Here is a 144,179-nt window from a genome sequence, read left to right on the forward strand (position 1 = left end):
TTATTGGCTAACATAATCATTGAGATATATTATTAAAGTTGAGAAAATTCTCCAAGCAATTTTTCATCAAAGTGTAGTCCCTAAGCATTGTACTTGTAAATTTTGTATCATTGTGTAGGAATTTTTTAAACATATTTTAAAGTCCCCTTTTTACCAACGAGGGTTTGTCTGGACTGGACCTACATTCGGCATTAAGCCTACCGACTGGCGAGTGACCAACTTAGAAATCATCCCAGAAGACCGGTCCGGTCTTACCCAGCCTGGTTACCTGCGTGATCATTATCCTTGGCGGATTTTGCACTCTTACCTAATCACAGGCACAAATATTAAACAATCAGAAACATAAATTCACGACCATGCCCCAGCAGGTTTCGAACCCGCGACTATCGCAACGGACCGTTCTGTTGCCTTTACCAGTGCGTCAACGCAGTCGGCTGTGTAGGTATTTGTGTAAAAGTGTTTGTTAAAACTGAAATTAATTTACTTAAATGCAAGGTCACATAAAGGGAAAGACAGTACTTTTGCTGAATATCTAAATGATGTCTTTCATTTATTCTGGGAGCCTACCCAGGGACACATAGCCGATGTATACGAAAAATACCTTAAATAACCTCTGAAAATGTCCCTAGCTTCGATGAGCATACAACCTAAAGAGGTTCTGAGAAAAATAAAAATTGTCGAGGAAGGAAAAGCACTAGGTTAAGAGGTTGTCGACTCGACTCTCCTCGGAACATCGACCACAGAAGTGAATCATGAGCATAGGCAAAATCTTCATTCACTGAAATCATCATCGGGGCATGTCTGCAGTGACAGCATGTAGCAGGCCGACAAGATATTGAGAACTTCGGTCCCTACCGCTCAAACAGTTACAGCCACATAAATGCAACAAATGCGATTAAGAGCAGGTAGTTGGCAACGCTGGCTAAACCAATAAGACAACGCATTAAACGGAGGCTGTCTATGAATGAAAACGTAATGTGCATTTATTATAAAATTACTAATTTACAGACAAAACTACACATGGGTTCTGTCGAATATACCCTGATTTAAAAGTTACTAAACAACGAGTAACAGTACACAAAAACAATACAGAACAATTCTTAGGAAGCCTCATACTGGAATCTAAATTGCAGATTATCTTGCGGGACACAATAACAATAAACAATATATAAAATAATATACTATAATATAATATAAACAACAAACACATCAAACAAGAAGACAGTAGTATACAGGTAGGTTCTATGTGAAGGTTGGAAGTGAAGAATTAACCAATATTGTGACTCGACACATCTTGAAGATAGCCAGCCCTCTGTTATATATATATATATATATATATATATATATATATATATATATATATATATATATATATGTATATATACATCATACATCACAATGACATCACTCCATGAAGTCTTTAAGAGACATGCACATACACATATACTGACATACACATCATATACATCTCTATATTTATCGGCTTAATGAATATTTTGACTCTTTGATGAACTTGGGTGCAGTGAAAGGCTTATAATTTGGTACGGTAGAGGCGGAAGAGTAATTTTAAATAGGAGAAAAAGTCTCGTTTTGTATTAGAAATAATATTCACACAGAAAGTGAGTGAGTTAGTATATTATTAAATGATTTTGTTTAATTTTAAGCAGTATTATTAAAGATTTTATATTACCTGTGGTTATTCCCGAATTGTTGGAACTGTTAAATTAAAGAGTTATTTTTCATTCATCAAATTTTCATCCTAATATAGATTACTAAATTCCAGAATAAGAAAAATCGTGTGTGCTGTGTTTACAAGACATTTATATTTTCGCAAAAAAGCTTTTTCAGATTCATAATATAAACATCAATCACTCCATTTTAAATTTTAGGAATTTCAATTAATTTGATTGAACTCACAACAGCTAAGAACTGGTAGAAATTGATTAGTTTTTGGAAATAGCGTAGAGATAGCATATCATTGCAATAGAGGAAATTATAAAATTTATTAAGATTTTTCTATAAAATATATTAGTAGTAGTATTCATTAGTAAAATCCTTTCTTAACAAAGCTAAAATCAAATGTATGTAAAACATACATTAATATATGGATAAAAACTTAATTTGAACGTTAATTTTTTCATTTGTTGGTGAATTTTTAGTCCTCATAAGGAAAACAAGGCAAAGTAAAAAACGGTGTATTAACGAAAGCCATAGAAGAAAAATCAAAAAAAGATAAACATTATATAATAATGGATAAATAAGATAATGAAAATATGTATTATGAATTATACGAATTGCTTCAAACTAACATATTATTATATTAGATAAAATTGGGAAATTCACAGTACTATTATTACGAATTTTTGTTCTGTAACAATATACGTATTTTATCAACAAAAGAGGCGAAATTTTTATTAAAACTTGCCAACAAACGGTATACATTTCCTCGTCATATTTTATAACTAAATTGATATCCATAAAAACTTTTTTCACTCGAGGGGGGTGAAAGGGACGCAAACTTTCCACTTTGTTGGCAAAGTACTTTTTTGAATAAAAAATTCGCAAACTTTTCTTATCGTAGAGAACGCCGTAATATAAGTTAATTAGACATTTATTTGAGTATGGAATAAATAAAAGTATATATGTATATATTTCAATTAATTCGTAGAATTAGCTTATTTAAAATGAAATTGAAAAGAACATTATATATTATTGAGATATTCAAACTAAACCAAGGACTTCTAAAAAATATTTTAAAATATTCCGATACATATAATTATTTCAGTTATAAATAAAATAAAATTTAAAAAGTATGTTATAAAAAGAATGCTATTATTTAGCTGTGGTTTCGTATCGTATTGTCAATCAAAATGACAAATAGTTATAGAAAAAAGAAACAGCAAAATTTACTTTATTAAAAATATCTTGGCATGATGTTTACGAAAAGCAAATGTTTATTATTAGTAACGACGATACCTAATTATCGAAAATATGTAGAGGAATTATAATATAAACTATGCTTATTTGAATAGTTGGTGAACGATGGCTGTAATTAAACATTTTATCACATAGAGCTTAATTGCTGTAGTAACTTATGCGATTCCGTTTTATTTATGCATATTTGAAATGTTACTTGGCAAATGCAAGATGTATAAAATGCATTGTATACTTCATATTGGCATATGTGATTTTATTTGAGATAATGTTGCAGATTTATATAAATTGCTCCAAGCTTCTTACAAGAACCTGACCTCTACCAGAAAATTATAAAAGTCATAACACCCCGAGTTTCATTACCTATCTAGCTATGCGTACTCATTACCATCCAAAAATCTATAAATATCCTGCCACTCTTAGTCCAATTGTCAATAACACCAAAGATCCAACCAGCGATCTTATTAACAATCTAGCCAAATTTATCAAGCTAAAAAAATCTGTTAATAACAAATACTCGAAAAATATCTCTTTATTACAAAACACTCTCATTTTAGGAAAAGTTTTTTGGAGAAGTATCTGGCCTGAAATATTAATTAAAATCTAGTAATTCATTCAGGTATGGAGTCATGTGAAATCATGAAATGAACAAACTAGTGCTAAACTCACATGAATTTTCAACATTCAAATATTTAAACCACTATGGAGTCCGAATATAATTCCCAGCGTCTTCTCTTAGATATTTTAGTTCGACGAAAAGACAATGATCAGCTAGGATATTAGTTTTACGGGAACAAGATACTGCACTGGCAGAGAAAAGTTACATTCGATCTAGGTAGACAGCTGTCCCAAACACGCCATAACCTCAGAGCTAAATGAGATAACAACTACGTACAAGGTTTCTGATAATTATAGGAAAATATACATAGATGAACAGTTGTGCTAGTTTGGCCGAAATCCTGGTTAGATACTAGTCACAATATACAGTTGGATAAAGTCCAACTATGTTATGTATATGAGATGTATAAATACCAAAATAACTTCAGCAATCAGGTCTAGACTTCTACATTTTTAAATACTCAATGGATTATGAAAAAGGTCATTATCAGTTAATCATAAAGCCTTAAGAGGTAATAGCTTGAAGTATAAATTGATTAGAAAAACCTCAGTATGAAACTTGATCAGTTAGTTAAGCTACTAATTCAAAACTGGAAAATGTTCCGCTTAAAAGCTTTTTTGGTAAAAATAGTCTGAAAAGATTATGCAAATCATCGCTGCAGAGCTAAATATCGACGACAAAATATTCTTGAATAATTTAAATAAGGCTGAATATCAATAGAAGTTTTATAATTGAGCTAATTGCGATTGAGCTAAATAAGGTGTGCTTTTACTCATTGTAAAATAATGTACGAGGGTTGATATTTATACAATGAGTATTAGCAATTGCTTTGACCTTTTTAACCATAACCTTCTTTAGAACGTTCGCCCTTTAACCATAACTTGTGCTGCTTATAGCGAAAAAAAATTATGATAAATTGTGAACATTTTCGTGTGATGATGTAGCTTAGGACATGGATTTTCAAGGCAGGAATGCGTCGATCAACTTACTTCAACTTTTGGCGATGAAGCCCTCATTGGCTAATATGGATCGTTGGTATAACTAATTAAATAGTGGCTTTGGGACGAAAAATCTGAAGGTTGGTCAAAATGCCATGTTGCCAATAAAAAAAATGAGACTGCAAGTAAAATGAGAAATCGCCAAGTAACTTAACATACGGGAAGATTACAGGCATCAATAAGACATTTCGTGATCATTTAGCTATGAAAATACTTGTTCATATCAGATCCCATACAATTTAGTAAATGCTCAAAAACATGCTCATATTAATTGGTGCACGGAAACGGTCTAGAAATACAATCGCTATGTATAAAAAAAATCAAGAACAGGTGGGTCTATACGTATTAGCCCAAAACACAATACAATATAATGTATGGGTTTTCGAGCTAAATCTGACAAAAAATAATTCGTGTAAGTCGAGTAGAAGTTATAGCGACGTAAAACGGCGAATTCAGAATGGCGCAAAACAATGTTGTTTACCAGAAACTCTTCCTCCAATACGAAAAAAGAAGCTAACAACGAAAAATCTTTCCACAACACGACAATACAAGCTCTCACTCAGCTAAAACAACCACCTGTTTAACCGGTTAAAAGGTCGAATTGATAGGCTACACTCCGTACAGTCCTGATCCGACAACAAATGACTTTTTTATTCCCGTATATCAAGAACAACTTGCGTGGACAACTTTTTCCACGCATGAAGAACCCGTTGGTGCTCTTGAATAAGTGTCTGTCATACTTTGACAACAATAAAGCCTTTTTCGCTAATGAATTACTATATATATTACTATTACTATATATTACTATATATATATATATATATATATATATATATATATATTGTTAGACCAAAATACACGATTTAATTATGTTGTGAAACGAAGCCATATAAAATGAGAGCGCGAACAATACAATACAATCATATTAATACGCGGATATAACATTACCATGGCCATTTTAATCCAATAATACAATACCGGAGATTTGTCTTTATGCCGAAAACTTAGCAGGGGCACGCAAACACGTGAGCATTCTATAACCTCCTGCTGTTGACCCGATCTAATGCCCAGATGTTGGTCACGTCAATTTATTAGATCACAAACAGTATCCAAATGTTAATTCAACAACTGGTATCACTGGCAATATAAACATAGATAAACACGTAAAAGTTATTCAAGATTTACTCAAAGGATAATATTTGTATAGTTTATATTGTTTAAAATTCAATGAACTATCAAATCCCACTACAAATATTTGCGAATATATATTAATATTTATTTATTAAATCCGTTTATCAAAAGTAGTTTCGGATTATTTTATCACGAAAGTTATGAAAAAATCACATACCTTTAATACATCCACGAACATAAACGTGGAAACTGATTGACATTATCAGATATCAAGTAGAATCAACATAAACGATTTTTAAAAATGTTTCTCAAAAGAATTCAGTTTTTTCAAAAGTAACCATATATTTACGTGATATTATTTCAAAAACCTCAATATCTTTATAACTTAAGATCTGTTGCAACTCATTTTTGATATATTACCTAAAAATATTTATGTTTTATGATATGATATAACTTATGAATAATAAGTTCAAAAAACCAAATGTATGTGAGTCTTATTTATGCATTATTTTAATAACTCTCTATAATGATTAGTCATTCTAATGCATATCGATGGTATAAGGTTCTCTAACGTAAATATACAATGGTATAAACTCCAAACAAGTTGTGTATTTTCGTTGTAAAGCTGAAAATCTGGAGAAATGTAACTATGAATAGAACAACATAGAAACAACATAAATTAGGTTTAAATGCATTCTTTCATTTGAAAGATTGGTTGATTGTTCTTTTTTGAGCAATTCATTCAACACCAAATAGCTTTTTAAAATCAATTTATTCGCGAATATTCTTCTCACTTTATATTTACTTTTTTTTCTTATTTTAAGGTTAATTCAGAGGTTTAAACCTTTGAAACAGTTTAAGGACTATTCCTTGCCATTCAAACGTCAAACAGCTCCGTCAATGGTGGAATGAAGCAATATCTGGTAAATACATCATGTAAAGTAGCAGCATTTGTTTGAAAACTTCTTCGAGTTTTACAAGATTTTTATTGTTGCTTTGCTGCTATTCACTTGCAAAACTATCTACAATTTATATCTGCAATAATATAAAAAGTAGATTTATATTTAGAAGAACCCCTTAGTCTATATAATAATAATTTTGATGAGTTAACTAATACTTCTGTTTATTCACTACAAATTTAAATGGCTTGAGTTTTTAGAGTTCTGTTCCTGAGCGGTAGCTAAGAAGTTCGATACTTCAACTTAGTGAGTGACAGTGAGTTTAGATATACATAATAATGTGGCGACCTTGAGTCATGTCGAATTTTAAATAGTGGAATAACAGTCTACAAAATACCCAGATGTTGAACACTGGCGGGGTGCCAGCAGCGCCAACTAGAACCCGACAACTAATAGCTGGCAACCCCGAGACGTTTATCTGGGATGTTATTGAGCCTATTTCCAATCATTCAATAACCGACCATCGTTTGGTTGAGACGTACCACCATCGACTGCCCAAGCCTCGTCACCAGGTAACCAGCCAACCTTTGTTTATCATTTGTACTTTTGAATTTTTATATTACTTATAATAAATAAAGAATAAATAAAGATCACATAATGTAGACACCACTGTTTCATTTCGATTTACCTCCATTCACCGAGCCATATCAATTTACCCCAAAAATAATGTCTATAATATCTGGGTGCAACTATAATATCTCTTAGGACATTTTTTGAATAGATTCTATTTTATTTATTGAACTCTTCACGGAATATCCCCAAAGGTGTATAATGTATGTCTATATTGGGTTTAGAATTATTTTCCAAAACCCCGTCACTAGAGACCCGTCATTATCTGGTCATTCAGCAGTAATAACAATAAACACTAGTGACGTCTTTTCAAAAATTATTACCAAAGATAAGCTTCCTTGTCTGTGTAAAAATGAAACTAACTGGTCAAAAGTTGCTTTTAAAGAGTGAAGTAGATATGGATGAGGCAACAATAAGTACAGGAGGTAAAGCAAAAATAAAGAAAATAACAGGAGGCACCATGGTTTGCCGCAATTCAGCAGAAAAAAGAGGCTACCAAAAAATTGTTAAAAACTAAAAACAACAAGAAATAAGAGAAAATTTAACTAAGAAATAAAATAACAAAAACAAGTGATCCACAACAAATACTTGAGCTAGGCACAATAAAGGAATTGCTCAAATTTCCTCTAATCGTTTCAAAAAATTTGTTTAGCCCTCGTCTTCCACATCTACACATGAAAAATTAAAATTAATGGCTCTTTAAATTCATGAAAAAACTAATGGGAAAGGATGGATCCTGGATATGATCTAACCGCTGGAAAAATTTTACAGAAAGCATAAAATAATATCATTTATGCTTAAAATGGTTTACGTCCCTAGCATTTGGAAAGTGACTAAAATCATTATGATTCTTAAACCCGAAAAATAAACAGAATATGTCACTCCCCATAATACATGTGATCAAAAATTTTACATCAAAGGACATAGTATATAACGAGTATAATTAAACGAGTTAGTGTTAGGTACTTCGAAAAAGTACCAGTGCACTTAAATGGACAATTCATGGCTAAATATGAGTACTAACAGTGAAGTACGTAGTTTAAGACATTTACTACCATCCGATCTGATTCGTGGGCATATATAAATTTTAGAGCAAAATCTAGAAGAACTGGAATGACTTCACAGAAAATGCCACAACACTTTTGTAATTCCTATAATTTACCAATATTGAAAAATTATTATTTCTCTCATCTATCAAATAAAAATTATCCTGCTGAAAGGTTTTTTTACTCTAAAAAAGAAGCTTTAAGCTGTTACGTCAATTTGTGTGCAATATTACAACAAACACATATTAAAACAAAAAAAAACACATCCATAATTAATGCTACAAGTTCATTCGTTTAAAAATCCAATATATTAAATAGGGGTGGCCCTAAATTAGGTTTTTCTCTCGGCAACAAGCAAATAAGCAAACATTACGGCCACCTGGTGTTAACATGTATATGAAGGCATTAAATTAGACCAGTTCGTTTTATTAAATTCCAAACAATATACAAAACACCAATTTTCTGCTTTTTAAAAACAAAATTGCTGGTGATTATCCTGTATCCGTATTGTATATCAAAAACAGGTATATTCTGGATATTTTAACAGGAAGAAAATATTTAACAATTGAAATATCAAAGGATGTTTTATCATCGTTATTTCAACATGATCAATTTTCGTTCTAGGGGGTTTTATACTAATGTACCTTTCGTGAAATATATCAATACAGATTCAATATTATTTTTGATTTATTAATTTACCAATTAATTAATTATTAATTAACGATTCAACAGCCTCTCGGACATTTAGGGTCAGGTTTTATATAATTGTTAACAAAAATATTTTACAGTGTTGGAAAAGTAAAATAATTATAGACTAGATCTTAATAGAATACAATGTGTATAAATAAAAATAGACTAGTGTAAATAGACAAGTTTATATATAAAATATAAAAAATTGTATGAATACAAACAAAAAGCAGATGCGTACAAGTCTACATATACACATATAACAGATCAATTGAAAAGTCTCCGGCCTGACACATAGATGGGGCTACTAGAACTATATCCATATGTTTTTTAGTTAGCCCAAACCCTCTAAAGATGCGTGTGTAAATTTGACAACTGTTGAATCATTAGTTTATGAATTATAGCATTTTGAGTGAAGCCACTTTTGTTAGTGTGAAAAATATGGATAAAAAGGAATTTCGCGTGTTGATAAAATACTGTTTTTTGAAGGGAAAAAATACAGTTGAAGCAAAACTTGGCTTGATGCCGAGTTTGCGGATGCTGCCCCAGGAAAATCAACCATCAAGAATTGCTATGTTAATTTTAGACGTGGTGAAATGAGTACCGAAGACGGTACTAAGCAGTGGATGCCCAAAAGAGGTTTTTACCGACGAAAACATTTTAAAAAATCCACAAAATTATTTTGAATGACCGTAAATTGTAATTGAATGAAATAGCAGATACTATAAAGATATCAACTGAACGTGTATATTCATATTAGTACGTCATATCTTTCACGAATATTTAGGTATGAGAAAGCTTTGTGCAAAGCGGGTGCCGCGCGAGCTCATTTTTGACCAAAAACAACGACGAGTTGATGATTCGGAGCAGTGTTTGAAGATGAGCAAGCGTAATAAACCGGAGTTTTTGCGCCGATATGTGACAATGGATGAAACATGGCTCCATCATTTCACTTCGAAATCCAATCGATAATGATCTGAGTGGACTGCACACAATGAAGCCCCTCCAAAGCAGGGGAAAACGCAACAGTTGGCTGACAAGGTTATGGCGTCTGTATTTTGAGATGCGCATGGAATAATTTTCATTGACTACCTTGAAAAAGGAAGGACCATCAACAGCGACTATTACATAGAGTTATTAGACGGTCTGAGGGACGAGATCGCCGAAAAACCGCCGCATTTGAAGAAACAGAAAGAGCTGCTTCACCAAGACAATGGAATGTGTTACAAGTCAGTGATCTAGCCCCCAGTGACGATTTCCTGTTCTCAGATCTCAAAACAATGCTCACTGGAAAGAAATGTTTGTTGAGTGAAGAGGTGATCGGCGAAACTGAGGTCTATTTTGAAGCACAGGACAAATGGTATCGAAAAGTTGAAGGGTCGCTATAATCAGCCTCAGTCTATAATTTGTGTATTTGCTGTATTTAGTTAAAATATGTTTTACTGTGAATGCTGTGTTACACTCAGTGCAAACCCCGGGAGGTTCACCCTTCAGAAGAAACGCATGGGTTACATTACAAACAATGATTTATTTTTAGTCGGATGATTTGATCTACCATAGTTTATTATCATCTAATATCCCTTTTTTGAAGTCGGTTAAAAACAAGATTATCTGTTTGCATGTTTCCTTCAGTTTTAGTAGGTTTTACAAAAACCTTGCTAATCACACTTTAGGCATAGCAAGAGTTTATGGTTATGAATATTCTGCTTCATTGTCGATGTTAATAGCTTTTATAGGTTATCAAAGACTTCTCGAACAGAAAATTCTTCCTGTTTTACCTAGTAAACAATGAAACCGAGTTATTGGCATGGTCTAAAATTATATTTTCAGCCAATTTGTCATGTTTTAGCCATCTTCTTTCATTTTTGGTCTTTTCTATTGCAAACATCCGGAAAAGGCTAGATCATCAGCTGGCAAGCTCTCGGGAAGTCCTTGGGGAGCTTGAGCTGGGTTTTTGTCGAACAAGCCTTCGGCGATTCATTAACCTTCGACTTTTTTTGCTCCTCCAGACGATTTCTTGTTACTGATATCAAAATCACTAATTTTAAATCGTTGAAAACAAAACCGTTAATTGGTATATGTTGCTATATACAGTTAGTTTCTAGATGCACGGAAATACTGAATAATACTAAGTGGAAAATTGTTATGTTATATAAAAAATGTCAAAACCAATGAATTTAACAGTTAGGTTGCGTTGTTTAACAACTGTTTAAAATTATAATTCTCCTAATACCTTATATAATATCTTCTAAGAAGGACTAATAAGAGCTAAATGAAACACGCTAAATTAATATAAGATAAAATTTTCTCATAGTATACAATCGCTAGACACTCATATCTTGATTATTATCAATTTTTTAAATTAAACTTAATCCAGGTTATTACAGCTATCGAGTTAATTTTCATGTAAACCTGGAACACTAATAATATTTTACGTTAATGATTATGATATCTTATCGTACTAAGCTTTAATCGATTTTAATCTAAAGAGAGTTGACTAATATTTCCTACATAAAATGATCTTAATGGGACATAAATATTTAACGTATGTCCTTATGTGAAAAACTATATTTATTTTTTTATTATTTATTATTTCAATACCAAAAACTTTTTTAAAAAATTGTTCTGTCCCCAAGATCATTTGATTAGAAATAATTAATTAGGAAATTGATGTTTATATAACCAATTTCAAATAAATAAAATGTAAATGTTTGGATTAAAAGAATTACTCGTACAAATTGCAATTTAAAGGACGTAGCTAACTTTTTCACTAATCTAAGGCAGTATTAGTATGGTATCTTAGATAGTTATGTAAATGATGATATGATAATTAAATAAAGAATAGAAACTGTAATCATCTTAATGGTTTTCTCGCCATAGTAAACTGAATAAGCTGTTATTACTGCATTATTACAACAAGTATTACGGACAAATTTACATAATGATACATTAGTGAACGTTGTGGATAGCATAACGGATATTAGAATATTATTAGCCCGTCATTTTCACATTGCATCGGAGCAACGATTGAAAAGGCTGTAGTCTAGTCTCTATCTAGAATAAATAATACCAACAAACTATAAGACACTTAAATAGCATTGTATTATATAAAAGCACATTAAGATATTAAAAATGAAGTGAAGGCAGTTATTGGACAGCACGCAGGAAAAATCTGAAGTTTGAAGCGATCCAAACCTCACGTACTTGTTTAGTGTAAAAGTGTATTCTTGATTTTAGCTTAAGCAGTATGGTTTTATTTTAAATTGGGAAATACCTACTAATGTATTAATCCCTTGCTTATGTATTAATTCAAGTACAACAATAATAATAAATTAATTTGAACATTAAGATTGTAATAACCGTATCTAATGTAAGATGTAAGAAATTTAATAGTACTGTAAACTTGGTTCAGTTCTACATGTATAAAGCTACAAAGATCTATCTAAACTCACCCAATACAAATATATAGGTTTATTGGGTTAATACATAGTTATTTAATATATTGTTATAAACTATATTAAATAGCATTATGATTATAGGACTTTAATAATTACTAGAATTAGTTTGCCTAAAATGTTTAGTAAATATTCAAATATATTAAACAAGTTATGTCATCAACCAGTTTAATTAAAAAAGATATTCAGCTAGTAAACCACGTAAGGTAAAAAAGCAAAACACAAAACCATATTAAATATTTAAATTTCAAAATTTAACGATGAGAGAGAAATACATAATATTATGCGACCTTGAGGAATACTATGGGACTTGTATCGCATGTAAAAATTCATTTTTCGCTGTCTCAGAAATAGCTTTGTGTCAAATTTCAGCGGCATCGCATATCCAGCAGGTTTCACCGATTTCATTCACTTTTTCATATGATGGGACAGAGATACGTATGTTTAATGTACGAGTAATGTTTTTCGTTTATTTCTTTACGATCTTAATTTTCATAGTGAGATATTTAAGACCACTTACAAGCTTATATGTAGTATTTTAATGACCTCGAATATGTTTATTATGAATATATTAATCAACAAAGTATTATAAGTAGTTACAGGAGTGCTTAAAATACAATTAATAATTTGATTAATGTAAATGCTACCTGTATTTGTTAATTGATTGTATAGAAAATCGATAAATAGTAATAATATATTGTTGGTATTGTTCATACTCAACGTTCGAATTTACTTACTCTTATTCTTAGAGAAAAAGTATGTTCCTTGGGAAAAGTAATCGGTGTTTTTTGAAAATTAATCTTAATATTTCAAAAAAAAGTCACTTACATTTTTATAAATATATCTGAAGAAAAAATTAAACAAGTCAGAAACATATTAGAAATATTTCTCCCATTTGTAAAACAGAAAGTTACAGAAATGAGCAGTTAACCCTGAATCTGTCACTAGATGATTAGATGACGATAATCCCCAAAAGAAATATAATACTGTGTAAAAGTAAAATATAGTATTTGATTATGACACGAAGTGTAAAAACTAGACCTATTCTCCTAGTGTCCTAGTGAAGAGCAAGTTCATCAAAGCTATCCTCAGTAAAATAACTTGAGAACCTGAATTATGAATAGACTTAGCTAACAAACATTTATGTAGTATTACATAACGGCTTTTTAAATAATTGAATTGCCATTAAAATGAATCCTTTTCCCATCATTAATATTGAAAGCAAACAAGAATGGGCTTTTTAATGAATAACTTTAATGAATACTTATTAGCTTATAAGTAGAAATAGTTGCTTTCCTAGATCTTCTTGGCTATTCTCATTTTCTAATTAATGTTGTCTAGTATAATAATCAGTTCTAGCTGCACAAACAGCTAATTTGAGACCTTTTTGGGAATTATGAACAACAGGAGATGATCAAGTTTTTGGAAGTGAGCAAGTTTTTCATCTTAGAATTGATTTCTCAGACATTTTCACGAAAAATCTCTGCTGATTCATCCGTACATAAGTTCTTATCAAAAATGGACATTTGTCTGATATTATTCAAATATTATTATAGTTGGGTTGAAAATTTAAACGATAATCTAAAATAAAACAGAGCGTAGGTAGATGGTTCATCAGATTATATCATGTTTTACCCCGCGTTTTGTTTACCAATCTCTTTAGTTCTATGATTTCTGCATTTTTTAATTATTTCTAGCGGTTCAGTTGCATGTTGAATAATACAACAACATGGACTTGTTTATGAAACTTTTTGTCGAACAGAAATGGTAAAAACACACAGGTAGAAAACTGAATGAAATATTTATTGTAAACATCAATTTAATTGGCATTTCTAAGATTGTATCAGGAATAAATATTTGGGGCCAATACTTACTCCTTGTATTGATGGTTAATAATTGTATCGACAAATATATGGCAGACATTAAACCTAAAGTTATTATAGCCGGGTTGGTTGGCGCAGTGGTAAAGGCGAAAGGACGGTCCTCCAACTGATGCGATAGTCGCGTCTTCGAATCCTGCTGGGACATGGTCGTATATTTATATTTGTGATTGTTTTAACATTTCTGATTTCTCTTAGGCAAGAGTGCAAAATCCGACAAGGAAAATGATCCCAGTCACGCCAGTAATCAGGCCGAATAAGACCGGATGTCTTCTGGGATGATTTCTAAGTTGGTCACTCGCCAGTCGGTAGGCTTAATGCCGAAGACCGTGGTCCAGTCTAGATAAACACTCGTTGGTAAATAGGACGCTTTAATATATATATAAAATTATTATACTATTAATTCCGAATTCTTTGAGTTGTTTATAATATACTTTAATAATTCCTCAACTGCCAGACATACTTGTATAGTCGCTATTTCATAGCAATATTTTTTAAAACTTTTGTTAATTTTTTTTTTGAGCAATCCATGTGTTGAAGTTGCGGAAGCAATTCTGCAATAGCTGCAAGCTGTGAAAACATAAAAAGCGAATCAGAGCACGAGTAGGTCTATCAAGAAAGTAGATTAGTAGAGTACAACAGTTGAGTAAGAGTGCCTGAAAGGCTCTTACAAGATTCAAGAGTCAATATCATGTAAAACAGACGCCCACACATGAACTTCATGCATATTGTGAAGTTCCAATCACAACAAAAATGTCTTTTCACGATATCAAGCAAACTACTGTATTTTTTTAAGAACAACTGAATTGATACCGTCTGATATCCACAAAATTGTTCTTTAAAAAGGTACAATGCTTCAAATCTCGTTTAATTATGAGTTTAATTTAATTAAACTCATAATAATTATAGTTCGCCATCATTTCCAAGCAGAAGATATTATTCTTCACATGGGAGAGATTATGAATTGGAAAATGGATACGTGAAAGGAGAAAACTATGTTTTGAGACAAAACCGATCAGTTCAAGATCTGTTCAAGATTTAGCAGTTGACATAAATTTGGTATTAATCTCTACCCCAATCAGCAACATTTTCAAAGAGCGTTTCAGATACTAATATATATATATATATATATATATATATATATATATATATATAAATTCCAAAAACCTGAAAACCAGAAATTATCCCAAAAATATTATTGTGTTTGGACGTAATATGAAAAGTTAATTTTGTAAAAATAAGGAGGAAAAGATTTATTATATCTATTGGACTTAATTAACGTGAATATTTATTATTTCTTTGAAGATTATAGCGTCATGCTGCTAGCATTCATCTAAATAATTCTAATAAACTAATATCTAATAATACATAACCGATATTCTTTTTGGAGATATTCCCATAGAAATCAGGAGGGGGTAGTACAAGTACCGATAATCATTTCCTCAGTGTCAGCGTTCAATATGTTCACGAAATACAATTATGTTAAAGCCCCGATATTGAGGCTTGGAACTAAACATGCCTTTACCACACAAAGATAATATCTAAAAAATTATATTATGAGATATGTGACCCAACAGAAATATTACATAATAAAATAATTATAATCTCTAATAGCAAAGGTCTGCAATAAAAAATCTAAGAGCTCTTTAGGTTTTGTGAAGAGATCATTATATTTTTCGGTGTGGTGAATCCGAAAATGAACTAGTTTCTGTTATAAGACGACAAGTTTCTTGGCAATTGAAGTAACTATATTAAATGTACTTATTACATTAATATAAAGGATAATAAACTTGAAAGATATTATTTTATTTACAAACAATTAACTAAACATATTTGTTATCTAATATGCGTGCGTAATAACTGTGATACATTAAAATCTTTTATTTTTCACTGTGAGTCTCCTATTTTCTAACATATATCCTGGTAATATAGTTTACCTTGCTCTTCACTCACATCTCCTAAATTCGTCGAAAAGTAGTGGAGATAGAAAAAAGAAAATGTAATTTTTGGACTCATTAGACAACCTAAAGTTCAAAATGTTTCTGGCATTCTTTGAATCCTGAATCTTTTTTCATATTATGTTTGCTCTCAGCATACCGAAATACATAGAAAACAATGGAATACATAAAAAAATACCTAAACAGCATTTCTGCTTTAGGCCTATTAGTCCGTAAAATTTTTCACATATTTTATTTAGTTAAAATAATTACACGTTAAAAAATATTTTTAGTGATTTGGTTAGAATAGCTGGAAACCACTTACAAGTATAAATATTGTATTAACCTCTGCCGAATATTGAAAACTACTCGAATAATTGTTTCGAAAATAATAATAAATTAACAGATATAAAAGCTACTTGTACACCTCAGTTAATTTGGTAGTGGTCAAAATATAAAAACCAAAAACAATAACACGCTTAATTAAATATTACTTTGAACAAGCTGCCGTTTACTGAATGGATATTTCGATATTACTCTATTTGTAAACAAAGGTTCAAGCATTAAAGAAACTCGTTTTACATTATCGATAATTAATACCGGCTTATTTGTTTACGAATAGAAGAGAAAATGTTATTGAATACATCGAAATAATGTTCGCTTTTTAGGTTGTGTTCAGTGTTAATTATATTTTGCAAAAACTAGTATTTTTACAATATTTATGGCATATAATTTGATATTAGTTGACAGCAACATATAGTAATGATAATTTATATTGTGACATTATTTCCTACTGCTGTTATGATTGATAGTAAACGATAACAACGTAAGTGTACAATAGCTATTTATATACATATCTGGACAGATACTGGGTGATATTTTCATTTTTTTAATTTACACTAACTTCTAAATTGTTAATTGTCTGACAATTAATTACAAGTAATTAATTTTACCATTACAAGAATAAAAACAACCAACAGGCGAACGATTGTTATAAGCAAAATGCCGTATATATTTTAAAAATATTGAGGAAACTACTATCCAAGCCATTTTGTCGTATATCGTAAGTATTGCTAGAAAAATAATTCTATTAAGATAAGAGAGTGTACATGTGTTATGTACTACGGGCTAGACTATCCAACCATCTGTTTTTTGGACTACCTGAATGGTGAAGTGAGAGAGGTTGGTCCCTTTTTACCTTCAGTGTTCATTTGTATCGTTATACCTATTGGGCTTCTGTCTACATTGATAAAAAATATCAAGACCTATTTTGAGTTTTTTTTACAGTACCAACCATTATTTATTAACTTTAAAAAAATCAGGTTTTAAATTTTCTACAATTTTTATATATGTTTGTGCATTTTGGAATATACTAAAGAGACTATATCAATATTCCATATGTCATTTAATATTAATTAGTATTTAATGTTATATTCTTGGAAATAATTTTGAAATATATAAAATAGCTATAGTGGTTACTTAATAGATTTCTTTTCGGTAAAAAGAGTGTTATTAAATAATTTTGGGGAAAAATCACATCACTAAAATAAGGATTAGTCATTCTATATCAGAATAGCTCCTTAATATAACGTAGCCCTCCCTATTTTTGAAAAAATATCGATCAACAATAGCATAAAAGAGTTGTAAAAATTGTTTAAAGGTGACGTCAGTACATCCATTGCTTTTTGAACTTGTTCGCTGTTATTTTTGGCCGAAAGATCCCACTAAACATAATTAATTTCTCTATTTCGGCTGTTTGCCTTACTCTATATAAATAACCTTTGTTGATTTAAATACTGGCATTTAAGTGTATACGTTTTGCTTTATTTGAAATTACCGAATACCACGTAAAAAGCATACAATTCTATAGTGTAGAATCAGAGACGTTTTCTTAAGGTTTGGTTTGGTATGAATAATGGTTAGTTATCATACAATTAATATCAGGGATATTACTAGGTGTTGGAATTAATTCCTAGGTGTTTACAGAAATCTGCTACTTCACTGACAAAAAAAGGAAATGATTTTTTCGTTTGATTATCACCAGCAATAAAAATCTCAATAATCTTAAACGAAACTATGGATTATATCGGACAGACAGTGTCATTTACCATAAATTATTGCTAAAACTAAATTTTTACTAGAATAATTACTGGTAGTAACTATCGATCACATTTCTACTTACAGAGAATTGAGTATTGAAAGAAAATGGCTGAAAACCGGACAATAAAAAACAAATCTACTTTCTGTTTACTCTATATGGTCTATAAGTCTTATTATCATCAAGCCCACTTACTCATACCTTATATGATAATGTTTTAATGAAATCTCAACAATATATAAAATAATTATTAGCTCTAAAAGTATTCAAAAAAATATACCAACACACCAGTTTAGGTTTATTAACAAGCACTGAACAATTCACCAGGTCCTCAGAATAACAGATGTTATTGAAAAAGCCTACGAAATTAAAAAAGTATGCTCAGCTATATTTTTAGATATAGCACAAGTCTTTGATAAGGTTTGGCATGAGAAAATATTAAAGAAGCTACATGAAAGTTACAACAGGCAAGCGACAATATAAATATTAGGAAACAAACTTGGAAAATAAAAATTGACCAAAGTAAATCAGTGCATGCGCAGTTCACCTACAATCAGACCGTACAAGTACCAGTAATATTAAATAATACTATAATTCCAAATAGCAACAACGCTAAATACCTCGGAAAGAATCTTGACGCAAAACTTCGCTGGAACGAACATATAAGGAAGAAAAGAAAAGAACTGGAATAGAAATATAGGAAAATGTATTGGCTAATTGGAAAAAAATCACAATTATCAGTACGTAATAAATTGCTATTATATAAGCAAAAACTGAAATCCATATGGACGTACGGAGTTCAATTATGGGGATGTTCTGCAAAGAGTAACATAAACAAAATACAATTTTTTAGGACAAAGTCCTGAGAAGTATTGTGGGCACACCCGAATGCTACAGGACTGACTAGCTTCATCAAGACCTTCACATGCCCACGGTCAGTCAAAAAATCAAGAGAACTGCAAGAGGGCATGAGGAAAGACTCCATTCTCATGAGAATATTGAAGTACTGCAACTATTGGATCCCACCAGAGCAGGACACAGACTCAAAAGAATCGAACCATCTGATCTTGTGTTGTGTATCTTAAAGACAAATTTTAGGTTAGTCGGAAACGACTAGTAATAATCTAATAACTAAATAATCACAAAAAATCTCTTTTAATAAACTTCGAGATAAATCACAAAGAAAAAACTGAAATTTGAAACGACAAAAAACATTACAAATATCGAATTGTGGGGAAAAATGGTTGGCTATTAGGTTCCAACATGTTTTAAAATTTAAAATATAATATTTAATAAAATACAATTACAACAGTCTTAGGTAATTTTTTGATTAGCTTCATTTTTCATGATAATTGGATAATACAGAATATATGTTATATAAAAGTTAGATATGTTGAAATTATATATAGATAGAAACTGTTTTATATTTGTTAGCGCAGGGACTCCTATATCATTCAGCTCAAGGCTATTGAAAACCATAAAGTCACAATTTTGTGGGGTTTAGAAACGACAAGTACTAGAAAACACGCTAAACATTAGCGTAATAGAAAATCGATATGACTTCGTAATATATATATATATATATATATATATATATATATATATATATATATATATATATATATATATATATATATATATATATATATATATATACATATATTTACAGTCATATACCAAGCGACACAAAAAACCATATATATTACATAAATCATACATACATACTAATCTTTTCAAGGTCGCGGCTAGGACGCTAAAGCCAGAAGGTTAGGAAGTTAGGATAGTTACTGACACAGTCGATAATAAAAAGTAGTCGATTGCTAAACAGTCGATAGCCGTTTTCAGTCGATGGTACATAGTATGTATAATTAACTACCCGTACTTTTAGCTGTAACAGGTCAATTGAAAAGTCCCCAGCCTACCATAGTAAAACACATTTTTTGGAAAATTAGTTTTATTTACTCAACATAGTTCCCTTCAACACTGATTATAGCGGCGTTCCAACTTTTCCATACCATCTTTGTAGTACGATTTATCCATTGCGTCAAAATAGGCCTCAGTTTCGGCGATCACCTCTTCATTCGACGAAAATTTCTTCCCAGCTAGTGTTATTTTGAAATCTGTGAACAGGAAATAGTCGCTGGGGGCCAAATTTGGAGAACACGGTGGATGAGAAGAAAGTCGAAGTCCAATTCATGGATTTTTGCCATCCTTTTTAATGACTTGTGACATGATGCATTGTCTTGCTGCCGGATCAAGTTTGTAAATTAATGCTTTCTTTTTCATTAAATGCGACCGTTTTCAGCCATTTCGTCCTTCAAACGGTCCAATAACGCTATGTAATAGACGCTGTTGATGGTCCTTCCTTTTTAAAGGTAGTCAATGAAATTTATTCCATGCGCATCCCAAATATAGATGCCATACAGTCCGGACTGTTGTGTTTCCCCACGCTTTGGAGCGGGCTCATCTTGTGCAGTCCACTCGGATGACTGTCGATTGGACTTCGGAGTGAAATGATGGAGTGATGTTTCATTTGTTGTCACATATCGACGCGAAAACTCGGGTTTATTACACCTGATCATCTTCAAACACTCTTCCTTCATTCATCAACTACTTGTTGTTTTTGGTCAAAAATAAGCTCGCGTGGCACCCATTTTGCACAAAGTTCTCTCATACCCAAATATTCGTGAATAATATGATGTACACGTTCAGTTGATATCTTTAGAGTGTCTGCTATTCCTCTCAGTTTCAATTTACGGTCATTCAAAATCATTTTATGGATATTTTAAATGTTTTCTTCGGTAACAACGACTTTTGGGCGTCCACTCCGTTCACCGTCTTAAACTTAACATACCAATCCTTGATGGTTGATTTTCCTGGGACATTCCGGAAACTCGGCATCAAGCCAACTTCTTGCTTCAACTGTATTTTTCCCTACAAAAACAATATTTTATTAACACGCGAAATTCCTTTTATTCCTTTTTTTTCACAATAACAAAAATTGCTTCACTCAAAATGCTATAATTTACAAACTTGATCCGGCAGCTGTCAAATTAATACACGCAACTTTTAATGGTTAGGACCAACTAAAAAACATATGGATTTAATTCTAGAAACGCTATCTATGTGTATGGACGGAGACTTTTCAATTAGTTAGCTGTTTTAGCGTTTAGCTGTTTTACTTTCAATATTACCTGACATTAAAAGTATCCATCGTAATAATCATCCTTGTCATTGAAAATTTGTTACCGAGATAATTTTAATTCTGTTTTCAGAACTATCACACGACCACCTGGATATCAAGATTTCGCACGCATAGATTTGTGTTTATATTATTATAGTTAAATTGTTTTATTAAATATAATTTTTATTTTACGCCCTCTGTCTAAAATTAGCCCTACATTTTCTTTGCTTCTATTTGGCATAAAAATATTTATATTTATAACACCATGTAGAAATTGGTAAATTTATATACAAGTATTATACAATACTAAACGTGACTTGTTAACTAGCTTTTCAGATAATCTCATATTATATGTATAACATAACCCTCATTCATATATAGGCAATAATATTAGCATATCTATAACACAAACGCGCAAGAAAGCGTATATAGTCAATTAAAATAATAATGTTTCCGCTTGAAGTGATCCAAGTACTCTCAATAATATTTTTTCGACATGAGAAGTATGATTTAAAAGATTTATAATTTTGCTACAGTCGTTTATCTTTTACGAAATACTAGATTTTAATATAATGATTCAAGCATAATACTTGTCTATCTCCATCACTATTTTCTTTCATCTTTCAGACCATATATCAAATTTTGATTCTAAATCAAATAAACCATCACATCAGCATGTTTTTATTTCACGTCAATTAGAACTTTAAAGTCAAACCAAAAAAAAACCTTTTTAAAGATCTGAAACCACAATAGGTATTTTAATAGTAATAGTAAGTAGTTTATATCACTACATAGTATAAAACAAAGTCGCCTTTTCTGTCCCTATATCCTTATGTGCGCTTAAATCTTTAAAACTACGCAACGGATTTTGATGCGGTTTTTTTCAATAGATAGAGTGATTCAAGAGGAAGGTTTATATATATAATACATGCATAATATATTAAGGCAACATTGCTAATTTTAGAGGTTTCTAACGTGATGTCGTAAATTAACCTATTTTTTTAGGCTTATTTAGCAATTAGCAAAAACGCTGCCTAACCCTACGAGTTAGATCAAATTAATGTACTACAGTATTGTACACCATAAAAAGGTCTACAAAAAAGTCCGCGATGGTATATGTTTATCTTTTAGTGATAACCCACATTAACCATTTTTATTGTTTACTTTTTACGTGAGAAAATGGCTTATTTACGAAGCTATTTTAAGCAATACGGCATTAATCCTTATCGAATTAAGTACCTTAAATACAGTGTGCAATTAATATAGATCAATATGGTTCCTTACAGCATGTAAATTAAACAAATATTTTCGGAGATATTACAAATTTAAAATTTGCGATATTCCAAGATATTCCAAAGATAGCAGGAAATCTTCATAGTAAGTATAGGGGAAGAGGAATTGTTTTACTCCAAATTTAATACGTGCAGGCCAAGGGCAGTAATGAATGAACCAAAAATACTGGATCGATTTTAATCATGTTTTCATTGAGTGACATAGGCATATATATTTTATGCCCGTGCAAAGTCGGGGCGGGCCGCTATGTTTTTATATACAACGTTCATATTTTTTCTGTAGTGTATTTAATTTAGTATCAGCATTGCACCCGTGCGAAGCCGGGGCGGGTCGCTAGTGGAAGAATAAAACAAAAGAGCTATAGCATATGATACATGCACATATTGTATATTTTATCAGCGGCATTTATTTCATGTAAAAAACAATCAACAGTAAACACATTTTTAGAAATATTTTTTATAGAAAATGGTATATATTTCACGAAAAAATCTTGCGGAATTTTGTTTGAGATGATAGACTCGAATATAAAGTCTGATACAGGTGCCAGTCAGGTGAGGCTACGTTTGGTGGATATGGCGCGTTAAAAAATTCTTTCCCCCGTTCCAGGATCAAGAGGGTCTTTTCAATTAATTGGTGTTATATAGCAGAATAACCTTCCTGCTTCCATGCTCAATATACAGCCTTTTCTGATAAAGTTTTTCATTAAGTTTGTCCAATTACTGATCATAATGATCATTGCTGACGAATTTTCAATCTAGATCTTCTTTCAAGATTATCTAGTGTCCGAATAATTACTAATACCAACATTTATAAAGCAGCGTTGGCACCAAAACCCTACATATTGATATCGATTGTTTGGAAGTATATTTTATGTTGGAATTTGTACAGAACGCAGTGTAGAATATTCTTCTTATCAATAGCAATCGTAAGCTTCACTACTCTGTGAAAAACTCACAAAAAATTTTGGTACAGTCTGATGTTTCGGAACTGTGCAATAATATTTATAGAATAATCGTATTTGTAATGTTAATAATTTGAACTACCATACAAAGGGAGGATTTTTAGTTTTTCCGAATAAATAGTTTATAAATTTCATAACGCTAATAATCATACTCATTAAATGAAGCTACGCTATAGTGTGTTTGAAAGGAAACAACCAATAGAACATTCTATATATGAAGGTAGCGTCATGATTTTACTGGGTACAAATTTATTGTGCTTTGAAAATTGAAATTGCAGAAGGTCTCTTTCGTTATATTTTGAAAAATGCCACGCGAGCCTATTAAAACATTCATTGTGCGAATGGTTGTAAGTAGTGTTGGGAACTCTGTTTAGTATTGAATACTTATTACCATCGACTGTTTCAGTCGCTATTTTTGGTTCGACTGTTTTTACCAGTGACGAGTGTTTCAGTTGTGTACTTTTACTTACTATTTTTGGTTCTAGTAGTTTCATACGACTGATTTTTAAAGTTTATATATAATAAATATATAGTTTTGTGATTTTTTTTTGGTAGTTTACTTGTAAATAACAATATATTGAATATTAATATAGCAGACTTTTGGAACGATATTTTCAAGATTGTTAGTGTAATAGGGTAAAAAGATTAAAATTGTTAAAATAGTAAAATAATTTTGACTGTTTTTATGGTAATAATAGATAATATTTCGATTACTCTCTCGATAATATCATGGGATAATATCGAGGATATCAGGTATTCTCATTGTCGGTGCATCGTTTTATATCGTATCGTATTTATTTGTACAGAATTTCGGGGAGGTAAAAACCCTTCCAGCTAGAAACTTCACCTGCTAACGGAACACGTGCGTTACGACCTTTTTAAAAATTCCCGAAAATTTCACAATCTCCCGCCTTGTTCTAGTTTATGGTTATAGCTACCATATGGGATCTATACCAGGTCTAGCTTCTTACGTGCTTCGTCTAACCCGGTACCTGAACCACCATTATCCGTAAGACTCGTCAACAACAGATGAGGCATACTTTTGTTTTCTGTTTGCACTTGACTTCACGTGATTTATATCTTCTCATGTCATAATTCTTTTTCCATGTCACAAATATTACCAGAAAAAGTTAAATGGTCTAATAAATTAGACTAAACTAACAAAAAAGACAATATAATTTTCGTAAACATATAATTAAACAATTTTCTTAAATATAAATAAATGGAATTACGTCGCAATAGAGCCATTAGCAACATTTTTAAAAAAGGCGGAATCATTGTAGGCCTAACAAAACCACCGCAGTATTTTTATCAATCGAGATATTTTTAATTTAAAATTGAATGAGTTACATAGCGATATTATTTGTGTACATTGTGAAAAGTCAAAATTGGCAATCGAAAAAAACCTTTTCCGAACGCCATTCACTGGGAAGTAATACGGTTTTCAGTATGCGGACGCCAATAAAAACCGATATTGGAAATATTTTAGTAAATCCCGACAGAATACGTCATGTGTATTAAAAGATGAAAGTAACGCCGAAATGACCTTTTCCATATCGCTGTCTGCGTTGAAAGTGAAAATTTGAGGAAATATATATAACATATGTTGCCGTATAAAATGCGATATATATTTATTGATACAGTAACTGTTATAATACGTGTACAATTTGGCGTTCGCCCTTTTCCTGTAGATACAGGGGGTGGACAAAATAATGGGAGTTTTCACCCACAAGTATTGTAACTTAAACTTTGTTGTATTATATATGTAGCGACCTTGAGGCATATCGAATTTTACATAGTGGAATAACGCTCTAAAAAATACCCAGAAATATAATCCCAGATGTTGAACACGGACGGGGTGCCAGCAGCGCCAACTAGGACCCGATAACGAATAGCTGGCGGCAACCCCGAGACGTTTATCTGGGATGTTATTGAAGGGTATTTAGATTCATTCAGTGCTCAACCCTCGCTTGGTTTAGACGTGCCACTATCGACTGCCCAAGCCTCGTCTCCAGGTAACACCGCTGCCATCCGTTTTACCTAATTGTATTTTTCACATTCTTTATATAGCCAATAAATAACAGTCACATAATGTAAACATCACTGTTTCATTTCGTTTTACCTCTATTCACCGAGCCATATAATTTACCCTAAATATACTTTGTTCTACGACCATTCAAACAAGAGAACAGTGTAACATGTGATTTCTCAGATATCGAGAGAGGACAGATCATTGATTTTCGGATATATCTATATTGATCTCCATTTTTCTTCCTACGATATGTACAAACGGCAATTTTAAAATTTACTCTTAATCGAATGAAAACCACAAATAATCTCCATCAATAATTTGTGATGCACTAACAGGTCTATAACAATAATAATTAAATTGTTGTGTTATTATTAGTGTTATAATACATTGGTTTATATTTTAAAGTCAGCGTATGAACCAATGAAGAATAAAGGTAAGTACGAATGTAATGCTGCAAATTTGATTCCAAAGTATAAGTTATATTCAGACAGTCCCCTAATATCTATTATATATATAAATATATATATATATATATATATATATATATATATATACATATATATATATATATATATATATATATATATTTATTTATTAAAGGCCCGTCGGTCTCATGGGTTATTTAGGACCTAGTACAATATAATGTTACAGAATACAGTATAAATAGTGTAAGAGAGAAGATAGAATGCCAATATAAATAAAAATTTTGTATAAATAAAATGCAGGAATACTTATAAATGTAGATAGAAATAGAAAATTTAAAAACAAGTAAGAGTATAGAATATAAAGCGTAAAATATCGGCAGTTTAAAATGCATAAATTAAAACATAAAATTACAAAGAAGTTAGTGTAAAATGATTAAGACGGAACTCATGAGTCAACTTATTCCTATACTTAGGCCTATTCGAAGTCGGGAGAAGATACCTAATTTACGCCTACCATTGTCATAAATGTTATGATTCTGGAAAAATTATTTTTTTATGTCACATAGTTTATTATTAGCCATCAAATCCTAGTATAATTGATCTAGTTTTTTTATAAAGTGTGGTATAATGCGAATTTAAGTTTCTCAATCTCATTACCCTATATTCCCATTGAGATGGAACCCATATGTAAGTGATATATGATATTGTGTATTGTAAATGATGGTGTTTAGCCCTCAGATGCTCATTATCAGTGGATAATCTATCTGTACTGACACAATAACGCTCTAGGAAGCTCATGAAGTCAGTCACAATCACTGTGGCTGTTTTGAATGTATTTTAGGGCTTTGTAGATGACCATCAATTCGGCACTAAAAATCCTTGCCAAAGAGGGAAATTTAAAATGCCATTTTTTAATGTTGAAGTATATGTGGCTCCTATATATTCATTACTCTTAGATCTGTGTAGATCAAAAAATGAAGAGAGATGAAGAAAAGATAATTTTCAGAAATAATTTGTTTGAGGAGAGAGTTAGTGCGTGTAGAACTGAGACCATCCTTGGGAAGAAGCTTCATCGAGAGAGGGTCATAGGCGCATTTTCCCAGGAAAGTACACTGTTTCTAATGATAGGCGATTAAAAATTATCTGAAAGTGATGGCAAGACCCTACATATATTCTCCCCATCATAGTGGCATTGCAGCTAAAAAAAAACAGCCCATATTGAGAAAGTCTTGGCTTGAATCTCAAAGAGCCTACATACTTTTGCAACAGCTCCCGTCGACAATTCAAGGAAGAAATATCCGCCTCGCAAAGCAAATTGTTAATCAGACTGGTATGAGAGGCTCCTAGGGCAATCCTTAGAGCTGTATATTGGGTTCGTTAAGTTAAATCTTTTTATATATGAGGGGGCTGCAGAAATGAGCACTGGTAGCCATAATCAAGGGTATTCAACGTCAGCGCTCTATAAATATTTAAGAGGGTGTTTCTATGGGCACCCCAATGAAAGTTGTTAAAGGATCTAACTAGGCTAATGTCAGCAGCAAAGCATCTGTTCTTTATATATATATTAGTTGTGTGGGAATATTCCCCAATATAAGATTGGGTGCAAAGCGCTAGTTGCAGATAATAGGCTCATATTGAATGCACTTGAGGTGTGAATAGTGTGTATGTTTGCATGAATTCTAACGGTAACTAAATTAATAAAGTTAGTTTTTTTTCTTTTAGGAGTTTATTTAAGTTTTGTTTTCTTTTCTATGAGAAGTCCTGAAATTTTTATGTTTTTGTTGGGAATTTTTCGTATGTTTTAAGTGTAAAGGTTTGACGAAAGTGACACCTTTGGGTACTTCAATAGAATCCGCCCATGTGGTTTAATGAGCTAATATGCAATTTTTATCATGTAAACTAAATTTAGTAGAGCAAAAATGGATTTGATAAAGTTAAAGTTGATCCTAATATACAGTCAAATAGATCGACAACTGATTTAAGACAAACACGTTTCTGTTTTTTTTTTTTGAAAAAACATGCTCATATGCTTTATATGTCAGGTGGTCATATTATTTTACCCATCCCCTGTAGATATCATATAAATCAAACCACTATTTATGGAAAATACCACTCGACTATAAAAAATTACTGTTAAATTTGAGAATAACATACCATCCTATATCATTCCGCAAAAGTGCGAAAATCAATTTAACGCCTGTCAAATAAGAACGTTTTGAAGGCCAAATATAATATTATTAGAAGTAAAAAAAAACTTTCAGCATTTATTTAGATATTTAAGTAGCAAAATGCAGCATCTACTATCGTTTGAGAATAATAATAATCTCAATAATTAATTCCACTTTTATATTCTAATGAATGACAATAATCTCTCAGACACTCATATTTTTTAAGCAAATGTCTGTCATTAATTAGTTTATTCTAATCTAAATTAATTCAAAATAGTTAAAAAATGTGTTAAAATTAAGATATACAAGTTTCATTGTTCTGCTAAGTTTATTATATGAGTTTAAAGCACAATATATTTAAACATAGTTTATGTTCTCTCTGTGAGTCTGTATCACTTGAGGACCGAAAATTTTGTGATACATCGTAACTTATACTCGTTTTGTTCTTTTTTTTTCTGTACAATATTAACAATATTCATTGTTATGATGTAATTTTTATAGTATTTACAGTAAACATTATTTGTGTTTATTATTAAATAAAATGTATAATTTTTCAATATAATAAAATATCTGCAGCATCCTCAAAAGAAAATTCCGGATATAAATATTCATTTTTTTACAATTTAAAGCAATTCTATATATAGGAGATCACATTCGTTATGTTTTTTATTTTATGGTTTAAAAATCAAATGAGTGCAACATCTTAAATAAGAAAACGACTGTGAAAAAAAGTACTGCCAATTGGTCAATAAAACAAATCTTTGTTACTTCGAAATTATTTTATCACCTTCAAAGTGATAAACCGGTTTTGCACAACGAATAATCTAAGTGTTAAAACATTTTTTAAACGAATTCTTCTGGATTCGACTTTAGTACTCGCTGCTAATTCCGTTTTAACTTCTTTAGTTGAGTTTAGGAAGACCAAATAAAACGATTGGAGCTACATCAGGTTAATACGGTGGTTATGCGAGGAAATTTGATGAGTTTAAATTCGAGATTCTTGACATACATAGAGACCAACAGCTTTCAAATTTAAATGATAATGTTTAGTCTTCATTTCCTTCAATTTAGCGACGTTGCCTTAAAATGAAGCCATTGATGGCCAATTAGAGCTAGGCACATTCACGCTTTTTAGCAAAAAAATTAAGGCAAATTATTATTGCTATATTTGCAGTTGACACAGTTTAGATGAACTGACAAAAGCGGGGATTGTAAACAAACTGAACAATAGCCAAAAGGACAGTTGTGATAAACCGGCAACAGAAAGGATTTTGCCTACCCAATGAAACGAGTTTTGAAATCAAACCTAATACATTTTGATAAAATATATATTTAATACCCTTGATAAATATCAAATAAGATCTACGTGTTGGAAATTTTTTTCCAATGACCTGCATTAATCATTATCCTGCATCAATTAAAAAAATGGCCAAATGCCATGATTAATTGAGTTACCAGTGAGATATTATTTCACAAATGTGGGTAAGCTTGGGTAATGTAAGTGGATAATGCGAATAAATTTTTATATTTAATACTAATTCGTTGTTTTATTTTAATCGCCAACATCTTTGTTCTATCATTTTGAGGAATAGATGTAATTTTAGGGAAATTTACTATATTTTATCACTATTTCGCCTAAAATCACGGATTAATTTTCTGATTATTTTAAGATTAACTATAATATTGCAATAACATATATGGAATAATGAATATACTGAATAATGTATGTCTGATTCTTCGATAGAACGGTTTGGAATAAAATATACCTAGAACCAACGTTTGCCAAAAACTGTTGCATTAGATAATTGGCTAGCTTTGGTTTCCAAAAAAAAATCTATAAAATACTTGATCATCATCATTCAGTTTACTTGCATGTTAACACAATTTATTGTAATAAAAATAGTATACGTTTAATTGAAAGAAGCTGAAATATAGTCAACATAATTGATTATTTATGTAAATATATAGGGAACTGTTTTCCATTTAGCATTAGGAACAATTTTTACATCTTCATTTAACTATTTTTTTGTATCCGAGGCATAAACCGAAATTGAGAACATTGCTACGAAACTGATTATATGTATTGTTATAATATATTATTATTTATTTGAAAAGTATGTTATCTGATTTGTTTAGCATTTAAATGCAAAAAAAAGTATTTGGAAAAATACAGACAAAAGATGTAATTATGTATGTTAAAGAGTATAAATATAGTAGTTATTTTGTATTAAAAATTCTTTACAAGATAGAACAATGCTTGTTACGTAACGCAATACCCTTTTCCTCCTATAACTTTAACACCTTGTACATCATCATAGTACAAAATGGCTTGTGATGTTGTTAACTTCATTTTAGTTATAGTTTCATAGAAGTTCGAATATGTTTTAAAAAAAGAATCACCCAGTATTTGTTTATATTAGGAAGTTAAAAAAAATTGTTTACTTGCCTCTTGATTTAGGCTTGTAATATATTCCACTGAAGAATCAATTCACATTCACCAAAAACACAAATCAAAACACATAAAACAAAACTCACACAACAGAACAGAACCAGAGTCGATCATGAAATAAAAATAAAACGGAAAAAAAACCTAAGATAAGGAAAATAAATAAACAGAACACGTTTCAACTTATAAAGAATCCATAATAGTCTGAAATAATTCGAATGCCCCGCCAAGTATCCGGACGCGGTAGTCGAAAAAAGACTAGCTCCACGTGCAGCTAGCAGTTTCCAGAAGTCCTGCCGCAGTCTCGCGTTCGACCGACTGCAGGACACTGATAATCGAAGTTGCCTACAGCCGGCACGTTGTTAACAGACGAGAGCATCAGCAAAAGCCGAACACTCGCGGGAATTGTCGAAGAGCGGTAGTAGCAGGACTGCAGGAAACGTGGTGTAGGTTACGTAATGTCCTTGGGCAGGATAATGCCGGTTCTGGTTGTGGGTGGATTTAAATGGTCCGAATTTGCAGGAAATTAACATTAACCCCCGATATTAACGTGGAATTTGTTGTAAATTTCTTCCCAACATACATTTATTATATTAATTGAGGTAAAGGAAGCAATGTTTAATTATATATTGTTAATAATTTATTAATATTTGTTATTTTAACTCCAAATATGGTACTTAGGTGCGATTATAACCATTCAGTATATATATGTACGTATAAATTTGTGTAAATATTTCTTGCTTATAATAAGAAATGAAATAATAATGGTAAACAAGAAAATATATTAATTAGCATGAAAACATTAGCACAATTAAAAGGTAATACAATATAGTTATAATAATGACTTTTCCTGAAGTGTTGATTTTTACTGATGGTGGATATAATGTAACAATGAATATTTTTTACATTTAAACGGATTACTAATGATATTTGCAAGTACTTAAATAACATAATTTTGACAGTACAAAAAAATTAAGTAGGCAAATCAGTACAGAGAAAGGTGTGAAATAGCAAAGTTTTAATAAATTAGTAGAAATGTATAGAATTTTCAATAATATTTATAAGCTCACCCAATTCTGGATCGATTCTTTCATTAAACAATTGAATATTTATTTAGAAAATGTCAAAAATTTATTATATGAAGCTATCTATTTTTAGTATTTATGGAGGGATTGACAGCATTATAAAATTTCAAATACTGAATATTTATTTTCAAAATAAGTGTTCTCTTCACCGAACGTATAGATCCTAGCTTTTATGTTTTTAAAGCACTTTTAACGAATCCTTTATAAAAATAATCAAGATGAACAAATTTGGAGTGAACAGAATAATGAACAAGTTAACCAGGCATCATTGCATATTTAACAAGCCACTAAGGATCGGTCCATATTTCATAAAAAATAACGCAGAAGGTATCTGTGATATTCGCAAACGAAATTACTATCATAATATAAATGTACTGGCAAGTGGTCAACAAATAATCCCAGAAGACATCTGGTCTTAGTAAGCCTGGTTACTGGCGTGAATGGGATCATTTTCCTTGCCGGATTTTGGACTCTTGCCGAAGGAAATTTACAAATGCCAAACAGTCAAAAACATAAATTTACGACAATGCCCCAGCAGGATTCGAAACCTCGACTATCGCAACAGTAGGAGGACCGTCCTTTCGCTTTTACCACTATGCCAAACAAGCCGGCTAAATGTCATCTTACCTATATGAATTCAGAACTCTTGTGATCGTAAAATTTAACAATTTAAGAACCAAAATTTTGAATATAACTTTTGTCAGAATACAATAAATGTTAAAATTATTTATGCTTTATTAAAATTTTATTTATTTTCCATTGATATTTTCTAATTTGTATTCTGATAAGTTAATTAAAAGGCATTCCAAAAATATTTTCGGTTTCCAAAATTTCTCAAAAATCTTTAGACTAAGTTAAATCTAATGCTAATATGACGTAATTATGTTTATGTCTTACTTTACTTGTCTTGTTCATTGATGAATCATATCATTTTCTGATATCAATTATCAATTATGATTACACTTTAGTTATATCTCGATAAATGTGGTTATATAATAATATTATACAACTAAAAATGTATATTAGCTACAACATTATTGATACTTTAAAAGAGGCTTTATATAATATGACATGCATATTTCTGTTATAAGCAAAGTTCCAATAAATCGTAGTACCTAGTACATTAAATTAAACAATTTGTATTCATTAACGTAATTTTGTCAATATAGCACTATTATTATAAAGAAACCAATGGGTGGGCCACCCTATATAATATAAAATAGAATATCAAATTAAAGAGAAGTTAACGAGAAGTTCTTCAAAATTTGACTTTTACGTTTCTAATATGTAGTATATATTTTAAAGTTTAGGGTCAAATTTTGAACGTAGATACAGGTTTCCAATGTTTCAAAAATATTATCTTATAACTTCAATGAATTAGTTATAGACATTCTGTAACAACTATTTTAGTTAGGAACAATACATTGACATCTGAAAAAATCATGAAACGATGAAGCTATAGTAGATGGTTCATACAATTACATATCAGTAGTAGAAACTAAAGTCACATACGATTTCGTTTAAACAGATGTAATAATTGATATAAGATCATATTTTATTGAATAGTCTTAATGTGTTCCTTATTGCAAAAAAAATCAACGATGGAGAAACTAAGAATCTAGAATCTAACAAAAATTAACTATATAGATCTTCCTTCAACACAAAGACAAAGAAGTATTGAAAAACCACTTTTGTTTAACGTTGATGTAGAATCATTTGAAATGCAGTGAAATAAATACGACTAAAAGCTAAAATCTATATTTTACTACTTTAATATACTTATAACTCTTTGCATTTATCAGATGATAAATCTTCTCAGCGACAGGGATAACATCAGTTTCCTGAATCTTTGTCGATGTAGGTTACATTAATACTATTTACCACCAAATCGCAAATCTGACTTGCTCTACCCTAACAATCCACATTTATTTATCAAATGATTCACAAAAGATATATTTTTATATATAATTAATTGTGCTATTATAATTAAAGTAAATTAAAAAAATAGAGCGAGATAAGTAAACAACAATTGTTTTCAAATAGTAAACATAGATAAAATAAGCAGCTGTTGATAAAATATAAAACATAAATATTATGTTTAACACCGAAAGAATGAATTCGTTTCGTTTTCTAGTCTAGGTATATTTGTAGGTCCTAGGCAGGTCCAATCGATGGGACGTAGGCGAGGCTGCACTGAAAAAGCACTTACCGCGTCTGTTTTGCCACTGTTAATGTGCACGCTTAATAATTAAGCAAACTTTTAATAATCCGAAAATAGTATGTACTTTAGTACTGTTTGTATTTACTAAATAGCGGTATTTTAGCGGCAACAAAGCCGTTTAAATATTTAGAATAATAGATTTTGTTTTAGTAATAAATGTTTAAGTCAAAACTAAATATTTGTCATTTAATTCGTGCATATATTTCCATTAAATATATCGACTATTTGGAAAAAATTGTACCCTGTTTGTTATGTGGTTTTTGAGTGAATTATTGAGGAGTACCCTAAATGGCCCGTGGTACGTCATATATAATCATTTCCGTAAAGACTAAGACACTATTAAAAAGGCCAATAGAAACATTTCTTAGACTTGCGAACATAGACTTAGTTAAATTAATTTTCATATATATTTCAACACATTTAGACAATCTGGAAAGAATTCTACCCTGTTGATATAACATAAATTTCTTGTACTGTCTAAAGTAGTCCTTAAGCCCATACAGATATAACGGATCCAGAGCTACAAATAGAGACTTCTTGAAAACATCATTGTAGATGCAGTCAAACCTTTTGTAAATGCGGATATAACAAAATGACAAAAAAACATGAGATAATCATTACATTTACTGGTAAGATCTTATGTAGCCAGTGTCGAACTTAATATATTCTAATGAGATATTTTCTTTATGTTTACTAATTTAATACTAAACATTATTACTGACATATTGTAATTTTAGTAATGTAATAAATATATGGTAAAATGGACATCAACGTACATAGCCTTGAAAATATATTGGTTCATTTCTAATGTACCGTCATGTCACAAACCATAAAATATTTTAAACTGTTCATTTCCTAAAGCAGTGATAGTATCAAATCTGTCAAATATGTCGCATATGGACTAACTTTCCCAAGTTCAAAAGAGTATTCTAAGTTATGCAAGTAACATCAAGTTAAGTCTATTATCCTGTCAATTGCGGGTTTGAAAAGCCAAATCTTCTCTATACTAAATTTGAAGTTAGAAAATATCTATCAAAACCAAGCCTCCTAGCCGCTAAATAAAAAAAAGGATATACATGTATTCAAAACAAAATATTGCCAGCTTGGTGGCGCAGTGGTAAAGGGGATAGGACGGTCCTCCTACTGTTGCGATAGCCGCGGGTTGACAAGAGTGTAAAATCCGACCAGGATAATGATCCCAGTCACACCAGTAACCAGGCTGGGTAAGACCGGATATCTTCTGGGATGATTTCTAAAGTTGATCTCTCGCCAGTCGGTAGGCTTAGTGCTGAGGACCGTGGTTTGGAGCCCACGTTAAACTGTAGGTCCAGTCCAGATAAACCCATAGTTGGTAAAAGGATTAAAGTCTCCTAATATATAAAAATATTTTTAAAAAATATATTAAAAAAACTATATTGAAAAACTATAGTGAATATTAAAAATATTTATTATAAATAGATGGAAGATAATTAAAATTCCAATAGTGCATCAAAGCTGTTCTATAGTACCGGGAATTTAAGTGCATAGTCAGTCTTTTTATGAATACTAATGGTGAGAGCAACCCATTTTCTCTCTAAAACTTTTTTCCATGTAGCCAAAAATTATAAATAATGGAATCTGCTACGTAAGGAAGATGTATAATTGTTTAATGCGTGTTCCTTTTACTCTGATATTACTCCTTTTTTTGTTACGTTATAGAATATAACAGTCGACAGTCTCAATACTCGATGTTTTCTCGCAAGTAGAAATGCAAAACATGACATAAGTCAATCTTCATTTATATTATAACTGATTATCCTCTAGAATTCAACATATTTAGGGTTTGTTGGCTAACTCTAGAAATAGCATTATGCTATGGTCCATGTTCCCTAGTTCCTTATCTCTGAGAATATTTTTGGGGTAAACAACACTTAAAGACCTAACCTTCATTATACATCATCAATATTTCTAGGTTACAGGCACGTTCAAATTTTTTTAGTCACCTGTAACCATAGCTAGTGATAGTGTAAGGTATTCTAATAATGATTTTGAATTATAGTTGAAATGGTAATAATTCCTTATTGGTAAATAATCTTACACCATTTCCGTTTTTCATAGCAGACACAATTTCTGTTACTGAAATCATATCAAATCATATCTCACAGACAGACATTTTATTGTGAAACAGGGTGACGAATACAATGACCTACATTTAATATATTGTAAGTACTTTCACAGGGCTCTGTTCTTGGTCCATTGTTCTATCTCCATGTTCTCCATTGTCCATATCGATTGTATACAACTGACTTACTAACCTCAAGAAAAATTATTGTTGCAACATATGTTGACGACACAGCGGTTTTATCGTCATACAAAGATTCAATATCAGCCACAAGAAGCCTTCAATATCATCTAAATAAAGTGGAATTGTGGTTGAAAACATGGCGTATCAAATCAAATGAGGCAAAATTTACCCATGTGACATTCATCATTTGTAAAAAAACTATGTCCCTAAGTAAAAATGAATAATTATGAACCCCCACAAGCGATGTTAAATATCTGAGAATGCACTTTGATCGAAGTTTAACATGAAAAAACATATAGTGACAAAATGCAAACAGCTTGGGCTTAAACTAAACTATATAAGGCTGATAGGGCATAAATCTAAATTACTCTTAGTTAACAAGATTTTGCTGTATAAGTCTATACTTAGGCCATTTTCACCTACGGTATAGATTTATGGGGTACTACTAGTAAATCTAACATAGCTCTCTTTCAGAGGTTCCAGATGAAAGCCTTGCGGGTAATTGTCGATGCCCCATATTACGTCTTCAATAAACTAGTTCAGCGTGATATTCCCTTAGAACCCATAACGAGTGTGATTGAACGAGTGAACCCTGCATCCCAATGCACTCGTTAAACAGTTAAATGTGCGCACTGACAGTGAAGTGCGTAGGATCAAACGCAAACTACGGTAGCAATTGATTAATAGGGTAATAAACACAGAGTGAAATATAATAAATCTCTAGAATAAGTAAGAATAGTCTTTAAAATAAGTTAGGATATACTTTAGAGTAACTTCCCTAGAATAGTATCTAGTATAAAATTTAAATTATATATAAGTTAGAACAGCAGATCACACAGTGAAATTGATCTTCTACCTGTCATTATAGTTATATTGCATAACGGAAAGAAATCGTAAAATAATACTTATTGCTCACGGCAGATTATTGAAGTTCTAAGAGATTAATTAAATAAATTATAGGAGCTCAATATATACTTACTAGATCTCAATATTTATCCAAAACTCAAACTAAACCACGAGGGTAATGTTAAAAGTTCTGAACCTGCCTCAGAGATGGCGCTCCAATTAAGAAAAATGTATAGTCCTTTCATTAAAACAGTACACTGTATTAAATTATGTATATATTAAAAAACTAGTTTTTCAGGCTGATTGGGTTACATGTTCGAAAGTATCTTCTGTATGTTCGAAGTGGTTTGTTTATGCGAATTTTTATAGTAGATGCTTTGCGCATTTTGCGTCAAAGAGTCTACAAGAACAATGCTTCTTTCATTACAACCTTACAAAGATCTGTAGATATATTTGACAAATAGGTGTGAACTATCTTACACAACGAATTTGTAATGCAAAAGATCTGATACAAGTTAGCATAGATACTATCCACCAAAAGTAAAATATCTGTCAAAACAATGAATATAATGATATAATTCATTACCAAAAGAAAGCAATGTTAGTGCTATTGTTTGAAAGATCCTGTCTAACGTATTTTGAAATGTATTAAGGTATCCCCTTAATTAATTACTTTGCAATATGGAGAGCAATTAGATGTAAATAATATTCCAAAACTTCCTAACTAACTAGATACCAAAACTTACGAGAAGGCTTGACTTGAACAAGAACAAAATATCTTTATACAAGGATGCGTTGGCGACAAGATAGTTGCGGTATTAGGTTTGCGAATTACTGGACCACCCTCCCTATTGCCCCGATTTGACATCCTGATATATACATACATTTCCGAATTCATGGCCTTCCAGTTTCAGTTCTGAGAAGCGATAGCGATGTTGAAGAAACGCTAAACACAGTGTAGTGAAATAAAAAGTGATTATGTCAAGAAATAAAATCAATTTTTAACTCAATTAATCAATTAATAACGATAGAGAAATTTTCATCTTACCTTCGTAATTATGACAGATAAAGTGCTCTCATCGATAATCATTATAATTGTGTTCACTTAGTCTAAAATATTTCCTTTCCTATAGTTATTGCTTAGTTAATTTTTTCTAAATAGATGTGAATTATATTTTCAAGAAACAAATAGATAACAAATAATATTAGACACATCATTGTTAAACCCCTCTTGTAAGAGCATTTGATCCCATATGGTTCGTTTAATAATCCCACTAAATCTTACACTGAACCTAATGATAGAGAAAAACGGGACAGTTGTTCTATTTTACAACTCATTTCCTCTAGAAGTTTCAGTAACAGAAGTAGTGGTGAAACTACGAGATAATTAATAAGTCCATAAAAACAGTTTCGACTTAACCACAAAACCATTATTACTACCATAGAAATAAAACAAAACATCAAAAAATATAAATAAAATGTTCAAGATATTAGAAATATCTTGTATTAATATTTATGAATAAATATATCTCAATAACGAGAACTTAATTAATGAATATTAATTAATAATACCACTTTGTTTTATCTTCAGAAAATTAATATTAACAAAGGACCAATTAAAATAAAGGAAAGTAACTACAAATATCCTGAAAAATGACCGAATAACCCGGAGAAATTATTGGTCTTCCAGTTGAAGGTGAAAAATTGTTTTTATATTTACCGATACGTATTTTCAAACAATGAAATAGTGGAAATGATTTATTGTTTAATTTATTTTTCTTTCAATTCGTGGCTAATATATATTCGATTGTTCTATTGATAAATGTGGGGCAAATGATGGAAGATATGGAGAAAATGTTGATAAATAGGATGATTTATTTGATGCTGTTTATTTTCTGTGTATTATATGTTTTAAACGTATTTTATTATATAAAAAAATGTAATATTTAATTAAGCGTAAATCGAATACAGGTGTAAATATTGTAATACGAGCATAAATATTACTAACAGGTCAATTTAAAAGTCCCCGGCCTGACACATACATGGCGCCAGTAGAATTATAAGCACATGTAGTCCTAACACTCAAATACGGAACCAAAATACCAATCGTAGAATATGAAGGCTAGAAATGTATATACAAAGCTAGGTGAAACTGAAAATGTCTTTTGGCATGATCTCAAAAAGATATATAGAGGACATTGACAAAACGTTGATTGACAAAACGTTGATTTACTATATAATCTACGAAGTGTGTGAATATGTTTGATTATAACGGGTTTCTTTAATATATCTGACATGACTCTTTCATTAAAGCTCGCTCCAACATAAGTAGACCATTATTTTTCGTAATTAAAATGCCCAAAAATAGAACCGTTATGACTGAATCGATAAAAAAGGGCGTTCTAATCGATGAGAGAAAAAATCGCGTGACTCCTGACCACCAAGATTCGTAAATCTTTTTCCACTTTAATTTGTGGGTCGGGGTTTTCCCAATGGAACAGTTAACGGATAGCTCTATTTCTGCGATGAACATTAACTAATTTCGACGCAATTTCACCGTTATGTTACATTTCTTTCCAATTGCTGAACGGCTGTTAAGCTTTTCTCCCAATCATAAATTACTATTTTATACAGTAGGCATCACAATAATGTTGTTAATGCCTTTAGTTTTAATTGTAAAAATATGGACAATGGAAGATGGATGAAAATAAAGAGCAAATCGTTATTTATACAACACAAATGTAGTTAACAACACATTTTTCATAGACCCCATATTGTTAAAATGATGGATGCTCATATGGTTATTCTATATTTTCATCTACCATTCTTGATGGAGGTCAATTTTAATTAATCAAATTTTCAATTATGTAGCTAGCATGATATTTTTTGTCGCTTTTACGGGTATCGTCATTTAGCGACTATACAATAGAACGGTTATGATCTAAAGGGCGCGGGGACAGACATAAAGCGTGTATATAATATAATAAATCAATAAACAAATAAAATTAACAACACAAACAAGAGGGTTAAATGAATAAATAGTGCATATACAATTTTAAAATAAACACAAACACAGGACTACAAACACAACCATAACGAAGTAGAGGCTCCATCCAAGTAGCACACATTAGCACTCATACCGAAGTGGTACTGGTTATTTGATCAGTAACTCTAAACTTAGCATAGGCTAGATTCTATGGAGAAAATCAATCTCTCGTAGAAATCTGGAAGCCCACATTTAGTTATAATCTGGGTGAGCAGTGGTGACAAAACTCACAGTGAGCAGGCGGGCTCCAAGTCATCAAGTGGCTGTGCGAGAAACGACAGTGGCCCAATCTCGATTCAGCGATTCAGAGCTACCGCATGGTGACGAAGGGCAGGTACGCGAAGAGAGGAGAAAAAATCAGCTTTAGCCTCAAACAGCTTGTTTTGGTTGGCCTCCTGGGCTCAACGACGTTGTACTCGCTATTCGTAAAGCCAAGATACGAATGGTATAAGGTCGGTATGGACACAAACATCCGTGATGGGGAGGACAGATGTGGCTGCCGATTTATCCGCGCACTCATTTCCCAGTATACCAAGGTGAGAAGGGATCCACAGTAATCTTGTCCTGATCCCATTCAGATAGAAGGTACGGATAATTGACACTGAGTCGGTAACCAGGGGATGGTTGAACTTCTATTCCGGTAAACAATCGAGAGCATTTCGGGAGTCGGTTAGGATTAGCCATTCTTTGAAGGTTTGTGTTGAAATTTACGATAATGCTTTGAATATCGTGAATAGTTCAGCGGTCGATAGTGAACTCTGTTGAGCAAGCTTCAAACGGAATGCCCGTTTGTCCACCAGAAATGCACTGCCAAGTCCGCTGCAAGATTTGGAGCCACTGGTATATATGTGCCTGCAGCTAGGGAAAGAGTATGGTATCATGTATGGTATAGAATCATGAGCATGGTAAGAGAAGCTAGCGCGGTATCGTTTGCCTTTACATTCCGGATTAGATGATCATATGCTTCATTTTTAGAATTCCGTTAGCAATTTTATTTATTACATTAAGGGAATTAGGATTGATATACCTGGTGTACTGGAATATTGTCGCCGGTTTTCGTAACAGATATCGCTATCGCTATACTTCCTAAGCTTCAATTATATAAATATTATATGTAGCGAAAGTAACACCCTCATGGCTCCTTGAAAATGTCAAATTTCGTACTTTAAAATATGCATTTGCGGCACGCATTACTTTTCTTATTTTAATCAAAAGAAAAAACCCGCCGAAAGTCATGGTTTACTGGCAGAAACCTACGGTGAGCATGCTCGGACCTTAAACACATGTGAAGCATGGTTTCGAAAATTATAATGTGGCGATTTTGATGTGCAAGACAAAGAACGTTTTGATAAGTCGAAAAAGTTTGAAGATGCGAGACTGCTAGAGTTATTAGATGAAGACCCAATCCAAAACAATTAGCAGAAGCATTAAATGTGTCCTATGAAATGATTAGCGATCGATTACTAGCAATGGAGAAAATCTAAAAGATGGTAAGATTAGTCTCAAATCAATTGCAATATACACCATCTGTAGTATATTTTTTAATTGTATTTTTTAATTGTATTTTTTAATAACATATAGACGGATAGCCTCATATTAGGTGACTCAATCAACTATCCTAAAATAATTAGAAATGCTCGAATGTGCAGTTTTGCTGACACTCCCTGTTTTTGTTTCGGGAACCAACATCATTGCAAACAAAGTGATCTCCAGACAACACAGGAATTGTTATCTAAGAATGACAATATAATCAAAATGCCTTTAAAAATGAAACACCCTACTATCTTAACAGAAAAAGTAAAATAAACTCAGATTTTTTTAATATAGTTTCCATTTGACTATCTCAATGGCAAAACAATTGTATACCTGAACTGAATATTCGTGCCTTATAACATATAAGTTTCATTTGGGTTTATAAATAAAAAAGTAAATATTTTAGAGTGGTAATATATAACTCCTAAAGTATATATCACATTATTATTAAGCCAATATAATTATTATATTATAATTTAATTACTTTTAATTTATTTCGTCTTTTATCTAATGGTCTAATTAATTTTAATAATTTTTTGCCGACGATATACTATACATTACGCCAACCTGTTTTATAACCAAAAAATGCTTGTAAATAAGCCTTACTTATTTGAAGTCTAAATCATCTAAAATTCGTTCATTCGTGATTTAATAGATTCTCTTAACACTACATGTAGGTTACCGGAATACCAAGGTTTAAAACAAAATAATTTTCAGCAGTTCTGAAAGAGTCGACAAGTACACATATTTTTTACAAAAACGATAAGAACATGTTTTAAAGAAGTTATACAGAAAAAAAGCAATTTGGAAACCAAATCAACTCTAATATGTTTCAAAAAAGTGAAATAGCATTTTGTGAACTAGAAAATCTGTCACATACAAATGTCTCCTCTATCTGCTTTCAAATTACGTAATAAAGAAGCAGAAAAATAGTAGCTATGTGTAAATTTTAACAACAAATCACATGGTTTCCATGAATTCAATTATGTTTCTTATGCTAGTTTTTTCTTAAAAATCTCCATATAGTTTCCACACTATCAGTGTAGAGGATAGAATGGTTGCTCGTTTGGTTTGGTTTTTACTGGTAAATCTTTCTCGAATTTCAATGTGTTTGTAGGGTTAGAAACAATAAAGACAAAAACGAAAAGAGTAAAGCCTGGATTTAAAATAACAATAAAAAAGACATTTAACTATTAAAATCTTACATATATCCAAGCTGTTTTCAGTAAAACAAGAGGAAGTTCACACTATAATAAAATAAGCTAAAACAGGTCAAAAGGAAGTTCATTCTTTCTCCTATTTTCTCTTTATTTTATTTTTTAAATCCTTTATAATATTTTACCTACTCTACTCATGTGATATATCGTGATAGAGATGATATTGTTATTCTGATGAAGCCACACGAAGATTACAACAAGCATGTGACAATATAAATAATTAGACTCAAACCTGGAAAATTAAAATTATTAACTCCTCTCGCTCCTAAATCAAGCTTTCAAGGAAAAAGGCCTGAGAAATATTGTAGGTACACCCATACGTTAAAAGACTGATAACTTATACCGAGGTTTTCTGATACCGACTGTCAAATACCAACAGAAATGCAAAGAGGCATGAAGGGATACTCCATTCTAAACTGAATTATTCGTATTATATCTCTTGGATAATAACAGATTCGGACACAGACTCAAAAGAACCGAAGTGTATTTAATAGAAAAACAGCAGTGTTCAGGCACAAATATTATTGCGCCAGAGACTAAGAGACTCCTAGATATATACGTAAATTTAAGTTTTTGTAAAGGCAAATGGTAGGTTAATAAGCAAGGACTACTAATAATAATATAAACAAATTAAAAATAAATAAATAAGTGACTTGTCTTGTTAATTAATTAGCTATTTAATTAATAATTTTGCAACACAGTATATTTTATATAAATCAATAGAATTAGTATTCTAACAATATTTTACAATCTTAGACCTAAATGTTCCTTTCCATATCAAGTGGAATTCAAAGTTCGCGATGGAATTTGGCTCGGGAATATTTAAATTAAAATTAATTAATCATGAGATTATGTAGCGAATTCGATTCGGATTACCATTTTCTAAATTATAAATTTTCGGTATTAAAATGCTATGGGCTTATTAAAAGTTAAACAAAATAAGTTATCCAAATAATCTCGGATTATGTGGTTATTTAATTCATAAAATTTCGTATATTTCGGGTGTCCTCATTATATCCAGAAGAGAATATAATATAGTAGTGATATGCTGAGAAATTTCTTGAATATGCAAAAATTAAATAAGACTTTATATATAAATCAATCTTTGTTCGTTAGTCTCGCTAAAACTTGAGAACGGCTGGACCGATTTGGATAATTTTGATCTTGAATTATTTGTGGAGGTCCAGGGAAGGTATAAAATATGAATATATACGAAAATGCTCGAAATTCAAAAAAAAAAACAACAATTTTATCTTTTTTTTGATGTCGAGGATCGAATCCGACAATATACGCGCATTACGTGAACTTCTGTGTTCAAATTATGTGCCCTTTTTTTGTTGATTTTTTGTGATAGTGACACTTTACTGCTAAATGCGCGAGAACATTTTTCACTTTGAATAATTGCAATTTACGATGCCGAGGAGAAGACGATCTGATTTAGGTCGACGCAGTCAATCAAATGTGCGAAGAGCAAATAGTCGTATTGCTATGTCAGAATTGCGTTCTTTAGAGAGTTACAATGAATTAGATAGGCTTAGAATGCAACGACTTCGTGCACATCAAACACAACAACAGAGAGCATGACATGATGAAAATGAGCGAGTCCGCAGACGCAGTGCTCCTGTGATCCTGGAACGAGCCGCATTCCACTATGATGCGGCAATAGGTTATTGTGCCGACAAATCGGTAACAATTGGGGAAATGACAATAATTTGTAAATATTGCAAGGCGTTAAAATACAGTGGTCAATCTACTGGATTATATTGTGCTGGAGCCAAAGTAAAGACTGACTGTGATTAAAAGATGATGAATAACGTCATTGAAGCAACAATCATAAAGGGAAAATACAAAGGAGAGGATATCTTGATCCCATGTATGCCAATGATTCCAACGAATTTACCATTCGATTTTAAACGTTTATAATTTCCAGTACGTCTGGTCTTTGCGACAATTATAAGTCGCGTGTTCCCGCGTCGGAAAACCGTCATCTTTGTTTACTTACGCACCACAAAACAAAACAAAAAATCATAGTTTACCAGAAAGCTTTAAATTGATTAACAAACCGTATCATAACTGAGTGTCTGCAAATATTTAATTGAAACCTTATAAATATCCAGTATTTCAGGAAAAATCTGTTCTTTAAGTATGAAACATCATGTGTAATTAATTGAAAATATACACTAGGTCTTTTATTTATAGGTTGAGGCAGTGCGAAGACTGCTGGGTCAGCTAGTTTTATAATATATAAAACCCTCAAGCATTTTGATGAGTAAATCGAAATTTATTTTAACATTTGTCATTTGTGACATTCTTTCCTCTCAAAGAATTGTAAGTTAGTGCAATAAATTCATAAAATGGATAAATCGTAATCATCAGCCACCAATCGAGCCACTAAAGGACCGGAGGTATAAATGCAAGAAAAACTGACAGGGTCATTTTTGTAGCATTTGAGGTAAAAAATGATTTAACTGAAGGCAAATCTAGAAGGAAAGAGTTTTCTAGGATGTGAAGGTTCAAATAGAAGATAATGTTTGAGCTCCTAAATCAAGCTTCCGGGCAGGCAGGTGCGTTCCTTGCATTTCAGACTTGATGATTGTAGACTCAAATGTGGAAGATGTTCACTACAGTTTACATCGATAACTGAACTAAAATACGTATGTGTTTATTCACAATTTCCTTTGAATAAATATTTTTAAAAGAAGTAAACCGGGAGATTTAAGAACTGAAGATTATAAAATGTATTTCCGCAGATTCTATTGAAACAGAATAATCTATGCATGTGCTAACTTTACACAGAGATGAACCAGACAGTTTATCAAAAAGACTGAGAACTAAGAATATATATATATATATATATATATATATATTCATGCTCAATGTTATAGAAAATTGAATATTTTACTAACTTTCAATTATATAGAAATAATTTATATACATTACCTATAATATCTTAAGAAATAAAAATTGATGTATATTCCCATTTAAAATTAGTAATATACTGATTTTGATATAATTTAATAAAAATATAAAACTTTGCTCTAACTCATAATAAAAAATATACGATATATAGCCAATACAATTTGTGGTAGTCGTCGCGATTTTTTGCTATTATTATATACATTCTATTATTTCGGTTCTAATTACTTAAAATGAATAAAAAATAAAACAACAGGTATAACGACAGGCATAATTAAATAAACTTATGAATATTTCTACCATTTAACAATTCATAGAAAAACGTAGTTATTCCATAAATGTATATGTAAACAATTAACAAGAACATTGACATTCAGGGCATTGTATCACTGAATAATTTAATTTTTATCTTTTTATTATAATTTTTCATTTTCCAAAATAGAATGAAAAAAATGTTACGTTATGTGGATATTTTGAATTTATGTCATAAAAAAACGAGCATATTGTCCATTCTTTCTTTATTGAATGGCTAGTCAGTCTATAAAGTTTATTAAGATTACCTGATATAATTTAGAAACGAAGAAGTAGCAATCATGGAGATGGTCTAACTAGCAGATTCATACTTCTTCTAATGAAAATCTTGATGATAAGATTTCGACTAGGTTCTCATTACTTAATCATATTTTTATTAATAGATTCAATAGATTTTTATTAGAAAATTACAGATATGCTAAATTAAAGCTTGAGATTGTTTAAAATTTCATGTATTCACTGTATTATCTTACATTTTCCATAAAAATGTGTTAGCAAATATGCAAATCGTAATTATTTTCATTGCTGTTGTTCATAGACATAGATACCTTGAAAGAGTCTGTATAAAAACAATTTCATAAGATTTACTTATACCTTAAACTTATACCGAGATTTTCAGATACCGACTGCCAAAAATCGATTGAAATGCAAAGATGCATGAAGGGATACTCCATTCTAATCTCAATTACTCGTATTATATCTCTTGGATAATAACAGATTAGGACACAGACTCAAAAGAACCAAAGAGTTTGATCTTGTCTAGCGAAGTGTATTTAATAGAAAAACGGCAGTGTACATACGTAAATATTACTGCACCGGAGACTAGGAGACTACTAGATATATACCTAGATTTAAGTTTTTGTAAGACAAATTGTAGGTTAATGAGCAAGGACTACTAATAATAATATAGATAAATTTTAAAAAAAGTTATTTGTTCTGTTAATTAATTAACTAATTATTTAATAATTTTGCAACACAGTATATTTTATATAAATCAATAGAATACTAGAAAAATATTTTACAATCTTATACTGGAAACTTGGAATTCACTGTTCGCTATGGAATGTGGCTTGGGAATATTTAAATTGAAATTAATTAATTAATAGATTTTGTAGCGAATTCGAATCGGATTACTATTTTCGAAATTATCTGAGCAAAGTTTGCTCTCTCAGATATTTTGATGTGGTTAGATGCCTTCTATCTTTATTTAAATTATAGAGCAATGAAATAATCTAGTAAAAACTAACACGGTAATTTTAAAGACAAATATATGACGCTTTTTCTCCACGTACAATTAATAACTGAGCACAACTTGAAATACGCCTTCCATTACCAACTAAAACAACAGTCATCCAAACTGTAATCCTTTACATCCATAACGCACCATAACGCAAACAAATGACAGTTTCATATTTCCACGGCCCACTTCTGCTCTATTTAATAGCATCAAACATAAACTAGCGCCTTACGACTTAATAAGGCTGGAATAATTTTACACCTGGAAGCTAAAGAACTTTTCGTACGTAGAGTTTCAGCTTCATTACGAGCCGTAAACCTATTCAGCCCCCTTTTCGATGGGACAGTTTTACCTCCGTAATCTCTCCTCGTGTAATGGTTAAAATTAAGTGTCACGACTTAAGTGGATAATGGGAAAAACGAACGATTAATGTACATGAAGCTGATATCTGGAACATGAGGTAAAGTTGGTTTGTTCAAGAATGTTTCCTCGCAAACGGTGTTGTTTTTTGATAAATCATTCTATATGTGTCATAAAAAATAAATAAATTGTTGAATATTAAAGAAGAGTTTTTATATCAGAATATTTATTTATTAGAAATATTTAGTATAAATATTGAATATAGTTTTTCACACCGTATTCACCGTTAATATTTTTTTATGAAATTTAACAACTGCTACTGTAAAAACTTATTGAATTCTGGAACTTTTAAATTTCGGGAATCTAAGGTTTTCAAGATTTTAGGAAGGAAGTTTTGACTAATTGTGTCAAAAGTTTGAACAAAAGTCGAGACAGTTAGATCGAAAACAAAAGGAGAATAAAAAAATCACTTATTATTGCCCTAAGAACAGTCAAAATATTTTACTATTTATCATTCACAGTTTTATTACTTTAGCTCTATTATATATAGAACGCTAATTATTATATATGGTATAATATGTTGATATATATATATATCAATGATAAATTGATGAATATTAAAGAAGAGTTTTTATATCAGAATATTTATTTATTAGAAATATTTAGTATAAATATTGAATATAGTTTTTCACACCGTATTCACCGTTAATATTTTTTTACGAAATTTAACAACTGCTACTGTAAAACTTATTGAATTCTGGAACTTTTAAATTTCGGGAATCTAAGGTTTTCAAGATTTTAGGAAGGAAGTTTTGACTAATTGGGTCAAAAGTTTGAACAAAAGTCGAGACAGTTAGATCGAAAACAAAAGGAGAATAAAAAAATCACTTATTATTGCCCTAAGAACAGTCAAAATATTTTACTATTTATCATTCACAGTTTTATTCCTTTAGCTCTATTATATATAGAACGCTAATTATTATATATGGTATAATATGTTGATATATATATATATATATATATATATATATATATATATATATATATATATATATATATATATATATATATCAATGATAAATTGATGAATATTAAAGAAGAGTTTTTATATCAGAATATTTATTTATTAGAAATATTTAGTATAAATATTGAATATAGTTTTTCACACCGTATTCACCGTTAATATTTTTTTACGAAATTTAACAACTGCTACTGTAAAACTTATTGAATTCTGGAACTTTTAAATTTCGGGAATCTAAGGTTTTCAAGATTTTAGGAAGGAAGTTTTGACTAATTGTGTCAAAAGTTTGAACAAAAATTGAGACAGTTTGATCGAAAACAAAAGGAGAATAAAAATATCACTTATTATTGCCCTAAGAACAGTCAAAATATTTTACTATTTATCATTCACAGTTTTATTCCTTTAGCTCTAGTATATATACAACGCTAATTATTATATATGGTATAATATGTTGATATATATATATATATATATATATATATATATATATATATATATATATATATATATATCAATGATAAATTGATGAATATTAAAGAAGAGTTTTTATATCAGAATATTTATTTATTAGAAATATTTAGTATAAATATTGAATATAGTTTTTCACACCGTATTCACCGTTAATATTTTTTTACGAAATTTAACAACTGCTACTGTAAAACTTATTGAATTCTGGAACTTTTAAATTTCGGGAATCTAAGGTTTTCAAGATTTTAGGAAGGAAGTTTTGACTAATTGTGTCAAAAGTTTGAACAAAAATTGAGACAGTTTGATCGAAAACAAAAGGAGAATAAAAATATCACTTATTATTGCCCTAAGAACAGTCAAAATATTTTACTATTTATCATTCACAGTTTTATTCCTTTAGCTCTATTATATATACAACGCTAATTATTATATATGGTATAATATGTTGATATATATATATATATATATATATATATATATATATATATATATATATATATATATATATATATATATATATATATATATATATATCAATGATAAATTGATGAATATTAAAGAAGAGTTTTTATATCAGAATATTTATTTATTAGAAATATTTAGTATAAATATTGAATATAGATTTTCAGACCCTATTCACCGTTAATATTTTTTTACGAAATTTAACAACTGCTACTGTAAAAACTTATTGAATTCTGGAACTTTTAAATTTCGGGAATCTAAATTTAGTCTTCAAGATTTTAGGAAGGAAGTTTTGACTAATTGTGTCAAAAATTTGAACAAAAATCGAGACAGATAGATCGAAAACAAAAGGAGAATAAAAAATCACTTATTATTGCCCTAAGAACGGTCAAAATATTTTACTATTTATCATTCACAGTTTTATTCCTTTAGCTCTATTATATATACAACGCTAATTATTATATATGGTATAATATGTTGATATATATATATATATATATATATATATATATATATATATATATATATATATATATATATCAATGATAAATTGATGAATATTAAAGAAGAGTTTTTATATCAGAATATTTATTTATTAGAAATATTTAGTATAAATATTGAATATAGTTTTGCAGACCCTATTCACCGTTAATATTTTTTTACGAAATTTAACAACTTCTACTGTAAAAACTTATTGAATTCTGGAACTTTTAAATTTCGGGAATCTAAATTTAGTTTTCAAGATATTAGGAAGGAAGTTTTGACTAATTGTGTCAAAAGTTTGAACAAACATCGAGACAATTACATCGAAAACAAAAGGAGAATAAAAAAATCACTTATTATTGCCCTAAGAACGGTCAAAATATTTTACTATTTATCATTCACAGTTTTATTCCTTTAGCTCTATTATATATACAACGCTAATTATTATATATGGTATAATATGTTGATATATATATATATATATATATGTATATATATATATATATATATATATATATATATATATATATATATATATATATATATATATATCAATGATAAATTGATGAATATTAAAGAAGAGTTTTTATATCAGAATATTTATTTATTAGAAATATTTAGTATAAATATTGAATATAGTTTTTCACACCGTATTCACCGCTAATATTTTTTTACGAAATTTAACAACTGCTACTGTAAAAACTTACTGAATTCTGGAACTTTTAAATTTCGGGAATCTAAATTTAGTTTTCAAGATTTTAGGAAGGAAGTTTTGACTAATTGTGTCAAAAGTTTGAACAAAAATTGAGACAGTTAGATCGAAAACAAAAGGAGAATATAAACATCACTTATTATTGCCCTAAGAACAGTCAAAATATTTTACTATTTATCATTCACAGTTTTATTCCTTTAGTTCTATTATATATACAACGCTAATTATTATATATGGTATAATATGTTGATATATATATATATATATATATATATATATATATATATATATATATATATATATATATATATATATATATATATATATATATATATATATATATATCAATGATAAATTGATGAATATTAAAGAAGAGTTTTTATATCAGAATATTTATTTATTAGAAATATTTAGTATAAATATTGAATATAGTTTTTCACACCGTATTCACCGCTAATATTTTTTTACGAAATTTAACAACTGCTACTGTAAAAACTTACTGAATTCTGGAACTTTTAAATTTCGGGAATCTAAATTTAGTTTTCAAGATTTTAGGAAGGAAGTTTTGACTAATTGTGTCAAAAGTTTGAACAAAAATTGAGACAGTTAGATCGAAAACAAAAGGAGAATAAAAACATCACTTATTATTGCCCTAAGAACAGTCAAAATATTTTACTATTTATCATTCACAGTTTTATTCCTTTAGTTCTATTATATATACAACGCTAATTATTATATATGGTATAATATGTTGATATATATATATATATATATATATATATATATATATATATATATATATATATATATATATATATATATATATATATATATCAATGATAAATTGATGAATATTAAAGAAGAGTTTTTATATCAGAATATTTATTTATTAGAAATATTTAGTATAAATATTGAATATAGTTTTTCAGACCCTATTCACCGTTAATATTATTTTACGAAATTTAACAACTGCTACTGTAAAAACTTATTGAATTCTGGAACTTTTAAATTTCGGGAATCTAAATTTAGTTTTCAAGATTTTAGGAAGGAAGTTTTGACTAATTGTGTCAAAAGTTTGAACAAAAATTGAGACAGTTAGATCGAAAACAAAAGGAGAATAAAAACATCACTTATTATTGCCCTAAGAACAGTCAAAATATTTTACTATTTATCATTCACAGTTTTATTCCTTTAGTTCTATTATATATACAACGCTAATTATTATATATGGTATAATATGTTGATATATATATATATATATATATATATATATATATATATATATATATATATATATATATATATATATCAATGATAAATTGATGAATATTAAAGAAGAGTTTTTATATCAGAATATTTATTTATTAGAAATATTTAGTATAAATATTGAATATAGTTTTTCAGACCCTATTCACCGTTAATATTTTTTTACGAAATTTAACAACTTCTACTGTAAAAACTTATTGAATTCTGGAACTTTTAAATTTCGGGAATCTAAATTTAGTTTTCAAGATTTTAGGAAGGAAGTTTTGACTAATTGTGTCAAAAATTTGAACAAAAATCGAGACAGATAGATCGAAAACAAAAGGAGAATAAAAAAATCACTTAATATTGCCCTAACAACAGTCAAAATATTTTACTATTTATCATTCACAGTTTTATTCCTTTAGCTCTATTATATATACAACGCTAATTATTATATATGGTATAATATGTTGATATATATATATATATATATATATATATATATATATATATATATATATATATATCAATGATAAATTGATGAATATTAAAGAAGAGTTTTTATATCAGAATATTTATTTATTAGAAATATTTAGTATAAATATTGAATATAGTTTTGCAGACCCTATTCACCGTTAATATTTTTTTACGAAATTTAACAACTGCTACTGTAAAAACTTATTGAATTCTGGAACTTTTAAATTTCGGGAATCTAAATTTAGTTTTCAAGATTTTAGGAAGGAAGTTTTGACTAATTGTGTCAAAAGTTTGAACAAAAATTGAGACAGTTAGATCGAAAACAAAAGGAGAATAAAAACATCACTTATTATTGCCCTAAGAACAGTCAAAATATTTTACTATTTATCATTCACAGTTTTATTCCTTTAGTTCTATTATATATACAACGCTAATTATTATATATGGTATAATATGTTGATATATATATATATATATATATATATATATATATATATATATATATATATATATATATATATATATATATATATATATATATCAATGATAAATTGATGAATATTAAAGAAGAGTTTTTATATCAGAATATTTATTTATTAGAAATATTTAGTATAAATATTGAATATAGTTTTTCAGACCCTATTCACCGTTAATATTTTTTTACGAAATTTAACAACTGCTACTGTAAAAACTTATTGAATTCTGGAACTTTTAAATTTCGGGAATCTAAATTTAGTTTTCAAGATTTTAGGAAGGAAGTTTTGACTAATTGTGTCAAAAATTTGAACAAAAATCGAGACAGATAGATCGAAAACAAAAGGAGAATAAAAAAATCACTTATTATTGCCCTAAGAACAGTCAAAATATTTTACTATTTATCATTCACAGTTTTATTCCTTTAGCTCTATTATATATACAACGCTAATTATTATATATGGTATAATATGTTGATATATATATATATATATATATATATATATATATATATATATATATATATATATATATATATATATATATATATATCAATGATAAATTGATGAATATTAAAGAAGAGTTTTTATATCAGAATATTTATTTATTAGAAATATTTAGTATAAATATTGAATATAGTTTTGCAGACCCTATTCACCGTTAATATTTTTTTACGAAATTTAACAACTGCTACTGTAAAAACTTATTGAATTCTGGAACTTTTAAATTTCGGGAATCTAAATTTAGTTTTCAAGATTTTAGGAAGGAAGTTTTGACTAATTGTGTCAAAAGTTTGAACAAACATCGAGACAATTACATCGAAAACAAAAGGAGAATAAAAAAATCACTTATTATTGCCCTAAGAACAGTCAAAATATTTTACTATTTATCATTCACAGTTTTATTCCTTTAGCTCTATTATATATACAACGCTAATTATTATATATGGTATAATATGTTAATATATATATATATATATATATATATATATATATATATATATATATATATATATATATATATATATATATATATATATATCAATGATAAATTGATGAATATTAAAGAAGAGTTTTTATATCAGAATATTTATTTATTAGAAATATTTAGTATAAATATTGAATATATTTTTTCACACCGTATTCACCGCTAATATTTTTTTACGAAATTTAACAACTGCTACTGTAAAAACTTACTGAATTCTGGAACTTTTAAATTTCGGGAATCTAAATTTAGTTTTCAAGATTTTAGGAAGGAAGTTTTGACTAATTGTGTCAAAAGTTTGAACAAACATCGAGACAATTACATCGAAAACAAAAGGAGAATAAAAAAATCACTTATTATTGCCCTAAGAACAGTCAAAATATTTTACTATTTATTATTCACAGTTTTATTCCTTTAGCTCTATTATATATATGCAACGCTAATTATTATATATGGTATGATATATTGATTATGATATATGATTAGATATATGATTATATATAAATATATGATAACTATATATATATATATATATATATATATATATATATATATATATATATATATATATATATATATATATATATATATATAGTCAATTCAAAACAGTAGTGACACGTTTGTCAATATGTGTCTGTGTAAAGTAAATTCGTTTTACAATCAGACAATATTATTCTTCTCATTTTATTCTATTTAAAAAGAGAAATTGAAAAAGAGATTCTATTTAAAGACTGTCTACAAAAGTTGTGCGTTTGTCAAACTTCTGCAAAATTCTTTAAAATATTATAATTACCGGTTATAAACCGGCGCAAACGTTGTTTTAATAAATGGCAAATCAATGCACTGTTGCAGCTGCACTGAATATTAGTACGGGCACGGCCACTAAAATATCTCAAAAAATAAAAGCATTATAACCTTAAAATCACCAAAAAGAAACCGTGTTTATGCGAAACAGATGACGAATCGAGATCAGATTGTTGTTAGCTATCTCAGAGATCAAATATATGAAATATAAAAAACAGTAAGTATTTCTTACAATCGAAACATAATTTAACACAATTATTTCAAAGAAAATTGTTAGCCTGGAAAGTATCCATAAAAAGCCAAAACATATACGGCTATCTGAGGGATGTAGAAGATGCCTTCATACATGGTTGGGTAATACAGGATTTAAGTGGTGTAAAGATAACCCACGCTTTTTTAGGGGTTGAATGGAACTTCCAGAGATTGCTTTTAAAATAATTTTTTAAATATAACAAAATTAAGGAATAATTATTTTATCAATTTATATATTTAAATCAAACATACATAGTTCAGAATGGTACATTGGGTCGTTCATAGCAAGCTGATAATAAATATAGCGTAAAGACAATGAAAGTTGATGGAAAAAGGTAAACGTTATAAACGAATAAATATCGATAAGTTTTTTTTAGTCATAGCATTTATTAATAATTCATTGCAGACATATAAGTTCCTCATGCTAGAAACAAGAATGCTTTTATTCCTGGTGCAGAATTAGTGTTTTCCTCTAAGTCCAAGGGTGACTACCATGGAAATGAGCCATAAATTGTTTTTACAGTAGTTTAAAAATCAGCTTTTAAAGAACTTGCAGGAACCCTCATTGTTATCTACCATATATATAGTACACTGGTGGGGAAAATCCCAACAAGTGCATCAACAAAGACTGCAATTAATGAACGGCTTAAATATATAAAATAAGTTTCGAGGAAAATCATGTTAAAGAATGAACTATTTCAAATTGTTACTCGGTAGATATGTATGAAATGTTTAATGGTATTTTATTTAATTTACTTTCTAGAAATAAGCCTGAGAAAAAATACATGGTAGATCAGGTTACTGAACGTTATGACCACAGAGTATTATGTTTTCCTCCCTATCAATGCATATTTAATCCAATTCAGTTGACATGGGGTATTGCAATAGACATTCAGGTCGAACTGTCTGGATTTATGGAAAGAGGCATTGTCAAAAGTAACATCTTCGGTTTGTGTGAGCTCGATCAAACATATTGAAGAAGAAATTGACAAATTGACAATCTTGAGTAAGCTTTTAAAAGATTGGAAATAAACAGCTTAGTTATTAACTTGAGTAGTGTTTCTGAGAGTGACAGTGACTGAATAAAACTTAATTAATGTTGGCTTATGATTCAATGTCAATCAATTCAATTATCAAGACAGGGTGATCAAGGAGAAACCAACTAAAGATCAATATAGAATTAATATACTTTAATTGTAAGAAATTGTATTACAGAGTGTGAAAGCTTTGTGGGCATGTGTATTATTGTTCAGAATATACATGAACATTTGGTAAACATGTATGAGAAGAGAAATAATACTAACTATTTTGCAGATATGGCAAATGCATTAAGGAGAATGCAGTATATGACAATCTAAAGAGAAATATAGTAATATCATAATGACTTTTGCAATGATACATTGCATCGAAAGAAACAATAACTAAGCGTAAAACATAGATATGCTCTCTAATGAAAGTAAAATACACTACTCGGATATACAATTATTAATTAGGTACATTAGGCCTTCAGGGGAAACCACTACATAAAAAAACGCGCATAGAATCCTATCTATACCAGTGTAGAAGAAGTTTAATGTATAAATAATAAAACAACTCTAGCCTATAAATTATTGTGGCTGTATAATTAAGTGTAGTTTTAAGTTCTTCGACAATATATGCATTAGATGTACTATAATGTTAAAATAAATTATATTACATAACATTTTATTTCATTATTTTATTTTGTATTAAAATATTTTTATATGTCAAGAGCTAAAATGTACTAATATTCAGAGGCAACATTGTGACGTTTTGACAGGTTTCCTGTATCACTAATGTTTTCAATGGACTATATGTATATATATATATATATATATATATATATATATATATATATATATATATATAAAGTTATAACATATAAAGTCATCACGAATTATATGTAAATGTGGGAAAATTATATTTAAAAAAACTCGGGACACGGGCCAGTGGTCATAAATAACAGAGATAGAGAAGCAATTTGGCTAGTAGCTTCAAATGCTATTAACAAAGAACAAAATCGCTTCTGCAGCTGGCGCTAAAACTAAGGTAACAAGCGTTCAACGACATTTCGAGAGTGTTTAAGAGTTTTATAGAAAACACCTTCGTGTGAAAATGATAAAAAATTATATATAAAAAAAGTGTAGTTCAGCTAAAAACGCGATGGTGAACTACAATATGAAGCATTTGAATTGTGGTTATTCTGTGATTCATGTTTGTACTTTAATTTTTTACATAATAATATATTAACGAATAGAAAATTGTCGCATTTGTCACGCAAACCTCCTATTCAGGGTCTTAAATCTTAGATAGTTAAGAAATAATAGGGTATTACATATTTTGTAAAATATATAGACCATAAATTGGTATAATTCCTTAAATATGAATAATTTAAGGTTATGCTCTTAGATAAGCAAAACTGTTATTTAAGTCTTAATTTAATGTTTATAAAAAAATATATTTTGAACTATTTCTGAGATATCCCTTCTTACCGATACAATAGGTCTGTAAGAGATAATAACAATATGTAGCTATTTATATATTATGTCTATAACTTATAGAATATATTATTTTAAATTCTACAGTATACTTACCAGTTACTTGAACATGATGTACATGTTATTATAGGCTTACCTGAAAAAAAGATAAATAATGTTATTAAGTATAATCATAATACAACTGGTTTTATTTTAACTAAATAAACTATATAAACAATCTAATAGTATCATCCGTACCAGTTACAATTATTTAGTGTATTTACATACTTTTAGTACAATCATGATAATGCGCTAAGAAAATAAAAAAATAAGTGTATCAATGTCTGATGTAACTTTAGAACCTATTCGCATTCGCTGTCTACCATGCGGTTAAAATAAGATGCCATTTATTTATAAAGAATAAAGCAAATAATTGGATCGCGTTTCGTTTGTTTTGTTTATTTAGAACCCATGCAAAAATAATTTAAAAATATTGTAGCTTCGACCTCCAGTGTACTGATTGGGATAAAAATATTTTACATTAATTAATTATTAACTATACTACCTTACTTAAGTTAAACTTTACCAATTTACGCATAACTCATAAATATATACCATTTCATTTACAAGCTATGGAAAATGTGTAAGTTGTAGTCATAACCTTGAAAAGAAAACCAAGTCAAAATAGAAAAAATACAATTGCGTCTATCTTTTTGTCAGTTTTTCGAAGATAATGCTAAGCTATTCCAGGTACGATTATTAACGCATTTTATCACCAATAATCATTGAGGAACAAGATGGATGAATTTATTGGAGGATGATGTAGAATTAATAAAATCTGGATGACGAGTTGAATAATTATTGCTCAGTGGAAGTCTCTACTAACAAACGAAGACTTTGGGAGGATTTATTCTGATATTTTTTTATTTAAAAACCCACTCTCATTTTCACAACTAACAGCACAGTTTTCACAAATAACTGTATTACTTCAAAGGATTTTTTCCTCTTGATAAATTCACTGTTCTTGAACAGTTCCTGATACTCGAAATTTTTCAATATATTTTCTCTTTCTCTCCTTCGACGTTTTCGTTATTACACAATCTTCCTTGGAAATCTTAATTTCTTCGCTGACGTTGGTACACTTAGATCTTTGTGGGTGTCTTCATTTTTAATATGGTGCGTTAAAAATGTTACGGGGAACTATGATTCGTTAGGTTTTTACCACGTTAATATGTAATTTATATGTACAATCTAATAATTTCATACTATAGGTCTACAATGGTTTCAAGATTTGTCTACATAATAAAAGTGGATTGTGGAATGTTAATTCGAGTTGTTGTTCAAGCAACTACTACATTTTTGAGGTTCTTATAAACTTCTACTCATTTTTTTAACTTAAGCATCTAAATCAAAATATTGAGGCAGAAAAATAACGGTAAATTTAAGTTCAAGAGGTCGAGTTGAGAAGAGTTTACAAAAACCATCGCCTTGATTCAGTTCAGTGTAAATAATTTATGTAGGTAAATTACTAGTAAATACATAGTGAGGGCGTTATTATTTACAACCAAGTCTAGTTGAAATTGTCAACGGTATTTGGCCATGAAAGCTATCGAAGAAGTTTTCCAACGACGATGAGATAACTAGTTTGGTATTAACACGAGAATTTGAAGGCACCACTCGATGAAATCATCAATGGAGCTATCGACTACCGCTGGTGACTACCGCTTCCTCTCACCGTATTACCCAGACCTTATTACTTGTGGATACCACTTCACTTCATTAGCGTTTAACTTCTTATAAAGATACAAAAAAATGGGTCAATTCGTGAACAGTATCAAAAAATAAATCGTTCTTGTGAGATGAAATCTGTAAATTGCTTCAAAAATGGGAAAACTAGCAGCTACACATGGACAATGCTTTGAATAAAATACATTGTACTAATAAAATAACAATCATAACTAATTTATAAAGCTATTATATTGGAACATAGTTTGTTTAGCCTTTCGGTATGAAATCAAAACTAGGAATACTTATGACTATTGAAATCTGTTGCAAAACTAATTGTACGATTAGAAAAATAGCTGAAATAGTTCAACAAAACAAAAAATAAACCTAAAAAACATCTCGCGTCGTTGGCTGGTTTCTTTTCATGCCTTAGACAGTTTTAAAGCGTTTAAATTAAGATCGGATCGGGCGCATTGCCAAACTTCCCTAGTTGGAAGCGATCGAATACCGAGAAAATTATCCTAAAAGCGGAACGTAATTCTAATTAAAAAGTTGGAAACCGGACTGTCCTCCAGATCGGTTAATCAATTAATGTCTGAGCTCTTTATTTCTTCCGAGATCCGTGGTCGTTTTACAACGTACTGCTTGAGCGGCAAAAAATGTAAAAGCGGGTATTTAAAAACGAAAAGGACGAAGAGTTCATTCAATCCGATAATGCTCTTTTATTCGTAATTGTTTAAAATAATTTGAAAAACGATTTAAATTCACTTAATTCTTTAAACTAACTTATTAGCGGGATATAAAACTTGTTTTACTTAGGGAATAACGTTGTCATAACGGAAATAACAAATATTAAGATTTTAATCAAGCCCATTCAACCATTTCCCATTATATTAATATTCCACGGGCTCCTTCTTAGTATTGTCATATCTTTCGTACATCAATGAAACTACTTCCCATGTGTGGATTTTAAAGCTCATCAGACAGTCAATAATTTGACAGCCATGAACTTGTTTTGATCATATCAGATACTATAAGTGTATACTTTATATAGTCTATTCAAAATAATAGTGAACTAACGTCATCAAGATGTTTAAGTATTTCCTGTCGTTTGTACATCCATTTTAGAATCGGACAGTTAGTCAACGACTGGAACGTTAGGACGTCTGGAACATTTTAATATCGAAATCGGACGGAAGAGACTGCGTCTTTAATCGGTTACTTCGAACAAGAACGATATAATGGAGGCCCCCCTCTTAAGGGCCACCAAAAATTCGTTAGAGAGGTAAGCATATTTGCTGTTAAATAATAATTTGCTGCGATTTTTATTGAAAATATTTTAGTGTGTTACAGCTGCACTGGACACGGTCAATAAGATATAAAAAAAATTGAAAATTATATTTTTATTTGTTCGTAATTTATTCTATTTCTGTATATGTTACAAAATTATATTATTATTTCTATATTGTTTGGGCTTGGCACAGACTTATATATGCCTATGTCACTCAATGAAAACATGATTAAAATCGATCTAGTATTTTTGGTTCATTCATTACTGCCCTTGGCCTGCACGCATTAAATTTGGAGTAAAACAATTCCTCTTCCCCTATACTTACTATGAAGATTTCCTGCTATATTTGGAATATCTAAATTCATACAATTTTTATTACATTACACATTTTTAAACGCAAATTTTAAATTTGTAATATCTCCGAAAATATTTGTTTACTTATTTTTTAATTTACATGCTGTAAGGAACCATATTGATCTATATTAATTGCACACTGTATTTAAGGTACTTAATTCGATAAGGATTAATGCCGTATTGCTTAAAATAGCTTCGTAAATAAGCCATTTTCTCACGTAAAAAGTATACAATAAAAATAGTTAATGTGGGTTATCCCTAAAAGATAAACATATACCATCGTGGACTTTTTTGTAGACCTTTTTATGTTGTACAATACTGTAGTACATTAATTTGATCTAACTCGTAGGGTTAGGCAGCGTTTTTGCTAATTGCTAAATAAGCCCAAAAAAATAGGTTAATTTACGACATCACGTTAGAAACCTCTAAAATTAGCAATGTTGCCTTAGTATATTATGCATGTATTATACATATAAACCTTCCTCTTGAATCACTCTATCTATTGAAAAAAACCGCATCAAAATCCGTTGCGTAGTTTTAAAGATTTAAGCGCACATAGGGATATAGGGACAGAAAAGGCGACTTTGTTTTATACTATGTAGTGATATAAAATACGTGTATTAGTTAAGATAATAAGGTTTTTGTTTAATTATTACAACGATTATTATGTAGATATTTTATTTTAAAACCATTTATTTTGTGTTAAAAATCTAAGTTTGATTATTTTTTAATAAGTCCGTTTAATAAGTCCGTTCAATTTTTCTGTTAAAAATATTTAATTTTTCTATTTTTAATGTTATATATTTACCCAATAATTTACGCAGTTATTTTGTTCAGTATTACAATGGGTAGGCCAAGTAAAGGTGCAGCCCGTATGACGAAAAATAGGAATAAAGAAACAATGATTGAAAATAAGGAACGCTTCAGGCCACGGGTTCCGCTACCTAACCTAGGAGATTTGACAAATGTTCCAACTAAACTACAATAACAAAAATTTGTTGCCCCCGCTGGGAATCGAACGCGCGACCTCCGCGTGTGAACTGAATGTTCTAACCTATGCACCATAGAAGCAGTTGCCTGTAATATTTCTACTGCTTCTCATATGATATGGATATTGTTTAAAAAGAACGATTTCCCCCTTTCCCGCATCAGATCCTGACTTGGTTCCAATGGGACCACCACAGGAGTGCACTCTTTCGAATAAGAAAAGAATTTTGAAAGTCGGTCCCTAATTGATGGAGAAATCGGTGAACATACATTAAAAAATATCTATGTATACATTCAAATATAGAATCTCCACTTTTTTTAAAGTCGGTTAATTAAAATAAGGAACATTTGATAAGAAATTAGTAATTTTGTTGGTTATTGCTATAAGCAGAAATATATTATTTTAAATCACCAATATCAATATGTTTGTTTAAAGATGTTTTTGCGGTATTTCTTTATGCCAACATATTTATCATTATCATTAATCAAATATCATTAGGTTCTTAAAAAGTAAAAAGTAAAGCGCTATAAACTTATTCTATCGCATAATAGCCTGACCCTCGTATGTACATTTTAACAAACAACTTTTTAAAAGACTGTTAGGATATCTGTATTTCTAACAGCCCAAGATTAATTTGTCTGATATAAGTGGATCCAATTGACAATAAGTAATCGATGTTCCTTCTGCGTTCTAATAAATGAAATGGTAAAATAATTAATGTCTTCTTAAGATTTCCTCCTTGTCGTTTTCGGTAGGGAGCAATAAAATTAATGAAACTTTTTGTTCGATTCAAAAAGGCGATTGTTATTTGATAATTTAAAGCCGTTACGGATATAAAATTAAAACAAAATTAAACTACTAGCTGATGGAATGAAATTATTTGACTGTTATGTTTTAATGAATTGATGTTCTTTGGTACAAAAGACATTTATAGTGCTGTTGACCCTCAAAGAGCATTTAAGCTCTAAGTGTTATCACGCTTTGTATAAATTACCTTTCTAATATTGCAACCCTAAGAAACAAAGTGTCAGATACATGAAAAAGTAACTTATTTTCAAAATAATATATCGATAAGAAAGTGTCAGGTATCATGTAAATCTGGGTTTAGGAGATAGAGGATACCAATAAATTGCATTCTTTGACAACATCTTCTATAAATAATCTACTAACACAAATAATATGGCATATATATATATATATATATATATATATATATATATATATATATATATATATATATATAAAATTCCCTCTAGATTGACCACTAAGTAAGTTCATTGGCAAAGTTTTAAAATACAACATTAATCAATTTATCGTATCAGATAAAAATGAATATCAGTTATATTATGAAGCAGAGCATTTTGTTAAGACCACATGGGAAAACACTACAAATAATTTTAATAATAATTAAGGACATTAAGGTAAAAAATATTTTAAAAAAAATTGAACCGACTTCCAAAAATAAATAAGGAAGTTATTAAAAACTAAAAAATAATCAAACTTATAAAAAAAGTTTTAAACTAAAATATGTATGTAATAGTCGTAACTAAATGTACAAAAATAAAAACAAAAGCCTTATTTAACCTATCTGCTACTCATCACTACATAGTATAAAACAAAGTCGCCTTTTCTGTCCCTATATCCCCATGTACGCTTAAATCTTTAAAACTACGCAACGGATTTTGATGCGGTTTTTCAATAGATAGAGTGATTCAAGAGGAAGGTTTATATGTATAATACATGCATAATATACTAAGGCAACATTGCTAATTTTAGAGGTTTCTAACGTGATGTCGTAAATTAACCTATTTTTTTAGGCTTATTTAGCAATTAGCAAAAACGCTGCCTAACCTACGAGTTAGATCAAATTAATATACTACAGTATTGTACACCATAAAAAGGTCTACAAAAAAGTCCGCGATGGTATATATTTATCTTTTAGGGATAACCCACATTAACCATTTTTATTGTTTACTTTTTACGTGAGAAAATGGCTTATTTACGAAGCTATTTTAAGCAATACGGCATTAATCCTTATCGAATTAAGTACCTTAAATACAGTGTGCAATTAATATAGATCAATATGGTTCCTTACAGCGTGTAAATTAAACAAATATTTTCGGAAATATTACAAATTTAAAATTTGCGTTTAAAAATGTGTAATGTAATAAAAATTGTATGAATTTAGATATTCCAAAGATAGCAGGAAATCTTCATAGTAAGTATAGGGGAAGAGGAATTGTTTTACTCCAAATTTAATGCGTGCAGGCCAAGGGCAGTAATGAATGAACCAAAAATACTGGATCGATTTTAATCATGTTTTCATTGAGTGACATAGGCATATATATTTTATGCCCGTGCAAAGTCGGAGCGGGCCGCTATGTCTTTATATACAACGTTCATATTTTTTCTGTAGTGTATTTAATTTAGTATCAGCATTGCACCCGTGCGAAGCCGGGGTGGGTCGCTAGTATTTTATATTTTACTATATATGCACCATTTAGCTTAATACCTACCTAAACCTATTTATCTATTTCCAATATTATTTTAATTACTACTAATATTTGATTATTTTAAATAAAATATATGTGAAAACTTTGTACTTACCGTTGAAATTTGTGCTTTTCGGCCGAATATAGAAACTCTTTCCTTTTTGAAGCCATTTAATAATAATCTTAGAAAAATTAGAGAAATTATTAGCTAAAATAAGAAGGCGTTGATAATATTACTCATTATGCAAGTAGCTTTCAAATTATTACATATATAACCATAACGGAGATGCTACTTGATAAAAAAAAATTCCCTCTAATACTGAATAAGAATATCATTCCAAAACATGTTAATATTTTTTTAACCTGTAGTTATATTGTCTTAATTACATTCAATTTCATCAAATTTAATAAAAAATATATTATATTAAATATTGCCACAAAAAGAAGCAAACTGCATGAATTATTATTTAAATTAACCAGTTTTACTCAGTCTTTCATTACTTTAATAATTATCGTCCATTTTCCCTCTGAAGCTCCATAAAATCATGGATCCATTTACATTACATGTTTGAAATTAAATTCGCGCTGTTTTATTGATATTATAATTTTAGTGCATATATAAATGAAAAATAAATGAGGAACGTTAAATTTATTATGAATGGTCGTGTATACCTGATTCATATTACATATATTTGATAAAATTAGGACACTGGATGTTGTTCCCAGTAGAAAATCTCATTTCACGCAAATTTCACCATAAAGAATTTGTTATATGACGTTATATTGTTAAAGCAATGTTATATTTGTCCAGAAAGTGTAAAATTTTGCTAACATTTTTGTCTGCAACATGTAAACGACATGTAATAAGTATTAGAATGTGTACCAGCGAAACCATGCTTCATCAATCTGAACAAGTGGTAATCAGAAGCCGCTATGCAGTATCTAAGTACTTCTAAGTGTGGCACGATTTCCTATTCATGCTGTAACAATAAATGCCTCACAACCTTATCTACGCATGGTCCAGCATAGAAAGTAATTTTGCGTGTGTTACTCGCTATTACTAGACTTTCAATAATATGTGTTAACAGTTCGTAATATACTACACTATAGACAGCAAGACTTTATAGCCATTGGAGGTTTGGTAGTTGTCTTAAGGACTCCTTATGATTTTATAGTTTTAATAATTTATTACATAACCAATTAACCTCAATCAAGATCTAAAAAAACTAAAAAAATTACGAAATCCTTTATAATATTAGCAAATGGAACCCTGATGAGGACCACCGGCTTCAGATATTTTCTGAAGTAGCAATCTACCCTATTGAAATTTCAAATACTTTTAAAAAAATTTGGTTCAGCCATATCCACTTTAAGACAAAATATATAAAAACCAAATCATCACTTATTCTCAACTAAACTATCAAAAGTAAAGGAACAATAGTGCTAAACTAAAATAATTGAACCAATATCTAACTAAATAAGTTGAATTAAAAAAATAACAAAAAAATTTAACCTACATTAAAAAATAAATAAGGAACTCAACAAAAGTTAAAAAATAAACAAACTTAGATTTTTAACACAAAAAAAAAGTTTTAAAATAAAATAAGTACATAATAATCGTTGTAATAACTAAATAAAAATAAACAAAAACCTTATTGAACCTATCTACTATTAGATTAATTAGATTTGCTTTGTTCGTTATTTAATTTTGTGTATATGTCATTTTTGTATTATTTGGGCTCGGTACCGACTTCCGCCTGACCTCCGCGTGTGAGCTGAACGCTGTAACCCTTACACCGTAGAAGCAGTTGCCTGCAGTATTTGTACGGCTTCTCATACGATATGGTTAACGCTTAAAAAGCAAATAATGACTTTAGCACTAAACGATTTCTCATTTTCCGTCACATCAACTCAGCAATAACATTATACGTAAAAATCTGATTATTTTAGATAAAAAATATGCGAAAACTTTGTACGTGCCCTTAAAATTTGAGGTTTTCCCTCGATTTCCCCCCTTCTCCCCAACAGATCCTCTCTTTAGTCTCTTTATCAACAACAGAAGTCTCTAAACAATGAAATAAAAAGCTATACAGATTATATTAACCTCTTAAGCTTTGTAACGTGACATCGACATAAACGCTAAATAAAAATTATATAACTAATTTAGAGAATGTTGTTGGTTAAAAATATAATATACATTGACCCAGTATCAAAAAACTAGGATCTTGATTTTTAACTATGTAACAGCGGATATCCATTACACGCTTATCAAGCGTCCTCAAAGCACCAGTTAAGTCTTGAAAAGAAAACAAAACGAGTGCAAATTCTTATACAAAAATTACAAATATAAAAGCAGCATGACTCTTAAATTATTAATAGGAAAACAGGCAAATAACTCATTACAATATATTCAGGTAAATGAACTCTTTTATAAAAATAAATTAGAATGATTAGACTGCTATAAACAGCAAATGGTCATTCTTAAAAGTTTGAAATTACCAATAAGCCTAAAAATCTAAAGTATAAGGGCGATGATTCATAGTTTTCATTAATTTTGAAACCAGCATTATTCAAAACAGAATATATAAGTTATAACTAAATTAATTACACGTGTGACAATCTGTCGTATAACATTATATAAAACTGTTTTTTTTTATCAATTTGCATCTGCTGAATTCAAAAACTTAAAAGGATTTTTTGTAAGTGTGAGTATTATAAATTTATAAAGGCAGAATAATTTTAAATCATATTTATATATTTATATTATAAATTTTATGAAAGAAAAATAGTAGCATATATTTACAAATATATAATGAATCAAAATAGATCAGGTTTAAGCCGTCTGAAAGAACTGGTCATTCTGAAAGAAAATGACGAAGTATTAACTTTTCCTCTCACGAACAGTAGAATCCTCTTTTATTACAAACCAGCAGTAATCTGCTAACATTTCAGTATTTCATCTTCATTGATAACGCTCTTCTATCTGTTTTATAACTTGGTAAAAGCATTCACCTTGTTTGTTGGGAAATGGGAATGGCATTCACTTCAAATCTTCATTTTTTTAGCCTTAAGACATTTCTATTTCGCGACATTTTCATCAAATTCATTGTTTTTTATAAGTTTTTTTTATTTTTGTGCGCCAACAAAAACACATTATTTTAATTTAGCATCACTTAATTCAAATGATGAGGGCGTGACACTGCGTTGGGTTAATAGAGACCCACTTTCTAGTCACTATACCTTTATATTGTAAGACGACTTAGACATACTTTGATCCCAATAATGTTAAGAATATAGATATACTTGATGTTTCATATAATAATATTCATAGATTTATCAATAAATAATAGGTATGAAAAATAAAGAATATACTGTTTCTAATTTTAATTGAAAGCTTTATTTTATAACACCATATACATTTACTTCTTGGTGCCTTTTTTAAGGCATTTAAGAATCAAATTATGTTCTGCTAAAAGAAAAAAAATCCTGATTTACTAGGTCTGTTTTGTAATATTAACTATAGGTAGGATATATTACGATATACCTATGTAAAAACTTTTGGAGAATTTTTAAACTTTGAATTTGAAATTTGAAAATTTGAAAAGACAGCACACAAATTCGGCCATGAGAGGCCATGATCAGAACAGTTGAAGATCAAAAAGAGCGATATTTGGTAAATATGTAGGGTAAAATAGAACAACCATAAATTTGAATTATAATAATTTTGCCGTGATAATATGTTTAGTGACATTGTTTTAGAATTTCATTTCCGCAACTTCATATACTGTGAGTCTTCTACTACGTTTTTCGTCTTCAACACCAGACTCACCCTTGTTGCCGTCAATTTGAAAAGAGGAATTCAAATATTGAAAAGGAAGATTGTTAAAATTATTGAGAAATTGTCGCACTCGATCAGTTTATGAAGGAACACTGACCCTCAATTTAGCCCAGCTTTAGAAGCTGAATATATTACCCAACAAATTATTAAACTTCTTCAGGCATGATATGTAAAGTTAATTTGAGATCTGAGCCACTATTCGCCAAGGATTTCTCAACTCTTCGCCGTCTTTGAATATGCTAGTGGATGCAATTATGGCGTTGAATAAGCATTCTTCAATAGAATTCTACGAACTTCTTAACCGTTCTGATATTTTCTGAAAATAGGGCTATGTTCCCTGATACAGATGTTGAAGCTTCGAGCATTCTTCACGATTAGCTACATAAAGTGTAGTCTACCAGAGGATCGATAGCAAGGCTTGGGTTCTTCAGATGTCCTGAATTTGCAACAATGGTTATCCTTTTTCTTTACTTATTACTGTGTTTCATTATTTTTATATGTGGAGATTTCAGATGACAGTCTACGAGGCACCTATATTATTCAAACTTATATTATTTCATAATAATTGCTACTCTATAATCTGTAATTTCCATGATTACTATTATTCTAATTAGAGTATTAATAACAGTATAATTGTTTAATTGGACATTTAATAGCTATATCACTAGATGCTGTTTCCTGTAACGTAATATCTAAGGATTGAAATCTATGGCAGAAATTGTTATAATTATATTAGTAATTATTAGGTAGTCACAATACGACAGTTGCTACAACTTTTAATTAACTGTTTAAAATATCAATAATTGTCTCACGTGTGTAATTTATAGCTCTTACAGTTCGTTAAGTAATAAGGAAAATTAAAAAATAATTAAAATGCAATATTTATACAATTTCCATCTACTTATATATATATATATATATATATATATATATATATATATATATATATATATATATATATATATATATATATATATATATATATATATATATATACTAGCGACGCTCCCCAGCGTCGCACGGGTGCAATGCTGATACTAAATTAAATACACTACAGAAAAAATATGAACGTTGTATATAAAAACATAGCGGCCCGCTCCGACTTTGCACGGGCATAAAATATATATGCCTATGTCACTCAATGAAAACATGATTAAAATCGATCCAGTATTTTTGGTTCATTCATTACTGCCCTTGGCCTGCACGCATTAAATTTGGAGTAAAACAATTCCTCTTCCCCTATACTTACTATGAAGATTTCCTGCTATCTTTGGAATATCTAAATTCACACAATTTTTATTACATTACACATTTTTAAACGCAAATTTTAAATTTGTAATATCTCCGAAAATATTTGTTTAATTTACATGCTGTAAGGAACCATATTGATCTATATTAATTGCACACTGTATTTAAGGTACTTAATTCGATAAGGATTAATGCCGTATTGCTTAAAATAGCTTCGTAAATAAGCCATTTTCTCACGTAAAAAGTAAACAATAAAAATGGTTAATGTGGGTTATCCCTAAAAGATAAACATATACCATCGCGGACTTTTTTGTAGACCTTTTTAAGGTGTACAATACTGTAGTACATTAATTTGATCTAAATCGTAGGGTTAGGCAGCGTTTTTGCTAATTGCTAAATAAGCCTAAAAAATAGGTTAATTTACGACATCATGTTAGGAACCTCTAAAATTAGGAATGTTGCCTTAGTATATTATGCATGTATTATACATATAAACCTTCCTCTTGAATTACTCTATCTATTGAAAAAAACCGCATCAAAATCCGTTGCGTAGTTTTAAAGATTTAAGCACACATAGGGATATAGGGACAGAAAAGGCGACTTTGTTTTATACTATGTAGTGATATATATATATATATATATATATATATATATATATATATATATATATATATATATATCATATATTGTTTAATGTCATTGATAAATACAAAGAACAAATACAAATGAGCTGGGTTATTCAAATAGCAGCATACCATAATACTAAATTGATTACATACAAAATTAAAGGTGCAAACTACACAGCAGAAATTTTAGAAATAGTTAAAGAAAAAAGAATAGTCAGAAGACAGACAGAAGATAATACTATCAAAGGCTTAGGTGAGATATGCAAAAATTAAAGGAAATTTCAATAAATACGTATATTCAAAAACTCATATGATATTCCTTCTATAAGAAGCAAGGAACATCTAGTTGAAGTCTATACTCCCAACCGCAAACATCCGAACGGTGTCACAACTAGTTGAAATAACTTAAAATCACAAACTATCACACCAGTAATACCAAGAGCACAAACCAATCAGATAGGAATAAACTTGAACCGAAAAAAGTTGTCAGAATTCGATTTAATCATTACTGAAATCCTAAAATAAGTCCCTGGAAAAATCACAGTAATAAATAACATTTTTTTATACAGCTTTTAGAGTGAAATATGTGCATGCATATTGGAATGTGGCGGACGTAATTATGATATTAAAGCCTGGTTAACAGCATAGTGACGTCAAATTGGACACTTATGAATCTATATTTCTACTCAATAATTGCTTAATAATTAAACAATACAACCTAATTCCGAACTACCAGTTTGGATTCCAACAAAAATATTAAACAATCGACCAGGTCTATGGAAAAACGGACATTATTGAGCTTCATTCCAAAGGAAAACAAATGCTCTCTTAAATTTTCCTAGATGTAGCCCAAGCCTTCCATAATGTTTGGAACCAGGGCTTGAGATATAAATTAAACAAGATGTTGCCAAAACAATAGATATTAGCCAAAGTAGTAGATATATTAACATCACACATCTCCAATAGACTCTTTACAATTAAAAAGGAAAGAAATATTCTCAACTAAAAGAAATACAAGCAAAAGTGGCACAAGACAGCGTCCTGGGGCCTATCCTCTATCTGCTTTATACCAATGACGTACCACAACCTGATGGAATTACGATAGCTGAATTTGAGGATAATACAGCGCTGTTATTAGTAGGCAAAAACCAATAAGCATCTATAAAGAGCTACCGATAAATTAATAGACTGGACTAAATAATGGAATGGAGAATATAATTAAATCAGCTAAAGTATATTACTATTAATTTTACCAAGAAGAGTATGAAAAACCTACCAGTCTTGAAATTGAATGGTGCTATAGCATCATATGTAAATAGTACTACATATCTATGCATCATACTAGATGTCAATTTTAAATGGAAGGAACATGTCAAAAAGAAATTAAACGAACTCAAAATAAAATTTAAACAACGATATTGACTCACTGGATGAAAATCCAAAATGTCAATGAATAATGATCTCTAAGTATTTGAAGCAATATGGCTGTGGTATAGAGCTGTGGGTCTGTATCAGTGGTAGCAATGTGAATAACATACAAATATTCCAAAATAAGGTATTGCGTAACGGAATAGATGCACCAAGGTATACCAAGGTATGTACGCAATGAAGATTCGCATCTCGACGACAGTCACGGAAGAAATCAAAAGGTTGAATCGGAAATACGAGGCCAGAGGGGCCTCAGCTACTGCGTGGACGACTGAATAGGACCAAGGAACTTGTAAGATCGTGCGTGAGTGAAGGGATGTAAGGCAGCAGAATGGAACTATAGGTTGTCTCTGGATAGACTGGACTGTGTAAATAATAACAATAATTGGCAGTTATATTAATAAATAAACAAAATATAGAGAAATATAAATCCATGGAGTTTTATAGTTAATTTAGGATATTTGACGGTTGTTTACCTTAATTCCTCGCATTTTTTACCGATATGTATACCTAATATAAGATCTAACAATATATCTACATTTTTAATTATATAGATAATAAACTTAATTCAAAAACACGTCTACTACCTTTTCGGGCCACCAATATTTTACTGAACCGTTTTTCAAATTTACATTTTTACGAAACCTCAGATTAAAATTTGTTTACTCATATACGCGCATAAAACCGAATCGCAATGTCACAGAAGGGCAAATCTAGACTAGCAAGTAAATAAGGGAAAGGAGTTTCAATGAAATCTGCTACAGAAAGGCCGAAATTGGAGGGTTACTACAAGAGCGTATTCGAAATTGTTCGAAAGAGGTCGTAATCGTAAAAGGACGGCAAATAAGGGTTAGACGAGAACGACAAAATCGCAATATATTCGACTACCGTTTATAAAAATAACCATGTAATAGCGAAAATTTTAAAGAGTTTTATAAGATTACAGCACCATCACTATTTTTTAAGACTATTTTTTTCATCGGGCTTAAAGAGCCAATAAAATTGGTTCTCATATACCGTAATTGTTTTATTCGAAAAACATATTTAAGGAACATGGCGTTACTGCAAATTGACACTAAATATTCACTATCTGCTACTTAGCTTAAAAAATCGTAACTCTTTAAGTTGTAAAACAATTGTTCTTAGCAGATTTAAGAATAAATCATCTTTAAAAGTCCAAACATTTATTATAATTTAAGCTAAAAAGATCGAGAAGAATTTAAATCGAATCGCAGTTGTACAGTTGAGATTTTCGTAATCTTCGTCTTGCTCTCTACTATATATGTTATATAATATGGCCACCGGAATGGTGAAAAAGTGAGAGAGAGTGGTCTGTTTTCTAATAGAAAAGAACCCTCAGTATCGCTTCATATCTAATATTTTCATAATATTTTCAAGTATATTAACAGTTTTGTTCTTTAAACCCTTGCACATATTATAACTAGCGCAGTCGGTAGGATTCCGGGTATGTCATGCTGCTGGCCTGTTATCTTTTTAATTAATTCAATTAACCGGAAAAGAATTAATTATCAAGAAAAGAACACAGTCTGACTTTGCATTGGATATAGTTTTGCGATTACTGGAAGCGTTTCTTGGTATAGTTAAATGGAGTTCGGCAAAAGTATCGCTGCTCAACCTGTAAGGTCACAGAAGCTGGATTGAAAATGCTCAACGATCCCTAGCCATAAATTATTTCAAGTAAGACACATCCAGGCTTTGAAAAACACCCCTAGTTCGTGGAATCCCGGCACTTGCATCACAGTTCAAGGTGTAAAATCATCATGGCGGACTGAAGCTGCTGTGAATTAAAATAGTCTACTGGAATTTGAACAGAAGTAATTTAGGATGGTCGGTTTTGACAGTACAGGCTATGTATTGATAGTGATTAGCATGAAGTTAGCAAATGCCTAAACTTTTTCTTATTGGACCTAGATATAAGTCATTAATAATGGTTAAATATTTATTACGGCTGCAATTAAAACTATCTACACAGGAAAGGTACCAAGCCTAACTTATTCTCTAAATATAAACTGTAAATATTGTATCGTGAATGATGAATATAAAGATCATATTAACTTGACTAAAAAAAAGATGAATATATAATTTATTGTTTTTTTACAAGTAGAAAAACTCTTGTTAAAAAAAACTAAAATATAACAGGAAGATAATATTATTATTAAGAGTATAATCTTAAAAATAACAATTATTTCAAAAGCAAACTCTTACAATTTATATACATTTTTAAATTCGGTCAATAAAATTATCAAATTAAGGAATATGGACGGTTTAACATTATTTTCAAATATTTTAACTAAGCTTAACGAAGTCAAGGGACTTTTTACGTCTGCTTTCTCTCCCGTTACACACAAGTCTGTTGCATTAACATTATTAATTTATTATAAAAATTAAATTGATTAAAATAGCATACAAATGCAAGGCTATTATAAGATTAAATTCGTAAAAATATTATTCATAATAAGTTATTATATATCAAGATTATTTTATATGTAATCATATTACTTATTTAACGAATATACGTAAAATATCTTAATTCTGTTAAGTGTTATTATTATTAGAATACATACACTAATAATACATAAATACAAACATTAATCTTATGGTATAGCATTTTAAGTCAGATAATTGTATTTTAATACTGAATGAGATCTTCCTTGATCTTTATCGAACAGAAATCGTCTCTGTGGTCTCTGTAGCATCCGAACCGGTTTGTTACTATATTTTCTGTTAAATATTCCATAAGGGAAAAAGTAAAATCATTATTAGTCAGTATTTATTTTCATAGAAATCACATTAAAATCTTTTTTATATTTTAAAGCCCGATTTATAACTAGTCGTCGTCTTCATTTGTGAATCTAATAAATCACCACACTCTAAACATATTTTGGTATAGTGATAAAGCAAAATTTGTTTTTTTTTAAGTCTTAATGACCTTGTTTGGCCATTTCACGACTATTTTATATGGCCATCTAACCATAGTTGTTAATAGAAATTCTCGATATGACACAACTAAAGTTGTCTGCAGTACACTTTCCCTTGTAGCACCTTAAATTAAATTTTACCATTTGTTAATATATTGTTTTTAAATTGTATTTAATATGTTAATTATATAATAATGATGCTTAATTATCAAGTAGATTTTCTGCTGATTTCTCTTAGATTATACAAGGATCGATTAATAAGTTTTTATCAACTCCAAGATCTTGCACCAGTAATATCAATAAAGGTTTATTTGGAATAAACATCAGGTTTCGCTTTAAAAATATTAAAATATTAGTCATATCCATCACACAGATTCATTTTATTGTTGATTGAGGCAATTTTATTAATTTGGATAAAATTAATCAAAACTGATTAGACTGATTGATGTTATTTCTATTTCTACTTTTCTTTTATACTGTTCTACAACTACAGTCACTTTATTTAGATATATCGTACTTGCATATAAAATTAATTATAAATAATCCTATATAAGCTCATAATTTATGACATAACTCCTGATGAATGAAGCATATCTGATTTGACCCGACTAGATAAGATGAGCTGACATCTCTTAAGACACAAAACATAAACCATAAAGTAAAAAAGAAATGAACAAGGCACATAACGAGAAAAACCGATAATAGATGAAACAAAACAGGCCTGGAATGGATTCCCCTCAGTTGGATAGGTCCTCGGGGGAGGCCAAGGTCAAGATAGATAGATGAGATCAAAAAATATAACGAACCATATTGGGGGAGGAGGGCTTAGGCCGCAGGAGGTTGATAGTTTATCAAAAATACAATAAATATAATGCCACATGTGTCATTTATATAAATTATGTTTTTTTTTGTGGAGAGAAGCAGCAGTATTGATTTATTATTTTATGTCTGATGTATGAAATCGGTACTGCATCTAGATATTTTCATTTATCATAGATAAAAAAGATATATAGCCGAATATAATGCCAAATGCAGTTTGTAAAAGTGTAAAATTAGTTTTGAACTCGGATTTTTCCTTCTAATTTTATCCTAGTTAAAAAGATATAGTACTTGCTGTAATACAGGCAATGAACTTCGTCTACATTGTCGTACGTGTTGGCAAATTCAGTTTATAAAAACATAAAACAGGTGAATTGAAAAATCCGCGGCCTTCCATAATAAAACCCATTTTTTCACAAAATTATTTTTGTTTATTCAACATAATTTCCTTCCAACTTTTCGATACCATTTTTGTAGTACGATTTGTGCTTTGCTTGCACGCGTGTGTGCTGCACAATAGGCCTCAGTTTCAGCGATCACCTCTTCATTCCACGAAAATTTCTTCGGACAAATCATACTACAAAAATGGTATCGAAAAGCTGGAAGGAAATTATGTTGAATAAAAAAAACTAAGTTTGCCAAAAAAATGTGTTGGCCAGGAACTTTTCAATTAACCTGTTATAGGCCACCTTGAGAAAATGTTTCATACGGTCCAATCAGAGGTAGTGTTTCGATCGCAATGTGTATTAGTAGCTAGTTTAAATTTTCAGGAAAAAAAACATTTGATTGGTTCGCTAAAATTGTGCGAATGCAATCGTTCTCAAGTAGTTGTTCGAAGTGGTTTCGTTTTAAGTGTTTGGAGCAATTTAGGACGCCATAAAGCAGAGGTAAACATTATTTTTTCGTAGTGCATATTTCTGCGTGTTACGTTAATTGTTACTAAATTATTATTCAAAATAAATTGTTATAATATAATCATCCTAATAGTGGAAGCGATGGAAGGTGTTTTCTATCCTATTTCTGCTTTATTGATATTACAGAATCGTTACGACTTAGAATAGATTTCAAACCTTGGTAGGGTCTTTTAGCGGCGTCACTGCAGACATGGTCTCTAAATTTATGTTATATTTTTATTTAAACCGTTTTTTCTTTTCCTTGCGCCGTGACGTGGTACTATCAGCTCAAGGAACTCAAAATTAGCCTCAATTTCAACAAAATATGACATATTACTACACTGGAATTTAATTAATCATCCTACTCCTTGTATTATAACCATTGTAGAACGCTTACATATACAATAGCTTACAAATATGTAACGGAATAGTCGTTTTAAGCATAAAGTTAATAAAACAATTATATAGAGCAATTAATAAATTTTGCGACCAGAATATTGTCTTGTGGTCGGTGTTTAATGTCGTGTTTAATGAATGAATAAGAATTTTACCGACTTCTTTAACGTTTGACTGATCATAGTGAGAGTACTTTTTAACATCAACATTTCGTGCAAAATAAATTGATCAAACCAATTCTGACACTAGAAGAATAGCACTGAAATAGTCATACGCCAGAGAATTCTTGATGAACCTACACTACATTTTTTCGGTTAACAGAAGATATATTTTTCGTAACATGTAGGGAGCCCACCGCATAAAAACTCCATATTCAACGTAATAAATTTTTATAAAGTTAACAAATGGTGGTACCTTTAAGCTGTGTGTAAAGTCAAATTTGAAACCCAGTATAGTACCATTTCCTTCATTAATAATTATTAGAACAATGAAACAAAATTTTCACCAGTGAATATTCAAAATTGCCAGCTACCACAAACAGAGAATATTACATTTCTTGGCATGAACATTACATTTCATCTAGATTCCATTCAATTCAAATCTGATAATCATAAGAAATACGTATTTCCTGTAAAACAGATTGCCTTGAATTTATATATATATATATATATATATATATCTGTGTGTGTGAATTGAAAAAAGTCTTCCTTGATTTTAAAAAATTATATTCTTTTAAAAGCTATCTGGAAGTTCCATTAGACCTCTTTGTCAGCTATCTTTACACCATTTAAATCTTATATTATCTAACAGTGTATGGAGGAATGATCTATATCCCTCAAAGAGCTGAGTATTTCTAAGCTCTCTGTGGTATCTTCCCTCACTAAAAGTTTCCTCTGGAATAATCGCCTTAATTGCCATGTTTATATTGAAAAACTACTCGCTGTTTTTCTATATTTCCTATATTTGATCTCTGATTCGGCTAACATCAAGCTGATCTTGATTTGTACCGTTTCGTATGACGACGGTTTCGTCTCGGCGAATCCATCACTATATTGTTTTTCATTTTATATAGTAGTGACTGTGCCCATGCTAATATTCAGTGCTAAGCCGCAACAATTTAATATTTAACAGTAAAAATGATTTATCTCTTTAGCGCATTTTACTGGCAAGAGGTCTGGCTTCCGCATTTTCAATCAGAGTGGTAGTAAGCAGCGATATAAATGTGTAACAAAACTAGTGTAAAGTGTTAAAATAATGTTTGCCGGTTTATAAGCTCTAGTTATTATAACTAATATTTCGAAAAAATTTGCAAACGTTTGACAACTGAACGACTTTTGCAGGCTGATTCGGTTCCATGTTAGAAAGTATCAGACTGCATTGTATCTCTTTATAAATAAAATAAAACGAATTTTAATAAAAAATTTCTTTTCTGTCTATGTTTTCTGTTTCTAAAACGAATTTACAAATGGCGATAGGCAATGCATTAAACATCTTCATGGCTTGTGTTCACTGTTATTGCATGTGGCTGCGATGCTAGTCCTTTGAAAATATTTAATTTAACTGTCATTCGTAATTAAATTGAAGTCCTCTGATGTTCAACAAGTAAGTTCAATTTGGTTCCATAATCATATCACCGTAACATCCCAGGCGAAAGTAAATTTCTGAATATTTATAATTGCAAAAATTAGTAATTATAACAATAAATAATAAAGTAACGTGGCTTTTATTAAGCTCTATCTTTCTAAAGTATAATTAAATCAATTTAGTTATTATTCCAAACCCTTTCCACTCGTTGAATAAACAGGCCGCCTTGATGGTTCGTACTTACCCGCAATTCGTTTCCGAATTGTTTTCGTTTCGAATGGGTTTTATATAATTTTAGCGAGTGCAGGAAATAAAAATGCAAATATATCTACGATTTATATTCATGGCATTCCGCAGAGGCGTCGGGAAAACCCTTTGAAATTATATAGAGATCCGATTGGAGTCCGATTCTTGCGTCATGCTCGCGTCAGCTATGCCTGTGCAGCAGGTCGATAGTGACCTGCTGCCACCAGGAGCGTAGAGCACAGCGGATGCTATTGAAAAACCCACGGCCACTTTCATATAGCGTTTTTCGCCGCTGTTTTCTAAAGAACTATAACTGCAAATAACTGATGTTAGTCGAAGTCTCATTTTGTATATAAATAAGTTCTATCGCACATTCAAAAAATGAAAATCATAAAATGAAGTCAATTGAAAGCTTATATCTTGTCTTGATAATAATACTATAGATCGCAAAGTAGTCGATATTGACAGGAATCTGAATAATTTTTATAAAAACTTGCTGAAAGTGCTTTATAACACATAATTCTTTCATAGTTTGAAGCCGATTATTAATTAAAAATGGCATTACCGGTTCTTTCGGAAAAATACATAATTTTCAAGAAAATGGAAAAATGTATTTATTCAAAATACTTATTTGATTCTATATATCTTGTTAACTTTCAGGTAATTTATAGATGTCGTTACAAAAAAAAACTGTTTGCCCTTTGGAAACTTTTTGAGAATTGGCAAAGTACTGCTCTGCAAAGACGTGTCCCATTGATACGAAAAGTCGATGGTCAAATGGGACAAGGTTTGGAGATTATGGCTGGTGTGATAATATATTGCATCCAAGCGCTTTCAACGCTTCCTTAACAGGTTTTTATTTATGAGATGGCGCGCTGTCGTGCTGTAAAATCACTTTATCGTGTAGTCGAGACCATTTTGGAGATTTTTGGATAAATGCGTTGTGACTACTAATTGTTTCATCAGGTTTTTTAACAGTTCATAATACACCACGCCACTTTGGTCCCACCGAATACAGACCATTGCCTTGCGAGCAGAACCATTCGGCCAGCTTCGTAAGGTGATAACCATGACTTTTTGCATTAAAAGTTTCAAATTAAACCCGTTTTTCATCACGCCACTATTCGATGCACAAATGACTTCCGACCGTACCTTTCCATGCAATTTTTCGATTTCCAATTTGCCTGTGAATCAATTTATGCGCAAACACATCTTCCCAACTTTCGAATTTTCCCCATTGCCCGAAATCGTATGTGTGTCACATTTAACACTTGTGCCAATTATTTTTGAGTTTAGGTTTGGTCTTTATCCAGTAAATCTCTTTGGTTTTCGCATATTCAAACTTTTTCAGAACATTTTAGAACGTTCTTTGTCTTGCACATCGATATCACTTTTGATATCATATCTCACGACTCACATGTTTTTAAAATTAGAGGACGAATTAGAGGATGTTCACTAAAAGTTTCTACCAATAAACAATGAATTCCAGCGACTTTTTTCTTTTGATTAAACAAGAAAAGTAATGCGTGACGCAAAGGCATGTTTTCAGGCACGAAACTGGACATTTTCAAGGAGGTATACATCTATGACGGCATTACTATCGCAAAATTTAACATAAATGGCTTTGAAATTTGATGTTAGTAGAATAAAATGATAAAGCACATTTGATACATGTGCTTTATCATATACTAGCGACCCGCCCCGGCTTCGCACGGGTGCAATGCTGATACTAAATTAAATACACTACAAAAAAAATATGAACGTTGTATATAAAAACATAGCGGCCCGCTCCGACTTTGCACGGGCATAAAATAAATATGCCTATGTCACTCAATGAAAACATGATTAAAATCGATCCAGTATTTTTGGTTCATTCATTACTGCCCTTGGCCTGCACGCATTAAATTTGGAGTAAAACAATTCCTCTTCCCCTATACTTACTATGAAGATTTCCTGCTATCTTTGGAATATCTAAATTCATACAATTTTTATTACATTACACATTTTTAAACGCAAATTTTAAATTTGTAATATCTCCGAAAATATTTGTTTAATTTACATGCTGTAAGGAACCATATTGATCTATATTAATTGCACACTGTATTTAAGGTACTTAATTCGATAAGGATTAATGCCGTATTGCTTAAAATAGCTTCGTAAATAAGCCATTTTCTCACGTAAAAAGTAAACAATAAAAATGGTAAATGTGGGTTATCCCTAAAAGATAAACATATACCATCGCGGACTTTTTTGTAGACCTTTTTATGGTGTACAATACTGTAGTACGTTAATTTGATCTAACTCGTAGGGTTAGGCAGCGTTTTTGCTAATTGCTAAATAAGCCTAAAAAAATAGGTTAATTTACAACATCACGTTAGAAACCTCTAAAATTAGCAATGTCGCCTTAGTATATTATGCATGTATTATACATATAAACCTTCCTCTTGAATCACTCTATCTATTGAAAAAAACCGCATCAAAATCCGTTGCGTAGTTTTAAAGATTTAAGCGCACATAGGGATATAGGGACAGAAAAGGCGACTTTGTTTTATACTATGTAGTGATGATTACTTAAGCCTAGCGAGATCTGTTAGAAAAACAGGTAGTATAATGGTAAAAACAATACCCTTGTATAGAGAAAAGTAACAACAACCATATTCTTAACCCCGTTTTGCTTTCTCTTGGCTCACATCGCTTAAGTTTTCAGGAAGATGGTTGTGTAGGAATTGGAAGTTTCATAAGACAATCTAGACAGTCGACAGTTGTATATCACATTGGATTCCAACAAATACATTCAACATTCGACCAGGTCCATAGAATAGTAGATATCATTGAGCGTTTTTGAAGAGGAAAAAAACGCTCTGCATTTTTTTAGGCGTAGCATAAACCTTCGATAAAACTTGGCACCATGGAATATTATATAAATTGAACAAAATGCTGCCAAAGTAATATGGAGAGATATTAACATTAAGCATCTCCAATAGACACTTCAGAACCAAACAAGAAGTAGAATATTTTGAACCAAAACAAATACAACCAGCAGTGCATTAAGGCAGCAACCTATCCTCCATTTGCTTTATACTATTGAAAACCTGAACAAATTAGGGTAGCTATATCTGACGATGATATAAGACTGTTGGCAGTGGGCAAAAACCAAAAAGCATCCATAAAGGGATTACAAGAAACTAGCGATAATTTAATAGGCTGGACTAAATATGGAGAATATAATTGAGCTAAAATATATTCCTATTAATTTTACGAACAAGAAACTAAATAACACTCCATTATTGAAATTGAATGTTATATGGTACCATATGTAAATAGCACTAAATATTTAGGCATGACACTAGATGTCAAATTAAAATGAAAGGAACATGTCAGTGAAATTAGCCGACCTCAAAATAAAAGGTAAGCAGCTATATTAGCTCTTTAGAAGAGATCATCTACACTTGATCAATCACCGGACCTGATCTACTATTAGGTGTTCGAAGCAATATGGTTATATGGTATAGGGCTGTGCCTAGGACAATGCAACGTAAGTAAAATGTAAATATTGCGTAACGCAATGGATGCACCTTCTTATGCACGCAATCAAGTCTTTCATCATGATCTGGAAATTCTTACAGTTAAGGTAGAAAATAAAAGTTTCTCTCGAAAATATGAAACTAGGCTACACTTCCATAAGGTCAGAGACGCTTCAGTTACTGCATCGACTGCACTCTAACTAAACCATAGGAGCTTGTGTGATTGAATAGGTGTGACATGAGAGAAGAGAATTATAGATTGTCGCTAGATAGATTATAGAGTGTAAATTGTAATAACAATTGTTAACAGTAAGCCATTACCTAGATCGGCTAATGGCTTAACAGACCCGGTTTAACAATAAATTAGTAAAAGAATACATTTAAAGAATTAAATTCGAAAAGCTCATAGATAGAGATTTTTACATTGCCTATGTACCTAGAGGTACCTAAGATGTATTGTGTTAACAGTTTAAATTACGAAATCAAGTTGTTTCACATCACTAGTTTTATAGATATTTATATCCAATAGGCATATGGCGCTTCACTACATAGTATAAAACAAAGTCGCCTTTTCTGTCCCTATATCCCTATGTGCGCTTAAATCTTTAAAACTACGCAACGGATTTTGATGCGGTTTTTTTCAATAGATAGAGTGATTCAAGAGGAAGGTTTATATGTATAATACATGCATAATATACTAAGGCAACATTGCTAATTTTAGAGGTTTCTAACGTGATGTCGTAAATTAACCTATTTTTTTAGGCTTATTTAGCAATTAGCAAAAACGCTGCCTAACCCTACGAGTTAGATCAAATTAACGTACTACAGTATTGTACACCATAAAAAGGTCTACAAAAAAGTCCGCGATGGTATATGTTTATCTTTTAGGGATAACCCACATTTACCATTTTTATTGTTTACTTTTTACGTGAGAAAATGGCTTATTTACGAAGCTATTTTAAGCAATACGGCATTAATCCTTATCGAATTAAGTACCTTAAATACAGTGTGCAATTAATATAGATCAATATGGTTCCTTACAGCATGTAAATTAAACAAATATTTTCGGAGATATTACAAATTTAAAATTTGCGTTTAAAAATGTGTAATGTAATAAAAATTGTATGAATTTAGATATTCCAAAGATAGCAGGAAATCTTCATAGTAAGTATAGGGGAAGAGGAATTGTTTTACTCCAAATTTAATGCGTGCAGGCCAAGGGCAGTAATGAATGAACCAAAAATACTGGATCGATTTTAATCATGTTTTCATTGAGTGACATAGGCATATATATTTTATGCCCGTGCAAAGTCGGAGCGGGCCGCTATGTTTTTATATACAACGTTCATATTTTTTCTGTAGTGTATTTAATTTAGTATCAGCATTGCACCCGTGCGAAGCCGGGGCGGGTCGCTAGTATGATATATATCCTATACCAAAATTCATTAACAATCAGTATACATAACACAATCACTTCTTAACAAGTTTCGCATTTACAATTATAAATATATAGTTCGTGTTTAAAATTCCAAGTATGTAATTATTCAAATTATAATATTTTACGCTATGATGTATCATACCTATAAAATAAGTTTTATTAAGCTTATTCTAAATATTAGCAAAGTAATTTTCAGCCAGTTATTTTTTTGATTTTTTTATGTTATTATTGCGTATTCTCCAGTGTTATATTATTATTTTATCTATTATCCAAGAGTATTTAAATTTAATGTGTGAAGAGACCATATTTTTAGAATATTCATTAAGAATTTCAGTCCAGTCGTATGACGTTATTCAGAATAAACGATAACATGAATGAACAACATTCCATTGGATACCTTCTATTCTATTCCGGATATATGAAGAAATCAATTTTTTATATACCTACTATAATCATAGTAAAAAAAGTGAAACAAAATATGTTTGCCATAATTATCGCTGTTCATTGCTGACATTTAGCAGTAACAGTAAAAATGTTGTTAGAGTTTTACTTTGATACGATAGAACAATGAATAAAGAAAACTCACTCTAAATTTTAAGTAAAATCGTTCAGTAGCCCCGTCACCAAAACAGATTAATTTCTGAAAATAATTTAATTTTTTTAAAATCCTCTTAAGCGAGTGTCCTTAAAGGGTAAAACTTTAAATGTTTGGGAAAAAAATCGGGTTTTTCAATTTTTTAAACTAGAATAACACATTAAACGATGTATATTATCTAAACAATTTCTTCAACAATGACTTGGTGGCGACCGCTTAGACTACCACGCATTCACCTACAACAATTTCAAAGGTTGGCAGCCGGTGGATTGGTACCATGCGGTTCCCGGTTATAAAAGATCACCACGACGATGTCTCGCTCTCTTTTCTTTTTTCTAACCCCTTGTAACAGTACCAATTCCACAGTGCTACCGTACTTCCTTTACCTAAATCTAATATCCTATCAATTCTCCCGTCGACCACATGTATCAGTTTAGATCGCAATAAACAAGTATTTCTTCAATCAGTGTTTTTAGCTCTCGTGCAAATTCCTGCCAAAAATAGTAGCGAGTCTTCGGACAAACAATCGCACCGACAGCCATACATTTCGACGGGCCGACCAGACGAACATTCCTACAATTGGAGACCCCGACGTAATCAAAGTGCCTTACAGGTAAATTAGCTCAAAATAAGCCACTCGATAGGTGCATGGAAGGATAGTACCAGTAACGGAACTCATTAACATCACATGGTCAATGTTATCCCACGAGACTAACGTGATGGACAAAAACCACAGAAACACATCATGCATAATATCAACACATGAACACCCTTGCACCACGAAACGGAACACGTAAGCCACCACACTATAGGTACCCTCAAACAAATCAGAACGCCCCAAGACGAACGTCCTGCTAGAACTTCGATGGCAGCTGATCCCGTAAAACTCCTCGCTCAGGTTGGGTTCTCCATCTTATAAGCAGTCCCTAGGCGATTCATAACGTAATTGCGGTGGATTGGGACCATGCAGTTCTCAGTTATAAAAGACCGCCACGACGACGTCTCGCTCTCTTTTCTTTTCTTTAACCCCTTGTAACAGTACCACTTCCACATAACTACCGTACTTCCTCTACTTAACCGAATATCCTGTCAATTCTCCCGTGGACCACATCTATCAGTTTAGATCGCAATAAACAAGTATTTTTTCAATCAGAGTTTTTAGTTATCGTGCAAATTCCTTCCAAAAATAGTAGTGAGTGTTCGGACAAACAATCGCATCGACAGCGCCACATTTCGACCGATCGACCAGACAACATTCCTACAACTTGGCGTTTGCCTCGCCCTCTAGTAGCCACTTCCAACTAAACGTAGTATTCCCTTCTAAGGACTCTTTAGTAAGGAAAGAGTGATTCTCAAATGTAGTACAAAAATAAATTAAAACAAAAATGTTATTGATTGAGAAGGGACAGTTTTCTACAAGTTAGTAAGTCTTATAGGAAAATTGAAATTTTCTTTATATACAACTTATAGGAAACATTTTCTCTGTTCTCGTCTGCCATCTATCGGCGAGGGCCCTAAGTATGTTTTTGTAAAAATCAATACAGAACACACTCCCTGTAAAAAAGATGCGCTGCCAGCATCATCTAGCGAAGAACTTCATAACGAAGAAGAATCATTGATTTTTTCCTGAAATGTAATTTTCGATTGGTCAAGGATCAATCAAAAATTCCTTCGCCATTTCGTCAGAATTTTCAAAGAGGTTGATTTTGTTGTATTCTTGTGGTAAATAAATATTTGTCAGAGTTATCAAGCAAATTTAATGCAAAACATTTCTAGGATATACTAATATTAATCAAAGCAACGTTATTACTAACTCAATTAACCCTTTGTACAAATATGATAAACGATTTTAAGCCGCTATAGGTTGGGGGAATTTTAAAAGACTCAAATGACCTAGTTGGTATTGATCGGTGATCCAGTCAGTCAAAGCTCAGTCGGCACTGAAATTACGTTGTGTGCTTAAAAAATTGCTCAGCAATCCGTGATTTATACCTTCAAACAATTAACTTTTCAGTGTAAAGTGTTGATTAAGAAATTAAAATTAATTGATACTTTCGGTTCGCGGATAATTAGTACTGATTTTGTTTTTTGAATAACAACATCTAAAATTATGGAAAATGAAATATTCTAAACTGTATAGAAATTATAGATAAAAAGTGGAAACAGGAAAGGAAACAGTCGCAGGATGATATATCAGGACAATATGCTGGATTGGGTAGCAGTTCATAGTCCAATTCAAGGATTTTTATGACTGAGCACTGGTGCATTGTCTTGATAGAACAACACCTATTTCTTCCTCAAAAACAGTATTTTTTTCAGTTTTTTACTTTCCAAATAAAAGGTTTACTCAAGACATTTAAAATAGACTTTTGGTTCAGTGATGGCCCAAGTCTCTTATCACTCGGCGATTTTTTTAGATGTGCAAAATAGAAAATACTCCCAGTCCCACCAAAATGCGGTCGTCTATGCCTCCAACAAATACCAATTTGAAATTCCTACAACTTCAGACACCTCAAATTTCCAATACAAATCATTCCATGGTTAAATGCCAATTTAGGCGCCAATAAAAGATAAGTAACTCAGTAAACCACTGTTCAATCATTGAAACTCAATGTGTAAAGCCCCTATAACATTTATCAAGCCTTTTCTTGGTTTATATGATGTTTTTATACCAAATTCTATGCTTAATCGGTACCACTTCTTCGTTGTTGTTAAATTTTCGGGTTGTCTGTTCTCAATGACTGTGAAACAAAAAATAAATGACCCAGCTTGCATAATCCACAGCAGTTCATTAATACATGGCAGTTGAGAACAGATGTGGTAGAAATAATAGTTTCAACAAATAACTAATATCAACAAAACCAAAAAATAATCACTTCAATGAAATATACTCAACGTATCATAGAAAATTATCAGTGATCCTCTAAAGATTGGTATTTTCGAAACTGTGCTGTATGCGAATTTTTTATTTAATACAGATTTCGAATTGACAGTGCGATACTCATATAAAAACGGAGGGAATTTTTTTCGCTAAATATTTGATAGTGAATAAAAAGTTGGGGCGGAAAGAAACTTTGGGAAAAACTTTTAAGCGATTTAGATTTTACTGCAGATTTACTAACGAAACTTTGCAATAATTTTTATGTGAGAACTCTCAAGTCACTTTCAACTTCCAGATTTATTTTTTACGACCACTGAGTTTCAGGTTTGCGAAACTTTAGATGAATTAAGTACATGTGTAAGGTAATAAATATATTCGATTAAACTCGTTAATATTAGTTTTGGTTTAGTTTAAAGACCGGTTACTTAGTAAAATCCTGTCATGAACTGACAGACAAAGATGTAAAGTAATAGATTTAACACAAAATTGTCAGTTTCAACTACATACTACATACTCTTCGGTTTTTGTAACAGATTTCACTAGCCATAAGTATACAATCTTATGATTTCATACATATAGTCTATTCAAAGCTTTTTTTGTACATACGTCATCAAGATGTTTAATGTATTGCCTGCCACAATTCGTAAGTTCGTTTTAGAATCAGAAAAATATTTTCCTTTTAAAGTTAAAGTTAAAAAGAGACACAATACTGGCTGATTAGTTCGAACGCATAAACGAATGGTCTGTCAAAGTCGTCCCGTTGTAAGAGGTATGCAAAAAGAGGTTATAACTTTAACCTATAAACTACTGTGGCTGTATAATTAACTCTAGATTTTAGATACACTATAATATTAAAATAAATTATTTTTGATGACATTTTTGTTCAATATTTTATTTAGATTAGAATTTTGTTATATGTCAAAGCCAAACTGAACTAAAACTCAGAGTTGATGCGGCAACATTTCGACGTTTTAACGTTACAAATTTAGATGACGTATGTACAAAATAACTTTCAATAGACTATATATCAATTTATTCTACCTCAGGACCACAAAAGTTAAGTTCCACCAACGTAATAAGGTTATAGTTTCACAGTTTTCAGAAAATGTCGAGTTTTGTGCTTGAAAACGTGCATTTACAGAATTTATTACTTTTCTTATATCACGGAAAGAAAGAAAATCATTAATTACCACGTCACTGGGTTTTTAAACAGACCTGTATCAATGACTAATTAAAGTTAAACCGTAAACTGCCACCGTAAATTCTGTGAATTTTAATCATATGCCGCAGAAAAAGGTCCCTTCACACCAATTTAATTCACTTTATTCTGATAGTCATCATATTCTTAAAGTCATGGTTTCCTGATGCAGATTTATAGCGAATATGCTCCAACTGTAAGAATATGCGAAACTATTTCAACGTTCAACGACATATGCAAAAGATGGGAAAATGAATCGAATAACAGGCATTTAAAAAATCGAAAAATCGCCAGTGAAATGTTGCTTACAAGGCATGAAGGGGATTAATTTTTGGCACAGAAAGGCAATGGGTGATGAAAAATCGAGTTATTTCGAAAATCCTGGTGGAAAAATCATGGTCATCTCCTGACCAAGCCAACCCATCGACAATAAGACCAAATTGTTTTGATTGCGTGAAGTACATGTTCTGAGAATAACTGGATCAGATTTTTGTCGTATATTATGAATGGCTGGAATTGCGATTGAAAATGGATTGATATTATTATCATAGGAACAACAACATTCCCCAACAGTGATATAAACTCGCAGAGACTTCGTAATTTTTTCGCTCAAATAAAGGATGAAAAATTTCAGGACTGCCACTTTATATTCGCTGATAGCTCAACAATGGATGATTTTGTTGGACCATCATTTACAAACATGGAAAAGACGACACACTTTAAGCTGCCCTTGATTATTTAATCCCACAAGATTATTACTTCCCACAAAGATCCAAACACCCTCTATATGGGACCGTAATAGGGAAAATTAAAACATTAAAACACAAATCTATTTGTTCAATGTGGCTACCGTCTCATACACATGCATCGAGGGTAACGAGCAGGCCGACTACGTTGCAGCGAAAAAATAAGAATAATATACCTTATTTGGTGAATATATATACCTTAATATACCTTATAAGGTGAACACCTTATTTTCGTGCTAAACTTTCAATAGTGGAACCTCGCAGAGGACTTAACCAGTTGTGTTGGGTTTTAATGGATGAAAATAAACTATGGGAGGGTAAAAGAAAACACTATGAACGACCAAATATCGGAGTAGGAAACTTGGACGGTTTAATACCATTCTCGAAGGATATTGATCTCTACACGGGAATATAGCTCCTATTATCAAGATAGGTCTCACTAATTAGTTATATAATTATAGTATATACGAAGTTCAGTGTTTTATAACTAGTTTTACACCATCTACATATTCATATTTATTTTATATACACATTTGTGTTGTGCTTGTCTAACTTTATTCATACACCGAAATGTTACATACTGTTTAATTTATAATTTATATTATTAATACTCTAAAACAACTTTGTAAATATACATCTACAATAACGTCATACGCTAAAATCATAATAAGGACATTTTACAGCATAACAACGCACCGTCTCTTACAGCAAAACCAATCAAAGAAGTGTTATGATTACCAGACGGGAAGTTCTATCGCATCTGCCGTGCTCTCCAAACTTGGCTCCATCCAATTACCATCTTTGCGCATCGATGATGGCCCTTACAGAGCAACGCTTTTTAAAGGAGTTAAAACATGGCTTGATGATTGGTTTAGCTCAAATGAGAAGTTCTTTTGGAATGGTATCCATAAAGGGCATGAGAGAGGGGTACAATTTTAACTGTCCGTTGTAAACTAACTTATTTACTTTAGCAAAAAAAAAGCAGAAAACAATTACTGTCGCACCTGGTAATTTATTAAGAATTAAGATAGTTCATAATTGATCAAAATATATAGTCTATATCCAAAATATATATATTTATGAAGTTGTGATTGAAATTATAAGAAACGTAAAAATTTCTAAAGTAATCTTGTAATGATATAATATATAAGAAATCAATTGAAAACTCCCTGGCCTGACACTTAGATGGCGCTACTAGAATTAAATCCATATGTTTTTTAGTCAGACCAATCCCTCAAAAGACGTGTGTATAATTTTGACAGCTGTCGGATCATTAGTTTGTGAATTATAGCATTTTGAGTGAAGCAACATTTGTTATTGTGAAAAATTGGATAAAAAGGAATTTTGCGTTCTGATAAATCGCGTAAAATATTGGTTTTTGAAGAGAAAAAATACAGTGGAAGCAAAAACTTGGCTTGATGCCAAGTTTCTGGATACTGCTCCAGGAAAATCAACTATAAAGTATTGGTATGCTAAGTTTAGACGTGGTAAAATGAGCATCGAAGACGGTGAAAGTAGTGGAGGCCCATAAGAGGTTGTTACCGACGAAAACATCCACAAAATGATTTTAAATGACCGTAAATGGAAATTGAATGAAATAGCAGACACTCTAGAGATATCAACTGAACGTGTACATCATATCATTCATGAATACTTGGGTATGAGAAAGCTCTGTGCAAAGTGGATGCCGCGCGAGCACACTTTTGACTAAAAACAACGAGGGGTTGATGATTCGGAGCAGTGTTTGAAGATGATTAAGCGTAATAAGCTCGAATTTTTGCGTCGATATGTGACAATGAACAATGAAACATGAAACAAAACAATGAAAGATGGCTGCATCATTTCACTCCGAAGTCCAGTCGACTGCACACGATGAACCCGCTCCAAAGTGTGGGAAAACGCAACAGTAGGCTGGCAAGTTTATGGCATCTCTATTTTGGGATGCACATGGAATAATTTTCATTGACTACTTTGAAAAAGGAAGGACCATCAACAGCGAATATTATATAGCGTTCTTAAATCGTTTGAAGGACGAAATCACCGAAAAACGGCCGCATTTGAAGATAGAGAAAGTGTCAAAAATCAGTGAAAATGATGGCAAAATCCATGCATCCACCGTATTTTCCCGATTTGACCCCAGCGACTATTTCCTGTTCTCAGATCCCAAAAGAATGCTCAGTGGGAAGAAATGTTCGTCGAATGAAGAGATGATGAAACTGAGGCCTATTTTGAAGCAAAGGACAAATCTACAAAAATGGCATCGAAAAGTTGGAGGGTTGCTATAGTCAGTTTATCACCCTTGAAGGGAATTATGTTAAATAAAAAAAATAATTTTGCTACAAAAATGTATTTTACTATGGTAGGACGGGGACTTTTCACTTGACCTTGTATATATATATATATATATATATATATATATATATATATATATATATATATATATATATATATATATATATATATACAAACAAAAACATGGGATTTTTTTAAAATAGAAATTAATTGAGAACAATTTTAGAGGAGGCATTAAAATAAAATCTGAAATAGTTAAAAATCTGCGGAATATTCAAAACATGAATGTTTAATTAAGTACAATTAAATATCATCCTTTCACGGTGTTTGAAAATGGAATGTTGGAAGGAATTTTTAACCAACAAAACGTTACGTTTTAATAATGGTCATGCAGATTTGTTTCAATTAAAGGAATTTCGTAACATTTTCAACGTTTATATTTCAGAGCGGATAAAGGATTTAATTTTTTAGAATTTTAAATTGGTTATGGTTTCGAGGTTGCGGCATACTCAGTGTTTGTACAGATTGGTTATAATTGCGAGTTTTGCTCACCACTTGATGTTTATAGAGAAAAATGGATTCAAGTTTTGTCAAGATAAATTACATAATGTTATATATAGAATTGATAGGACGATTTTGGTTTTGAGATTATTCATTCGTTACTTTCCCTCTTCAGATGAGAAGTCAGAAGAAGTCAGTTATGAGAAGCATTGTTGATACACCTTGATATGATAGAAGCAATTCCTTACAGTGAAATCTGTGTGGATTCCAAATGTCATAGAGGAAACTAAGAGATTTGCAACAATGCCTGACTCCACTCACACGTTTATACCGAAGTGCTGTAACTCTTAGATAACATTTAAGTAAGACGCAGACTGGAAATAACTAATCCGTGTGATCTTGTGTAGTTGGGCAATGAAATGCACTAATAGGTCAATATTATTATATTATTTATATTATTAGCAAAATTAGTTTTTTTTTTATTCAACATAATTCCCTTCAAGGGTGATACACTGATTATAGCGGCTCTTCAACTTTTCGATTTTTCGGCGATCACCTCTTTATTCGACGAAAATTTCTTCCCAGCGAGCATTCTTTTGAGATCTGAGAACAGGAAATAGTCACTGGGGGTCAGATCGGGAAAATACGGTAGATGGATGGATTTTGCCATCATTTTCACTGATTTTTGACACGGTGCATTGTCTTGGTGAAGCAGCACTTTCTCTATCTTCAAATGCGGCCGTTTTTCGGTAATTTCGTCCTTCAAACGGTTCAAGAACGCTACATAATATTCGCTGTTGATGGTCCTTCCTTTTTCAAAGTAGTTATTGTTATTGTCGGTGCAAAAACTCGGGCTTATTACCGCGTTTTTGATCAAAAGTGGGCTCGCGCAGTACACACTTTGCACACAGCTTTCTCATATCCAAATATTCGTAAATAATATGATGTACACGTTCAGTTTATATCTCTAGAGTGTCTGCTATTTCATTCAATTTCAATTTTCTGTCATTTAAAATCATTTTGTGGATTTTTTAGTGTTTTCGTCTGTAACAACCCCTTTTGGCCGTCCACTGCGTTCTCTGCTCATTTTACCACGTCTAAACTTAGCATACCACTCCTTAATGGTTGATTTTCCTAGTGCAGTGTCCGGAAACTTTGTATTAAGCCAAGTTTTTGCTTCAACTGTATTTTTTTCCTTTCAAAAAGCAATATTTTATCAACATGCGAAATTCTTTTTCATTTTATCCTTTTTTTTCACAATAACAAAAGTTACTTCACTCAAAATGTTATAATTCACAAACTAATGATCCCTCAGCTGTCAAATTTATATAGGCATCTTTTGAGAGTTAGGGCTGACTAAAAAAACATATGGATATAACTCTATTAGCGCCGTCTATGTGACAAGCCGGGGACTTTTTAATTAACCTGTTGCATAGTAAAAATACTGAATAATACCTCTACATTTTATTTTATTAAAGAGAAAGGGAGATTTCTGGATAAGCAACTGGTCACTCGAGAGACAAATTTTAAGTAAGTGGGCAAAGACTCGTAATACTGTATTAATAAATAAAAAACTTTCTCCTTTTATATAAAAAAATAAACAAAAGTACGTAATGTCACAAAGACAATAAACTAAATTATCGGTTTTTAAATTAAAGGTTTAAGTCCTTCTAAGTAGGTGCACTAAAACTGGTAATAAAAGAAAAATATATTTTATAAATAAAATATATCAAAAAATAAAATCAAGGGATATGCAGTTTTCATGAAATAGTGTTTAAGCATTATAATTTTTTAGTTGTGAGAAGTACTGCTGGACTTGGAATTCTATGTTTTTTCATATACTAAAAATAACAATAAAAATAAATCCTATTGTATCGGTTAACACAAAGATGTAGCTATCGCCCATAGAAAGTTAGTTCCTGACAAGTGGTTGATTAAGTTCAATTACTCCGAATTCTCGCACCACTTTTATCTACTCACCAGGGGATTCAAAAGGTGACAAAGAGAAACACGAAATAAAATATAATTGTTATTCTGGCCACCGCAAGGTTCAGAGAATATTACCAGATCACAAGTAAACTAATTAAATATATGATGTTCCTCTAACACTGGCATTCCTCAATGAACCCATTTCTGGAATATTTTTTCCACCAACAAAGCTCCACCAAATAGCTTCGCTTCGAGTTGTTGGCTAATTTCGAATTGGTTTCTCTTGCTCGTTTGCAGAAATGGTTAGCAATATTTTATGTAAGTTGGTATTATTTTAAAACTTTTTTAAATTAGTTCTTTTGACGTACTTTGAAGATGTTACTTTGGGAGTTTTAGCCAGCTGTTGGTCATTTTGGAATCATGATCACTGTCAATACCAAAATTTCTAAACTTAGTACCTAAAATCTGCTAGAATGGCTTTTCATCGACTGCTACTATATTGTTGTGTGAAAATGTTGCTAAGAAATATATTTTGTAAGTTTTTTTTTATTGGAAAAGCATATAGCATACATTGTACAACAGGTTATTCACTATCCAGATATTAAAATTTCAGATCCAAACTTGGAGTTTGACGAGTGTATAGATCTTATTGGTGTACTTCACATAAATTTAAAACACTGCATAGTTGTGACACATAGTTTAATTATACTAATTCAAATTCTTTGTTGTCCACCAAATATTTTGAAGATATGCTCCTTTATTTTGAACATATATATATATATATATATATATATATATATATATATATATATATATATATATATATATATATATATATATATATATATTCCAGATAATCCTGAAGTATATTAACGTGGTACCTTTATGAATTATTTAATTATTGTTAGCATGTATCTTTTATTTTTTGATGCTTTTATTGATGCAGTATGCAGTACCAATATAATACTGGCTTAAATAACACCGTGTGAAACAAATTTTCTAACATAAATAAAAATACTTGTTACATATTTTAATAACAATAATAACAAATTTTATCACGGCCTTGGATAAAAATTGTAAAGCATTTTTGTATTTGAAAACTGTTTTCTCTAAATTAAGTGATGCTAAATTACAGGAATGCATTTTTGAAGGCCCAATGCATTTTGTTAGCGGATTAGTTATCTTTAAAAAAAGTAATTCATGAATTTTTAGACAGTCTCAAAGCTTAAATTGCCGAATTAGCGAATAAATTGTTACAAAAATGTCAAGTGATGGGTTACACAATGTCTTTAAAAACAAATTTCTTGCATTTCCATTTTGATTTTTTTCTCCTAACCTTGGAATGGTGAGTTACAGAAAAGGTGAACCCTTTCACCAGGATATAAAACAGATAGAAGAGCATTATCAAGAAAGACGGAATGCTAAAATTTTAGCAAATTACTTAGAAGATGATTGTACTGTTCACAAGAGGAAAAATTAATATTTCGTCATTTTATTTCAGAATATGTGGCTCATTTTTTCTATGACCACTTAAATCGGAGCTATTTTAATTCGTTGTAAGTAGCCTCAACAGTCACAAATATACAAATTAAGCTTAAAATGTATAATTATTATATTTGTTTAATAAGATCTCGAATACATCAAAATTCTTCAAGAAATAAATGTACAGTTGAAACCAAGAGCTTATTAGTCAATGCCATGAAGATTTTTTTCGAACGAAAGGTTATACTCTCTTGAAGAAAGCAACAACCCTTAAGAAACAGTTACAGTAGGAGTAGGTAACAGCGTAAATCAGAACACATTCATAATTATGCAGAATTCCAAGTGAATTATTTAAATATCTCGCGGCTGTTCATATCATTAACTTAATAGGGCCACGGTTTAGATTCCCAGACATACCGGTAACCAAGAGGCCTAATCCTGGATACTTTCTGAGATACGCTTAGGTTAACAAATCTCGGCGGGGTTAATCCGGGCATTATCCGAGGGTAAATAGCCTCACTGGGAATTTACAAAGTCGATATTTGAGTTTCAAATTTCAGGTCGAAAGTGCGGTTTCTCCAAAAACATTAATCACATTACTGTCTCGAGCCGGAGCATATTCATAAAACATATTTTATTATTCGGAGGGCTCTTGATTATTATTTTAAAAAAATGCGTGGGTTGTTCATTTATGTTATTACTAGCTGACACGGCAGACTTCGTACTGCCTCAATCGGTAAATAAAAGACCTAATAATCCGTAATTAATCAAACAATGCTCGGTATGAATGAATTTTTATATTTGTTTTCGATTAATTACACATGATGTTTCATACTTAAAAAACAGAGTTTTCCTGAAATACTGGCTATTTATAAGGTTTCAATTATATATTTACAGACACACACACAGTTATGATACAGTTTGTTAATCAATTTAAAGCTTTCTGGTAAACTATGATTTTTGTTTTGTCTTGTGGTGCGTAAATAAACAAAGATGACGGTTTTCCGATGCGCGAACACGCGACGTGTAATTGTCCATGCGCGAAACAGGGAAACTCCAAGTTGATTCTGCAAATTTCCAACGACTGGCCTTGAGATTTAATTATGGTCATTGTAAAGGCCAGACATACTGGAAACTGTAAACGTTTAAAATCGAATGGTAAATCCGTTTTAATCATCAGTATACGCGGGATCAAGACATCCTCTCCTTTATATTTTCCCTTAATGATTGTCAGTCTTGTTCCATTGCACAGTTGAGGTTTATTAATGTTACGCAGCATGATGACAAATGATCCTACTATTAACTTCAAATTGTGAGCTGGTAATCCTGGCAATTCCAGTCAATTTAAAAACTCCGTGGGATAGTTGACTCCGTCCGTGCCGGAAGACAATCTGGGATCCTCGACTATTTTCCTCCTGACCATTTTCTAAATGGACTGATAAATGGACTACTGTAGAGTTTCTCTCATGGATCGCAAATTAAAAGATACGCCAAATTACTTTGTTGCTACTTACATAGTGACCCATCTGGTACTGTGATATTTCGTCATATTCATTGGTTACAGCGAAGACGGCCATATCGCTACCTTTTTTAACATATTTACATATGTATTTTATCGACTTCACAGAGTTACAATATTCCACATTGATCTGAGTTTCAAAAACATTGGGTAATATTGGCAAGTATGGCACGATACAACGATTGTCCATATCAACATTTTTTCCTGTTACCTTCCCAACTACCGATCGCCCATTGTCCGCAACTGATCGCTGACGATAGAATGGGTATCCAGGATTTCCCGTTAGGTTTCAGCAATGGGGTATCTTGGGTATCGCTTGGAACTCTTGCCGTCACCCGTACAAGGTGAATTGTAGTTGAAAACTCCGCAAAGTCCCTGTATTATGTGTCTGGTAACTACTGCATGCAATTTTGGGTCAACTGTGGGAAAGTGGGCATGAAACTGTGCTGTATAATAAATGTAGCGCCATATGATATCATCTGGAAACAGCTGTTATATTTCTGAATGTTGGCCAAGAAGTGCTTAGAATCATTTCCAGTCCCAGAAACCAAAGAGCGTAAAGGATCTGTTGGTGGGACCAATTGTGGCATTTCATTTTGCATCCAGCACAACATAATCCAGTAGGATCAACTACTGTATTTTAACGCCTTGCAATATTTTCAAATTATTGTTATTTCCCCAATTGTTACCGATTTGTCGGTGCAATAATCTATTGCCGCATCATAGTGGAATGCTTAATTTCATTATGTCGTGCTCGCTGTTGTTGTGTTTGATGTGCATGAAATCGTTGCATTCTAAGCCTATCTACTTCATTGTCACTCACTAAAGAACGCAATTCTGACATAGCAATACGACTATTTTCTTGATCTGTCTCTCTTTGGTTAGCACGTGAGGTAGCTCTTGTATCTTCTATTGTAATTAATCAAAGTGAGAAAAGTTATCGCGCACTTAGTCGTAAAGTGTCATTATCACAAAAAGTCAACAAAAAAGAGCACATAATTTGAAACACCACTATCACAAAGGATCACCGAAGTTAAGAAAGTTCTCGTGCACGTATATTGTCTGATTCAATCCTCGATATTTCGAGTTTTTGCGAGACTAACGAACAACGATTCATTTATATATATATGATTACTATACCGTACTATTAATATATCATTTAGAAATAATATTTCTGGGGAATTAGTTCGTTGTTTAAATATAAACTGTATGAAGATTAAATGAAATTATCGACAAGGAAATATTATTAAATAATATGGATGGATTACCTTTTTCACATCATATGAAAATTCCGGAGAAAAATAATATAAAACAATTTGTTTTTATCTAGTTTGAATATTTTTTGAAATATGTGCAAAAAATTGGGTTTCAAAAGTTTTTAGATAAAAACATACATTCACCAATATTTTTAAAATATTAAAATTTAAAGCATAAATCAGCATCTTATTCAGTCTCTGATTTTACATAAATGATGACATTTTTCTGAGTATACCTTCATTTAAAACAAGTTTATAAGAACATAACTGAAAATGATAATTTCAATAATGTATCTTGGTTGAAACTAGAGTTATAAAAGAAAATCTAAAACAGAAACTTTAAAGTTATTTCCATTTTAAACAACAGGTTAACCATTTCAATGAAAGCATTTAATTCATTAGAAGAAAAATAAGTTTACCATCATCTTAAGCGCATAGTTTAACATAAAATATTATTTTTAACGCACTATGTTATGTATAAAAGAAAATTAATTTTAGTAAACTATCAGGTATGTAGTTTAATGTAGAAATATATGATTTTAACGGTACATATGAGTTTAAAATATATTAAAAATAACAAAAGTAAGAGTGTATGATAGAAGATTCCTTTGATTCAGTAGGCATTTTTGGCTGATATCATAAAATAAATTTAACAATTATCACATTTGTGGTGATTGACAGAAATTACTATAAAATATACTAATTAGAAACCTTTCTGGAGCAATATTTTGTTATTTAAACAAAATTTATAAAAACAAATATGAAATTATCGACAGGAAAAAAGTCTGTAAAAAACATTTCCTGAATGGATTAAATTTTTCACATCATATGCAAATTCCGGTGAAAAATACTATAAAACAATTCTTTTTTGTATAGTGTGAATACATTTTGAAAAATATGTAAAAATTGGGTTCAGATAATAGTCAGATAAAAAAAATATACACCTTTATTTTCCAAACATTAAAATTGGGAATAAGAGTGACTTTACCAACTTATTCAATATCCGATTCTACATAAGCGAAGATATTTTTATCAATATGTCAGCAGATTTAAAAGAAAAAACTGAACATTACTAAGAATCTCGAATAAAACACCTGAAAAAAAACTTTAAAATGGTTATTTTGCGTTGTCGGACGAATATTTTTTATTTATCCATAAAAATGTTAAAATGTTTTAACAAAATAATTTGTTTAGAAAAATTTACAAAAATGTTTTTTAGTATAGTCCTATATAGTCAGTCCTATCTGAAAGATTAAATCACGAATATGCTATGAATACAACATCTGAAACGGATGATAAAAATTAGAAGCTCACTACAATAGGCAGTTCTTTAGCTGAAGAAAATATTATAATTTGATTACTCCTGATATTATTGTTTACCATGAATTTTACAGATCCTGATAAAAGTAAGACTCCTCAGTGTTATCAGGCATAAAATAGACAAGTTTGCGCGTTTCAGAACTGACAGGTTTAAGATAGAGAAATTCCAAAACCACAATTCTTAACAGTAGGCTAAATTTGGTTTTAAGAGTTCTTTATTAATATTTTAGAATCTTCTCTAAAAGATATCACTGATCAAAATACATACAAGCATATAATAAAATAATGCGTTTAAGTAAAAGTTACCAATAAATAAATATTTCTACGAGTATTTGTCAAAAATCAAGAAAATTGCTGTGATATTACAAGCTCAATCTATCCGAATCCGCGATAAAATAACAGTAAACTAATTTTATCTCGATGTGTTTTTGCCCTCTTGTGGAAGGAAAACTGGCAAGAAACGTAATCTATAAGAAAACATGCTGCTGTTCTAAATGTCACGTAACTTGTCCAATTTCTTATTTTAGAGAGACAACGGGACAAGAAAAAAGCTAATAATCTTAAAACATTTGGAGTAGAAAAACCGATAAGGGGGAAATTTTAATTTTAGATATAGACAGCGTTTGGATTATATTTTTTAAAGCGAACTGTTTAAGCTATAGTCAAATAACTGTTACTCTTGTCATACATTAAGTTTTAGTTAAATATTCATGTTATAGTTTGTTACTAATGTGGTTTGATTCACTTAAACCTTCTGATTTCCTATGTGTTGTCCAGTAGCCCTATTGCTTCCACGTTGCTATGATTTAGTTAGCTTATTTCATATTTTAAGACAAAATCTTGAATAACTTGGAAAATTTATTTGATTTCGAGGTCATCGTGCAGCTATTTATTGGTTATGTAGCGATGAGCATTGGTAATTAATCGTAAAGTTGATCTTGTACTAAACCCCATATTTGCACCCCATAGGTCCAAATTGACTTCATAATTGACTGATGAACCAATCTTCTTGATTTTAGGTGGGGTTGAGAGTATCTTCCGATAAACCAGTAGAGATGTTTGATTTTGAGTCTAATCTGCTATGCTCATTGTCTAACATCATGTTTCTAATCTAACTTACCATCAATATGGATACCGAGGTATTTAGTTGATTTTGCTTGAGGAATCGGGCATCCGTTGATATAAATAGGTTTATTCATTTCGCCGCATCGCAAAATTAAGATGGACAAACTTTGAACCATTAAGCTGTATTTTCCAGTCTCTAGTCTATTTATACATGTTGTTGACTATCACTTGCATTTGTTTTGCCATTAAATGTTCCAAGTCCTATTTATTTTGTTTTTGGGACACCAGCAGTATACAGCAGATATAAAAGTTATCCCAAGACACTACCCTGTGTATAACAGTAACATTCAATGCAATTCTATTTATATTTCTTAATTATTTGATTTGTCTGAACACTAATTCTTTTAAACATTATTTTGTCTAGAGCATCTCTAATCCTGTGCCCTATCCTTGTATCATTTCTTTTAACAATTCCCTAGTATTGAAGAGGTAAAAATGAAATATGGTGAAACTGAGTTACTGAAATATTTTAGGTTTCAAACTACGATTACTTCCAAATAAAAAGTAAAGCAATGGTGCCGTATAATTAATCTAATTTATAAACATACAAATCATTAAAATGCATTATATTATGGCTTCATAAAAATATAGAAAATATATATGTTTTGGAAATCATCATTTAGAAAAATCCGAAACTACTTATTTAGACTTTTTTTTTCTCGGTATAAATTTTAGCATAATAAATAAAGGCATCTAATTTTTTTACCATTCTTAATATTTATAAGTAATTTTTCATATTTTCTAAGAAAAATGTCCTTACATTGTCTTGCACTAATTTATTACAGAGTATAAATTTTCCTTCTAAGGAGGTAATTAATAAGACACTAGGCTGTTAATTAAAAATTTCCCCTATAAAGTTTATCGAAGACTTCATTACTCGGGAGTGCATAAAAGCTCTAAAGCTTTCGTTGTGGTAGTAAAATGAACACTTAGATTAAAATTTGTTAAAAAATGTTAAAAGTGAAAAATTACTAATTTCAATATGAAAACAAGACAACAAAAATTTGTTTTCTTAATTAACTATTAATTTTTGAGGCTTCTAACCTTCCGTAGTTCGGGTTGTGCGTTACAGCACGAATAGCACTTAATTTAAAAAAAAAACATTGATCACGCTTGATGATTCTTCGCCACATTTATGAAACTTCAGAATGTTAGTACCTCCAACCACAAGCGCTGGTTAGTCCTAACCCCATCATTTAATGCAATTCATTGTTTCCTCTCTCACAAATCTTGATATTTATCTCTTAAATTATTTATCATTAATATAAAATTCAATTGTGGTGGAAAACATGGCTTGTTAGGATGAAGAAGATCAATTTATCAAATTGGCACTTGACGTTGGAACAACGTGCTCTTATTATATTTCGCAAGTAGAAAATGTCAAGTATTTAGAGTGCTTTGGAAGTTTGATATTGAATTTGGAACCAAATAATATAGATGCTAGTGAGCTGCGTAATTGTGATAATGACATCAATAGAATCAATATAACAAGTTAATTGAAAAGTCCTCGGCCTGACACATAGAAGACTAGGCTACTAGAATTACTTTTTTTTGTTAGCCTTAACCCTCAAAAAATGCGTGTATAAATTTGACAGCTGTCGGATCGTTTGTGAATTATAGCATTCTGAATGAAGCAACTTTCGTTATTGTGAAAAAAAAATGGATAAAAAGGAATTGCGCGTATTCATAAAATATTGCTTTTTGAAGGGAAAAAATGTAGTTGAAACAAAAACTTGGTTTGATGTCGAATTTTCGGACACTTCCACAGGAAAATCAACCATTGAGAATTGGTATGCTAAGTTAAGACGTGGTGAAATGAGCATCGAAGACGGCGAACACAGTGGACGTTGGGGTCGTTACCGATGAAAACAGTTAAAAAATCAACAAAATGATTTTGAATGACTGTAAATTGAAATTGAATAAAATAGCAGACACTCTAAAGCTATCAACTGAACGTGTATATCATATCGTTCACGGATATTTGGGTATGAGAAAGCTCTGTGTAAAGTGGGTGCCGCCCGAGTTCACTTCTGACCAAAAACAACGACGAGTTGATGATTCGGAGCAGTGTTTGAAAATGATCAAGCGTAATAAACACGCAATAAACTTTTTTATCTTTTATTAGTCATAACTTTTTTAAAACTTATTTAAAATGTTCATTACAGATATATTGTTCTTCATATTAAGAACAGGAATAGTTAATGACACCTTCCGTTTTGACGAACTTAGTTATTCACTTGCATGAAACATGGGATTATGATTCAATCCAGAAAATTTCAAGACAGGTTAATGAGTGTGGAAACAATTGAAGGCAAGATATAATTAATATACGATAACTCTAGGAAAATAGGAAAGGAATTATGATTGAGTGTGAAAGTTAATTGTTTACAATTTACATAAGTATTTGGTTAAACTATGTGAGGAGAGAAAGAATACTAACTGTTTTGTTTTTTAACTTAAATCTAGTTTTAACAGGAAATATGTATACAGGCAGTAACCGAACAAAACTAAGCGAAAATACAGTGATATCAAAATGATTTTACAAGGAAACACCGTACCGAAAGAAACAAGAACTAAGCGCAAAATGTAATTATGTCCTCTAATGAAAGTAAATTTTTTTACTAGGATATATAATTGTTAGACGGATTAGGACTCCAGGGCATACCACTACATAAAAAAACGTGCCTAGAACTCTACCTCATATAATAAACCCAAATCTAAGATACCAAACACATGACAAATTATTATAACTGTATAATTAATTGTGATTTTAAAACCTTTGATGATATATGTATTACATGAACTGTAATGTTAAAATAAAGTGTATTTTATAACAATACTTTTTATTATATATGTATTAGTACAATAATACAATTTTGTATTATTATATTTATTTACTTTTAAGTTATTTTATTTATATTAGAATTTTGTTGTATGGCAAAACCAAAATGAACTAAAACTCGGATGCGGTTGCATTGCGACCTTTCGACGTCAGCAATTCAGGTAACATCGATTAACTGTTTTATTGGACCAGACAAATTTATTTCAACCAGAAGCAAAAAGAAGAGAATGATATGTTGCAACTTAACCATACTTTCAGTGTTTGTAATTACCAACATAAAAAATTTATTTATCAAGTTTATCAAGTTTTAATGTAATAGCTTATTTCAGGGCAGCAATATGAATCTTTATAGGACATGTCTGTCGTATGAAAAGTGAACGAATTCCTCATAGACTTCTATAACGAAATTGGCCATTTAAGTGGATGTCTTGAATATTATAGTAACGGATCTAAAGAATAGAAGACACTAAATCTAGTGGGACCAACATCAGCTCATTTGTTGATAAGTAGTTACTTTCCTTGAGTGTGGTTTATGACCATAATGATGAGTACTATCATTATTATGGCAATTTATTGATGTAATTTGTCTAGAAACTCAATTTCTGTAAGTTATTTGGAGTAAAAATGTGAATAGCGATTAAGAATGCTTTTAAAAAGTCATATGCACAAGTATTTTCAATAAAACCTAAATTTTACATTAAATCATATTTAAACAACAACGCGATAATAATAATATGCCAAACAATAAAAGCAAAATAATTTTTTTAAAGGCCAATTAATAGAACCACAGTATGCGTCAGCTTTTTCAGCTATAATCAAATAACTGTTACTCTTGTCATACATTAAGTTTTAGTTAAATATTCATGTTATAGTTTGTTACTAATGTGGTTTGATTCACTTAAACCTTCTGATTTCCTATGTGTTGTCCAGTAGCCCTATTGCTTCCACGTTGCTATGATTTAGTTAGCTTATTTCATATTTTAAGACAAAATCTTGTATAACTTGGAAAATCTATTTGATTTCGAGGTCATCGTGCAGCTATTCGTTGGTTATGTAGCGATGAGCATTGGTAATTAACCGTAGAACTTTATTTTGGCAGGGTTGGGTTACTAGTTAAGTTGATCTTGTGCTAAACCCCATATTTGCACCCCATAGATCCAAATTGACTTTATAATTGACTAATGAACCAATCTTCTTGATTTTAGGTGAGGTTGAGAGTATCTTCCGATAAACTAGTAGATATGTTTGATTTTGAGTCTAATCTGCTATGCTCATTGTCTAACATCATGTTTCTAATCTAACTTACCATCAATATGGATACCGAGGTATTAAGTTGATTCTGCTTGAGGAATCGGGCATCCGTTAAGTGATATAAATAGGTTTATTCATTTCGCCGCATCGCAAAATTAAGATGGACAAACTTGGAACCATTAAGCTATATTTTCCAGTCCCTAGTCTATTTATATATGTTGTTGACTGTCACTTGCATTTGTTTTGCCATTAAATGTTCTGAGTCTTATTTATTTTATTTTTAGGACACCAGCAGTGTACAGCAGATATAAAAGTGATCCCAAGACACTACCCTGTGGTTAACAGTAACATTCAAAGCAATTCTATTTATATTTCTTAATTATTTGATTTGTGCCAACACTAATTCTTTTAAACATTATTCTAGTCTAGAGCATCTCTAATTCTATGCCCCATCCTTGTATCATTTCTTTTAACAATTCTCTGGTATCGAAGAGGTAAAAATGAAATATGGTGAAACTGAGTTACTGAAATAATTTAGCACAATTGCTTTTAAATAAAAAGTAAAGCAATGGTGCTACATTTATAATTAATATAATTTATAAACATACAAATCATTAAGTAATTTTTCATATTTTCTAACAAAAATGTCCTTACATTGTCTTGCATTAATTTATTACACATTAAAGTATAAATTTTCCTTGCAAGGAGGTAATTAATAAGACACTAGGCTGTTAATTAAAAATTTCCCCTATAAAGTTTATCGAAGACTTCATTACTCGGGAGTGCATAAAAGCTCTAAAGCTTTCGTTGTGGTAGTAAAATGAACACTTAGATTAAAATTTGCTAAAAAATGTTAACAGTGAAAAATTACTAATTTCAATATGAAAACAAGACAACAAAAATTTGTTTTCTTAATTAACTATTAATTTTTGAGGCTTCTAACCTTCCGTAGTTCGGGTTGTGCTTTTTACAGCACGAATAGCACTTAATTTATAAAAAAACACTGATCACGCTTGATTATTCTTTGCCACATTTATGAAACTTCTGAATGTTGCTAACTCCAACCACAAGCGCTGGTTAGTCCTAACCCCATCATTTAATGCAATTCATTGTTTCCTCTCTCACAAATCTTGATATTTATCTCTTAAATTGACAGCTATCGGATCGTTTGTGAATTATGGCATTCTGAATGAAGCAACTTTCGTTATTGTGAAAAAAACTGCTATAAAATATTGCTTTTTGAAGGGAAAAAATATAGTTGAAGCAAAAACTTGGCTTGATGTCGAATTTTCGAACACTGCCCCAGGAAAATCAACCATCAAGATTTGGTATGCTAAGTTTAGACGTGGTGAAATGAGCACCGAAGACGGCGAACGGAATGGACGCCCAAAAGAGGTTGTTACCGACGAAAACATTTAAACAATCTACAAAATGATTTTGAATGACTGTAAATTGAAATTGAATGAAATAGTAAACACTCTAAAGCTATCAACTGAATGTGTACATCATATCTTTCACGGATATTTGGTTATGAGAAAGCTCTGTGTAAAGTGGGTGCGGCGCGAGTTCACTTCTGACCAAAAACAATGACGAGTTGATGATTCGGAGCAGTGGTTGAAGATAATAAACACGCAATAAACTTTTTAATCTTTTATTAGTCATAACTTTTTTAAAACTTTTTTAAAATGTTCATTACAGATATATTGTTCTTCATGTTAAGAACAGGAATAGTTAATGACACCTTCCGTTTTGACGAACTTAGTTATTGACTTGCATGAAACATGGGATTATGATCCAATCCTGAAAATTTCAAGACAGGTTAATGAGTGTGGAAACAATTGAAGGCGAGATATAATTGATATATGATAACTCTAGGAAAATAGCAAAGGAATTATGATTGAGTGTGAAAGTTAATTGTTTACAATTTACATGAGTATTTGGTTAAACTATGTGAGGAGAGAAAGAATACTAACTGTTTTGTTTTTTAACTTAAATCTAGTTTTAACAGGAAAGATGTATACAGGCAGTAACCGAACAAAACTAAGCGAAAATACAGTGATATCAAAATGATTTTACAAGGAAACACCGTACCGAAAGAAACAAGAACTAAGCGCAAAATGTAAATATGTCCTCTAATGAAAGTAAATTTTTTTACTAGGATATATAATTGTTAGACGGATTAGGACTCCAGGGCATACCACTACATAAAAAAACGTACCTAGAACTCTGCCTCATATAATAAACCCAAATCTAAGATACAAATTATTATAACTGTATAATTAATTGTCATTTTAAAACCTTTGATGATATATGTATTAGATGAACTGTAATGTTAAAATAAAGTGTATTTTATAACAATACTTATTATTATATATGTGTTAATACAATAATACAATTTTGTATTATTACATTTATTTACTTTTAAGTTATTTTATTTATATTAGAATTTTGTTGTATGGCAAAACCAAAATGAACTAAAACTCCGATGCGGTTGCATTGCGACGTTTCGACGTCAGCAATTCAGGTAACGTGGATTAACTGTTTTATTGGATGAGACAAATTTATTTCAACCAGAAGCAAAAAGAAGAGAATGATATGTTGCAACTTAACCATACTTTCAGTGTTTGTAATTACCAACATAAAAAATGTATTTATCAAGTTTATCAAGTTTTAATGTAATAGCTTATTTCAGGGCAGCAATATGAATCTTTATAGGACATGTCTGTCGTATGAAAAGTGAACGAATTCCTCATAGACTTCTATAACGAAGTTGGCCATTTAAGTGGATGTCTTGAATATTATAGTAACGGATCTAAAGAATAGAAGACACTAAATCTAGTGGGACCAACATCAGCTCATTTGTTGATAAGTAGTTACTTTCCTTGAGTGTGGTTTATGACCATAATGATGAGTACTCTCATTATTATGGCAATTTATTGATGCAATTTGTCTAGAAACTCAATTTCTGTAAGTTATTTGGAGTAAAAATGTGAATAGCGATTAAGAATGCTTTTAAAAAGTCATATGCACAAGTATTTTCAATAAAACCTAAATTTTACATTAAATCATATTTAAACAACAATGCGATAATAATAATATGCCAAACAATAAAAGCAAAATAATTTTTTTAAAGGCCAATTAATAGAACTACATTATGCGTCAGCTTTTTCAGAAAAAAGCCCTCGACTTCCAATTTACCTTTTGCGTTCGAAACGTTGATTCGATGAGCACTACAAATAGATTTTTTATTTATTTTTTTGTTTTTCAACCTCTTTCCATGTTCAGGCGCGAAACGATTTGTGCAAACAGAACCGTTTTACACAGTCTGTGCTTTTTATTTTGCTCTAAATAAGCGACGCTTCGTTGCTTCCTTCTATCTGAAACCGATGACATTGTACAAAATAATTGAAAGACCGTAAAGGCGAGTTAATTGATCAAGAACGATTAATTTAGTTTGGCATTTATCATCAATCAATCGATAAATCGTGAATATTTTTGATAAACACAACTCTGATAGGGTTTTATTCGAATACGAGTTAATTTTTAACCACCTTTAAAAAAGGAAGAGGTTCTACGTTCGACTATATACTTTTTTTAAATGTGTATTTGCCGATTTCTCCATCAATTATGGACCGATGTTCAAAATTATTTTCTTATTCGAAAGAGTGCACTTACGAGGTTGTTCCATGGGAACCGACTCTGGATCTGTTGGGCGGAAGAGAGGAAATCGAGGGAGACCCTTAAATTTCAAAGGCACATACAAAGTTTTCACATATTTTTTTATCTAAAATAATCAGATACTTGTGATATAATGTTATTTCCCAACTGATGTGACAAAAAATCGGAAGTAGTTCAGTGTAAAAGCCATTCAGTTTGCTTTTTAAGCACAAACCATATTATATGAGAGAATATAGAAATATCGTAGGCAACTGTTTCTAAGGTGTAACGGTTAGAACGTTAAGCCCACACGCGGAGTGCGCGAGTTCGTTTCCCAACGGGAATAGTAACTTTTCAAATTTTAGAATCAAATTTAAATTTTTAACACAAAAAAATATAAAAACACCCAGTTTAGCTTACACCTACCTAAACCTGTTTATCTATTTATAACATCATTTTAACTACCACCAACTATCGGTTTGAAATCGGTGCCGAGCACAAAAATAATAATAAAATTTTGTGAAATATACAGAAAATTAAATAACGAACAAAACAAATCCAATTTGTTGCTCGTTTGTTGCAATTAAGCTAAATAGTGGCTATAAAGTAGAATATAAAATACGTGTAATAGATAGTTTTTGTTTATTTTTATTTAGTTATTGCAACAATTATTATGTACATATTTTATTTTGAAACGGTTTTTTGTATTAATGATCTAAGTTTGATTATTTTTTACCTATTAATATGTTCCTTATTTGTTTTTTGAAGTTGGCTTTTTTTTGTTAAAAATCTTTTATTATTTATATAAAGATATTCTTTTTTTGCGATAATTTGTATTTTTTTACTCTTTTGCACCACTAAGAGAGTTTTGCAGACACCGGAACAAATGGTAATCAGACAGTCAAAAGTCCGCAATATACGGTGGATGCAGCAAAACTTCCCAACTAATTTTTCTCAATTATATTCGAGTCATTAAACCTGTATATGGTCTAATGGTATCGATCAATTCTGACAGTGTTCCTTAAACATCTGCTTCATTGGCAGTGTTTCTCTTATTTAGGATTAGTTCAATTTCGAGAAATATTAAGTAAGTACAATCTGGAGTAGCCAGAATGTCTAGCAAATATAGTGAGTGACATTGGGTTTTCCAATTAAGTATCTTTATAGAGAGTTTCATAGATTTTGCAAGATCTGCAAGGCATCAATATTGCATTTAAATCAATATTGCAACAGTGTTACGGTTCAAAGATAAATCAATATGTCTTCTCAGTACATATCTTATATAAAATTCAAAAAAAAAAGGAAAATACGTTACGTAAATGACATTTACTTTACTCATAACTAAGATGGTAGGGAAAATGCAATAATGATAGAAAATCAAATCCTATCATGGTTAAGTTACAAACAATCAATATCAAATATGTGGTTTTTTGTACATAGATAGTTTTAGACTTCACCAGGTTATGGTAACTGTTACTTTTATCAAGATTCTACAGCCTGGTATGTGTATGAAATTTCACTGAAGTCTACTAGAGTTAAAGACGCTAAGCAGAAATATAATTTACGAATTCATAGGAGAACTTGGCGTACTTGATGACGTATTGCAGGTGCATATGCTTATAACTCTATAAGGCTATAAACTATAAGGCTACTATTAATATAAACTTCCATATTACAATTTGTGCATTATTTACCTAAATAATACAAGGTAAATTTAATGCAATACTGGATTCATTTTTTTTGCACAAAGTAGTTAAAAATTTAAGAAAACTAGTCAGCCGTCATCAAATGTACATAATCTAAACCTTCCTTGTGTTTAAACTATCATCATAAAACTTTTCAGTAGGTTTGCCATTGATACAATTTTGATTTTTGTTAGTTAATGTAGGGCACTCGATTTCAATAGTATTATTCCCATGGTTCTCATCTGGGGATTACGTATTGGGTACTCCTTAGAGTTACTGTCTGCACATATTATTTTTTTTGTCAAGTAGTTTTACTTATTATATGGATAGTGTGCCTGGAATACTCACTCATTTTAATTATATAAAAGCTCTAGTATTCCCTTTAAAATTATTATTTCAATTACTGTCACCCAGTACAGTCAATATCGAAGAATCGATTCTGGTTAAATTTAAGTAATTGGCTTTCAATCCCACTTTTTCACGTACCTCTTCTTTTTGTTAGCGCAAAATCGATTTTTTCACTGTGAAATATAAGATAAATAATCCAAATGAAAAGTGAACTAAAATTTTCAAATGTTAGAATGCGAAAGTGATGGTTAGGAAGCGGTAAATGAGGTCAACGTATTGTAGTGATTCTGATTGGTGTTTGAGTTAAAATGGAACATTTTGAAATTTTGCATTTTTATTTATGGTAAAATCTTAGTGCAACCTTTAATTTAAAAACAAATGTATTTTCGGTCTCCTCTCTATGGTATACTAGTATTATATATCAATATTTTGTGATTCTTTATTACATTCATCTAACCTATTTAAATTTATCGTATCCTTCAAGCCACCTGTCAATAAATGTCAGTATATACAATAGATTTTCTAAAAATATCCTCGATTACATAGAATAAAAATGTATACAAATATACAAACATTTTTTACCATTTAATATCGATGGTATTAATTTGACGTATGCTGCGAATAGCTTTTTGTGCTTCGCCTCGCATCCTGGCCTCTTTCCAATTTCAGGCGTGAAACAATTTACGGAAACAAATGCGTGTTATTGTGGATGAACATTTTTTATTTAGAATTATGTGAGAACAATAGGAATTTCTTTCAGTTATAGTAATGGATTTCCTGTTCCGAAATTGTTATTTTTATATCCCCGGCTTAGCTTTGCTTTTAAATTATTTTTCTTAAGATTCAAGATAATTTTATAAACAATAAACAAAATCGTCGTTGCAGAGGAACCTACAATTTGTCTTTACAATAATTTAAATCACAAAATACGGGGAGGTTAAATGGGGATCTTAAAAGGGCGCATGTGAAACACTGTTTTAGTTTGTTCATTTGCGGCTAGGTGGCTTCAAGTATGAATTTGGTAACAAAGCTATTCAGCTTTCTGACTGTTTTAAAAGTCGATAAGACGTAGAGTACGTGTGTTTATATTTGGTGGAATTAATTAAGAGGTTACTGGATATTTTCGACTTTTTTGGCAATTATATACTTCTTATAGAAACAATTTGATTTATATACAGATAATTTCGATTAATTTTTTTTCGTCAAAGCTTTTGTTGAAAGCGTCTATTTCGAATTGGATGAATTTTTCAACACGGCTGAAAAAGCAAATTTAAAAATCTTATAAGCACGTGTTAAATATTCTTATTTTGTTAACTGTGTTTTTACGGTTCTTTTTTAGTTGAAATCATGTATTTAAATCTGAAGACATCTCATATGTGTTACATCCTAAGATGTAGTAGTGTTTCATATAGAGTGCACAGCTTTCCTAGGGATACTGTTCTATGCCAGAAGTGGCTTTTAGGAATGAATAATGAAAAACCGATGGAAATCTCTTGTGAGGTCTTAAATAGAAACAAAAATATTTGCAGTGTATATTTTAGGCAGACTAACTACAAACCGAGATGTGCAAGAGTTTACAGGTTTAATAGGGATGTGGTTCCCAGTTGTTATTTAAATTGTAAGTCTTCTATAATGTTAAATATATGTAACTGATTTGAAAAATATAACATACCTCTATTTTAGCTGTGGCATTGGAAAAGTAAAACATTCATCCAAACATGTCAGGAAACGTTACTGAATTGAACAGTGAAGTTATTAAAGCCCGGCACTAATGTTAGATATAATTTGACACTGCCAGGGACTTTATTAACTTTGTTGGTAAATGGGACAATGTCTCGACTGTTCTACTTAATTCCAATAAAACTTAACTTAACAAGCAGTCCGTCCAATATTTTATATCAGCAAATACCTACATTTTTCAACAGGATCAACTGTATTGAGTATTCTCAACGAGACGCGGCTAGAAAGATAATAGTTAGGTGCTGTTTATTTTAGAATATGAGAAAAGTGAATGGAATAGAAAAAAGCAAAAATGAAAAAAAAATATTGCAACATATACTTTGTACTGTACTCTATATTTGGCTCAGTTATGTTTAAGATAATAAAAATATATTTAAAAGTATAAATTGTTATATGTAAAAAAAATTTATATTACTTTTTAAGGTATTGTTAGTACAATATATTGTCATTAATCATAGAAAATTCTATGAATTTTCCTTGAATTAATATTATCAATGTAAATTTTACATATATATAAATAAAATGTTTTGCTAAACTTTTATTGCATTTTTATTTTTACTATTATTATTACTATTATTATTATTACTACCATTATTATTATTAAATTATTTTAAATTTCCCGCTACTTATATTGTCAGTCAACGTTCTGGTGGCAATTGAACGCTAAATTTGTTCTCAGGTATATATCTAGGGAGGAACATCGGCCTTAACTTAGTCTTACGATATTTCTGTCTGTGTTCTGTGTCCTACTCTGGTGTAATTCTATAATAGCAATATTTCGATCCTAATATGGGAATGGAGACTCTGCTCATGTCCTCTTGTGATTCTCTTGAATTCCTGAGTGGATCTAGATCTAGTATCTAAAAGAGCGCATCTTTGAAAAGCAGCAAAGAGAAAAAAACAAAAAAAAACTGCTTTCAGAGAAGTTATGCATTAAGTATCATTCCAAGATAATTGTTGCTCCAATGAAGGTATTAATTATTATTATCGCTGTTTATGCACAGATTTGCATTGATTAATTTTTATATTTCAAGTTTGGGTCCTATTATTTATAATTACTGGCTTGCATCCAAAATAGGTTACTTACTTTGCGGAGTCTCTTTATATTAATTAGTTTATTTAGATCGGATATATTACTGGGCTTCAAAACACGGTCCCGAATAGTAAACTTCGGTCAGAGATGAATTAAATTGAAATAAAGACCATCACAGAAAATTATTTCTCTTACCAAACTTGGTTACTGCAATGATTGTAATGATTGTTCCTTGTCAAATTTTACACTTGTTAATTTTCATATATCCTCTAAGAACTTTAATTCAACGTTTAGAGGTTTTACCTAGGGTTTCTCAAACATGCTACAATTAGTTTTCGATTAGAAATCATCCAAACCAATATTCACAGGCTAAATTCAACATAGCGTTTATTGCTAAGCTTTAACAGTTAATATATTTTAATACAATTTTGTTTTTAGATATGTTAATACGAAATAAGTTTTACCACATTTTACACCAGGGTTTATCTGTACTCGGTCTACAGTTAAACGTGGGTTCCGGCACTAAGCCTACCAGTTGGCATGAGTGGCATCATTTCTCTTGTCGGATTTTGCACTCTTGCCTAAGGACAATCACAAATATTAAACAATCACAAACATAAATTTACGATAATGCCCCAGCAGGAGTCGAACCCTTGCCTATCGCAGTAGTAGGAGGACCGTCCTGTCGCCTTTATCACTGCTCCAATCAAGCCGGCTAAGAGGCAGATTGATATTAGATATTTTTGGAGGTTTGATATATCCACACTTCTTTCATAGTTTAAGAATAATTAGTTATTTGTTTTTACAATTATTGCCAAAATATGTTATAAAACTAGTTCGTGTGAAATCTTTTTCATATTTTTCTGTATATAGACAAAATATATAAGATTTTTCGGATACCCACATGCAAAAAATTACATTTATTTTGTTCAGCACAACGTATGCGTCAATAGCCAACATTACAAATAATATCAACTGGATTTCGAATGACAAATCCTCTGTGCAATAAAAACAAAATTACTCAATAAAAAAACATAAGGAACCATTATCCGTTCAAAAAATGCAGGGCTTTAAGAAGAAATCACTAGAGATTTTTCTTATTCGTCTTATTTGCATTGATAAAACCCTGGGGGGGATGCCAATATCCTGATTGGAGAAGAGCGCATCTTTGAATATCAGCAGAAAGAAAAAACTGTTATGTCAATCATGGAAAAAAGGCGAATAAAAATGCGACAGAAATCTTGGTGTGGCTTTTCTAAACAGAAATTTATACTGACAGATGAATTTTGGCTTTGGTTTTGTAAATATATAAATATATATATTCATACTATATTAAGTATGGAACTAAGGAAACTTCTTTTGTTTCTTTATTTAACTGAAATATAGTTGTTTTGTACGAACGGTTCAACCATCTTAGAATCTGAAGGCTAAAATTATTTTTTATCGAGAGTTACAACGAAAAATGTCTAGTGTGCTAATGTTTTGTCGCGCAATATAGAATCCACATAAAATTTCTTATTATTAAATATATTTACGTATTTCGACTAGCTTCTTATACAATGTCCGAAACTTATATAACAATTGTAAAATATCATAATAGTAGTTTCAAGCCATAATCAGTTTAAAACTCCACATCGATATACATTTTTTTGTTTAATATCTCAAGGAACTTAAGGAACCCTTGAGGGCTACAGCAAATATTTTAAGTGTTCGCAAAGTATTGCATATCAGATATAAGTTAAGTTTTAAGACTTCTCTCGTAACGCCTGTATCAAATAACTAAAAAGGGAGGTAGACAATTCAGAGAATGTCGGGAGAAAACTTTTGAACAAGATTTGGGAAGCGCCCTTAAATTATATAAGTACGCTTAAAAATGATGGGACTTTATTGGAAAGCAGACTCTCGAAATACTTCGTAAATGTATATAAAAACTCCGATATTTCAGATAAAATAAATTTTCAATATATTAAATTGGAGAAGACATAATTTGGTTTTATTCCTAATTGATGATTTTATTGTATTCAAAGTAAATGTCGACCTCAAATTAGTTTTGCACCATTCATATAAGACTGGACACCACAAGAAACTTGATACCTGAACCCCTGATGATTTAACCTTGAAATCTTATAGTGGCGTTGTCTTTCATCTCAACAGAACTACACCATTCACACTTTTGCTGACTAGGCAAACATTGAGAGAGGTCATGAGAAGTCCCCGGCCTACCATAGTGAAATACATTTTTTTGATGAAATAGCGAGCCTACAACTTTTCTATACTATTTTTGTAGTACGATTTGTCCTTTGCTTCAAAATAGGCCTCAGCTTCGGCGATCCCCTCTTCAAGAAGAACAGGAAATAGACCCTGAGGGCCAGATCTGGAGAATACGGTGGATTTATGGATTTCTGCCATCGTTTTCACTGACTTGTTTCATGGTGCATTGTCTTGGTGAAGCAGCACTACCTCTTTCTTCAAATGCGGTCGTTTTAGTCCTGTTTTGTTTGTTTTGTGAGTTTTGGTCCAATAACTCCATGTAATAGCCGTTGTTAATGGTCCTTCCTTTTCCAAGGTAATCAATGATAATTATTCTATGTGCATCCCAAAATACAGTCGCTATAACGTTGCCAGCTGACTGTTGCGCTTTCCCACGCTTTGGAGCGGACTCATCGTGTGTAGTCCACTCGGATGATTGTCGATTGGACTTCAGAGTGAAATGGTGGAGCCATGTTTCATTACGCTTGATTATCTTCACTGCTTCGAATCATCAACTCGTCGTTGTTTTTGGACAAAAGTGAGCTCGCACTTTGCACAGAGCTTTCTCATATCTAGAAATTCATGAATGAAATGATGTACACTTTCAGTCGATATCCTTAGAGTGTCTACTATTTCATTCAGTTTCAATTTACGGTCATTCAAAGTCATTTCGTCGGTAACAACCTCTTTTGGGCGTCCACTGCGTTCACCGTCTTCGGTGTTCACTTTACCATGTCTAAACCTGGCATACTAATCCGTGATTGTTGATTTTCCTGGGGCAGTGTCCGGAAACTCGGCATTAAGCCAAGTTTTTGCTTAAACTGTATTTTTCCATTCACAAAGCAATATTCTATTAACAAGTGATATTCATTTTTATCAATTTTTTTCACAATAACAAAAGTGTATAAGCCACACAGTTTGCTCTAACTGTAGAATATTAAGACCTCGTAGACATATTGTAGACCACTGCTTCTATGGTGTAATGGTTAAAGCGATTAATTTCCAAACGGAGGCCGCGGGTTCAATTCCAGGCGCAGAGAATAATTTTTTGTTGTTCTAGTTTAGTTGGAAAACTTGTCAAATCACCTAGGCTAGATGGCGGACCCTGGGGCCTAAAGCGTTCCTTATTTTCAAACAATGTTTCTTTATTCCTATCTTCCTCATGCGGGCTGCACCTTTACTTGGTCTACCCATTGTAATATTAAATAAAATAACTGCATAATTTATTGAGTAAATATCTAACAATAAAAGAGAAAAATAAAATATTTTTAACAGAAAAGTGTAACCGACTTCAAAAAATAAGTAAGAAACTCACTACAAATTTTTAACACAAAAAATATTTTGAGATAAAATATGTACATAATAATCGTCGTAATAACTAAATAAAAATAAAGAAAACCTTATTTAAACTATCTACGACAGGCAATTTATTTTCTACTATATACACACAATATAGCTTAATGCCTACCTAAACCTATTTATCTATTTACAATATTATTTTAACTACTACCAACTGATCAGTGTGAACTCGGTACCAAGCCCAAACAATACAAAAATAATATTATGATTCTGTGCCATATACAAAAATTAAATTATCAACAAAACAAACCTAAATTAATATAAAACTGTTTGGGTTTGGCACCGACTTCAGAGTAATCACTTTGATTATTTTTCAATTTTTAATGAGTTCCTTGTTTATATTTTGAAGTCGGTTTAATATTTTTGTTCAAAATATTTTATTTAAGGTATTATCTATCGATCGACACTATCTTTTCCCAACAAACTAAGGATTTCTCTCGACAGCTCGAAAGAATGATGTATATTTTGAGGTTGTCCACAAATTGCACCATTTTTCGATATTTTCATAAGTGACGTGGTACTCAGACAGGTTACCATTCATATGTCGGAACAAGTGGTAATCAGAAGGGGCAATGTCTGGAGAACACGGTTGTTCGTAGCACTTTCCATTTTAATGTTTTCAAGTATAATTTTACCGGTTTTGGAACATGTGATCGAGCGTTGTCATGCTGGAGAAAAACATTTGTCTTTGACGCAATGTCTTTGCTAATATTTAGGCGCTTTTCCCGTAGTGTTTGGCTAACACACATCAATTGTAGTCGATAGCCATCTCCATTAGCGGTTTTAGTGAGTAATGTCTTCAAATAATCGTCATTAAAATGTTTGCTCAATTAATGTTTCAATGTTAATATTACTGTTGCTTTAGTCAGTGTGATCAGGCTTGATAGTGTATGGTTAAAGGCAAAAACTGAATTTTCTGACAGACTGAACTCATCTTCACACAAGTCCCAATATATTCAGGAATACCACAAAGCAGTGGCTCTGATATATACCGCTGATGTAAATTCAGCGTCCAAACTGTATTATTTAACAATAAAAAATAAGAAAAATACGGATTTTCTAATAAAATAGCAAATAATAATTTTTCTCTTACAATATTTTTCATAATACTTCATATTCTTTGTCCCTATCATAAACATGTTTAGGTTTGACGTATTGATTTTTCAGGTAACTTTCTTAAAAAAAAACAAGAAAAAAGAATCGGTCAAGTCAGTTTCTATGTGACCCACGCTATGAACAACTCTATTTGTTTTCCCGTCAGTTTTCCATCAATCGGCCGATATTTCCCAATTCACAATATCCTAAGAAAACCCCTGAAGAAAATGCCTCAAATATGGTCACGCCAATATTGAAATACGCCAATTTCGTAGAGTTCTTTTCAATTTTATTAACAGAAATCCCCAAAGAAATGAATGTAATTTTCTGAAAATAAAAATGGAATAGAAATATATTGACTTAACAAATAGGCTGAAAACGGCAAATAAAGAAAATAATGTATAAATCCAATATTCGTAGATTAACCAATATATAGCGTGTAAAAATAAGTTTTTAGTTTTATTTGGAACTTTATCCATAAAAGGCATAGTGTTTTGTTTCCCAAGAGTCATATGTCTTTAACATCTGACAAACAACATATGGATTATCCGTTAAAAATGGCTTAATTTTTTCGGTAGTGACTATTTCTTGAGAATAAAAACCGGATAATTTGAGCGTAATCGATCAGGAATTCATCAGAGTGTGCCAAATGGTGAGAGGTGAGAGTTATTCAATTCAGATAAAAATATGATTGCAGCAAACTTAGTCGGTAAAGTTTTAATGGATGTTATATTGGATGAAATCTGAGCTAATTCAAGTACTGTCAATTTGAAATGACTAGATCTATTGGCTTATAAAAGATTTACATAATATTCAGAAAGGAATCCAATTGGATTCCACAGGTACCAAACATAAAAGTAACGTTAGGAGTAATGAAGAATGGGTTGTTATATGTTATAAGCCACAATCTTAAAGGAATATTTTGTTAATTATAATAAACTAGCGACCCGCCGCGGCTTCGCACGGGTGCAATGCTGATACTAAATTAAATACACTACAGAAAAAATATGAACGTTGTATATAAAAACATAGCGGCCCGCTCCGACTTTGCACGGGCATAAAATATATATGCCTACGTCACTCAATGAAAACATTATTAAAATCGATCCAGTATTTTTGGTTCATTCATTACTGCCCTTGGCCTGCACGCATTAAATTTGGAAACAATTCCTCTTCCCCTATACTTACTATGAAGATTTCCTGCTATCTTTGGAATATCTAAATTCATACAATTTTTATTACATTACACATTTTTAAACGCAAATTTTAAATTTGTAATATCTCCGAAAATATTTGTTTAATTTACATGCTGTAAGGAACCATATTGATCTATATTAATTGCACACTGTATTTAAGGTACTTAATTCGATAAGGATTAATGCCGTATTGCTTAAAATAGCTTCGTAAATAAGCCATTTTCTCACGTAAAAAGTAAACAATAAAAATGGTTAATGTGGGTTATCCCTAAAAGATAAACATATACCATCGCGGACTTTTTTGTAGACCTTTTTATGGTGTACAATACTGTAGTACATTAATTTGATCTAACTCGTAGGGTTAGGCAGCGTTTTTGCTAATTGCTAAATAAGCCTAAAAAAATAGGTTAATTTACGACATCACGTTAGAAACCTCTAAAATTAGCAATGTTGCCTTAGTACATTATGCATGTATTATACATATAAACCTTCCTCTTGAATCACTCTATCTACTGAAAAAAACCGCATCAAAATCCGTTGCGTAGTTTTAAAGATTTAAGCGCACATAGGGATATAGGGACAGAAAAGGCGACTTTGTTTTATACTATGTAGTGATGAAAAACAATATTAAACATTAAAAGCTAATTAATAGCTATGAACGTAAAGGTGTATATTTTATAGACAGGATTAATGCATGTTAATTTGAACTGCATTCCGTATTTTTATTGAATTAATTGAGAAAGGCGTTTACGTGCTGTTTTTGAAAATCGTTCGTATTGGATGATGAAAAATCTAAGGTATTTTTTAGTGCCGTCCAAGATATATCCCTTTGGGCGTTTCCCCAGATGAGATGAATTATATAGCAAAAATAATAGAGCTGTGGATACTCTAGAATAGGCGTTATAAATGTTCCAAGAATTCCAGGAATTATTTCGTTCTAAAAAAATTGATTTCAAGTAAATAAAAATTAAAACAATAATTAAATGCATTATAACTTACAAATTTTTAACTATTTTAAGAACAGTTATACAAGATCCAGTTTTTAGTGTGAGATAAATTATAATTAAGTTATTTTACGTTTATGTTTTAAGAGATCAGCATAATGAGCATTGATAATTGTTTGTAGATATATTGACACAAAAATATATGTAAGTATCTATCTAAAGAAATCTATGAAGGAGCATTCTTAAACATTTTGATGAACTGGTTATAACAGGTCAATTGAAAAGTCCTCGGCCCACCATAGTAAAACACATTTTTTGGCAAAATTAATTTTTTTTATTCAACATAATTTCTTTTAAGGGTGATGTACTGATTATAGCGATCCTCAAACTTTTCGATACCATTTTTGTAGTACGATTTGTCCTTTGCTTCAAAATAGGCCTCAGTTTCGGCGATCACCTCTTCATTCGACAAAAATTTCGTCCCAGCGAGCATTCTTTTGAGATCTGAGAACAGGAAATAGTCGCTGAGGGCCAGATCTCGAGGATACGGTGGATGAGGAAGCAATTCGACGCCATAACCTTGCCAGCCGACTGTTGTGTTTTCCCACGCTTTGGAACGGGTTCATCGCGTGCAGTTCACTCGCAGTTCACTCAAAAGTGAGCTCGCGCGGCACCCACTTTGTACAGAGCTTTATCATACCCCAATATTCGTGAATGATATGATGCCATGTGTGTCTGCTATTTCATTCAAATTTCAATTTACGGTCATTCAAAGTCATTTTGTGGATCTTTTAAAATCTTTTCGTCGGTAATAAACTCTTTTAACAATAACAACACGTCTAGACTTAGCATACCAATCCTTGATGGTTGATTTTCCTGTGGCAGTGTCCACAAACTCGGCATCAAGCCAAGTTTTTGCTTCAACTGTATTTTTTCCCTTCAAAATGCAATATTTTATCAACAAGTGATATTCATTTTTATCCATTTTTTTCAGAATAACAAAAGTTGCTTCACTCAAAATGCTATAATTCACAAACTAATGATCCGACAGCTGTCAATTTTATACCCGCATCTTTTGAGGGTTATTTCTAACTAAAAAATATATGGATTTAATTCTAGTAGCGCCATCTATGTGTCAGGCTGGGGACTTTTCAATTGATCTGTTATTCGGCCATTTATAGGAAGTTATGTAAATGATGAGTAACACATTTTTCAATGTTGTATTATTTACTCAGAATCAGTATTGCCAACATGCAACAAAATGTAATAAAATGTATGCTTTTCATATTACTTATTCTATATAAATCCACCCTAAGATGCAAAATGTATCTGTGACTTTTATAAAAAGGCGAAATAAGTGGTCCTCAGTAAAAGGCGTTGCTTAAGAAAGTATCCTTAAAATGTGCCTAAGGGATTTTTTTTATATACCGAAAAGCAGCTCAAGATTTATGCGGTTTTTATTGTCACACTTAAGCTCAGAAACTCAAAAGGCTATATAAAATATTGTTCCATTTATCTTAATTTATATATCTGTCTCGGATTTGTTTCTAATATTAACTAGAAATAATGTAAAAATTGTAATAGAAAATAGATATTTCTTTTATGACCTAGAAGCATAAAGATCTAATTTACTAACAAGTTTATATTATAAACAAATGTGAGCTGTAATACTGGTGAATTTTCTCTAAGTTTATAAATAAAAGTTAATTTTTTAAGCTGCAATATTGGGTTTTATAGGACTCGGTTTTCCTAAATACTAGTAGTTTGAAGCTTATATCTCGAAAACTATAAGAGACAATGCAATTTGACAAACGGCTGTATAATTTACATGTCGATTATTACTTGGATTATGAATTGGAACGAAATCCGTAATTAATAAGACCATTTTACAATTTTGGCTTATATGGAAAAACAGTGTCTAAAATCAAAATTTCGATAGCCCATATCTCGAAAACTATAAGAGACAATGCAATTTGGCAAACGACAACGTAATATGCATGCCGAATATTACTTGGAGTGTGAATTGGAACGAAATTCGAAATTCAGAAGACCATCTTACAATTTTGGCCTATATGGAAAAATAGAGCCTAACGACATCCAGTTTACTTAAGAACTTGGAATCAGTAATTCAGGACAAGAAAATATTAAACAGTTGTAGAATCTTTCGTTTATCTAAGATGGTGCATATGAAAGAAAGGAAACATTTTGATCAATGCTCTTCCGAATAGCAATTAACTCATCAATAAATCTTACATCTTATATAAGTTTCCTCCAATATAAAATATGACAAAAAAACTATTGAAGCATTGACCAAGTTAACTATTTCGTACAACTTTCACTCATCATACTTTAAACGACATGAATAAACGAATGACTCTGAATTATCAATGACGTATCAAAGCTGTTCTCTCTCTGATAAATAAGTCCAATGGGATTTTATAAGATATCTAAGCTAAGAAGTTCTTATGAAAAACAATAATAGACTGAATAAATAAAATATTTGTTGACAATATCACTTTAGAAGCCAAATTTTCAGCAAATATGAATACTTCAATTTTAGTGAATTATTAAAATTAATTAATTAATTTTAAAGTTTAATTTTTAAAGAATTAATTAAAAATTAAAATAAAGTAAGCAAGAGACTAACAAAAATATATTGATATATAGAGTTTTATGAAGAAATGTATAAAGGATAGTGTTTAATCTGTGAAATATATCTATTTGTTTGAAAATAATTGTTTTTGATACATTTTCTACAAGGGTGAGAAAATTATCGCCAAGTAATTGTAAATATTATTATAGATTTTTATAAAAATTAAAAAAAAACAATTTCTTAGAAAAATATAGTTCTTGATAGGTATTTCGATACTCTATAAAAATGTGGATATTTCGAAATGTTATAGATTAACTAGTCCATCGATAAAAAGTGTTAGACCTGATAGACAAAGTAATCACATATGAGAAATATTTATATTGATTTTATAGATACATTGTTTGGAAGCGAAAAAAATATCAGTTTATTGAAAAGTATCGGGATTTCTATTCGTTGGCCTATCAAGAAATATATTGGTTCATTGATTTTTGGGAAAAATATAGATATTTTCTAATGTTGCAATGTTTGAAATGCTGATTCAAAGTTAATAATTAGAAAAAATATATGTTTTTTAAGAAAAATATAAGCCTAGATAACAGTAATGTTTGAAAGTGCTGAGATTGGATATGTCATTGGACTTATATTTATGTCAAACTCTAAGGAGGTTGTTTAAAACCTTAGAACTGATTCAAAAACCACTCACTGAATTGACGAAACGATATATGACCATATGAACATACAGTAATTTTCATTACTTCCACTCACATTCTTGCTGTTATAGCTGTGGCAGGGCTGCACGTCTTATAAAAACCCAAAATGAATGTGTTTATCTACTACAGCTTTGATATTATTGTTAGGACACTGGCAATTATATACATTTAAAAATATTTTTCATATGTAATCAAACCCTAGTCAGACCTTTTGGAATATCGTACTTACCGAAACTACATATTGCTCAGTGTTTTCATATTATTTAACTTTCTTAATATTTTAAATAATCTTAATCTTAATCTTTTAAACTTAAATAATCTTTTGATCCTTAGCAATCTTCAAAATTAGTGTTACTAAATTATAACATTTTACCTATAATTCATATTTAGTGAGGAATACATATCGATGTATTTTCTCGCACTCATCTTGCTTGTGAACTAATCCAAGTACAAACAAGATGTAGTAATAAATTAACTTATAATTAAGATTGCACTAAACGTATCTAATAACGATGTTATAAAAAAAAATCATACTTACACGTATATTTTCAGTTTCCAATTATCTCTGTTAAGTAATAAATAATTATATAAACTAATTTAGGAATAATATATATAAATTAACAAAAAATATCACCGAACAACTATTTCTGCGAGTATAAATAACAGTGCGTGTGCACTGGGCACTGAAATTATAGTCCATATTCCATAATCGGTCAAGATTACTGTATAACAACAATATGGATGTATTATAGAAATAAGCAAGCAAAATACGTTGAACAAGGTATTTCTTTACAAGCTGCTACAAGCTACTTGATGGTGCTTGAGGAAGAGAGGAAATATTAGGCCACCACACTTTCACCTACATCAAAGTCTAAGGTTGGCAACGCTGGTGAGTTGGTACCATGCGGTTCCCGACTATAAAAGACCACCACGACGACGTCTCGCCCTCTTTTCTTTTCTCTATCCCCTTGTTACATTACAAAACTTGTATCTACAAATTATATTATAACATTTAAGGTTTCAAATTGAAGCGACGGTAGTCTAAAAACACTCGAAATCATAACTTATTTTTAAAATAAACCAAATCCAATATGTACGGCTATATAGAAAAGGGCGTTCTTATAAATATGCTTCCCACACATCCCGTGCTGACAAGAAAATACACTCAACTTGGAATGTCATTACCACACGAAATAAAATCCAATCTAAATGTTCCGTTCGGCATTTTAATAAGAAATGCTTCCAGTCTAACATACTGCTGAAGGATGTTTTTTCGCGCCGTCGTTTGCCAGCTTTATAAAACTGTTTGAAGCGCCTCACGTGCAGACTGCAAGTTTTACATTCATTGTTTTTAAATAGGAAATATTCTTATTATATTTTCAATGAATAACATTTACATTTAATGAATGATGTTCAGTATATCTTCGAGCATATATGTGGAAATACATTCTTACCACTGATTTGAATTGGGTATGAATGTTACTACCTATCCCAGATGCGGTATAGACGTTTATAATTGTTTAAGGAAGATATGGTCACTCACAACTTAACAAAAAAAGCAGACAACCATTTAGAGGCGGCGAACAAAGAGGTTCCAGGACACCCTTGCAGGGTCGTCAAAACAGTCTTCAACAGCCTTCAGCAGCCTACATGTGGTCTTTACCAGTCAACAGTCCACACACAGATCTTGAGAGTCTCCAACACTCTTCACAGTCTTAGTTTTAACGAGTTTTTAAGTGTAACATAGATGTTTTATTACAGATCTCAAGTATGTCTGTTGAAGTAAATAATTACGACTGATATGACTTTTATATGGATGTTGCCTATCCCAGATGGGTTATAAATGTTTGTAATTGTTTAGAGAAGGCTTTTTAGGAACTGTCTTGCACCCAAAATTTCACAATAGTCCTCAGACATCTTTAAACTATTGCAAACTGGGTCTACGAATTTGTTCTTCAACTGTGCTGTAGCTATTGCATTATAAACTTATCGCATTAGTCGCCTATAAAGTTCCTTTCTAATATGGCCTCAGAGAGAAGAATCACATTTGAAAGGCCTCAAGTTTACATATGACAGATTGTAACAAATTTCACAGTCTTGGAGCCATACAGAATAATTGGTAAGAGAAGCGTTTAAAACTGGTGAATTCTAGTTTTGAGTTTAATTATTGTCAGGCACAAAAATATTTTGAATCATGTCTTGGTACCGTTCAGCAGTAACAGTAATTGCACCTTGGTCATTTTCAAAAAAATATGGACCAATGATGTTTACAGCATGAATGCCACACTATACGGTTGTTTTTAGACGAAAAATCTTCAATTTAACCAGATAGCCTTAGGACTGCATTACTATATCCAAGTCGTTGGTCAGGATCTCTCGGTAGTAATTTTTGGATTATGTATTATTGTATTATTTGATGCTCCTGGAGACTATGCAGCACTATCGCGCAACCAGAACCATATTTTCAGCGTTACGAGACGTCCGTTGTCTTCCAGAACGAGGTCTTTCTGCTATCGTACCGTACTGTGGAAAAATCGCATGTAAACGAGAAATTGTTTTGTAATTTGTCAATGGACGATTAGTATATTTTCCGCTCAGTGCCAATAATGTAACGATTATTTCAAATAAATATTGCCACTATTTCTGCTCGTTCTTATGGCGTATATTTAGCCATAATAAAAGTTGGACGTCTACACAAGACAATAGTAAAAGCGAAACTGAGCTAGACAAGTAAAATGGTAGCGGGACTTTTGCTCCACCTGTTGTTTATATCTCGGAATATTGTTTTTATCATATCTGCAGTTTTATAGCTTTATGACGGTATATTTGGATTTCCCTCTAAGATTGACAGTCATGGTATGATCATGTTTTATTGTCGCTGCACGGCCTCTAGTCCAACATATAGAACTTAAGAGTCTATAACACTCTTGACAGTCTTACACAGCCTAAAGGAACATTCTAATAGATGGCCGTCTAAGTCTTCACTTCACCATTCATGCTTTGTAAGTGAGTTAAAACATTATTTAATGATTCATTTAATTTGTTATATTAAATTTCATAATTGCAACAAAGTACATAACTTTTCCAATTCTTGCATTTATCACCTCATAGCTCACCTTATCTTCGATTTCTATACCCAGATATTTAAATGCACTTACTCATTCTATTTTTACATCCTTAATTTGGATATCAATTAATTTTGCCTGCTTCAGTACCATGAATTTAATTTTGCTTTTATTAGTTATCATTCCCTATTCTCCTAGTAACACATTTCATTTGTTTAAGATTTACTCTATGACCAGCAAACGCTTGTATTGGTGTCTATTTTTTAAGTATTTTGATACCTATATATAATCTTGTTTTGTCTTTATTTTGTATGACAGTATTTGACAAAATTAACGAAAATACTGTATAAATAGTCTAGCAAGTATTACCAATTTAACTCGTTATTCAATTATAGAAAGCCAAATATTTTTGCGCTGATTGGTCCGGTTCATAAAAACCATTTGCTTAAATTTGAATTGGAAATGTACATCGTCGACAGAACTCTACTTTCAGAATTAGAATACCAAATAGTACTTTCCTATATTGCACAGTCTCAACCATTAACATTATTTCAAGCGTTTTTAAAATATGGATGCAATCGATCAATTATTTTCTGATATATTAGTTAAGGTGTATTATATTAAAGGGTTTATAATGGATCGTTTAATACCGGATATTGATTATTTATAATCAATGGAGGTCGTAAACTATCGTACATTGAACTAATGCTATACTTTATAAGTGGTTACACTAGATGACCCGGTGAATTTCGTATCACCTATATTTATTTTACATGCTTCTTTGGGAATAACTACAGCCACTTTGCCAATTGTTGGTAAATGAAGTCTCCACTCATCAGCAGGTGTTTTCAGGTCTGAATCATATATTGTTATTATAAATTAATGTCTTTGTGATTCCTAATTACAATCACCATGCCTATTATCACATTTGTGGTGCCGCTTAATTTGCTTTACTATAAAGTATATTTAGAACATTTCGGGGATTAAATATTTTTAAAATAGTGTTCTCCAAATGGTCTAAATATTTCAAATATAAATCACTGAAAAATGCTATAAAATATTTTTTATATATAGGAAGACAAAAATTCAAAAATTGGGCTTAAAGCGTTTTTAGATAAAAGAATATTACATTACGTCTTAGTCAGCATGCTATTCTGCGCAAGTATGGATAGTTTTATCACAATATCTTTGTTTAAAACGGAATTATAGGAAAAAATTGAAAATTACCAAAAATCGCGATTTTACCTGAGAATATATCCGGAAAAAATGCGAAAAAATTTACTCCGTCCCATTTGAGCTGAAACTTTCATATTTCATGAAAATTTTTGTGAAAGCTGCAGCGGTTATTTCAGACAGAGGACAAATATTCTTTAATTTACGCGTAAAAGTAGGGTTTAACATTATTTAATACATATTTTTAGATAGAATTTGATATTTTATATTGACCATTAAACTATTTCCGATTATATTCTAGTTATGATGAAAAGCCTGTAGTTTTAGCACAATAGCTTACCTAACAAAATCAAATAATATATTCAACGTAGTAATAACTAGTTATGTTATCAGACGTCGTCAAACATTTCTCAAAAATTTCCTATAAATTTAAATCTTTGTGACGGTGAAACTATTGATGGCAATGATTTTATGAATGGGAAAACAAAATTGTTGTTACTACTATTTTCCTCGAGATAATACCTTTAAATCAATTATTCCAAATTTTCTTACCTCTTGGAGTTGCTATGATTACCAGGACTGGGCCAATGGAAACTGAAGTGGTTTCAGATCAGTTCTACATCGTATTTTGAGCGTTAAACAGAAAACCGAAGAAGATAATAGAAAAAGTTACTTTTACTTGCCTCTAAAGCCTATTTTATCGAGCTATTATATATTTTAATAATTCTTAGTTGCTGAACTTGTTTTGCCGAACGATGCGGCTAATTTGAATTATGTTTTCGTTTAATTAGGGTTTGGGTTATTTTAGTGGAAGTTATAATAAGCTGAATATTTGCTAGTATTTAGTTCCCTCAAGGGTCTGTATTGTGTACTTTAGAAGTGCCCCGTACAAGAATATTAATTATAATATTTTACAAAATTATAGAAAAGTTTTAATAAATATTTACTAATTTTGTATTAATTTAGTTTACTAAAATAATTTGTGATATTCAGGGCTAGTTTGAAAATTTAGAGCTGGTCATCGATTTATTAATATAGCATTAACTAGATCAATAACAGGTCAACTGAAAAGTGGCCGGCCTACCAAAGTAAAACACATTTTTTTGACAAAATTAGTTATTTCTTTCGACATAATTCCCTTCAAAGATAATACACTGATTATAGCGACCCACTAACTTTTCGATACCATTTTTGTAGTACGATTTGCAATTTGCTTCAAAATAGGCCTCAGTTTCGGCGATCACGTCTTCATTCGACGAAAATTTCATATTAAATATTAAATACATTATTCAATGTGAATCCCAAAATACAGACGCCATAACCTTGACCTAACCTAACCTAACCTTTGGAGAGGGTTCATCATGTGCACTTAGTTGACTGTCGATTGGATTTCGGAGTGAAATGATGGAGCCATGTTTTTTCCATTGTCACACACTGACGCAAAAACTCGGGTTTATTATGCCTGATCATCTTCAGACTCTCGTTGTTGTTTTTAGTCAAAAGTGAGCTCACGCGGCATCCACTTTGCACAAAGCTTTCTCGTACCCAAATATTCGTGAATGATACGATGTACACGTTCAGTTGGTATCTTTAGAGTGTCTGCAATTCAGTTTCAATTTACGGTCATTCAAAATCATTTTGTGGATTATTTAAATGTTTTCATCGGTAACAACCTCTTTTGGGCGTCCACTGGGTTCACCATCTTCGGTGCTCACCACGTCTAAATTTAGCATACTAATGCTTGATGGTTGATCTTCCTGGGACAGTGTTCGGAAACCCGACATTAAGCCAAGTTTTTGCTTCAACTGTATTTTTTCCCTTCAAAAAGCAATATTTTATTAACACTCGAAATTCCTTTTCATCCATTTTCTTTTCACAAAATAACAAAAGTTGCTTCACTCAAAATGCTATAGTTCACAAACTAATGATCCGACAGCTAACTAAAAAACATATGGATTTAAATCTAGACCTGTTAATTTTGATTACCAAAAAGTTTTATTCACTAGATAGGTATCTTAAATTGAAAATAATGCATGGAAATATAAAGGTTTTCATAGATTTCTTTCTTAATATAAGTTAAATAAGCATATAAGTATTATAGGTAGAAATTGGGCCTCGCTGTTTCAGTAATGGCACCATTTAACAAGCTGCCAATTCAAATTTACTGCAGAAATTTTTAATAAAATTTATTTGTATTACAAATATACTCTTCACTATTGAAATATTTCTCCTAATTTTCTGCTAACATAATTGTTATCGTATATCTCTATATTGTAAAAAAACGCTAACATATAATAATTACATTTCAAATCCACATAAAAATAAAAAGCAATACGTTATTTTTTCGCATTCCCTCCACATCATCACCTTTTGGTATTAACAGATAAATTGCCTATAAAACGGGGGAAATAAAGGGCAGAGGAATTTCCAGCGGTTGTCATATGAAACCCATGAAATTCCACCTTGGATAGAAACGACATATAGCCTTAAGTTTTACTGCCAATATACTACATACAGTTGAGATATATTTTTGTTCCAGCTAAATGTATAAGTGATATTAACAAACTGCCCCCGATAAATTAATAAATAAATTATATTACAAGGAATGTTGATTTCTTTCAACCTTCCCTGTAAGATTTAATTTTATTTTGGAGAAATTGAACAAAATATTTTAGAAATTTATAATCCATAAAATATTATCTTTGCAAGTCTCTAAAACACTGTGGTACCTTTAGACAACTTTTTCAACAACAGTAAGTGAAATCGATCAATTAAAACTATAATTGAAAGTGACAATATATGGTAAATGCCTTGTATTAACAATTTTGCAACGTATCAGCGTTTTCACGTTCAGTACTCAGTACAAACCTACCAATAGTACTCAATAGTTGATAGAGTCAAGAGAAGAATTAAAATAAAATAAATGATAAACTCTATGGGCTCAAGAAATAATGTTTTTTAACATTATTGAATTTAATTTTATGAATCATTGTTTTTGTATTCTATATTTTGGAGGAATACTTTTACATTTTATATAGGAATATTTTTAATGTTTTAGGGTTTTATTGCCTATTTTCAACACCAGATTATAAAACTGAATCTGCATTAAACCTTTCAAAGTACTACTATTTACCGTTTAATTTAATTTATCTTCGGGAAATAGCGATTGGTGAAAAGCAAATACTTAAAAAAAATGGAAGCCATAGACTGCATAAATATATATTGATATGCATACATAATAACTGTTGTCACAATAGAATTATATTATAAAGCGATTTCGAACATTAACTCATTTTATGTTAACATTACTTCTGAGGATATTGAAAGGTAAAACAAATGCGATAAGTAGAGTAAATAAAATTCTATGAACTATAATGGATAGTAAGAGATACAAAAAAGAAGAGTAACCAAAAGTATAGAAGATAAAGAAGATCAGTCAATATATTCAGAGATTAGATTAATCAGTAGTGAGTAAAATTATCAGCCTATAAGTTATAGATAACTAAAGAGATAGACAGAATAGATGTGACTAAACAATGAAGGCAGCACGATGAAGTTTTATGACTCACTTGACATGAGATAATGTGTGAAGAGGCATGACTTATTTACTCAGACCTGCTAGGTGCTACAAGTTTCTTTTGACAATTCCAAATACAGTTTGTTAAGATTTTATAACAGGGAATAGGTCTTGTAGCAAGCATTGTCATTCTCACTGATTCTCACATTGAGTTGAATAAGGCAACATGCAAAGTGATTGGTTCGTTCGTATTTTCAGAGGCTCAATGGAGGCGAGATTAGGAAAAATAGGGCTCCAAGGACTAGCTATAAATCGGAGGAACTGCCTTATATAGTTTGAATCAGGATAGGCAAGTGATCACAGTCTAACAGGTCATTTGAGGTAGACCAAAGTATTCAGAAAAAACGACAATGTTGAAGAGGGAGAAACTATAGCTACCCGATATTATTCATAAAAATTCCTTCAAGATTGATGCTGTTCTAACGTGTTAATGGTTTGTTGTAGACGATTTGGATTTCATTATTTTGGACATGTTTTAGCGTTTATTGGTTAGTAAGCTGGAAATATTTCTGATTCAAACACAGAGAATACATATCCATTAATATTGGTAATACACCATCATATTTATACATGTTTATTACCATCATAAAGAGGTAGAATGTACATTTTATTACGCCAGAATTGCTCCAAAGTTTATCTGAATAATTAAGACGTTGCTGTTTTTGGTCGGATATGAGCAAACATTGGAAATACTTCTAGCGCTACCTATACTTTCAAAGCATCAGCTTTTTAAAGCATCATCGGCTTTGGTTCGACTGCAATCTTGAGCGTCGAAACACTAGTTAACCAACATAGGAAATCCCTTGTTTCATAAATGTTGTTAGTATATTATTAGTTAAAGTTTGATACGAAAATTTGATAAGGCTTGTTGGGGGATTACGAACTGTTAGTGGAGTCATCAATTACAAATAAATAAAATAAAAATTAAATTCAGTGTAATTCTCCAATATATTTCCTCAAGTTGAACAGAGAAAGTAAAATAGTGAAGGCAGTAAGTATGATAAAACTGATGTATAATAGCAAATTCATCATCGGCTTTGGTTCGATTGCAATCTTGAGCGTCGAAACACTAGTTAACCAACATAGGAAATCCTTTATTTCATAAATGTTGTTAGTATATTATTAGTTAAAGTTTGATATGACAATTTGATAAGGCTTGTTGGGGCATTACGAACTGTTAAGATATCATATAGCTCTGTCAATAGTGGAGTCATCAATTACAAATAAATAAAATAAAAATTAAATTCAGTGTAATTCTCCAATGTACTTCTTCAAGTTGAACAGAGAAAGTAAAATAGTGAAGGCACTAAGTATGATAAAACTGATGCATAATAGCAAATTCATCATCGACTTTAGTTCGACTGCAATCTTGAGCGTTGAAACACTACTTAACCAACATAGGAAATCCCTTGTTTCATAAATGTTGTTAGTATATTATTAGTTAAAGTTTGATATGACAATATGATAAGGCTTGTTGGGGGATTACGAATTGTTAAGATATCATATAGCTCTGTCAATAGTGGAGTCATCAATTACAAATAAATAAAATAAAAATTAAATTCAGTGTAATTCTCCAATGTACTTCTTCAAGTTGAACAGAGAAAGTAAAATAGTGAAGGCACTAAGTATGATAAAACTGATGCATAATAGCAAATTCATCATCGACTTTGGTTCGACTGCAATCTTGAGCGTTGAAACACTACTTAACCAACATAGGAAATCCCTTGTTTCATAAATGTTGTTAGTATATTATTAGTTAAAGTTTGATATGACAATATGATAAGGCTTGTTGGGGCATTACGAACTGTTAAGATATCATATAGCTCTATCAATAGTGGAGTCATCAATTACAAATAAATAAAATAAAAATTAAATTCAGTGTAATTCTCCAATGTATTTCTTCAAGTTGAACAGAGAAAGTAAAATAGTGAAGGCAGTAAGTATGATAAAACTGATGCATAATAGCAAATTCATCATCGGCTTTAGTTCGACTGCAATCTTGAGCGTCGAAACACTAGTTAACCAACATAGGAAATACCTTGTTTCATAAATGTTGTTAGTATATTATTAGTTAAAGTTTGATATGACAATTTGATAAGGCTTGTTGGGGCATTACGAACTGTTAAGATATCATATAGCTCTGTCAATAGTGGAGTCATCAATTACAAATAAATAAAATAAAAATTAAATTCAGTGTAATTCTCCAATGTATTTCTTCAAGTTGAACAGAGAAAGTAAAATAGTGAAGGCAGTAAGTATGATAAAACTGATGCATAATAGCAAATTCATCATCGGCTTTAGTTCGACTGCAATCTTGAGCGTCGAAACACTAGTTAACCAACATAGGAAATACCTTGTTTCATAAATGTTGTTAGTATATTATTAGTTAAAGTTTGATATGACAATATGATAAGGCTTGTTGGGGCATTACGAACTGTTAAGATATCATATAGCTCTATCAATAGTGGAGTCATCAATTACAAATAAATAAAATAAAAATTAAATTCAGTGTAATTCTCCAATGTATTTCTTCAAGTTGAACAGAGAAAGTAAAATAGTGAAGGCAGTAAGTATGATAAAACTGATGCATAATAGCAAATTCATCATCGGCTTTAGTTCGACTGCAATCTTGAGCGTCGAAACACTAGTTAACCAACATAGGAAATACCTTGTTTCATAAATGTTGTTAGTATATTATTAGTTAAAGTTTGATATGACAATTTGATAAGGCTTGTTGGGGCATTACGAACTGTTAAGATATCATATAGCTCTGTCAATAGTGGAGTCATCAATTACAAATAAATAAAATAAAAATTAAATTCAGTGTAATTCTCCAATGTATTTCTTCAAGTTGAACAGAGAAAGTAAAATAGTGAAGGCAGTAAGTATGATAAAACTGATGCATAATAGCAAATTCATCATCGGCTTTGGTTCGACTGCAATCTTGAGCGTCGAAACACTAGTTAACCAACATAGGAAATACCTTGTTTCATAAATGTTGTTAGTATATTATTAGTTAAAGTTTGATACGAAAATTTGATAAGGCTTGTTGGGGGATTACGAACTGTTAAGATATCATATAGCTCTGTCAATAGTGGAGTCATCAATTACAAATAAATAAAATAAAAATTAAATTCAGTGTAATTCTCCAATGTATTTCTTCAAGTTGAACAGAGAAAGTAAAATAGTGAAGGCAGTAAGTATGATAAAACTGATGCATAATAGCAAATTCATCATCGGCTTTGGTTCGACTGCAATCTTGAGCGTCGAAACACTAGTTAACCAACATAGGAAATCCCTTGTTTCATAAATGTTGTTAGTATATTATTAGTTAAAGTTTGATATGAAAATTTGATAAGGCTTGTTGGGGGATTACGAACTGTTAAGATATCATATAGCTCTATCAATAGTGGAGTCATCAATTACAAATAAATAAAATAAAAATTAAATTCAGTGTAATTCTCCAATGTATTTCTTCAAGTTGAACAGAGAAAGTAAAATAGTGAAGGCAGTAAGTATGATAAAACTGATGCATAATAGCAAATTCATCATCGGCTTTAGTTCGACTGCAATCTTGAGCGTCGAAACACTAGTTAACCAACATAGGAAATACCTTGTTTCATAAATGTTGTTAGTATATTATTAGTTAAAGTTTGATATGACAATTTGATAAGGCTTGTTGGGGCATTACGAACTGTTAGTGGAGTCATCAATTACAAATAAATAAAATAAAAATTAAATTCAGTGTAATTCTCCAATGTATTTCTTCAAGTTGAACAGAGAAAGTAAAATAGTGAAGGCAGTAAGTATGATAAAACTGATGCATAATAGCAAATTCATCATCGGCTTTAGTTCGACTGCAATCTTGAGCGTCGAAACACTAGTTAACCAACATAGGAAATACCTTGTTTCATAAATGTTGTTAGTATATTATTAGTTAAAGTTTGATATGACAATATGATAAGGCTTGTTGGGGCATTACGAACTGTTAAGATATCATATAGCTCTATCAATAGTGGAGTCATCAATTACAAATAAATAAAATAAAAATTAAATTCAGTGTAATTCTCCAATGTATTTCTTCAAGTTGAACAGAGAAAGTAAAATAGTGAAGGCAGTAAGTATGATAAAACTGATGCATAATAGCAAATTCATCATCGGCTTTAGTTCGACTGCAATCTTGAGCGTCGAAACACTAGTTAACCAACATAGGAAATCCCTTGTTTCATAAATGTTGTTAGTATATTATTAGTTAAAGTTTGATATGACAATTTGATAAGGCTTGTTGGGGCATTACGAACTGTTAAGATATCATATAGCTCTGTCAATAGTGGAGTCATCAATTACAAATAAATAAAATAAAAATTAAATTCAGTGTAATTCTCCAATGTACTTCTTCAAGTTGAACAGAGAAAGTAAAATAGTGAAGGCACTAAGTATGATAAAACTGATGCATAATAGCAAATTCATCATCGACTTTGGTTCGACTGCAATCTTGAGCGTTGAAACACTACTTAACCAACATAGGAAATCCCTTGTTTCATAAATGTTGTTAGTATATTATTAGTTAAAGTTTGATATGACAATATGATAAGGCTTGTTGGGGCATTACGAACTGTTAAGATATCATATAGCTCTATCAATAGTGGAGTCATCAATTACAAATAAATAAAATAAAAATTAAATTCAGTGTAATTCTCCAATGTATTTCTTCAAGTTGAACAGAGAAAGTAAAATAGTGAAGGCAGTAAGTATGATAAAACTGATGCATAATAGCAAATTCATCATCGGCTTTAGTTCGACTGCAATCTTGAGCGTCGAAACACTAGTTAACCAACATAGGAAATACCTTGTTTCATAAATGTTGTTAGTATATTATTAGTTAAAGTTTGATATGACAATTTGATAAGGCTTGTTGGGGCATTACGAACTGTTAAGATATCATATAGCTCTGTCAATAGTGGAGTCATCAATTACAAATAAATAAAATAAAAATTAAATTCAGTGTAATTCTCCAATGTATTTCTTCAAGTTGAACAGAGAAAGTAAAATAGTGAAGGCAGTAAGTATGATAAAACTGATGCATAATAGCAAATTCATCATCGGCTTTAGTTCGACTGCAATCTTGAGCGTCGAAACACTAGTTAACCAACATAGGAAATACCTTGTTTCATAAATGTTGTTAGTATATTATTAGTTAAAGTTTGATATGACAATATGATAAGGCTTGTTGGGGGATTACGAACTGTTAAGATATCATATAGCTCTATCAATAGTGGAGTCATCAATTACAAATAAATAAAATAAAAATTAAATTCAGTGTAATTCTCCAATGTATTTCTTCAAGTTGAACAGAGAAAGTAAAATAGTGAAGGCAGTAAGTATGATAAAACTGATGCATAATAGCAAATTCATCATCGGCTTTGGTTCGACTGCAATCTTGAGCGTCGAAACACTAGTTAACCAACATAGGAAATACCTTGTTTCATAAATGTTGTTAGTATATTATTAGTTAAAGTTTGATACGAAAATTTGATAAGGCTTGTTGGGGGATTACGAACTGTTAAGATATCATATAGCTCTATCAATAGTGGAGTCATCAATTACAAATAAATAAAATAAAAATTAAATTCAGTGTAATTCTCCAATGTATTTCTTCAAGTTGAACAGGGAAAATAGTGAAGGCACTAAGTATGATAAAACTGATGCATAATAGCCAATTAAGCACCGCACATTTTAAGGAAATCCTTTAAAATTAATTCATATATCAATATACTTCATTTCCTCTCATATTTCCAATGTAATCGCGTCCCATAAAATCAACTTTAATGATTTAATGTAAACACGGTTGCCTCAAACATAGATTCCGTCCTGTATTAATTAGTTCGGTAATATGTTTACGTTCTGTCAGAAGCAATTTAACGCAAAGTTTCTATAATCAAACAATCGGGGATCACACACGAGTTTACACGATTGGTCGTTTAAGCTGCGACGGCTCAATTTTCACGGGAAAATTTCATTACCATCTATTGAACGCATAAAGTTAATTTAATCACTCATCCAGTGTGTGTTTAATTGAACGGGTTGAAAAATTAGAATCAGTTTCGCAAGACGTGTACCGCAAATTAAATTTTCTCGCCAAATATTAATTATAGAGTATAGATCTAATTAATATTGGAGCTACGCCAATTTATCTTGATTTAAAAATTATACTAGTGCAAATATTAGATATGTAAGTAAATTATTAAACCGTTTCTATACCAACAATATTTTTTAAAATTTTTATAGAATAATTCTTGTCTTCTCGAATGTTTTGGTCCTCTAAGAAGTTCTTTGTCATTGACGTCATATTAACATCAGTGTCATTACCATTACCATAATCTTTAAAAAGTATCTGATCGGCTTCAGCAACAGAATTTATCAAATCAACAACTAACAAAATATTTAAAAAAATGAAAATAGGAAATAGTTACTAAACTGCTATTTATTTATGTATTACTAATTAACGACCAATGAGCCTCTAGAGCTTTTTAGGGTCGAGATTTACATTTGGTTATTTACAATTTGTTTTTTTTTGTTATTAATAAAAAACGAAAATATTTTATCCCAATATCATATCATAATTTTCATGTAATTCATACTATAGTAGATATGCATACAAGCCATATAAAAACTAATGGCTCTGTATATTTTAGTAATTTCGTTTATCATTTATTTCATGCGTGTGCTGTAAAATGCTTATATGGCATTATGTAAATTTTGTTTGAAGGATGTGTTTGTTAAAAGTATAACAGCCCAGAAAAAAAAACGTTTTAAAACATTTTGTTCGTAATTAAAAATGTTTAACTCTATTAATCATACTGCACCAGAGACGTAATCTTTGAAAAGCAGCTTAACTAAACAATTACAAAATAACAAAAAGGAGATTTACAGCCTTGGTTTTTGATAAATTTCAGCATTTTAGTTGAAGTTCCTTGTATTTTTAAATATAGTGTTAATTCGTTAACCGAAAAACTTGTGGACGGTACCACAGATATGAATTTATAAAATAAATGATTCCGAAAACAATATTTACCTGTATTTATATATTCAAAAGGTTTATAGACAGTTTGTTTCACAAATTAGCAGTTTAGAAAATATATTGGTGTCATATCAACTAGTGTGTAATGTTTCAGCAAGTATTAAAGGGATTTTCGCTCAAATAATGCCACTCTTATAATCTACAACTATTTTAATCTTGATCATGACCATTTGATGATCTTGATTGATACATAGTCTATTCAAAATAATAGTAAACTCGCGTCATCAAGATGTTTAATGTGTTTTCTGCCGCCATTTGTAACTACATAAACCAACGGATGTTGCCTTACCGCTTTGTCCATTTTGATAAATTAGATTTGTTTTATTCCTAATTTAATTTCCTCACATATAATTTTCGTATTTTTTCGGTTTGTCTCCAACTTCAAAGTGATTGGTTGGTAGTAGTTATTTTTATTGTAATATTTTTTTAGTAATAATATTGTAAATAGATAAATAGCTTTAGGTAGGTATTAAGCTAAATTGTGTGTATATTGTAGAATATTAAATACCTGTAGGAGATAGGTTAAATAAGTTTTTTTTTTACTTCTATTTAGTCATTACAACTATTATTATGTACATATTTTATTTTAAAACGTTATTTTTTGTGTTAAGAATCTAAACTTTTTTACTTTTTAATTCTTAGTGAGTTCCTTATTTATTTTTTAAAGTCGGTTCAATTTTTTTATTAAATGTATTTTATTTTTCTCTTTTTAGTATTAGATATTTACTCAATAAATTAAGCAATTATTTTATAAGAAAGTATTATAAAGAATCGCCCAAGAAAAAGTGCAGCACGTATGAGGAGAAACAGGAAAACAGAAACAATAATTGAAAATAAGGAACGCTTTAGGCTCCGGAGTCTGCTAGCCAGCATAGGTGATTTGACAAATGTTCTAACTAAACTAGAACAAAAAAAATTGCTGGTTCTAACCGTTACACCATAGAAACAGTTGGAGGCAATAATGCCACGTCTTCTCATATGATATGGTTAGTGCTTAAAAAGCAAGCTGAAAAACTTTTACACTGAGCTACTTCCGATTTTTCGTCACATAACTTCAGCAATAACATTATACCCAAATATCTGATAAATACATAAAAAAAATATGTGGAAACTTTTACGTGCTTTTGAAATTAGAGGTTTTCCCTAGATTTTCCCACTTCCTCCCATCAGATCTTGACTTAGTTCCAATGGTACCACGTCGGAAGTGCACTCTTTCGAATAAAAAAAATTGAAAATCAGTCCATAATTGACCGAGAAATCGGTGAAAATACATTAAAAAAATATATATACAGCCGAACATACAACCTCCCCCTTTTTAGAAGTCGGTTAAAAAATGAAGTCTATCATTGAGGCTTTATGAAGTTGGTTACAAAATGTACTAAATATGTATAAAAATGTATAAAAATATACATTCAATTATAAACATATTGATGTATTATGTATTAAATATATATTAATATGTTATAAAATCAATTTTAAATTAACAATTCAACTGTAAAATCATGGAGAATTACGCTAAAAACGTTTCGATAAATGACCGGAAAATTGAAATAATGTAAAATGTTTTTATGTGTATCCCATCTCGTCTATAGTTTCAGCCGTAAGTTTTGAACTTTAGTTGGTTAAATATTTACGAGTTATTTGGCTTTCCTTTCGGCCGGGTGGAAACCACAAACATATTTCATGTTCAAAGAGAACGTAACGTTTCAATTTCCAATGAGAAAATGCAAAGTTCGCGTTATTTTTACTTAATACGGTGGAGTTATGTGACGTTAGGTAGTAAAGTTTCATATAAGATATTATTTTTATGCGTACGCTGAGAAAGGTATACGGTCATATTCGGTAATGTTTATTTTGATAATGAAAATGTAAAAAAAGAACATTTACATAAATTAGTTTTAATATATTTAATATGCTGCAAAATTTGCAAGATGGTGGAAATAAGATGGCTCTACTGTTGACATGTAGTTATAATCTAATTTAGCATTTGATTTACGCTGCTCACTACCTTTAGCTGTTGTCTAGACCTACATCTTGTATTTTTAGCATCGAAATTGTCACCAATTACAACTTTTCCTAAGTTATTTAGTACATTAAGTTAAGTTTTTTTGAAGAGTTATTTATAATATAACGTAGTTTACGTTAGAACAAAATAAAATCCGGTGGATTGTTGAATCAATAGATCGCCAGTAATTTTCACACAATCCAAAAAATTATTACGAAATTTAATAAAATGTTTTAATCATATAAATTTCATAACTGATACTGGTAGAATTTTATTTTTTTATATACTATATTCATTAACCTATATCTAGGAAACTATAAGAGATATTTCAGTTTGGCAAAAGACTATATAATTACCATACCGAGTATTACTTGGCGTGAGAATTGGAATAGAATCCATAATTCATAAAACCATTTTACAATTTCGACGTCTGTGGGAAAACAGAGCCTAAAATGTAAAATTTCGATAGCCTATATCTCGGAAACTAAAGAGATAATTTACTTTGGTAAAAGACTACATAATTAGCATTCCAAATATTACTTAGTGTGTGAATTAGAACGAAATCATTAATTCATTAGACAATTTTACAATTTCGATGTATATGGAAAAACAAAGCTTAAAATGTAAAAAATTGATAGCGTATAGTTCGGAAAATATAAGAGATCATTCAGTTTGGCAAATTAGCATATTAAAAATATATTTGACACTGTTCTACACGTTCATTATTCGCCTTAATTAACTGAAAGAATTTATACGAACAATTAATTCTACCCCGGAGATATAATAAACTCCATTGAAGCATTTTATTAACGAGATATTTATTAAAGTTAGTGGTATGTTTGCCTACCCCTTTTCCGAAAACCCGAAACCCAATGGCGGTAATAGCCGGTTTTCGTTCCAATTAAAAAAGGCGATTATGACCAGATACGGACTACGCATACTAACCAACCAACCGACTAGCGAACCAGGAGCTTGAGGCTCCATTAATATTCTGTCAGGCGTCGTCGCGGACCGCACCTCTCCTTTTTCGAGCCGTCAGTTTTCATTAATTAATGAAAATTTCCCGGGCGAAGATTCGCGCGACTGAGAAAGTTTTCGATGGCATTTTGTTTACTTCGTAACTCGCGAATCCCGCAGATTTTGTTTAGCATCCAAGTAAACACGTTAAACGTTCCCGATAATGAGTAATGGGCAATATTTAGCGTCTGTCGTCGGCTCGAATAACAATGAATATTCACTATCAATCTGCTCGTACCGTAAATTACTGATTTTATCTATATGGCTGTTGGGTGCAAGCTGTCTCAAAAGAAAGTTTATATTTAATGAATTGACTAAATAAAGTGAATCCGTTTCCGAAGGATTTACAGGTCAATTGAATTGTCCCCGGTTAACATAGTAAAACACATTTTTTTGGCAAAATTACTTTTTTTTATTCAACATAATTCCCTTCAAGGGTGATACACTGATTATAGCGACCCTCCAACTTTTCAATACCATTTTTGTAGTCAAAATATGCCTCAGTTTCGGCGATCACCTCTTCCTTCGACGAAAATGTCTTTCCAACGAGCATAATTTTGAGATCTGAGAATAGGGTGGATGAGAAAGCAATTCGAAGCCCAAACCATGGATTTGTGCCATCGTTTTCACTGACTTGTGATACGGTGCATTGTCTTGATGATGCAACATTTTCTTTTTCTTCAAATGCGGCCGTTTTTCGGCGACATTGTCCTTAAAATGGTCCAATAACGCTATGTGATAGTAGTCAATGAAAATTATTCCATACGCATCCCAAAATACAGACGCCATAACCTTGACAGCCGAGTGTCTGGAGCGGGTTCATCGTGTGCAGTCCACTCGGATGACTGGACTTCGGAGTGAAATGATGGAGCCATGTTTCATCCATTATCACATGTCGACGCGAAATCGGGTTTATTATTTTTTATCTGTTTGAAAATCATGTCTGCTCCGAATTATCAACTCGTCGTTGTTTTTGGTTAAAAGTGAGCTCGAGCGGCATCCACGTTGCCCTGAGCTTTCTCATACCTAAATATTCGTGAATGATATGATGTACACGTTCAGTTGATATCGTTACAGTGTCTGCTATTTCATTTAATTTGAATTTACGGTCATTCAAAATCATTTTGTGTATTTTTTAATGTTTTCATCGGTAATAACCTCTTTTGGGCGTCCACTGCGTTCATCGTCTTCGGTGCTCATTTCACCATGTCTAAACTTAGCACACCAATCCTTGATGGTTGATTTTCCTGGAGCAGTGTCCGGAAATTCGGCATCAAGCCAAGTTTTTGCTTCAACTGTATTTTCTTCCCTTCAAAAAGCAATATTTTATCAAGACGCGAAATTCCTTCTTATCTATTTTTTTCACAATAACAAAAGTTGCTTCACTCAAAATGCTATAATTCACAAACTAATGATCCGACAGCTGTTCAATTTATACACTTATCTTTTGAGGGATAGGGCTAACTAAAAAACTATTTTCAATTGATTTGTTAATTAGTGAATTGAACAAATCAACTGAATCCAATTAATGAATGAGTGAATGAATTACAGATTACATAAGTACACACGGTTTTAGACCTGAAAAACTAAAAGTTGCTTATAAGGTAAATTGGGGTACTGAAACAAATCAGCTGCCCCTTTTTCTCGAAATTGGTTCTAGTTTTCGAAATATTCAAGAAACTAATTATTTAACTAATTTTAACCATTATCGGCCTTTTGTTTGAACAGAACTTTCTAACTGTCTATTTCATGCATTACGGTTCAATAGTAATCGCCCATGTAAATGTAGAAAATATATTTTGGGGGATCTGTGTTCCAATATTGTGGTAATATTGCAAAAAATTGTTTATTGCGTGCGATTAAAAACATTGGTGATTTGTCGTTACCGAGAAAATTGTGAACAACACTTTGAAACGACGCGCATGCTGCTGCTTTATCAGGCGTTAAACATTGTGTAAACTTTGCGTCTGCTATTAATTTTCGATTATCAGAACTGTAAAATATTCCTTAATACAATAAATGGTTTTTTTCCATAACGAAATTGCTTTCATTACTCATCAGTGAGGAAGTTTTTAAGATTTTTTTGTATTTTTACCTGGACGAATTCTACATTATCTTTATTATATCATTATCTATTATATCGTTATTTTTATAATGCTGGCAAGGAAAATGAAAAACACATTTTCTTTAAGAGACCACTTATACAGCTTTGCTCTGCACGCCTTATAAAACAATTGTACCAGTCATGTCTTGTCGGTGCTTACAAACAGCAAAACCAACACATATAATAATCAAACAGGAAACAAAAATACTTCTAATCAACTTTGTAACGTTGTCTCTTCATTTTCACATGTTCCAAACCACAATCACAGCACAAAAAAGTTAGAAATTATGTTTAACTAGCGACCCGCCCCGGCTTCGCACGGGTGCAATGCTGATACTAAATTAAATACATTACAGAAAAAATATGAACGTTGTATATAAAAACATAGCGGCCCGCTCCGACTTTGCACGGGCATAAAATATATATGCCTATGTCACTCAATGAAAACATGATTAAAATCGATCCAGTATTTTTGGTTCATTCATTACTGCCCTTGGCCTGCACGCATTAAATTTGGAGTAAAACAATTCCTCTTCCCCTATACTTACTATGAAGATTTCCTGCTGTCTTTGGAATATCTAAATTCATACAATTTTTATTACATTACACATTTTTAAACGCAAATTTTAAATTTGTAATATCTCCGAAAATATTTGTTTAGTTTACATGCTGTAAGGAACCATATTGATCTATATTAATTGCACACTGTATTTAAGGTACTTAATTCGATAAGGATTAATGCCGTATTGCTTAAAATAGCTTCGTAAATAAGCCATTTTCTCACGTAAAAAGTAAACAATAAAAATGGTTAATGTGGGTTATCCCTAAAAGATAAACATATACCATTGCGGACTTTTTTGTAGACCTTTTTATGGTGTACAATACTGTAGTACATTAATTTGATCTAACTCGTAGGGTTAGGCAGCGTTTTTGCTAATTGCTAAATAAGCCTAAAAAAATAGATTAACTTACGACATCACGTTAGAAACCTCTAAAATTAGCAATGTTGCCTTAGTATATTATG

This window comes from Rhynchophorus ferrugineus, unplaced genomic scaffold, assembly GCF_030347505.1.
Source record: "Rhynchophorus ferrugineus isolate W39M unplaced genomic scaffold, kcgeb_rfMv2 rfM2, whole genome shotgun sequence".
Taxonomy (NCBI): Eukaryota; Metazoa; Arthropoda; class Insecta; order Coleoptera; family Curculionidae; genus Rhynchophorus; species Rhynchophorus ferrugineus.